The 121,896-nt window shown below is 39.3% G+C and overlaps 4 protein-coding genes across 22 annotated transcripts in view; 1 reads left to right on the forward strand and 3 right to left on the reverse strand.

The window, feature by feature from the left end:
• Window positions 1–7,854, reverse strand: part of MSMO1 (methylsterol monooxygenase 1) — a 9,057-nt gene extending 1,203 nt beyond the window's left edge. The window contains exons 1-5 of one of the 2 annotated variants that reach the window (XM_074822879.1): window positions 7,714–7,854; window positions 5,778–6,087; window positions 4,604–4,752; window positions 3,610–3,736; window positions 1,381–1,535 (exon numbers count right to left, since the gene is read on the reverse strand). In XM_074822879.1, the coding sequence (XP_074678980.1) occupies window positions 1,381–1,535; window positions 3,610–3,736; window positions 4,604–4,752; window positions 5,778–6,035 (689 nt within the window). In that variant the 5' untranslated portion in view covers window positions 6,036–6,087; window positions 7,714–7,854. Of the gene's footprint in view, window positions 1–1,380; window positions 1,536–3,609; window positions 3,737–4,603; window positions 4,753–5,777; window positions 6,088–7,367; window positions 7,536–7,713 lie in introns of those variants that run through there. The other variant, XM_074822880.1, reaches the window with a different exon arrangement.
• A 1,095-nt stretch (window positions 7,855–8,949) lies between these two features.
• On the reverse strand, window positions 8,950–71,879 carry KLHL2 (kelch like family member 2). 13 transcript variants are annotated; one of them, XM_074822891.1, is made up of 16 exons: window positions 68,821–69,051; window positions 68,580–68,705; window positions 64,026–64,132; window positions 62,206–62,324; window positions 59,340–59,461; window positions 36,124–36,286; window positions 21,893–22,002; window positions 20,368–20,484; window positions 19,253–19,402; window positions 18,166–18,283; window positions 17,327–17,524; window positions 16,463–16,564; window positions 15,395–15,523; window positions 11,060–11,200; window positions 10,754–10,897; window positions 8,950–10,105 (listed from the first exon to the last, which is right to left on the reverse strand). In XM_074822891.1, exons 5-16 carry the CDS (start codon window positions 59,454–59,456, stop codon window positions 10,077–10,079), a joined length of 1,518 nt encoding a protein of 505 aa, XP_074678992.1. In that variant the 5' UTR covers window positions 59,457–59,461; window positions 62,206–62,324; window positions 64,026–64,132; window positions 68,580–68,705; window positions 68,821–69,051; the 3' UTR covers window positions 8,950–10,076. The 13 variants fall into 13 exon arrangements, with proteins under 13 accessions (XP_074678992.1, XP_074678991.1, XP_074678986.1 ...); XM_074822890.1 differs by lacking the exon at window positions 62,206–62,324 and adding an exon at window positions 64,717–64,789; XM_074822885.1 differs by lacking the exons at window positions 62,206–62,324; window positions 68,821–69,051 and adding an exon at window positions 71,683–71,879.
• An 11,437-nt stretch (window positions 71,880–83,316) lies between these two features.
• On the forward strand, window positions 83,317–101,346 carry TMEM192 (transmembrane protein 192). Of its 6 annotated transcripts, XM_074822898.1 has the most exons (7): window positions 83,404–83,449; window positions 83,868–84,113; window positions 86,210–86,356; window positions 90,433–90,697; window positions 92,735–92,869; window positions 97,211–97,313; window positions 99,664–101,346. In XM_074822898.1, the coding sequence occupies exons 2-7, from the start codon at window positions 84,111–84,113 to the stop codon at window positions 99,785–99,787; spliced, it is 777 nt and encodes a 258-aa protein (XP_074678999.1). In that variant the 5' UTR covers window positions 83,404–83,449; window positions 83,868–84,110; the 3' UTR covers window positions 99,788–101,346. The 6 variants fall into 6 exon arrangements, with proteins under 6 accessions (XP_074679001.1, XP_074678997.1, XP_074679002.1 ...); XM_074822900.1 differs by lacking the exons at window positions 83,868–84,113; window positions 99,664–101,346 and adding an exon at window positions 97,813–98,035 and having other exon boundaries at window positions 83,317–83,449; XM_074822896.1 differs by lacking the exon at window positions 83,868–84,113 and having other exon boundaries at window positions 83,319–83,449; window positions 92,744–92,869.
• Window positions 101,347–105,041: 3,695 nt separating this feature from the next.
• APELA (apelin receptor early endogenous ligand) lies at window positions 105,042–110,527 on the reverse strand. The gene is made up of 3 exons (XM_074822902.1): window positions 110,165–110,527; window positions 109,680–109,790; window positions 105,042–107,390 (listed from the first exon to the last, which is right to left on the reverse strand). The coding sequence occupies exons 1-2, from the start codon at window positions 110,238–110,240 to the stop codon at window positions 109,702–109,704; spliced, it is 165 nt and encodes a 54-aa protein (XP_074679003.1). The 5' UTR covers window positions 110,241–110,527; the 3' UTR covers window positions 105,042–107,390; window positions 109,680–109,701.
• Between the last annotated feature and the right edge of the window lie 11,369 nt (window positions 110,528–121,896).

Raw genomic sequence — 121,896 nt, forward strand, 5'->3', positions numbered from 1 at the left:
TCACCTCAGCTGACTGGCCATACAAAAAAATTTAAGCAAGTCACCTAAAAAAATCACAGTGGCTAACTTCCTGCTAGCTTAGCAGCTTTAACTGACTCAAGAGTGATGTTAGGAATCACAGAATCATAGAATACCAGGTTGGAAGGGATCTCAAGGACCATCTGGTCCAACCTTTCTTGGCAAAAGCGTGGTCTAGACAAGATGGCCCAGCAGGAAGGAGGAAGAAGTAACAGCATCTTTTAGCAACAATCTATGAACATTAGCTCAGCTGCTCATCAAGCAGCATCTCAAATCAACTACAATTTTAGTATTTTTACTCTTACTTTCAGCTTACTGCAAGTGCTCAATATGTTTAAAATTCAAAATATACAATTAAAGTAATATTAAAACCAGAACAGTTTGCTTTAGAGGGGTTTCAACTCTTTTGCTTAGTAGTACAGGAAAGCATCTTACCACCACCTAGTGGGGAAAGCACAAGGTAATTTCTTATAAACACCTCATGCAAACAACAAACTGATAATTATCAAAGGAGATTCATATTTTGCATCAATCACTTCATGGTATGTCACAACATATACTTCTCAGTCTATAAGCAATATATTACTAAACCAGCAATGATTTGTATGATGACTTCATTAGTAGCTTATGTTCCACTAAAACACTTGACACTCAGCTTAATAAGGCAGTATATGCTTCATAATATATTTACAGATAGTGTAGGTCAAGTGTAATACTAGCATTTAAAAATGAACTCTTACTGTTCCCTTCCACAGGAAAGAAAAACTCACTCATTTGCAGATGAGCCCAACTAAGCCTATTGGGATTTGCACTAGCATTTTGGAGTCAAATTAGAAAGAAGTCAGTTTTACTACAGAGACAAGAAGTCTTGTCCTTTGTATCTACAACAAATAAATTAATAAGCAAATAAATAAAAGTAATTTATATATTTATTTTAAAGACACTCAGTGGTTGTATAGACTAAAATTTCTCTTGTCCGGGAAAACTTTCTGACAAAGTATTATTAAATGGAAAGAACTCTTGCTGGAATGTTGCTTTTTGTAATTAATTTTTGGTATTCTAATATGCATAAGATCACTTGTACACCAAATATCAAGAGCCAGACATCCTGATGAGGCACCTAGCTTCCGAAACCCTCCTTGAGATGCTCTAGCTGACAGTCTGCACTCTTTTAATCAGCAAGATTTGCTATTAACACTACCTCAAAATAGAAAACAGTGGTAACTGTTCAGGTTGTATTATTCTTTGTAAGATGCATAAATGCATTTCAGTGCAAAATAAACAGTAAATCTGAAAGAGGCAGGTAAGTTGGAGACAGGGAGAAGAGAAAAAGCAATTATTAAAAAGCAATGAGGATTTCACCTGTGTACGTCAATGGTTTCCATTAAGCGACATATCACCCAGGCCCACAGAAGAATCACATGGTTACAGAAAACAACAATTCCAATAAAAAAGCCAGTTCCAAGGATAAGTGTTTCCAGAGGATGTGCATATTCTGCTTGCATTCCAAATGGAGACTAGAAAGAGATAGCAGACAGAAACACAGTCACCATTTTCAATTTTACATACCCCAAAATCAGAATCAGCGTTTTGTGGTACTCTCATCTTCCCATTACCCCACAAAACTACAATAGGACAAATGGAATGATGTTGGGGGCAAAGGAAATGGTATGATTGAGCAAGGGCCTTAACACAGGTGTTCAGATCCTCACTGGGAAAACAGTGTTCCAGGGTCATAAGTATTATCATTCCATTAGTGACTCCAAACACTTCACTACTAGTTGAAAAGTTGAAAACTTTTATTTAGGCTTACCATTACCCCAGGCCAAAGTGTTATTTCAGGAATATTAAAGTGTTTGGCAAGCTCCTATCAGCTTTGTTATACATCCAGTCTTGGAAGCAGAAGAAAGAAGGAAGCCAAAATATTCTCAGAATCAGGATTCACTTAGAAATTTATTTTAAAAACAAAAAAGCCTCATCTTTGACAATTTCTTTTAAAGTAAATTTGTACTGTTCAAATGTTATTTTGAGATTGAAATAAAACATTTTCTTTCCTTTATATATACACACACGCACACCTTTGCTACCTTTGGTTTACCAAAAAAGACATTCCATAGACAGTTTTCAAAAACAGAACACCACACAAGGAACAGTTTAAAAAAATTTCACCTAATGCTGAAGGTTGTAAATTTGATTATCAGAAAAAAATAAAATCCACTTTGGCTTAAGGGCAATTTTAAAATCTTCACCTTTTACTATCACAGAATCATTCAGGTTGGAAAAGACCCTTGGGATCATCGAGTCCAACCATCAGCCCTACTCTACAAAGTTCTTCCCTACACCATATCCCCCAACATCTCGTCTAAACGATCTTTAAACACATCCAGGGATGGTGACTCCACCACCTCCCTGGGCAGCCTATTCCACTGTCTGACCACTCTCTCTGTGAAAATTTTTTTCGTAATGTCCAGTCTGAACCTCCCCTGTTGCAGTTTAAAGCCATTCCCTCTTGTTCTGTCACTAATTACCTGTGAGAAGAGACCAGCAACAACCTCTCTAAAATGTCCTTTCAGGTAGTTATAGAGAGCGATCAGGCAAAGTTTTTAGTGAAACAGCCATTAGCCTACAAGGTCAATTCTGTGTGAACTGCTGACCACTCTCAAGAATAACGGCCGGAAGCTGCTCCTGCTAGAGACCTGAGGGGCTGCCAAGAGCAAGAGGAAAACAGCAGCTGCTGCTGCAGATGTACGTATCTATGCATGCATCAATCAATACCAAACTTCTCTATCACTGGCAGCCTGTATAAACCACCCCTGACCCAGCAGCTTGCAGTTTACCTTATGCACAGTATAGGTTATACACAGCAGTACACAAATACAGCAGCACTGACTTCCGTGATCCAGAGACAGTGCCATCTAAACACAACTATACAAACTGTAAGGTGTAAGCACTGCTGGACCCTACCTGGCTCAGAACAGTGCCACCTTCAGTCAAGTGTGGCTCATTACCTTGTGCTCAGTGTTGGCTCCAACACCGTTAAATGCAGAACCACCCAAAATATCTCTGTACTGCACTGTGCTCTTGATGCAGTACCACACAACTGGCTGTACTGCTTCCAGAGGCCCATATCCAGAGCTATAATCCCTCCCTGAATCAAGTACGCTGCATGTATGATGCACACATCCAGGCCTTGCTGGAGCTGCCTGTCTGGATTGTGTTCTGGGGATCAGTATGCTCCGGATAACACCCTAGGTGGTAAAAGAACTGGCAAACCATCAAACCCAGAAACCTGCTGTTTCCCCTCCCCTAACAATGAGACCTATAAATACGCTTTTAAAAGCCTGCTTCACCTAGGTCAACAGATACAATCAAACTTTAGCAAGAGTGTGATCTTTCATTGCCATTAAATGAAATAAAGGAGGTGTTTTCAGAAACAAAATGGAAGACTGTTCTTGACAAAGAGCTCAAGACATCTATCCTACTGTCAGAGGGATGCAAAATTCTTAATTCTTTCAAATAAGACATTTAAATAAATTGTATGAAACCGCATATACTAAAAACAATTAAAAAAAAAGATCAAGGAATACATACAACAAACTCATGGTGAACCTTATGGATATACTTGTATATTCTCTTGTGATGCAGCAATCTATGCAGGAAATAGTGCCAGGCATCCTCAATCACTGCACATCCAAAACACTGGGCAACCAGAACGTACCTTTAAAAAGGAGAAGAGCTATTAGTTATAAAAAATATTAGCAGATGTACAATCCCAAAAGAGAAAATAGTTTATATGTTAGTAAGGGTGGGAAATGTTTACGCCTATTACTGACTAAATAACAGCACGTTGACACTACCTCTTTAACATACTAAAAATATTAACCAGTTACAAGGGCTACTGTGCTTATCAGCTCATCTGTTGATATGCTGAAGTGAGTTAGCATGCGGTATAACAAGGTGTCATTTCAATGTTACACACACAGTCTACAGAGAACACTCACAGACTGTGTAAGACCTAGATATAAAAATATAGAGCTACAGCAGCTATCTAAACCAGACACAAAATAGCTTTCCAAGAAAGACAACTTTCTGTTGTAAAGAACCACTCTAGGGGCGGGGGTTGGGTGAGGAAGCGGCATTTACAACTAATTTAGCTTTGTTTAAAAGTATATCAGTTTACTGCAAAAAAAGGAGAATGTGAAGCAGGTGGTACATTCTCTCCTTTAAGGAACACACTGCTGCTATGATCTAAAACAAGGTGGAGAGAAGGAACACTTAGGAAGAGTCAAAAAATTTTGGATAAAAAACCCCAGAAAGTCCAATATTTTTAAGTCACACCACCACGAATCTTGTTTTGCTTCTATAAACTCCATCCTAATCTCTCTTCTTCTGAGTATCAGAACAATTTGGAGCCATTTAAAAAAACAAAAAAAATCTAGAAAGTTCTAATTAGCTCTTAATAGCATTTAAGTATCAACAGAAGGAAATTAACAAACAGTTTACATCACCAAAAGCTTATTGTTAAATATTCCACACCTCCAACTGTATGTAACTCAGCATCAACATATGAGAAAAATCTACCTACCATCTAGGCATCTCTTCCCACTCATATGGGATGTTAAAATACTCCGTGAAGTAATAGGTGCCACAAATCAGAGGAAGCTGAATGAAAAAGTGATTGAAGAGGAGCGTTTTGAAACACTTCCACTGTTTTTCCCATGTTTCTGGTTTATCCTAAGAAGAAGCAAAAAGAATTGGTTGTGTTACATATTTCTATTGCCCATAACTGAAGTGCTGCAAAAATTACTTTGGAGGCAGTTTCATTTCGCTTTGGAAGACACACAGCAGGTCCTCCAATAACACAAACTAACACAGGCAATACAAATTACATGGGATTGGATTCAGTTTCATCAAAACCTCTTTTTCTAAGCTAGCTTTCTATAAAATTTAAAGTAAGCCTCTCAATGGAAGTTGTCTTTGTCAGTCGCCCCAAACTATTCTTGTTATTTCATTGTTTGTAATTAGCAGGAACATTTAATATTTAACAGTTTAACTCAAATCCAAGTTTGCTTTTCTTCTTCACACCACAGAATGTATTTCCATAGCTAAAGTAATACAAAGAGAAGCTGAAGATATAAGCTTATGAAGAAATAAGTTGTCTTGAAAACATTCAGTTTTCGCAGGGAGACGTTTTACCAATTACTGCAGTAATTTCAGAAGCTGGTATTATTAATTTCCAATTCATATTACAAAAAACTGGGGGAAAACAATCATCTTTAGGCATTGGATGTGCTTTTAACACCAATTACAAGCGTGCAGTCCATCCCAGGCTTTCTCCATTGTTAAGATACTTCAAAACCCTTTCAAGAGGGTGTGCATCGAGGTATTTTGAGAGAGACACCTGCTATTAAATAAGCACACCACGTAATTCTTTCATAATACTAAGACACACCTCTACCACCGGATGCTATGATACACACCATCCCCTGCTGATGCATAAACCATGTATGTAACCCTGTTAGCAAAGACTGATATACCCTTTTCTCTCTATACCACCATGGTGAAAAGGATACCCTCCCTCAGAAAAATCCACTTCTCTCCTCATACACATTGTAATTTAGCTCTGTTACTTCCAGGATGTCCAAGTCATAGAGGAAATAGAGTCATATAAATTGGAAACTAGGATACTGCAGTTATATGTTCTACTTCACATGTTCAAAAACAAATCAGGAAGTGTGTAGTTCACACCTTTGTCTTACCTGCTGAATTTTATACTTTTGCATATATGGTATAAACTGAAAGACGAATCCAGGTACACAGAGCAAAAAGTATGCAGCTTCATGAACTATAAGTGATCCCCAAGTTGCAATCTGGAACTTTGTGTAGTTATCCAGCATGTAATTCCAGGCATTTTTAAATGGCTGCTGCAGGGGATTGTCAGGCAAGAAAGAGTCTATATATTCCACCGCCAGATAAGCAGAGTTCAAGATATTAACGCTGTCGTTCATTGCCATCATTCAAACATAAAACATCACAATTACAATTCTTCTACAGTTGTCTATAAGTAACCTGCAAATTTTAAGAAAAATTGAATAAACAACAGTTAATCTTCAGAAAAAAAAAACCATTACCTATCTTAGTTGTTGCCTAGCTTTAAAGTACAAACAGGGAAGGGAAAGACAGATTTTCTTTCTACAGAATAGTGTAAAAGAACAAAACTTAAGATTGGTTTGAGAGGTAATCAGGTCTCAAGTTTTGAGATTAAGAAAGCAAAAGGATAAAGAAATATTCATTATTACCCATTTTATTTCAATTTTTTTTTAGAATAATTATATCCTGTACTAAAAGAGCACAGAAAGGTTCAAACCAGATTTAGAAATTAAATTAACTGTGATCTCTTGATTATCCAGCCTCATTCTTCTCATAGCTATGAGCCAGAATCCACGCAAACTACATCAACACAGCAGACTGCCTTTAGACTGTAGCTAGCTTGGGGCAATCCACTTTCCCATAAGTAATGGAGCTTTCATTACAGCTTCCAAAAGCATAGAGGCAGCATTCCTGCTGGTGCCCTGAACTTCTGCCATTTCCACAGAATAGGCTGCTTGTTGGTTTGGGTTGGAAGGAACCTTTAAAAAGGTCATCTAGTCCAAACCCCTTGGGATAGACAGGGACATTTTTCTCTAGATCAGGTTGCCCAAAGCCCCATCCAACCTGACCTTGAGCACCTCCAGTGATGAGGCATCCACAGCTTCTCTGGGCAACCTGTCCCAGTGTCTCATCACTCTCATGGTAAAAAGTGTCATCCTTATGTGCAATCTAAACCTACCTTTTTTTAGTTTAAAACCATCACCCCTTATCTTGTCACTACAGACCTCAGCAAAGTCTTTCTCTATCTGTCTTATAAGCCCCCTTTATATACTGAAAGGCCGCAGTAAAGTCTCCCCAGAGTCTTCTCTTCTCCAGGCTGAACAACCCCAACTCTCTCAGCCTCTCTCCACAGGGGATGTAGCCTCTGATCGTCCTCCTGGCTCTCCTCTGGACCCCCTCTAACAGGTCCATGTTCCACTCTAAAATGCGTATACAATATACAGGCCAGAGAACGCTGGTTAGTCCCCAGCTGATACACTCAGACTAGGTCCAACATAAATAACGCACCAAGCTCGGTGTCCAACAACATTAGTTACCATTTGTCTTTCTTATGAACAGCACCAAGATACTACCATTTCTTATTAACAGTAAATACATCACAGCAGATGCCACTTTATTAACGTTAAGTACATCACAGCAGATGCCGGGGAAGCTTACAACCCCAGCTCCTGAACCGATGGGCACGCAAGGCTACTCACCCTCCCAAGAAAGCCGCCGGCTAGCCGAGGAGCCAGCGGCCAGGTTGCGCCTGGATCGGACTCGTCCGTCCCGCCCAGCCCGTGCGAGGGCCCTGCGCGGAGGCGGACAGACCCGGCACACGCCGCGGGCAATGCCCAGGGCAGACGCCCGGCCGGCCGGCGACACCCGCGCACAGCCGGGACTCCACCCGCAGCCACGGCACGGGCGTCGCACCAGGAAGAGCCCCACGGCCCGCCGGGCGGGCACTCGCACCCAGACAACGGCACGGGCACCCCCGCGTCAGGCTGCGCCCGCCCGCCCTCGGCCTCGGCCTCCCCCGGCGGCGGAGCCCACGCGCCCCCTCACCTGGGTGACAGCGGCGGCCCCTCACGCCACGGCGGAGGCAGCAGCGGCAGCAGCGCCCGTGGCCAGACTAACAACCGCCGGGGCCGCCGGCTCTTCAAGGGCGCCCTCCCATTGGCCGCGCAGCAAAGCCCCGGCGCGGCGCCCATTGGCTGGCGGGCGGCAGCGGCGGACAGTCAGGCGTGAGGAGGCCGGGACGGAGCTGCGGCTCCCGCGCGCCGATTGGCTGAAGGGGTGGAGTGAGGATAGTGAGACCTCGGCGCGAGGCCAATGAGGCGGGAGGGAGACCGGGTGACGTCAAAGACGTGATGAGGAGGAGACCGACACCTCCGCCGGGCGGGGCGGGCGCGGGCCCCGCCCGTCCCTCGCGCTGGGGCCGTTGCGCGGCGCCACTCCCCGGCAGCCCCGGTAGCCGCCGCCTGTCTCCACACGGCCGGCCCGGGCGCGACCGGCGGCAGAAGCTGCCAAGAAGTACAGTCGCAGGAGGAGGGGAGTCAGAGCGCGGCCCAGGGGGCGGCGGCCCGTAACAAGGGAAAGGGTCGTTCCCGAGAAGAGCCGCCGCTGCCCGTGGCCTCCCTCCGCGCTGCTGCTGACGCTTCGTTTAAAGCGGCGGCGAGGGTCTGTCACCGGAGCAGCACGGCACGGCGGCGCTGCTCCCCGAATCCTTGTCTTCTCTTTTGGTTTTAGGGAGGCGCGGCCCTCGCGTTCGTGCCCAGCCTCAGCCGCCGTCAGAGCGCTGCCTGCGGCTGCAGAGGAGGGAGGGAGAGCGCTGGTGTCCAGGTAGCCACACTGCGGCTTCCTTGCTTAAGTAAATAAAACGACTGAAATACAAGGGTAGGTCACAGTAGCAATGGACCCCATTTCACTCGGTATCATACAACTACAAATGTACAAATAAAAGATCTAGTGAAACCCACTACCCTCAACCCACAATGCATCGTACAATACTAACAGTAAAATGTAATCATTTAATTTCAGCATTTGCCAAAAAAAATATTACGTAACTCTCAACTGTCACACTAATTTCACAGCTCTAAAGTTTTACTGGGACTTAAAGGCGGCCACTACCTTAACTAATTGAAAACCAAAGCTTTCAGGAACAGACCTGTGGCAAACCAGTGATATTTACATGACCAGTTCCTAGACCTTAATAATTCTTCTCAATTTGCTTGCATTCAGATCTTTAGAACAGCAGCTTCCCCCCCCCCCCCCAAAAAAAAAAAATCACTGATGTCAAGATTGTTTGATTTGAGACTTGTATTGAGAAACACAGGTTTTAAGCGACTTGTTGGCATTAGGAAACAATATACAAACTTTTATTTGAAGAAAATGTCTTAGATACGACAATAACTTTGGTCATGTTAAAAGGAGGCCATCCAAGAATGAATAAAAATGAGCTGCTTTATAAGCATGGCCACATACAGTATATTCAGATATTAGCTAATAGAAGCTAAGGTTACACGCATAAATAGGCCTTAGTACCATGCAAGTTCAACGCAATTTCATACATTCATTATAAATTTTCAGTTATTTTCATGCCAAATCACCTTTTGGATAAAAAGGTAAGAAAGTAGTAACATCTAAATGTGACCAAAATTGAACAGAAAAAAATCGTAAGTACAGACAACGTTTTTATTAAAAAGATCTTGAAATTACACCTGTTCAAGAAGTGTTATACCATCTCTGATCTCCTTCGGTGGGAATTAGTAGTGTTAAGCATTGTTACATATCAAAAAATACAACTCTGTTTTACAACATAGTACTGACATATTCAAAGTACTGTGCCAAATTATAAATAGTAAAATCAGGTTTTGAAGAATTTCAATAGAAAGCAACTTATGCTCACACAAACATATGCACATAGTATAGTCATGTAACAAAAGTTTTATAAAAGGAAACAAATTTACCCCATGCCAGCTTGAATTACTGAGGTGGGATTCAATACCTACTATGAAGACTGACAGTTCATTTCTTTAAATATATTTATTAGTCTCTGGAAAAAATAAGACAAAAATTTACTTTCACCAGAATACACACCATTCTTCACTGACAATCCGTTTCTCAGTCATGACTGACCTAAGTCGGTTCGTATGAAAGTGGCTTTTTTTTGAAGACCTTGCAATAAAAAAATGGTCCACTAGACTTCAAAAATTCAATCAGCTTCTGCTCAACCGCAGAATAATCCTACACATTGCTTCTACCTAGAGTAATCTTCATCATCTGTCATCTGTAATTGTAGACAGTCACATCTTCCACTGTGACTCAAGGTGCAGCTACAAGTAGAGAAGTGCTTAGATACTCAGTCACTTCAAATACACTTGAAGACTGCTTCTAGTGCATAATCAAGTTGAAAATCCTTTTACTGATCATAATGGTTTGTCAATAACTGTAACACCTAGAGTGAGGAAAAAAGGCATACATCTTTAGGTAGTATTTAACAAAAATTAAAAGAATATGAAAATAAAGTTTTAATATAATACCTTGCAACTAGCATAACATCAAAAAACTGCACCAGCATCAGTGTTCATATTTTCCCTAATTGCTCTCTGACAGAAAGTTGTCTGAATCAGTGCAAGGTTCGGAAAGTTTCTGTAACTTGAAAAAATTTGCCATTACTCAAGTTTACTTTCATTTTGGTATCAGTGAAATATATCCTTAACATTCACTTAAATAACTCATTTTAGAAACTGTAATTATTGAAGGAAAAGATTCCTGAAACAGTTCTTGTTTTCTAAATTTCAAATCCCAAGAGAACTTCAGAATTGGACCCCCGTAGATTGAGACAAATCTCTTGTTAAAAAAAGGAATCATCTTTCTGACTCACCACTTTCATGCTAAATCCCTTGAGTACAGTTTAATACCATTTTTTTCCTTGTAGTGAATAACTGTTTGAAGTCATCATTCAAAATGTACCATCAAATTCTTCATACCCATTCTAGTATCTTAGGTTTTACCTTAGACAGGACTTTGGATGCTTTATCAAATTTCTTATCCTAGCTGTTATACTGTAAAAAGTCTGTTAAAAAGTATCTGTGTGCATTACCTGCATAGCTCCTTCCTGTACTCATACAAGATGACACAACTGTCCATTTATCAGTTGTTGGATTATAATATTCCACTGTTGATAAATTACAGGAACCATCATCTCCTCCAACTACATACAAGAGACCATTTACAGCACAAACACCTAAAAAAAGATGGGAAACCAGCATGAAAATCAGAATTGGCTTGTTCACCCCATAAAAGCATGGTTTCTATTCTGCAACATCATGAAAGCAGCAGAAATACAGAAACATACCATTTACACCAAATGACATTACCACTATTTTAAAGTAATTGTTGTGTGTACCTGCATTCCTTCTGCACATGTTCATGTCTGCAACCTGCTTCCACGTACTGGCGACGGGATCAAACACTTCAACACTTTTTCTTACCAAAGGACCATCATGACCACCTACCGCATACAATAAATTGTTTAACACACCAACACCTGCGAACATAGGAAAATACTCAAAATTATGCAGAGAATGGTTTGACTGATATGAAGGAGAAACAACAAATATTATGTCCACTAACATAAATCCTCCATCCAGTCAATGTTAGGAACTATTTTAGAAAATATTTAGGTCAGGATGCATTAAAACAAAAAGACAGTAACTACAGCAAGACACTGATAAAATGTCTTGCACGCCCATCTACCATATTGCAGCATATAAAGACCAGAGCTGTTCTGCAACAGATTTAGAAAATTTTGGATGAAAAATGATGTGTGGGAAAATGAGGATTGTTGAAATTTAGGACTAATTAGAAGTGACAGTAAATGAGACAGTATGCTCAGCCAGCATAACGGAAATCTGACAAGATGATAAAGCGTAAGTGAATTTTTAGAACATAAAAACTGTGCAGTACGGAGGAGCAAAGCTGAATGGATAGACATTATACAATAGGGATGCTTCCACTGAAGTGTTGGAACACCTTGTAAACATATATATATAAAACAAAAGAAAACAGTTAGAGTGAGCACCTTCCTCCTCCAGGATTTGCGAAACTCCTTTGCTCCTAGGCTCCCCTTTCAAAAGTTTATCAATCTATAAGCTTGGGATGAAGGAATAAAGCTAGTCTGTATCTACTTACTAATTGGGCTGCACATATTGAAAAGATGGTAATAGAGGAAGCAGAAAGGAAGGCCCGTTTTGTTTATTCCTCAATTTATAATGCACTATTAGAACCCAAACATAATAGATTTCAGAAATGTAGAGGTTTTTTGCATTACAACTTACGAGTGATGGACCATAAAGACAACTGAGAAAAACACTACTGTGAAAGTACACTGGGAAATCTAATGTGTCACATTTAAGATTATTAAACTCAAAGCTGAGATAGATTTGTAAATATAGTTCTTAAAAGGGTTCCATGGAAAGGGCACTGCTTCAAATCATTAATAAAGAGAAACAGCAACTATGAATGAAAAAGATCAGTTCAGTCCTTCAGAGAAAAAAAAAATGCTGGGTTAAAAAAAAAAAAGAGAACCCTGAGACCTCAATAGCCAGCTGAAATATCTTTGAAAACATATCACTAATATTGTAGGGAAGAGCCATTCCTATATGGGGAGAAATAGCTGAAATAACTAAATTTTCTTATTAAAAAGACAGATTCTAATAATTAAATGAAGAGGGAAGAAAACATGGAAGAGTTAATTGGTACTACAAATCTGAAAAATAGCTTCTTAATAGGACACTGTTTTATAAATCATGCTATCTAATGCTTTATCAGTGATATTCACTACTAACATTTCCCCACATCCTTCCCAGTTAATTCCTTTTATTGCTATTATTTCTTGCTATCATGTCACAGTATAGGGTGACAGATTTTCTTTCTCCCACTCTGATCACACTTTATTAGGCAGGCTAATACAACATTCATCTTGTGTAGGATTAAACATTACAGAGCTAGGAGGGCGGATAAGATTTTTAGTTTAAATATGTGATGTGATGTAAATCCCCCCACCCAGGCTTTCTGTATAGTTACCGACCTTCCTTTTCAGTGTGTAGAGCTTTCCCCCTGCCACACTGAGATTTTTTCTTTGATAGTTCCTTATTTTTGATAATGTCTTCCGTTCCTCTTTGGTGCTTCATTTTCCCTTAATCCCACACCCAGTTTCCAAGTCCTACCTTATTTCTTGCTCCTTCCGTCTGTATCCTCTTGTTGCCGTCTTCCGAGTTCTCCTTTCTTTGTTATTTTTCTTCCCTGCCCATTTTTCAGGACCCTGTCTTACATCTCTCATCCCTCCCAAATGGCCTATATCTGGATCTGAAGCTCCTCATCCCAATATGTTGCTGGAAACAGATCTGTCCCTGTATTGATCAACTGAGCAGCAGTTGGTACTAAAGAAGAGTAACTGAGGGTTAACCTCTGAAGTTGCTTTTGAATGAAGCTGAAGCAGTAGGAACAGAAGAGACAGGCTTAAGTTCCTTGAGATGACCAGAGATCCAAAGATTTCAAACAGGAACAAAATTCTCTTTAGTTAGCACCCATACACTACCAGGACTACTGATCGCCAGCTGAAACAGTTCTGGTGGTTTTGGATATTTGGCCACTACAGCCAAGCTCAATCAATAGTCATAGTCATGATTTTCACATTACCACACCACCACCTCCCCCACGCACAAATATAATCTTCCATGTATTTAACAGAGTGGCACAGAAGTATGTTATTTTACTCAATTATATGAATCTGAAATAACTGACTACATTTACTTTTCCACTCCAATTTTTTTTTAATCAGAGGACAAGGTAAAAGGCAGCAGAGAGTTGAGTAAACACAGTCCTGAACTTTGGGACAAGGGGACGGAGGAGAGGGACAGAAAGATCCCAGTAGTTAGTGTATCTAAGGCACTAAATTTGAGAGTTGTAGAAGTAATTCAACATTTAAAAAAAAAAATCTGAAAATATCTAGTGTATAAATAGGCTACAAGCACAACAGTAGTTTGCAAAACCAGAGTATTTAAAATAAAAAAAGCTGAGATAAAATGGGTGTGCAGGCAGATTGCAAAATGAAGCTTTGTCACAACCCACCAACGCTATTTGTCTTTATAGAGATACTTGTAATTTGTCCATTTATTTATGTAAATATATTTTCCTCAAAACTTGCCAATATTAGACAGGAGTATGTAACAGTACCCTTACTGCCACTCTGGCCAGTTTTTAATCCAGAATTTACTTCCAAGATGCACAGACTAACAAAAAGTTTCACAAGACAACTATGTTTTCTTGAGATATAGCGCATCATGCTTCCATCACAGTTTTAGTTTAGAAACATGATCAAAACATTACTTTTAGCAATAAGAGACATATCTACTTGCTGATTTTCTAAGGGTGTAATGGAAGTATCACAAACTAAGTATCTTAATTTTAGTAATGATTTTAATATATTTCTTTCGAAATAATTTTAATTTAAACATCATTATACAGATTAAAAACTGTTCAGAATCAATAAAAAATAATGGAAAGATGAAAAGTTGGCATAACTGTTAATCATCTACTGAGCATACTAGAAGTCCATCCAGTTTTATTTGTAGCGACATATCTTCCAATTATGAAGCACATTAATGCAATCGCCAGTAGATCTTTGAAGGCTGTTGCTAAAAAGCACCATTGAGTACTTGGCAAAAAAGTGACTTAACTAAAAAAAATAAACACAGAAAAATAGTATCATGCAATTTGACTTGAAAAAGTCCATGGGAACGCATCTAGAGAAATAAAACAACTTCTGCAAGTTGAAAAAACCTGAAATACCAAAAGACAAATAGAGGACAGTGAACAGTAAATGAGTCCATAATATAAATAGATAATGAAAATGCTAAAATCAATTTGGAGCTGTGGAAGCATCATTTCATTAAACAAAAGCAGAATACCACAGGCACTTTTGATGTCTTTGAAGAGAAATATACATACTCAGAATCACAAGAAGGAAAAAAAATCCACAAAAAAAGTAAAGAAGGAATTTTTAAGATTATAAAGAAATAAATGGATATACCTTGGCTAAACGATATGGAAGGGTAACATGTAATAGCCTATACATATCCAAAGGATGTAAACACCCGGTGATGTGAAGAATTACTGAAGATGAAACAAAGGGTACATAAGTGGAAGTAATAGGATGAAACCAGTAATACAAACTTAAGAATGAACAAGGACAAAGTTTCCTGCAGTGAATCAAAATGCAGAACAAGTCCTCCAAAGAGGTGCAAATCTAGTCACAGTTTACATGTAAAGTCAACCTGAAAATGCTATTAGAAAAATCAGCCCTACACTGGCAAAGAGACGTCTTTGAAGAAATGACATTTTTTTCATCCTGGCCATGTAGATTTTGATACTTCAGTATTTAGGTGATATTAAATTGATTGTCACAATCCATGCATATTAGTCTGTATGTTAAAAACAGCAGAAGTTATGAGAAGAGGAATATGAAAAGTATGAAAAAGCAAGGAAAGATATTTATTATTAACAGACTGAATCTTACTCTGTAGGACAGTTTTATGTTTATAACCTGCAATATATCAGCCGTCTAAAACTAACACATTCCATTAAACTCAGACTTCAGCTTACCTTTTATATTTTTAGATACATTTTAAAACCACAAATTTGTTTGTTTTACAAGGATAGTTGATTCTTGTTCACTCACCTGCTCCACTCCGTCTAGTGCTCATTTCTGCAACATAGGTCCACTCATTTGTATTAGCATCATAGCATTCTACTGAACTAAGGCACTGACGTGATGCCCCATCGTAGCCACCAACAGCATACAGTTTACCTAGAAGGGTAACCAAATTTCTAATGCACACAGACTATACTGGTACAAGGCTGAGGGGAAGTCATCGTTCTCTGAACTAGCAACTAATCAGTATCTGTCGTCAATCAGTTATTGAGTTTCTATTCTGCGAACAGTTTAAGATAGTACACTATAGTTCTTGTCATTTTAGGATGGAAAAGGCAGCCAGCATCTAAGAAGAACAACGTCAGTCAAAGGGTTTTGAATTGCCTAGCTGTAATACAAAAGTACTTTACCCTGGTTTTAATTAAAAATTGTTCAAATCCAAGCTAATTCAAGTATGTCCAACACTGGAAGCTCACAAATATGCTTCCTAGAAACATCAAAAATTCAGATGAAAATTATTTGTACAGTCTGCATTTTCAGATCAGAAACAGCAGTGGTTCCCATGCAGTTAAAACGCATGCCTAAAACTGTTTTCACACTCAAGAGCCAAGCCCAGGTCTGCATTGTGCAAGTGACATCCAGGCTATTCACCACCAAACTGACTTGAAAGTCAGCAGTTTCCCTGGCAGTGTCCTTGAGATCATCCCCAGCATGCAACCAGCAAAGTCAGCCACAGGTAACAGAGTTAACAATACTGCAGTGCTACATCACTAAAGACCAATTTATAAGGTCATCACTTCACAGTAATCGGGCTCTCTAGCTTTGCTGACATGCCTAACCTAGAGCATGCATGCTTAGCGAGCTTTTCCTTAGTTGGTCCCAGGCACAACTGAAGGTCTGAAAAGAAATTTAGAACAACTATGCTAAAAAAAGCTGGTCAAAACCAAGTAGAACAATTATGTATTGTTCATACCATTTGAATTACAAGGTTGAACAAAAAGATGAATCTGAAGTATGTTTGAAAAGAGAGAAAAGGTAGGAGGGTAAAAGATTACATTCCCCCCCTCTTCTTTTTAATATCATTTGTCAACTTACCTCCAACAACACCTACACCAACACTACTTCTTCTTGTGTTCATTGGAGCTACATGAAACCACTCATTAGTCTTTAAGTTGTAAACTTCAACTGATGATAAACCTATGAAGACAATATAACATTATTTTCTCTATAAGTCTAGGTGGAACATACTGTCTACCTTCCAGAAAATTCTTCATATCTGAAAAATCAGATTATTTCATTTTAAGGACTATTAGTTACTGTGCAAAAGGCACAACTGATGTCCTTTAGATAGCCAATTACAGTCAACCCATTCTTGGTGTCTGAAAACAAGCAAATCAATAAAAGCTTTTGTGGAACTCTGAAAAATTCTTCCCTGGATTATTTTTTTCCTTTTAATTAATTCACTCTCTCTTACATATGCTTCAGTAATAGTTATTAAGGAAAAAGACCATCTCTGCACAAATGGTTTAATGCACCTGTGAAGAGAATGAACAGTGTTATGTCCAAAGCCGCTTCACAGGTCAGAAAAAGCTGTTTGTAATCCTATTTACAATATGTCAAAATGCAAAGATACACCTCATATGCAAACAGGACAAAAGGGACAGATAATTTTTCTGCTTACATCTTCCATGAGTTAAGGACTGTATGACTACAGAAGGAATACTGAAAGGGAACTTGTCAAAGATTCACTAGTCATTAAGCCTAAACTCTGAGACAGGAGCAAACAGTCCATTGTTCAGGTAGAAGGATGTGAACACTAAAGCACATTCAACACCACAAGATGCCAGGCTACCCTTATGCTTGGTTTCATCACAGCTTCCAGGAAAGAGATGTTCAAATTTGATACAATTACATCAAGAGTAGTCAAAGCTAATCAGCAGCATATAAAGGCAAAACTACCTGTACTCCCATCAAATCCTCCCACAGCATAAAGAAGGCCATTTAATACAGCTGCTCCCAGTGTGCTTCTCCTGTCTTGCATATTGGCAACACTTGTCCACTGGTCCTTCACTGGATCATAGGAATCTACTGTGCGAACTCTCAAAGAACCATTGAAACCACCAACAGCATAAACCATGCCTCCCATGTACACCATTCCTAGAGCAGACAAACAGGGAGGAAAGATGATCATTTTAGTCTCTTTGTCAATTAATTGTATTCCGTACTGTCCTAAGTAAGCAGATACTTGACACAATTTACAGTACTCACTACACTATCAGGCTTCTGACAGTGTCATAAAGCCACACTTCATTCAGATTAAGCACCAGAAATTCTGACACTTTTTGTTACTAATAGCTGACACTTCCGAATATCATGCTTGCTGAATTCCTTCTTGCTCAGATATATCAGCTGCTTTAAGATCACGTTTTTAGTATCAATTGGTCACTTCGTCACATTCTTAACCTCATTTAATAATAATAGGGTATTTTAATTGTAAAATTACTCATTACTATAATGCAGTAATATTTAAATTTCTTTATCCTCTGTGTCTATGGGACACAGTAAAGCAATTTATTCTAGAGATTGGAAACAGAAGCACAAATTAAGATCAAGTTATCAAGCTTGTATTGTTCCAGATTAGCTAGTAATTTGAATTTTAAGAATGATCACTGAAGTCAAGGCTTAGCCCTTCTCAGATAAATATCTTAAGTACTGTTCCAAAGAATATACAATGCTTTCTGCAGACACCTAAATTCTGAACCATTGCCAACCACAACAGAAAATTAAGCATCATTTACCTGCTCTACATCTTCTGGAAGGCAATTCAGCCACCTGATGCCAGCGCTCTTCTTTAAAATCATAGCATTCAACACTGCGAATTGCCTTTGGTGCCTGTCCTCCAACTACCATCATCAACTAAAAGGGAGATAAAAATATTAATTAATTGTTTGCCTATATGAGAGCACCTGAAAGATCAAAAAGTGTTAAAAATAAAACAAGCTTCTGTACAAGAACTAATTCAAGGATGGTTCTCCTAAAATAAGAAATCTGAGTCTTGCAAAATAGGTAAAATTCTTTTTTTTTTTTTTTAAACACACATGCAATTTGTAATCATTGTACAGAGGAAATTTCTGAGATAGAAATGCAGGAAGCAGTTAGAGTCTAGGTGGAGCTCCCATGAATGGGGCAGATCTTGCTGTATCTTCACATCCTACTCTGATCTCAGATAAGAGAATTCGGCATCTATGATGTTCAGTGGAACTATGACCATCCATCACAGAACAGCCTCATCTGATTCCTTTGAGAGAAATGTGCTAAACCTGCTGAATGGAATCTCCTATTCCAATACTGCAGTTGCCATGCTATGAGAAAACTTCTTTACTTCACTGGAAAGAAGATAATATCTGATGTTCTGTTTTCTTCTTCTAAAATGAACAAAAGACTATATTTAGCTAAAAATTGAACAAATGCCCAAACTTGGAAGCATCGGTCTTTGTTAGGGGTTTTTTTTGGTTGTTTTTTTTAAAAGAAACATGATTACCTCCTCTCTAACACCAGGCCTATATTTGTATATTTCTCAAATGCTGAAGAACTTACTAAAAGCCCTTTTTTTTTTTGGGGGGGGGGGGGGGCGGGGCGGGTCACAGGGGGAAGGCACAACACAGGACAACACTACACAGACAGGATGTAGGGAGGGTGGGAGACTAAAACATCTGTATCACAAGTAGTATGGAGTAGAAAGCTAATCACTTGTTATTTTTTTGTGATAAATAATTCTGGTATGAAAATTTTTAGTGGAACACCCCAAGTGATGGTCATGTTCTCAAGAAATTTGTTAAAATAGAGTTTGAAGAAATAAGTACATTGGAAAAATAAGGCTCTTACTTTTGGAAGGCTAGCAGGTGTTCTCAATTTTGTCCGAGTGCTTTTCATCAATGCTCGTTGCTCAGTTGGCAGCAAGTGATACTTCATAGCTTCAATGAGGTAATCTTTACAAGCACTGCTGTTCTTAACCAATATTTCTTCTTCAACTCTCTGTTTATTAATAGAAGTTTAACAAGGTCTGAGCATGTTAAGGAAGTAAAACACAAATAACAATCTGAAATGTAATAAAGCCTGTGTTATATCACACAAATGCAGATTACTCTGATTTTTTAGACTGAAATTTAACCACAGTTAGACACAAATTTATGTGATGGCAATATGCAGTCATTGAAAAAAATGCTGATTCTCCTAACTAGTAAGCAGAAGAAACAGTGTTAGGCAAGGTAAATAATTTCTTGAAGCACACTTCTTGACTTTTCAAATACAGAGAGTACAGAACACTTTGGGGGGAGGGAGAATAATTTAACAAACTAATAAACCATCCCTCAACAATAAGAAACCACAACAGCAAAACAAAACACAAAAACCCACAAGACACCCAAAAAACAACCGAAAAGACAACCCACATGAAGTGCAGGAAATTCATATCACAAAACCAGAATTTCTAAAACAAACACCTACCAACATGCTACTACACCTATTAAACAATGCTAATAGTGAACTGATATTTTCAATCTTAAATACTTGAGCTGATCTTATAAAATTTGAAAAGATATATTATATCTGAACCAGGTAAAGAATTGTTTCCTTTACCAGCAAGTCCTAACCAACTTAAACAATAGATTCAATTCTGAAACCTAAAATTCACTTACAAAAAGAAGTGTAGTATCAAATATCATATTAAAAATGAAAGCTAACCTGTTCTCAGCAAATTAAATCATTCAAATTACTAGTGTAGCATGACAAGTAGTCAGCCAAACAGATAAATAACTTGTATATGATATCCTCTGTGTGTGTGTATGCACATGCATATGTAATGGTGGCTGTCTGTTTATTTTTACTATCAGTAACACACTACATTACACTGTTGTTTAAATTTAAAATTATCCATCTAGCATTAAAAAAATAAGCTGAAATGTTCACATGCAGAAAAATTAGTATTCATTTTTGCTTACCTGAACTAAATATTCACGGGAAAGCAAAGGTAGCCGAACATGCTCCATCAGGCGTGCCATTAGCTCTTGCCTTACATCTTTGTCATGGTTTACCCACGCTATCACTGCTTCAAATACCTTCCAGGAAACAAACAAATGCGAGTCCCTTGACTTACAAATTCAGTAGTATGAAAATATCAGTGTGCCTTCAAAAACAGTTTTTTGCTTATATTAAAATTCCTAACATGAGAAAAGTCAACAGCAGTGACAGCTCCCATTATTTTCATATTTACCCACTACAAAATTCTGAAAATGCAGTAGCCAGTCTCTTTATATCACTCCTCTACTGGTGTTTCAAGGATAGCTACACTACACTGACAAAATGCACACAATAATTTCCTTGATACTGAAAATCCAATAAAACTAGGTAAACAAACACAGCAGCAGGGATATTACAATCCTCATACTTCTCCTTTCTTGGAAATCGACCTGCCACATCATCATTCAAATGATTTATTGTCACTGAGTCTTAGTAGGAGAAGCGATCCCAAGCCTAGTTTCTCTTCTATGGCACAGCAGCTCATCATACACTAGAGCATTAAAACCTTAATTATACATCACATGTATCAAAATCAAAGTGATAAAACCCGACCTTCAGGGTATTATAGGCACGGCAACATGACTTTCCTAGTTGCAGTTTAAGCAGATAGTTCCTAGATTCAAAGTTTCAAAAAGGTTTTAACACAAAACATTACCTAGCCATACAAATCAGCATTCAAACATGCTTTTGAATACAGTTTAGCCTCACTTGAACACAGGTGTTAGTACAGCTATATACTTCTTGGAAAAAAGAAAACCAACATATTTTAAATTGATCACAACTGGATTCAAAATGAATACATCTACAACCTGAAAACCATTAGAGGTTTAAAGAGGTGAACTGGGCTCACTGAAGATCACAGAGTTTCAAAAATACCTTTAAAAGAATGAGATCTAGCTAAAGGTGAGCCAACACGTATTTAAACTCAAGTTTGGTTATACCAAGCTATAGCCATCTCCTTTGCAACCCACATCTGTTCAGTTAGGCTAAACAGCCCACATATTACATACAGAGTTTTAACACCTTTGTGGGACTGCTGATGTTAAAAGTTAGATAGCATATACTTGCTCTTCAAACTACTATTTCTGAGTTATTTATACCTTGGTAAACCAAACTCCTGTGTATGTGACTCACAGCATGTGTTCTGCTTGAAAATGTGGAGGAATTTCCATTTATTTTAGTTTCCATATTTTCAAAGAACGAAGAGTTATGTGATTTTAATACCATTTTAGGATTTTTAAGAGTTGAGATTAATTTTCAACATCAGACAGACAAGACTTTTGGGAAAAATTGTTAACACTGTGGGGAAAAATCATTTAAACATGAGCACAATACATGCCTAATTTCACTGAGGAAACAAAGAACGCACCCAAACAAGCGTACAAGAGCAGCAAGAGCTCTCTCACCCAAATGATAAAAAGAATACTGGGATACAGATGGTCTTACCTTCTCTTCTGAGGCAATTGTGAGTTTGTCACTGGATATAAGACTGCACACCTGCTCTACACCAAGATTGAGGTATTCTTCACTAAGTACGACATCAGAAAAGTGCTGTTCTGTTTGGAGGAAAAGTAGTACTCTAACATACAGTGCTAAGTGTATCCCAAAACAAGCATTAAAGCAGCAGAGGAAAAATAGAGGAAAACAAGTCAATATGCATGCTATTTTGTTGTATCTAGAAGCAATACATTAAAACATTTTACATAGGTAAAAGCTTGGTCTCACAGAGTTTAAAGATTCTTGAAAATAATTGAAATATTAAAACACACTATACTAACAGAAGCAATCATATCAAAATTAACGTTTTCATCATTGCTTCATCTCAGTACTTGTCCTTGACAATTACTTAAATATCACTTTGCTATCTTCGTACACATAAATACAGCAAAAAAAAATTCCAGAAAAAGAATATGCCCTCTACACTGCTGACAAACATGTTTTAAATCTGCAGTTCAACATGAACAATGGCTGATTCATTAAAACTATCTATCAGTTTTGCACTCTAATGTAGGTCAAATTAAACAGGTCTGGATCCTGTTGCACCTCTCAGAGCTTCTCCAAGGTCATAAAAATATGACGTATCACAATCTCTACAATGTGTATAAGATGTGTAGCTTTTCCTCTTTTTTTTAATGCCTCAACTTAAAGTAATCAAAACTGACAAAATTCAATGTTTTGGTTGTAGAGCCATTTATCAAGTTGTCATTCAGTTATTCAGTTGTCCTCTCCCTTCCTTAATATTGCTTTTTTAGCCATTCAATTGCTTAAAAAGTAGCTCCTTCCAGTTAACTCTTATTTTTCCCCTCTTCAGCTATTCTTAACAGAAGTTAGAAAGGACAACTGTTACTGGGAATTTAAGAATTCACTAAAAATTAGAACAAGTGAAAAAAGGTCAAACATATTCAAACTAAAGAACTTTTTAAAGACTTTTCTATCACTCCACTAGTGCTACTATAGTTAAGACTCTGTGTTTGACAAACTGTCTTAAGCTGTTCAAAAAAGTTAAAGAATGCTGAATGCTTCCAGATCAAGAAGTCTAAATTTTTCAGGTCAACTTTCCACAGTACAACAGCTTTTTTTGCACTATAATAAAGATTAGAGAGCATAAAAAAATAAATTTAACACAGTATAATTACTGTCTTTTATCTAGTTTGGCATCCTGTTCCTTGAAATGGGCAACACAAATTGCTTCAGACAAAAGTTCAAGAATATGTATGAAAAGTATAATAAAACCTCCTCCCATAAAGGTCTTACTATAACCATGAAAGATTAGAGATTTGTAGACAGAAGGATATTTTACCTTAACCACATTTTACTAAACGTTGAGTTTAGTGAGATACAGTCTAGTCCCCTTAAATCCTGTTAAATTGTTGACTTTAATACCTTCCTACAGTAATAATGCCACAGTATCACTGAACAAAAAGCTCCACATCTAAATTTAAGACCTAGTTTACCATTAATCAGTTTCCAATTAATATCCCTATGTTCTAATACTGAATATGATGATAGGGAAAGCTGCAACCTGTCTACTCAAAATCATTCATTATTCTATATTCCTTTTCAGCCTTCATCTCTATTTAAAGTAGACAGTCCTCACCTTTTCAGTCCCTCATCCTACCAGCCTCTTTATTCATGCAGTCATCATCACTACAAGTCCCTCCAATTCTGCAGCATTCTCTTATGATGGATGCATAGTGTTTTCTGCCATATTTCAGGCAATGGGAGAGAAAGGATGAGGAGAAATACTAAATACTATTGATTTTTGTAACACAACCATTACTTTTCCACTCCTTACAAATCTTTATCTCTTATGTTTGCTGTTCAGGCTACAAATATGCAGTTTAAGCTGAAGTAGAATTTTCTGAGGTACACTTATTGAAATAAGTATCTGATTAATTTTACTATTTGCATATGGTAAACAGAAATTGAGAAAGGTAATTTGCATAAGTTAGTTTTATGATAAACTCAAAATTTCAAGTGACAGTGCCACAAAGCAGCCTGACTGACTGTACTCAGAGGCTGAGTTAGGAAGCAAGCAGAAAGGGGAGGCAACACTCATCTAAACCTCAAACAAATCTGAGGTTCAGATGCCTTGTTCATCTTTCCCTCAAGAAAGCTGATCCAACAGTGTATCACAGCCAACAGAATACACTTCATAAACTAGAAATACCCAGTTGATCTTATAGACTCATATACAAAAGCCTTGCTTTTTAAAAGTTGATTTTGTTTTATGGCATGCTCTAAATAGAAAGAGATCTAGCCTCTAAAGCAGAAGAGTAAAAGTTGAGAATTTTCAAAGTAATACAATAAATGTGAGGCTGTCTTCTCTTTTCGTGCTAGGAGGAGAACTGTAGAAAGACATCTGAAAAAAACAGACAGTACCTGAACAAAAACTAAGACAATTTTACCAGATGTCAGAGTCTGTGCTTAAAGCATAAAATAAGGCACATGGCCAAGAGAAGAAAGAGTGGAAAAAAAAGAAGAAATTAAAACAAACTACTCAGTCAATATCTGAAAGCTCAGGTCCTCAAGCAATACCTGAAAATGAATCCTCAGCTGAATGAATTACAGAAAAAAGAAATAGGAGACTAGATTGCTATATAAATTTTATTCATCAAAAAAAGAGGTAAGGTGAAATCACTTGTCTCTTAAGAACCAGATCTCTTGTTGTCAAGGAGACCATCCTAAATGATTGATAGATAACCTTTTGGCAGAAGCCAACTGAAATTACAGCTAAATGGATTATTCAAAATAATTAGAAACTGAAAAAGAACAAGGAAATGCAAAAACACCACTTAAATCTGCCAACGGCAATTTATCTAAAGCTATTCAAGTGTTAAGACAGAAGGCATTATTTTATTATATATAAAACTATATGCTTATGAAATGCAAACTTTCTGCTTCCTTTTAATATGGTTATCAGCATCTTTGAAATAATATGATTCTGTATGAAGAGTTCCAAAAAATCCCACTTAGATCCTCTTTTCCCAATAGCTGAGAGAAAAATAGTATTGGTTTTTTTTTTTTTTTCCCCCCTTCTGGATTAGGATTTGTATTATTCCATACTATTGCTCACATCCTGAAAGCTTTGATAATCAGGAGATACTAACATCAAACATCATGAAACTTACAATATGATAAAATGTTTCATGCATCTGTCCCCTGCAAAATCTCAAACTAGCTTGGTTTTTATTTGTTGCATTAGGTAACATGCAACTATCTTCATGAACATCTCCTAGATAAGCAAACAGGTAGAACCATCAGGCTGGAATTTTTCATGAGAGAATAAAATACTTATTTTTTCCAAATCAGAATTTTCCACAGTGTGCAACTTTGACAAATTTGTATTGGAATCCTGCCCCACTTCTTGCCACTTTACCCAAGCACTGAAGCCAGCTGGCTCCAGAGTCAGGCAGCCTGGAAACAAGCTGGCTTAGTAGCTGCAGAGGCTTGGCTCCCAAATTCCCACTTCCTAAGCAAGTAGAATCCTACTTCTGTATTATTAAAACTAAAATCTGCCTTTGAAAAAAAAAAATCCCTTCCATTTTAGGACACTTCTAAAATATCTGTTCCAATTGCATATGAAAAACAGATTTTCACATTTTCGCAACAGATAGAGACCGTTTCTATCTGAACAGCTAAAGAACTGTCCTTGTCTGCCCTGTACCAGTAGGATGGGAAGCTTCAGGGACAAACTAAAAAGACAAAAGGGAAGTTCTTAACAACCTGAAAGGGTATACTAAGAAAATGTTTGGAAGTACAATAAACGGTGCCAGCATGGAGAGCACAGGAAGATAATAAGAGCTGTAAACGTCCCACCTTTTGGTATTTTTCATTACAAGTCTGGAGATGTGTATTATACATACACATCACAGCAGTAAGCACTTGACCTACCTCTTATGGAGCAGATCATCCTGAGTGCCATCATGTGGCACGTACAGGACATCCAGATGATCAGGCCCAGTCAGCATGGGTTTATGAAAGACAGGTCCTGCTTGACAAACCTGATCTCCTCCTATGACAAGGTGACCCGCTTATTGGATGAGGGAAAGGCTGTGGATTTGTCTACCTTGACTTTAGTAAGGCCTTTGACACTGTTTCCCACAGCATTCTCCTGGCGAAACTGGCTGCTTATGGCCTGGATGGGCACACGCTTTGCTGGATAAAAAACTGTCTGGATGGCTGGATCCAAAGAGTTGTGGTGAACGGAGTTAAATCCGGTTGGTAGCCGGTCACAAGTGGTGTCCCCCAGGGCTCAGTACTGGGGCCAGTTCTGTTTAATATCTTTATCAATGATCTGGACAATGGGATAGAGTGCACCCTCAGTAAGTTTGCAGACAACACCAAGTTGGGTGGGAGTGTTGATCTGCCTGGGGGTAGGAAGGCTCTACAGAGGGATCTTGACAGGCTGGATTGATGGGCCAAGGCCAACTGTATGAGGTAGGAGAAGGCCAAGTGCTGGCTCCTGCACTTGGGTCACAACAACCCCATGCAACGCTACAGGCTTGGGGAAGAGTGGCTGGAAAGCAGCGGAAAAGGACCTGGGGGTATTGGTCGACAGCTGGCTGAATATGAGCTGGCAGTGTGCCCAGGTGGCCAAGAAGGCCAATAGCCTCTGGGCTTGTATCAGAAATAGCCAGCAGGACTAGGGAAGTGATCATCCCCCTGCACTCAGCACTAGTGAGGCCACACATTGAATCCTGTGTTCAGTTTTGGGCCCCTCACTCCAAGGAAGATACTGAGGTGCTGGAGCATGTCCAAAGAAGAGCAATGAAGCTGGTGAAGGTTCTGGGGGACAAGTCTTATGAAGAGCAGCTGAGGAAACTGGGGCTTAGTCTGAAGAAAAGGAGGCTGAGGGGAGACCTTATTGCTCTCTACAACTACCTGAAAGGAGGTTGTAGTGAGGTGGGTGTCAGTCTCTTCTCCCAAGTAACAAGTGATAGGACAAGAGTAAACAGCCTCAAGTTGTGCCAGGTGGGATTTAGATCGGATATTAGGAAAAATTTATTCACAGAAAGGGTTGTCAAGCATTGGAACAGGCTGCCCAGGGAAATGGTTGAGTCACCATCCCTGGAAGTATTTAAAAACATGTAGATGTGGTGCTTAGGGACATGGTTTAGTGGTGGATTTGGCAGTGTTAGGTTTACAGTTGGACTCGATCTTAAAGGTCTTTTCCAACCTAAATGACTCTATCCAAAAGGCATATAGTCATGATGGCCATAAAGATATGGACACTTAACTTTATATTTTTCAATTACATAGGAAGGAAAGCTACATCTGAAATCTGTACAACACATTTTATGCTATAAACATCTGTGGATTAATTCACAAACACTATTTCACTCATTTATATACCTACAGTCAGACCTTTTTGTGGCTTAATTGCCTTTACTAAATAGAATAAACAAGTACAGAAGCAAAGGTCTGTTGAAGTTCCTTCAGATTAAAACTTTTCAGAGAATCATAACCCATATTCTCCTTTATGTGTATGACATTGTTGAAGACTGCCTAAATTTCTGTTCCACCATTAATAGGCTTCAGTCATTTTCTAACCTTTTTGAGGTGTTCCAGCAGCTGATAACATTTAATAATTTAATTTTCAAAAACTTTTTTAATATTTTGTACACTTTCAGAAATCTCCCACAGATCTTCCCAAAGCCACATTAACATGTATGAAAAACATGGCCAGAGCTTATCAGTACCAGAAGCTGCAGCTAGAAGGGGGGAAAAAAAATCTCATATTTCCTAGATCTTTTCATAACAGTAATCCAATGTCTATGAGATGTGAAACAAAACATCACAATCAAATATCTTGAGTGTCATAAGTGTCTTTTGTCTGGTTTAGACCAACTATTTCTATTCCACAAAACAGACGATTATATCTATTTTAATAAACTAAATGGAGTACCTGAATCTTTCTGATGTGATAATGCTACAAAACCAGCTGGAACCTTCCAGAAATGTAGCTTCTTTCTAAACTAATAATGTCTTGTTTTATAGCAATGGAGAGCATGAGAGCTTGGAAAGATCTGAGCCTTACATTCACTTAAAAGAACAATGACAATTTCTCAAGCAGATGAAAGAAAAACATTTAGCAAGAAATAGTTTTTAAACTATTTTCTTGAAATTACTACACGTTGTAGTTTTTTGGCTTGGGACAAAAACTCTTTGCTAATAGCCTAACACAAGGCACTGATCAAGCAGGAACCCAGCCTTATTATAGACAGACACACACAAGCTCTGGCACAGTTGGAGAACCAGCAGAAGCTATACATTGCAGAATCAGATTTAAAATATATATATATATATATATATAAAATTTACTTGTCAATTTTATGCTTAAATAACTGCTTTGAGAACACCATGAAATTCATAGCAGCCAAGGTAACAGCAATGTAGCAACAGACACTGCTACTCAGAATAGAATCATAAGAACGATTCTCTTAACTATGTCCTTTCAATCTCATGCATACGAACGTACACATGCATGCTTCCAAGTCTAGTCAGGGCTCAAAGATTTAAAAGCAGAGCACCAGAATCGAGAACGCTGTATCCCACAGTTAAGTGCAATTCCCACTTCACAACACATCCTAAGATCCCCTAACAAAAGTTTCTTCAACATATCTTCAGCACGGTGCTAAAAGCCAAGAAGGTTTGCTGAGTAAAGCTCATCCTCAAAAGACACTTATTCCACAGGTAATCCAATGTTTCCAAACCCCGCACCAGCCTATGCAGTGAGTGGAAGTATATTACTATTCTTTGGTCACAGCTAAGAAATATGTCAAGGCCTAAGCACTCAGCAAGTGTCTTTCCAGTCCGAAATGGCATACCCCTCTTCATTAAAAGGCTTTACTGATCTATCTTCAGGTTGTACATAACATTATGACAACTATAAAACACACCCTATTCCAGGAAACATTTTTATTTTGTGAACATCCTTCAAGACTATGTATAATGTATCCCAAACTAAAACTGAGGGCAGACTACCAGCACTCATGCCACATACTCTCTATAGGAATCCTCACACAAGAAGGATGAGAGGCCTCAGCTGTACGCAGCCCCTGACTGTGCAAGCGTAACAAGACCTAGAGAAGGGTTGCTTTCTAGAACATCACAAGAACAGGTAGCATCTCAAAGTTGAACTGCAACAGAAGGTCATTCCAAGTAATCTCTATGAATTGCCCACTATTTTCAGATCTCTCCACAGGCATCATAGATGCATATAAATAAGTATCCTAAACTACAGAAATTTCACACTCTGCTACAGGAGGACCAACCCCACCACAGAATTATGAAGCTCCAGTTTTAATGAAGGTGGGGTTTCTACTCCCACTGGAAGGAAGTTCCAGAGTTTCACTTTTCTAATAACTTCAGATCTACATCAGCATCCATTTGTTTTTATGCTACCATTGTCTATTAGCAAAAGTATCTCCCTGCCTCTTTTTCCTAAACATAATAGCAAGCATAACAAAATAAAGACTGGGAGAAGTTAAACATCCAAATGCTTTTCATTTTCTCTAGCAGACAAATATTTTCAGTGATTTTTTTAATCTAATAATCCTCTTCTGTACTTATTCTAGTTTTTGAAGCCTTAATCCCAAAATGTCTGCCTCTGGGAGTTCAGCTGTCTGTGACACAAGGCCTAATTCTGAAATGGCACAGCCACGTATCTTTGGTTCAGACTTTTGAGAAGACTTGTTCAGTTGTAAGAAAAAGCCCGACAAAGTACAAAGAGCCATTTGAGATAAGAACAGGGGGAAAAAGAAGCTATGATGGCTGAGATACAGGCAATAAGAAGCTTGATAATTCAAGAGGAAAAACATTGACCTGAAAAGGTATAAAACTGTGCAGAAGAAAACAGGGAATCAGCAGACAAATCCAGCAAGACTGATGAGCAAGGAGAAATGAATGCCAACTCTTCCTCCCTGGGTGCTTTTACCAGGAGTACTGAGCATGCCACTGCTCAGCCTAGTAACTTGCAAGTCCCGGCAAGGACCAGCAAATAGCTTCCTTCTCATTTTCACTCATTTGTATCCTGCTTGCAGAGTGTCTCTGAGAACAGCAAAGGATGCCTGAACAAAATAGCCCTGAGGGAAGGTTACAAGTTGGACACAGTTCCTGTACTCTCAAACACATTTAGCAAATACTGCACTCAAGGTCTTGCCAGGGTGTTAGATTTTATATTTCTAGGAAATAATCTATATAAATATTAGCTTCAGCTACTAAATTGAACAAAGATTCTTTAGGAGTAACTGAAGTAGTTTAGAATTATTATGGCATAGTCAGAATAGAAGTTGGAAAAACGAATTCAATATTAAACAACAGCTATATCAAAAATGTGTTCCCTAAAATATTAAATATCTGAATATTAACTCTAGTTAATAAATGTATACGTTGCTTCCTATTGCAGAAAAGGTCAAAAATATGATAGCTTTTTGGATTTGATATTATATTACTCAAAGACAAAAAGTTTTAATTAAACTTTTTGTATAATAGTCTAAATACAGTTATCACAAAGTCATTCAGTCACATACTGTGGCAGGTGCACCCGCCCAATGAAAGCAGAGCTTCTTGGCTGCTGAAATGTGGCAGCTCCTGACTGCCTTTGTTCTCAAGGCCTCATGGTAGTCGGGACCTTTGGCCAATGGGAGCCACTATTGACTACAGGTCAGATTTGGCCTGGGTATAAATAAAGTCCCCTTGGGGGAGCCATTTTGAGCTTGTCCCCTGGAGCAGCATGCTGTGGTTGAGGACTCTCCCCTTGGGTTGGGATGCTGCCCAAGGAAATTCCTTAAGGTGCGTTGGGTCGGGACGCTGCCCTGAGCAGGTCCTCAAGGTTGAGAGCCCTCACTTATCAGGTGAGTGATAAAGCATTTTGGGTTGCCGTTAAACCCTAGGGAGTGGGGCTTTGTTCTGCATTTTGGGTTGCCATTAAACCCTAAAAAGTTGTTCTGTTCTCCTCTCACAGACATTCGAACCTGTAATTTATGGAGAGCTAGTTAACTGTATTAATAATTAATTTTTTTATGTTTGGTGGTTGGCTGTTTATTTGAGAGCATCTGTAACACATACACATTAGAACTTCTCCAGTAAGGTATGCATTACAAAGCTAGTACTTTCAAAAACAACCTGAATAGCTTTTGAATTTTTAAAAATTGATATATAAATAATTTGAATACAATTTCACTAGACTAAAAACATCTGAGTATGATTGATTTGTATACCTCAGTTTCACACTTAACACAGTAACAAAGGATTCTGTTGACAGACACCTAATATGAGTTTGCTGCATTTATGTTTTTTCCTGAAATATCCATTCTTGATAGAAATGCTATAATCTCCTGGAAGTGGGTAAAAAAAAAAAATCTATACTGGAAAACAGATTTTCTAGGAATTAAGGCAACTGAATGCATTCATCAAAATCCTTCTTTTTATGAGGTCTAAACTTATTCAAGATAATAAAAGGCCTATTATTTGAACCTAGACATATGAATTGAAGCACTTAGTGTTCTATTTCAGGGAAATCTTCAGTTTTAACTCTGTACTAATTGTTAATGATGCTAATTTGTCACTGTACATTTTCAAAAAGTTATGAAAAGCAATAGAAGCATATGAAATTTTTCTGCAGCCTTATCGGGATATTTAGTTTTTAATTCTCTTTTCTTTATTGCTCTCATACTAAGCCTGACAGAGTGCTAAGGATTAAGGAATGCAGCAATGCAATGAAGTAGCTCACACTCTGACTATGCACAGCATATTTATCTTAAGAGTAAGAACAGAGTGTGCATTGCTTTAAAATTCACCACACAGATATGGCAAAAACACAGTAGGAGTTGAGCTGGCAGCTCATGGTACAGGCCAGCAGGACTCCAAGAATCCAGTGACAAAAAAGGAAGCATAGACAAAGAAAGTGCTTTCTGGAGGAATTTGACTGAAATGGAAGATGGTTTGATTACAGAGGAAAGAGAAGGTTAGTTCCACGCACAAAAGTAGTAGAGAGAGATACGAAATAGAAGAATCAAGTGAGGGTAATTCTGCTGAACTGGAAAAGTCAAGGATGAGAGGCTGGAATTTGATTCGGGGGAAAGGCAATATTGCAAGAGTAGTAAAATTACCTTAGCAGACAGAGAGGAAGTTATGGCAGAGATAGATTTACATTGCAGCAAAAGGGAAACATGACGTAGAACAGATTTGGTAGGGAAGGAAGAAACAAAATAGAGGAACACACAACTGAGTAGTTGAGAGTAAATGGCGGAGGAGAGTTAAAGTTGTCAGGTTTGAGAACCTGAATGACCAGAACAACACTGAAGTCACCAGTGACAGAATAATACAGGAAGAAGGGAAAAATGTTTAGACAGAAAGCAATTCAGTTTTGCTGAACCTGAAGTAAAAATGAAACATCCAAGATACACTGAAAAGACAGGAAAAGATCTGTGACCAGGCAGACAGTGCAAGCTGCATGTTAGGAGGCATACCCGAGAGTCACTCTCAACCTCTGACAACCCATGACTTCTGAATTTCCAAATAAATTTGTCCTACTCTCTGAATGTTCGCTGCCCAGGCTCTAATCAAAATATACTACTTTGCTGACTAGTAAGTTAAGCCCTATAAAAGAAGTGGTTTTGTTCACTACAAAAACTTCCATTAAAAAGTAATTCCTCAATGTAACATCTTCTGTCTCAACTCAAACATCAAGTCCCCAAGGCACTCTACACACAAAAGGACAGTAAGATCATTGCTACCTGAACAAATTAAAAGCCTTAGTTTTGGTTACAGTGTTATGCTACAAACTTACACAATGTTTTGTTTGCTTTTTAGTAATCTAAATTTTGCAACCTTTTTGGCATCAAGAGCAGTCAAACAAGGTCTTAATCCATTATGTTAAAAATTATCCATTTAGTAATACTCTGTCTGAAACTACGTGTATATCAGTTTCCAACAGCAGAAAATGTATTTTGAATATAAAGAAAAAAAAGGGATTTTAGCCTTCACAGAATCGTACAAATGTAAGCTAGAAAGAACTTAAAATCATCTAGTTTTGCACACAGGCATGATTTAGATCAACCTAAATCAAAAGTTAGTCTAATCAGTTTTTCTAAAGTTGCCTAACAGTGGAGAGTCCGTAACTTCCACAGACAGCATACCTGATCTGTGTTACTTTTAGAGTTAGATTTTTCCTTAATATCTGAAACGACTTTAAAAATACCTCACAAGTTAAGCTTATTCATTCCTTTTCATCCTCCTAGCCCTTTAGTTTCTTGACTGAAAGGACTCCCTTCTCTCACAGTCTTTGTCATAGGTCAGCCTGTTTTCTTAATATATTCATGTTAGACTTCCTTGGATTGACTTCAGACTGTTTGCACCTATCTTAAAGTTTGGTTCAGCTTTTTTCATAGAATCATAGAATGGTTTGGTTTGGAAGGGACCTTAAAGATCATCTAGTTCCAACCCCCCTGCCACTACACCAGGTTGCTCAAAGCCCCATCCAACCTGGCCTTGAACACTTCCAGGGAGGGGGAATCCACAACCTCTCTGGGCAACCTGTTCCAGTGTCTCACCACCCTCACAGTAAAGAATTTCTTCCTTATGTCTAACCTAAATCTACCCTCTTTCAGCTTAAAACTGTTCCCCTTATCCCTGAAACAGTCCCTCCCCATCTTTCCTGTAGGCCCCTTTTAAGTACTGGAAAGCTGCTATAAGGTCTCCCTGGTGCCTTCTCTTCTCTAGGTTGAACAACCCCAACTCTCTCAGCCTGCCCTCATAAGAGAGGTGCTCCAGCCCACTTATTGTCCTCATGGCCCTCTCGCTCCAACAGGTCCATGTCTGTCTTATATTGGGGGCCCCAGAGCTGGACACAGTACTCCAGGTAGGGTCTCATAAGAGCAGAGGAGGGGGAGAATCACCTCCTCGACCTGCTGGCCACACTTCTCTTGATGCAGCCCAGGATATGGTTGGCTTTCTGGCTGCGAGTGCACATTGCTGGCTCATGGTCTTCCATCCACTACTACTCCCAAGTCCTTCTCTGTAGGGTTGCTCTAAATCCACTTATCTGTAGCCCACAATACTGGACTGTTGCCCACAATACATGCCTGTATTTGTACATGAGATTGCCTTGACCCATGTGCAGGACCTTTAACTTGGCCTTCATGAGGTTTGCACAGGCACACCTCTCAATCCCTCGAAGTCCTTCTGGATGGCATCCCTTCCCTCCAGCATGTCAACTGCATCACCAAGCTTGGTGTCATCGGCAAACTTGCTGAGAGCGTGCTCAATCCCACTGTCCACGTTGCCAACAAAGATGTTAAACCATCTCCTGAGGAATGCCCTCGTCACTGCTCCCCACTTGGACAGGGAGCCGTTGACTGTAACTCTTTGAGTGTGACCATCCAGTCAATTCCTTATCCACCAAGTGGTCCATCCATAAAATCCATGTCTCTCCAATTTAGAGACAAGGATGTTGTGCAGAACAGCATCAAAAGCTTTGCACGAGTCCAGGTAGATGACGTCAGCTGCTCTTCACTTATCCACCAATGCTGTAACCCCGTCGTAGAAGGCCACCAAATTTGTCAAGCATGATCTCCCCTTAGTGAAGCCATGTTGGCTGTCACCAATCACCTTATTTCCCATGTGCCCTAGTGTAGTTTCCAGGAGGATCTGCTCCATGATCTTGCTGGGCCGAGAGGTCAGACTGAATGGCCTGTAGTTCCCTGGGTCTTCTTATTTTTCCTTTTTACAAATGGGGGTTATGTTTCCCCTTTTCCAGTCAGCAGGAACTCCATCAGACTGCCAAGACTTCTCAATTAGGATGGATAGTGGCTTATCCACTTCATCTGCCAGTTCCCTCAGAACCTGTGGATGCATCTCATAAGGTTCTATGTACTTGTGCCCCTTCAGGTTCCTTAGACAGTCTCAAACCTGCTCTTCTCATACAGTGGGTGGTTCTTCATTCTCCCTGCCCCTGCCTTTGCCTTCTGGTCTTGGACAGTGTGGCCAGAGCACTTGCTGGTGAAGACTGAGGTAAAAAAGTCATTGAATACCTCAGACTTCTCCATATCCTGGGTAACCAGGTCTCCTGTTTCCCTCTGGAGAGGGCCCACATTTTCCCTAGTCTTCCTTTTTTGACCTATAGAAGCTTTTTTTTGTTGCCCTTGATGTCCTTGGCCCAATTTAATTCTATCCGGGCTTTGGCCTTCCTGACCTGATCTCTGGCTGCTCAGACAGTCTCTCTGTATTCCTCCCAGGCTATCTGTCCTTGCTTCCACCCTCTGTAGGTGGCATCTTTCCACCTGAGGCTTTACCAGCATCAAGAAAAAGGGAGTAATTGTTCTTCCTTGTTACCCCCATGTAACACTACTGTTACTTCACCATAGAATCAGAATTGCTTTTTCATTAACAGCAGCAAGCAAAACAAGAACCTAATATTCAATATTATTATCAAAACCTGACATGAGCCAGTCCTCTTACAGATATGAATGACACAGTCTTTAAGATGACCATGACAATGTACTTTTAGTAATAAAATTAAGAATTCCATGAACACTTTTTTCAGGAAAAAATGAGAAAATCCAATGGCAAGTGCTCTTTACAAGGAAAGTAGAATTTTGTTCGTTGAACTATATGGTTAGTTAGAAGATGCACCTCTATCTACTTTGTGTCAAGGTAGAAGAATGAGTCTACAAGTACCCTTTATAGTAGGAAATTTCAAGTCTTGGTCTAGATGAGTAGGATTTTGAGAAGACAAGTTGATAACACAATATTCGTGGTATGTTTCTTGCTTCTTAGCCAGTGCAGCACAAGGGCTACAGATAGGCCCCCTGTCATGCTCTTGTGTTCTTTCTTGCCCCATGTACTTCCTACAGACTTTGGCTTGTGACAGTTGCCAGAATTTTAATTCTTTCCCAATTTCCCCCCTAAGTGATGGTGCAAAGTTTTAAACAACAAACTAGCTTCCTACTGGATTATAAATTGCTTGGACCCTGTATGGCCCTGATAGGCCATGAATATGCTCCCTCTTTATGCTTATTATAACTATGTTCCAGCCAGGAGACTTTATTTCTCTTAAAAACATCCCTATTAAATGCATGGTTTCCTCTGGGTGGGGTTGGGTGGGCATGGAACCTGTGTGTGTGTACACACACACAGATATCAAGCTATATGCTATACTAATGATAACTTGCCTGCATATGTGTTGGCCTTGTTCAAGAGATCTGTGCATGCATGCATGTCAGCAAAAGCACGAATCCCCAAGCAGTTGATAGGATGAAGCTGGGATTCCAAAAATTCACAGCAAGTCCTTTTCACATCCTGCAGTTGCAAGAGACCAGCTGCTGGGAGCAGTACCTGTAAGAAGTAACAGGTGGTTAACACCCCAATTCATTTCTGAGCTTATATAACAGTATTCTCAGTATTAATAAAGAAAACAAAATAATTTACTAAAAAAATATAAGATTAAAACAGAGAGGAAAATTTCAGCACTACATGACTGAAGAACTTAAAGCCCAACATTAACATAATTTTACTTCCCTGCAAATACCATTCAAGATTTAAAATAACAAGTGACATCTCTACCACTGTGTTCAATGGGAAATAATTCCATAGATTATAATTCTCACACTTCATGTAAACTCTTCCCAATATTCATTCACAAGCTCCTTTCTTACTGTTCCCAACACTCCATAATTATATCTCATTTCTAAACCTTTAGCATTAGATATTTCTTTAAACCAAGGTTTTCTAGACCATAATGGAATATGTAAATCTTGTTTGCATGCAAGTGCTGGACATTGTACCATTTTTTAGCATCAGTAATAAGCATCTTTATGCAACTGATTCCAGTAAGGACTCAGTTTCCAAAGAAGTCTGTGACCTTCTTGGAAGAATGACAATTCAAGCATTTAAAAGCCTGAGCATATAAAATATTCTGTAACTTGTTAAAAATCTATCAGTAAGAAATTAGTGTAAATGACATATTTATCCTTCAACTTTCACAAAGCAAGCAGAATGTAAAGAGAAATTTAAAAAACTGTATAACATACATTTTATTTGCCCAGTAAAACTTAACCATGAGATACAGGTGAATCATAATTGCTCCTTTGAACGAAATTCCATACTGCTATCTACAATTTATTCTTCACAATATTTTCATTTTCTGTGCCTTTGACAGTTATTTTAGTGAGACTTCTATTTTAGAACATTCAAGTGTGAAATTAATGTTAGCTTGAATCTTCAGTTTTAACATGGAAGTCTTGCAACTGTTCACTTACATATAGAGAAAACATATACTATAGGGCTGCATCAATAATAAACAAGCAAAAAATACACCAAAGAATGGCTTCACTACTCTTGTTAATAAAGTATTTGAAACAATTACTTGGGTAGAATTGAAGAGAGTCAAACAAGAAGAAAACTGGAAGAATAACAAGAACTGCAAGAACAGGGTAGAACAATTTAGAAACCCGTGTATCACTTAGTACGTGAAAGCTGCAGAATATACTTCTTTGGAAGAAGTTTCAATCTTAGAATCAAATATTTGCCATCAACCCTGTAAGCATCTACTAAAGAGCTACTGTTATTGTTTACTCTTTAAACTTTTTTTCCTGAAATAAAACTAACAATTATGACCCAAACTAAAACAGAAAGGACTTCAGGTGATACAACCTTGTAAAGCTAACGTCTGCTTTAAATGTTATTTTTTGGTCCTGCTTCTACTATTTATGGCTGTTCCTCTTCCTTTAGCCTGCCATATATGAAAACCGTCTTTCTGTTCCTCAAAATATTAATCCGTAATTTGAAGCAATAATCAACTATAGCCTCTGTTTTAGACATTTGGCTATCAATGTACAGAGCAAATAAGAAGGATCATATATTTAACAAGAGTTTGCTTTAAATGTCAACTGTTAATGGAAGAGAAATTAAGGGAAAACATAAATGTGATCATACTGAGATACACAGACTGCTGCTAAGTAAAATAACTAAAAACTAGTTTAAATCTTAGATAATCCTTGAAAAATCAAATAAGTAATGAAATATATGGAGAAGATCTGCATGTAATAGGCACAAATGTCAAATAGTCACACAATTCAAAACAAACTTAGTAAGCTTAAAGGTTACTAATGACAAGGTTAAAACAGTATAGTGAGCTCATTTTATTTTAGCGTATGTTTATGAAAATGGGAAGATAATATTAGTAATACAATTTCTATTACTAGAACGACAATACGATTAGTTATAGCAGCGAGTGGATAATTCATTTGATAGAGAATTCTAGGATAAGATACGATCATGAAATTACATACCAAAAATCAGGGCTAGAACTCTAATACAAGTATTTATTCACACAACTTGTTCCAGTGAAGCAAACATTTCACACCTCCTTACAATTCAACTAATATAAGCTATCTGCTTACAATTCAACTAATACAACTTACAATACAACTAATTCAAGCACAGTGCCAGACAATTTTAGGCATGTTACCAATATAGTTGGTATATATAGTCTGAGAACAATCCTTGACTGCTTAAATGGATTCAGTAGAAAAATATGTAAAATAATCATCAAATCAATATACAAAATGGAAAGGTGAGATTTGAGAATGATATGCAGAAAAGAATTTAAGATTTGTATGCAGTCACAAGGAGATGCTTGCTCACTCACATGAACAGTAAATCAATGTTACAAGAAGATCACTCTTCATTATGGGAAATGTACATCAGTTCTTAAATCACTGTAATTGAGTTTGTAAAGTTATTTCAATACATTTTAGGTATCTGACAGTAAGACATTTAAGTCTAAATATATTTATGTGTATTCCTCTACTAAAAAGGAAAAGAAAGGCAAAGTGCATCAAATTTATCCCATTGAAATTATACACTGCGCTTTGGTTACTAGGCAACGAGAGCTGTGATAACATCTAGCTATTTTCATTTGTACTTATAGAACTGTTAGCCTGGAAACTGTAACAACCTGCATTTAAAAATACAGTTTCATCACAGGCAGATTCACTCTGCTGAAGCTAGGGACAGAACTACATAGGGAAAAAAGACCGAAACAACCCAAATCCCTCTCAAACCCATTAAAAAAAAAAAACACTATATTAAAACTGCAGTACAGATTAAGTTTAACTGGTGCTGACTCTAAACTGGTAGGCTATAGCTCAGATTTATTTCCAAAAACAGCCAGTAGAGGGTATCCTAACTTTCCTTTAAAGATCAAAAATACTTTAATATGCATACTGCTTTGTACTGCAAGAAACGCAGGGAAAAAAAATCATCTCCAATTGCTTATTCTATGAAAATGTATCCTCATCACAGTGGTGGTTGTTTTGATAATCAAGGAAACTGAACAGATTATTATTACAGATGGCAAGTAAGAAATTACATATTCTCTTTTTTGTGTCAAAGTCATGGTGATGAATCTTGGAATGACTGCTAGATTTCCTAGAGCAGATTGTTTAACCCTTACAAGTCTTTGAAGTCTATTCCCTGGTTATCTTATCCTCGTTCTCCTTCCTGCAGTGACACTCCTATTCCCAAAGTGGTGTGTACCTGCCATGCCAAATACACCTTTCCAACCCCACTGAGGCAAAAAGGATTGTGACCAGGTACAAGTATTGAAAATCCACCTGCAGGGTCACTTGCATAGTCAGGAGGGATCCACTTAAGGCCCTAAACTTGGGTCCCTGTTTTCACTGGAGTAGATTCAAGCCCTTCAAAATAACTAGATCATCAACACATATGTGAGGCTGTTGCCCTCTTTTGTGGCCCTTCAGATACATGCCAGGAATATGTTGAGGGCTGAGGGTACTGATGTTGCCTGTAGCTTTTCTCCCTCTTTTTCCAGACAGCATCATGACTGTGTTCACCCTTGTGCAGCTGGACATATTTACCTCACAACCAAAACATACACATATTGAGCTCTGAGGCGAGGAGCAGCCACTACAGGCAGGCACCTCTCCATTTACATGTGACCCATCAGTTCACAACAAACATGTTTACAACAGTCTCAGCCTGTGTCACCAACCAATAAACCCCTACAATGGAAGAAGGCTCAGAGGAGATGGGCAAGCGTGATGAACTCAGGGAAGAAGTGTAAGGAATGAGCACCAAGTGGCATAAAGAAAACTGAACTTACCTCAACACCACGGGGACTGGAGGGTAACCTTTGTTTTAGATATATGGCTGTACCAGTGAGACAGCAGGTTGTGTAAACAGACTTCCCTGCAATAACTAGTAGAGTGCAATGTCTTCTCCAGCTAGCCAGACCAGCAGAGGGAGAGGTATATGTGGCTCAGCCCAACATAAAGTATAAAAACTGAACAACCAACAGAAGGAGCTCTGAGGAGAGCAACAGGCTTGAGGTGGCTTTAGCTCACATATTCCCTCCTGGTGAACCAATATCCTAACAGTGGCCATATAGAGACCAGTAACGGGAATCACTCTTACATAGTGATCCAAAAGTATATTGCAATTTCTTTATCTTGCCTGTGTTGTGACCTCAGTATATTGCTGTATCACTCTGCTAAATCAAAACATAGCACTATATAGCACCAAATATCTTCAAATCATTAAATTTTAGATCAAACGTTAAACCCTCTTCGTGGACTATCTAGAAAAAGCTAGTCAGAGAAGCTGCCCTGGAGTGCCTCCACACCAGACAAGGGAGTTCATCCTACTCAAAGGCTGCTAGATGACCTAACAGGCAACCCTTCACAGTGTAGTCGCTTCCCCAAGTTCAGTGCCACACTCTCCTTCACACAGCCCCTTGCTCCCACAGTTGGTACCCTTTATGCAACACAAACTTTTAGTAAGTATCCTTCTAGTTGAAGATGGAGGAAGAAGTCCAGTGGAAGGGACCACCAAGATGATCAGAGGGTTGGAGCATGTGATATTACAAGGAGAGGTTAAGAAGACTGAATTTATTCAGCCATAAGAGGGAAGACAATGGGGACATCTTATTACTGTCCACAACTATCTAATGGGAGGGTTGAGAAAAGTAAGCCAGACTGTTCTTGAAGATGCACAGCAGTGGGACAAGAGGCAAGTAGGAACACAGGAAAATGTGACTAGAAAAAAGGAGTTAGGTTGGTTTTTGTTATTTTGAGTTGTGGTGTTCGGGCTTTTTTTTAAACCACGCGAGTGGTTAAACCCTAGAATAGGTTGCCCCAAGAAGTTACAGGATTCTCCACACTGGAGATATTCAAAATTCAGTGGACAGGCCCCTCAACCTGCTGTAATTGGACCTGCTTTTAAAAGGTTCAATGCAAAATAAAATTTAAATTGATTAAAGCTTTCTGCCTGATTTAAATCAATTTGATTCAGTGATTTTATATCAATCCATGCTATCATCTTTGCACTCCTCTTTGTACTGATAGATTCTCCTAGCCAGACATATTGTGCTACCTGCAGTATGAAGATGCTTAAGGCAATATTTTCATCTCCACTATTTTAAAATTTCCTGGAATTTCTTTAAGATCTGTCATGAATTCTTGCTGAAATTCAAATTGATACCCACCAACAATGCATTAAGATCGGTATAATGTCAATATGAAAATAATGAAAGAACATGTTCCAGGTTTTAAGAACAGGATCCCACAGCATAAACAGAAACAAAATTTCTCAGAACATTAAAGTACTTTGCAAGTAAATAACCCAATAAAAATCAAAGCAGTGTATGCCAAGAGAATTGAATAATGTGCAGTCTAAAATAGGAAAATTTCGTTCTCTATTCAATGGAGGCGAAAGAAAACAAATCTGCAACATTAGGAAAGAGACTAACCTAGGAAAGCAGAGGTGCAAGATGTGTGAGAATCCAAACACAGTATAATGCAACATAGAAGCAGACAGGAGAGAAAGTTACACCACTGACATAAAATAAATTTCAGAGAGAAGCAGTTATGTTAATGCCTGTCATAAAACAAATCTTGAGGAAATACAGTAAAGTTTAACCTCTATTTCTAAGGTTTAAATAACTATTTCAGCAAACTAAACTCTTTCACTTGTTTATACTACCATAGCATAAGGAAGGAGGAAATTAAAATAATAGTCAAAGATCATCCAAATTATCTTTTTATTCTCATCTACAAGCACCTGTGCTGTAATTAAAACTGGTTTTTAACTAAAATGTAGTCTAAGTTCTAGTGAAATCATTCAGCACTGCATTGAAATTATGTTATTTGGGAGTATGCATACAAAAACACTAAAATGGATACAAATATTTTAATACTTGCATCTGTGGAATAAAATGTAGAAGTTCCTGTTTTGGAAAATTCAACCCTGCTAGCATTTCTATACATACAACAAGTGCAAGGTAAGTGCACTGTTCCAGTGTTAAAATACACAAGTAAGATACTGCACTGGATTTAAAGATGTGCACGAGCTGCAAGTTTAGAACATGATACCATGTATCTTATAAAATATAACTTCTGGGTATCTTAACATCCTTGATTTTATAGGCTATTGTACAGTGAAGGCTTGAATGTAGAAGTTTATCCTTTATCTTAATAAGCCCCATTCAATTAAAAATCAGGTGCAGGTTGCATTTTTATAGTACCAGAGAAAGGAATCGGACTGCTAATCAAGATGCAGTCCCATTTCTTCACATTTCCTTACAAATTGGTAGAGTACCATTTCAGCTGGAAAGCAGCAAATAATCATGATAATGTAATACTTTGAATGACTGACATGATCTACAAAATACTAAGCAGCTCCCAACTTGAAAAGAAGTATAACAGATTAAAATGGAGTGTAAGGAAAAAGTAACTGGTGTACATTCCTGCTTTTTAACCAGCATCATAATCTGTACTTAAGAGCCCATTTCAGTTAGTGACATACAATTTATAGAAAGTAACTGATTTGCTCAAAAATTTACTTTAGAAGAGATACCATTTTACAAGACTAAACTAATGATTAGTAGTTCATGCAGACAAAACATTTGGGGTGGAGATGATATTTTGGGGTTTTTTTTGAAGAGGGTATGTGTGGAAATTTTGGGAGGGATTTGAGATGCAGTAAGCGGTTGCTCAAGCGCAGAAACAAGATTCATGAAGCAAATGAAGTAACAGGAGGGTCACTTTAATCAAGTAATACACTATTAACAGTGTCCATCTGGTCTACAAGGGAGAACCATGCAGTCTTGTTTGGCTTGAGAGTTCTCCTACATTGTCTCCTACAGAACAGTGCCCTAACCACCACTGAACAGCACATATTGGCTTAAGCCTCCACATAAGAGACAGATTGATTTTCTATTCTGATGGTTATTTTTGTTAACAGTCATGAGCTTAGCCTTTCATATCCTCTTCTTCTGTTAAAAGATACTGGAAATAGAAATGAAACATTGTCTCACTTGGAGTGGAACAGTCTTGAACCTAAAATAATTTTACTTCAAATTTTAGATCTTTCAGTGAAGAAACCACAGACATTTTGATTTGATAGAAACAGAGTTTTCAATTTGAAGTTTGGTCACTGAATTGAAGTATATATTTAGTAAGTCATCTAAAATGAAAGCTCAGAATCCTCCATCATACTGTAATTCAGTGCTTACAAGATTATATAGCTGCATAAAAATACCTTCATATTTTCTTAAGGACAGGATAATTTAAACAAGATTAACTAGAGTCTGAACAAAGCCACTTGCTGCTGATATGCTGTCATTCAGAAACTGGACAACTTATTCTTTAACTATGGGAGCTGAAGTGCTAGCCAGTCAAATAATATACAAAGCTCCCCTGCAGAAGGATTAAAAGCAGCTCAAAAAATTAAGTAGGTGGGATAACACAACTCACACTACATGGTCTTCAATCTTTCTGTAAAGGCTGACCCACATAAAGGATCCCTGTATCAGCTGGTGCTTTTAGCTAGTGTGCTTCAGCTATAGGATTTACCCATAACATCTCACACCCTCAGTACCAGACCCAACTGATAGATACACTGAGTTTGGTTACACCAAGGATTACTATGATAGAAATAATTTTAAAATATTCCCTAAAACTAAAGACATAAAAGGCTGACAATCGATATGTCCATGAGCTATGTTTTCTAAAGTATAGAAGATAACTTTGGGGGAACTAAGCAGGAAGGCACTGAGGAAGGAATTTTTTGTTGGTTTATTGGAATTTTATCCTACTTTACAGACTGACTAACTTGTAACAAACAAGGCTTGTTCTCCTAGTATAACTGCAGCTTTGCTGGCAATCTTAAAGAGAGGGATTGAAACACCATTTGCAAAACCCTAAAGCCTGTGCTGGAAACAAATAGCAGTATAACTGGGATAGTAGACTGTGAACCTCTGCTTTCCTATTATCCCATTCTCTGGTACAGAAACACATCCATAGTACTGGGTTTTATATTAATACAAAACCAAGAACTAAGGACAACAGAAATAGCATGAAGTAGAAATGTTTTGTGTGCACGATGCTTGTCTTCAGTACAAAAATTGTTGTCAAGATTAACATCTAATGTGCAATAAATGACCCTTCAGTGGACTCAAAAGACATTTGATTACTCCAAGCTTTTAGTGTTAGTTATGTTTTTATATTTTGTTGAGATAATCTTTTACTTTTCAGTTTCCTACAGCAGACCATACTTATATTCTCCTAGAATATCACAAGGGAATATCTCCTAAAAAAAAAAAAAGCATTAGGCTTAGTGACAAATTCCGTAATCACTTTAATCTAAATGTTATGCTCATAAACTTCAGGTATGTAGGGACAGAATTCCCACAGCAAATGGCATCTCTACCCTCCCATTTGAAATTTTTTTCAGATAAAGGTTTAATGCATACATTTCATGATTTAAAGCACGACCAATATTCAGAAGACAGAAACATTTTCAAGAAAGCCTTATTCAGCCTCCAGAAATTTCATCTTATGTGTAGCAACATACTGCTGAACCTACTTGCAAGTGAGAGGGGTCAAAAATGAAGTCTCTTCTTTAAGTGGCTTAATTTACTCATAATAAGCACCTTGAATTTTACAGGGAGGTGGACAGGCACACATGCTTTCATTTGCATAGAACACTTTAAAAAATGAGCAGATGACCTCTGCGCTTTAAGTTGGCAAGGGCTGTCTTTCAGGTTTTGTCACAGGTAGCTTTGTGGTCACACACAAAAATAGATACATGGATGCCTACGGTAAAGGTCATTGCTGAGTCGAAAGTAGCTGCTTTCATCTGACTTGACAGAGAAGAGTCTCTAACACAGCCTAGCAGCGTGATGATTTTAAAGATCACAGACTCAGAAAAGTTGCACAAGCTGTTCAGACTGAGAAGGCAGTTTACATACAAAAGTACTTATTCATTAATGTCTAGTTAAAGGCCAACTACATCCAAGTGAGGCAGGATGAAGGCACCAGGTTTTTAGAATCAAAAAACTTGTGATCTCAGTCCTGATGACTTCTGATCTACTCATGGGTTATGATTTCTCTGTTTCCTTTCCCCCCCCTCCCCAACCCCTAAATAGTTATTCAAGTGTGAACTCCTTTGGGCCACACCATACTTACGGCTTGTTGCTATAATACCTCTCACACCAGAATACCAATCATAGCTGGCCCATAAAACAAACAGTTAAAAAATTTTCCAAGCTAGCCTAGAAATTTAGAGCTTTTTAGCTAAATGTATAATTTGTATAATAATGGGTTAAATCCCTGTTTTCTAAAAAGAAAAAGTAATGCATCCCTCTCTAGTCAACGACATGAAAAAAATAATCTCTGAGTTCCCTACTGCATGCTCTTCCATTTGCATGTTCTTCTCACCCTATTTTTGGAAAGCAAACACCCTTCTGGTGTAGAAACTGAGCGCTTCAAAACAGTTCCAAGACCAACCTTAAGTCATACTAATAATGAAAATACAGGGATAACTATATATTAGACCAAATCTATAGTCTATTCATCCCAGGTAGTCTAGGAACATCCATCCTCATCCAGTACCAGAGTGTATGAAACCCCACAGTCTGGAATAAATCAGCCACAACAGAGAATGTTTCCTTGAAACATAAGGAATAGCCTGCTCTTGAAGCACAAGGATACATCTCACCTTTTAGAACAGCATGTCTAGTTAGTTAAAAACAAACTTCACTTGAGAAAAACTGGCAGTGCCCAGTGCTTTGCAGGTAAACAAACATAAAGGACAATAAACAACAGAACAAGAGCCTAGTCTTCCAAGTTTGAAAGGGGACAGTAAAAGATTGTGGTGGTGGCTATGGTTCTGGTTAGTGGGTTAGGGATGCAAGATTCTTTTAAGAGTAGGAGAGTTGTTCAAGATAAAGAGGAAGAAATGGCAAAAATTTTGCCCTTAGAACTTTTTGCCTAGCTCTGCTGCAACCAGCCAGGCATCTCCTTCACACTCTCAACCACACTGTAAGCAAGTTTGGCAGCTGGCTTGAGACAGAATCTGTTATGTCCTACTCCCTTCCCCAATATGTGATTAAACCCAGTATTTACTGAAATGAAGTTTCACAGCACTGCTCTGCTTCCATCAGCACCATGCCTTCAGCTGTCTTCCCCCCTTTCAAGGAAAAGGGGAAGAGAAAACCTAGGATGGAGGAAAGTAGAACAGGTGAACCCAACCCAGACCTGGACTTCACATGCTTTCACCTAATTAGAGAGGTAAACCTTACGGAGTGAAAATACCTGCTTTGAAATGCAGTATATCTAATGGTAACCTAAGGTTCACAAGTAGTCATTTCCAAACCAACCAGCATAGCTAGAAAAGCACACTGCTCACCGTCTGCATCCTAGGCAGCTTCTTTCACGCATTTTGTAGCAACAGGCTCTACTCATTAGGCATCCACTCTTTAAGTGTAATAGCAGTAATATGTATGCACATGTATGGTTTTGTGCACTCCTCTCTCTAGGTATCCTAAAGAAAAGCTTATTATCTTTCAGCATAAGTAAATAACTTGCTCTTTGACCCTTAAAATGGGTATGTGGTGTCTTTGAAACAAATAGATATTGGAGGAAAAATAGATTCCTCCTTTAGTCATCTCACAGTCAACCTAAAGCCTGAATTTTCCCCCTCTCTTAAATGATAGGTTTTCCATACCTTTAACAGCTTTAAGCGTTTCCCCAAAGTGTGCTATTCCTGTCATACTTCAGACCATCCAGCAGTGTTACAGGTCAGAACACAGATTTATATAGTGACATACAGATGCTGCTGTGCCATTTTTTATATTCCTTTTTAAAGCCACTATTTCACAATGAGCAGAAGTTTTTCTAAGGTGACTACAGTATGTTATTCTATTCTGGGAAAAGTTGTTAATGTAAAACATAGCAATATGTAGGAGTAATTCAATTTTTTCTTTTCATGCATTACTTTACACTTTCCAACATTAAATTTGGTCTGCAGTCATGCTAGCCCGACATCTAGCTTAGCTAGAAAGCAGTGAAATTTTCTATTTTTGTCTAGCCTTGAAAAAAAAAAAATCCTTAAACCAGCTTATCACCTACATCTTTTGCTACCTACTTTTCAAAACTAAAGAAAATCCATCCTTCTTTGGAAGCTTGTGACACATTAGAACCATTTTGATACAGTGAAAATCAACTATTTATTTCTGTTTGTTCCTGTGCTCCCTAGGGATTTTTGATCTATTTATTGCTCATCATGTGACAGTTTAGGAGGGACTATAACTAACTTGACTTTCAAAAGGCTTTGATATGGTTATTTCTGGACCACTCAAAGAATTACAGGAGGTTTTTAGGAGCTATGCACAACTCATAAGTAGAATTCTAAAACATACAGAAAATTTGAACTTCCCTTATGTTACCTGACACTAACAAACCAAAAATCCTTGATAGTCTCTTTAATGCTCAGGATCACTAATGACATTACTAAAATGTGAGCTGAAACTGTAAGAATAGCTAGTTAGAGAATATAATATTTTTATACAGTCTCAGCCACCACACTTTGAAAGTTTCTTTTCTGGGGGTATGCATTTTTTACATACATGTCTATAAAACCTTTTTGCCATGGTGATCTGATATTCATTTGCTTCAGTCCCTCACCTTTTGACCCTTTCTCTAATCCTGTCCTTGATCTGTAAAAGGATGCACCTTGCACAGCCTGTTGGCATAACTGGGACTTTCTACCTTAATTGGGTTTTGGCCCCTTACTTATGCGTGGCTCTGGCAGCCTACATGCTCTCCTAAATCACTCATTAAAGAAACAATATGCAGGAAATGAACAGCTGTTATATTTAGAGCTGCAGTGCTGAGTAAAAGTATTTTATTCTTTTTATCATTTAAATTAAACATGCCTGTTTAAATCCCTCAGTGACTTCCCATTCACCTCCCACAGTAATCAGAATCATATGCTTCTGAAATGCAGGATTATAGATCAGTATCTCTTCTATAATGTACTCCTGCCTCAACCCCACTTCTGTCTTACCCCATCACCACCTCCATGAGTTTCTGATTCATTCCTTGGCTCTTGCTTAGCCCATGCTGACACAGCCAAGCTACAAGCCTCTTCACCGCCTTTGCCCAGAAGTCTCTCTTCCAAATAAGCAGAAATTAGTGGTTTTTACCACCACCACCCCCCTCAAAACATCTTCTGAAGGAACAAAGATTTTGAGATAGAGAAAAATCTGTGATTCAGTTCGTAAAACCTCAGTCTCTCTCCAGAAGTTCAAGACGTTCTGCCTCCCACACACACTGGCATTTGATAGTCCAAGATAGTCTTTTACAGCCTCAGGACAATTTTAATTCACTCCTCTTACCTTTTGATCTATATTTTAGATTCATCTTTATCTCTTGTGCTCATTCTCAGTTCTGTTTCTCCCTTATGTATTTCTCTTTAGCAACTACAAGCTAGTGGACAACAGCTCAAACTTCCATTCAGGTATCTTCTCATTCTTTCAAGGCTCATACCTTTCTGCCTACCCAATTTTCTTTATGGACAAAGTTCTGGGATCTCACATTCAGCAAGACCATAGCAAAACAGGATGTTATATAAAAGATTCATTAGCTGGAAAATGCCAGCAAAATGTGAATAAAGCATCACTTGGAGGACAGAGACAAATAGCAGCAAGATATCTTCAGAAAGGAAAAAAAAAAAAGGCAGTAATATAAAAAATGTGAACACCTCAGGAAAGAGTAGTTGCCATATCTGTGCAACATCTGCTTCTCCTGGTTCTGATGGTCCTGCCACCATTCTTCTCTCTGCCTTAACCAAAGCTACAGCTGTACAGAAACAGCAGTTGCCTTCTCTACAAACTCCTTTTGCTACTTACCTCCTGGAACTTCATCATACTATCTATAACCAAGAGGAGAGAATAGGAAAGAATTTTATCCCTAAATGAAGAAGTATGAATTGTATTTATTCAGCTTGGTTTAATTTGGTATGATCTTCTCTAGGTCTAGCACCACAATACAAAAGAAGGTGTTGAACAGACATGTCCAAGAGACTTTTTAGGAAGACAGCCCAGCTCAAGACAGAATCGAGACAACAGCTGAGTGTTTCTGTCAGCATTGATCTGTGTGGCTGACCGTGTGTACGTGTGCCATATACATGTGATTGTGTACACACCTACTGGAAATACATGCTCAGTCTCATGACCAGCTGGAGCTTGAGGACATGGAGCTGCAGCCACCTTGCTGTTATCAGGCTACCAGATTCAGCAACCCTTAACACTTTCCTCATGTTAAACACAGTGTGATTTCCATCTGTCACGTGTCACCAACTAAGCCAAAGCAGAAAAGGAAATCCTTTACTAGGGCATCAAACATCTGTCAGCCAGGTGTGAGGCTTTGGAATACATTTTCAACCAAACCAAAAACCCCAGTTTCCCAGTCTTAAAAACAAAAATAGAAAGGGGAGTGACGATATAATAACTGTATCATTTCTGCAGTGCACATAATATTGTGCCCCAAAACTCAAGCAGTTTCTACTCTGCACGCACACAATAGCTAAAGTCACAAAAGATATGTTATGGAAAAAAAAAAAAAGAGTAGAGAAAAATACATACTATTCAGTATGCATTTAAAAACTGACAGAGAGCAAAATATTAAGCTTCACCACAAAGTTGTTTGCTTAGTATTTTGGTCAGCAGCTTTTTTATGTGAAGCTTACTCATCTAAAGCACAAATTAATGAAGTTTGTATTGGTAATAAAATATGCCTTTAGAAAGATCACACTCCTCTTTTCCATTCCCTCCCACACTCACTCTCCTGACAGGCAGGCATGTATAAGTAAATGAAGAATGCGTAGTAGGATTATTCCACTGGAAAAAAAATCAGATCATTTACTGTTGCCTGACATGTTTCACAATGCCTGTAAATTCAAGTGTGCCACTGACTCTTCTCCAGTTAAGCCACATATTAGTTGTGCCCTCACATTATCAAAATCCTCAAAGCTGTTGTCACAAATACAAAAAAAAAATGGGTCAAAAGAGGTAACCAGATAGTTGCTTGAGGCCTAATGTATAAAATACGTACCACAGCGGTACTCCACTGGTACTCTTTCACCACACAATCAAACAGTATACTATAAGGCTGTTTAGTCCAACATTGAATTCTTGCCCAGTAAGACTTAAACATGTTTCTATGAATAGGGTTTGTAATGAAACTCATGTCAGCTTGGATTTAAGTACCTCTCTGCAGTGTCAGCAAGCCCCTAATGTTATTAGAACTGTGCTGGCATAAAAGAATAGAAGTGAAAGTTTGGATTACCATATAAACAGTGGTTTCAACACACATCAGGATTAACTGATTTTTTTTTAAATTCAGTTTTAATCATGAAGTCATTAGGATGAGCCAGTTTTATAAAACATTTTAACCTGAATGACTCTGAATTTGCAAGAACTTCCAGAATTTAGTAGCTATGCCACTGCAGCCATAATGGAGATGAGCAGAAAGATCAAAGACTTGTTTATTTTTAAAGGTCCATAAGACTATCCAATAAAGAACTCCATCTCCTCCTAAAGCTTTAATAATATCTGTGTCAGGGAAATATCACCAACCACCAACAGCTTTTGACACTGAACAGCTCTAATACATAAAAGACTTTTTGTAAAGAAAAATGCTTTCATGAATTAGTGCAGTTGCCTGAAACCTATTAGCAAAGCAAAAAAATGAGTTTATGGACAGAAGGTTTTAGGTCTCCTTGAAGGCCATGTAAAAAGTGATCATAAGCTGAAATATGATGCTGAAAATACGATGGTTTCAAGATCAACCTGAGTCCAGCAAACACCCACTAGTGAAGTATATGGAAGATGAGGGAGTCGAAGATCGTGACAAATATTTTAATTCCCTCAGAAACAAGCAGGATTGTAACCTGTCACCTCAGGGTTCAATAATTAGCACCTTACTCATCATACATTAAAGGCAGGGAGGGGTTGTCTGCCAATATTTTACAAGAATTATCACATAAAAGATTGTTAAAGGAACACTAAAACTGTCATATCAATTAGGAAGTTAAAAGCATTAGCTGAGATACCCTCTGTCCTTAAGATCTCTACACATATAGCTGTCTTTCAACCTTTCTCCCTCCTGTCTTCCCAAAATGTTCTCGCAAGGACTTAACCCATGAACCACAGTGAAGAGAATCACCAGTGAAGCTGCATGGCTCTGCATCCTGGGAAGCACCACATAGTCTTCAAATGCCTCAGCACTCTTAAGACAGAGGAGAAACATTTGTATTGACATTCCTGAATTTTAGCCCTGATTCTAAGTGCCTGGTCCAATACTTAATGCAGCAGTTACAGACAACAGTGTTAATTACTTATTTTTTACAACTGTATTTCATCTAAAAATTAACACAGCTTACAATTTAGTCTGTGACTGCATAACCTGCTTTTACCTGATGAGAAATGAGGTACCTGTACCTCATTTGTAAAAGTCATATCTTGACAAATTATCCTCTACCTACAGAAACTCACAGAAGTAATAAAAGAGCCCAGGTATATGGTTTAACACTTGACCCTTCAGCTAAAAAAAAAATTTTGAGACACATGTACTTGCTGCAGGGGCAGGCATGACAAGTTGTTGTGGCATGGAAGATGATTATCAAGTCTTAACAGGTCAAAACATCAAAACAAAATTTCATTTGTGCCCAGTTGAGGCATCAGAACACAGTACAAAGACCATTTTTGTTTGAATGGTGCTGAAAAATTATGCAGTATGACAATTTAACATTTCATGTTACCTAACATTCTATGTAGAGAAAATCCATTTTTGAGGAACTGTATCAATTGTCATCAGCCAAATCTGTCCAAAATGTTAAGCTTACAGGAGATTGTTTGGGTATCAGAATTCAGTATCAGCTCAGAAAAATAAAACTGTATGAGCAGCTTGAAAAATAGCTGTACAGTTTTCATGAAGATCTGGCCTAACAGTCTGTCCAAAAAACTATGTGCTGTACCAGGATACTTTGCTGAGAGTTTCTGGCAAGTTAAATTTAAATCACAGGAAATAGAAATTCACAGATTTCAGCTCTAAAGATGCTGTCAATGGTATTTATAAATTTTAATGTAAAGTCAAAGCTATTTTCATTTTAAAAAAAAATCCACTGCAGCTATTGACACTGAAATCAGTGCAATATTGCTCCACTTTTTTAGGGACAGTAAGAGTAACAACTTAAACTCATTCACTCCAAAAAAATGATCTCCAGAAGGGAAAAAAAAAAGAAAGAAGTATCACTTATCTTCAGTAGTGTTGGTATTGTCTGACCTAACTTCATTCTTCTTTAGCAGCATGCAGAGCTTAGCAAGAAACCAGCTCAAAAGGATACTCACATGGCCCAATATTCTGTCTCCAGCACCAAACATGCAAGTGGCCATGCATTGCAAGAAAGACTTTGGAAGCTAAAGCAAGATGAAAAACTTGAAAGAAGTGGCTGTCCAGGTACTGTGGAGATGCAAGAGGATAGCTGTACAAAGAACTAGGAGGTGAGGGGAACCCACTGGCTTAAAACATACATCTGCGAACTCAAAATTATATTCAATTAATAAGTAACATAGTGAAGTCTTCAGTGAGAAATACAAGTATTCTCTGAAGAATGATTTTTACATGCTGTAACCAGGCAATTGTGGTCAGTAAATAGAGGCAAATAAAAGTAAACAAAAGGCCTTTATCAACAACCAGCCTGCAAACTTAAGGGATGCTGAATTTAACCTGTGTAGTACAGCAGTAATGGTTTTATTAAGTTACCCACATCTGCTAGAAGATCGTGACTGCTTCCAGCCAGAAAAATTGCTATCATTACCCATACTGTCATCACCAAACTGCACTGTCTAGCGTATAATAGTCTATTTGAAAGCCATTCAGTGATTGCCATTAATTCAGGATAAACTCTTCTTAAGGAGCCCTGCATTTCAGTAGAGCGCACAACTAAGGAGGTACTGGACCTATATTAATTATCTGTTGGTCTCTTGATGGCATATGAGGTGTTAATCACAACCAGTAAGGCTGTAACTGCCTAGATCCAGTCTACCTAGCACTTCCCCTTTTCAAGATATACTTTCACTTATGATGTTTCACTTTCCCTGATTATCAAAAAGTCCTTAAAAGAAGAGGTGACTGAAGAGGCAACTGAAGAGGCACATCTGCAAATACACCAAGATCAAACTTCTTCCCTTCCTGCCCTTTTTAGGTCCCTAAATCAAGTGTAGCATTTTTTTTCCAGGCATCTCTTTCATAAGCTCTCTGAAGGAGAACAGCCAAGCTCCTGTGGAAGCAATTTCAGAATTACTTTGTCTCAAAGCAGTTATATATAAAATATATATATAATTTTATGTTTAAACAGGACCTACTGTATGATAAGATTCAGTGAAACCTTCACAGCATTCAGTTCAGTTGAATAAATATTTCTTTTATCTCTTCCACCCACTTACACAGCAGCAGGCTTACTTCCAGGACACAAAATGCACATCTCTGTTCAAGTACTGAAATGAACTCTCTCCTCTTACGATGCCCAATCACACATTTGTAAAAGGCAGTCAGCCTTTGGTTCTAAAATAGAAGAGTCTAGCCCATTTAAACCAGAAAATTTCCTATGTTGATAAACAAAACTGAACATACCCCTTTAAAAGGTGAGGGGCATCTTTTGATCCAATAAGGGAAGAGAGATGCTCTTTAGTGTTCAAAGGTATAATTGGTAGGCTTTAGAAACTCTTGAAAAACATTCTAAGTTAAGTATCTAAAATCAAACTAGTTTCAAAAAACATGCTTTATGCTCTTTACACATCACAGCATTGCTAATTCATATAAAGACTGTTAGTGTAGTCACCAGCTTGTATACACAAAATACTACTTTTGAGGATAAAGTCTGACAAGCTGGAAAAAAGAGCCTACTCAATGACATAAACAAACCTTGTATTTACTCACAGGATAATAATCTCACTCTAGTCTGCATTAGTAAGACCTCAATGGACAACTGGGTCCAATTTTGTCTACTGCATGTTAAAAATGTGTTTCTTTATGTCAATGACATAAAGAAACAAAGCTTGTATTTTACTCACAGGATAATAATTTCACTCTAGTCTGCATTAATAAGACCTCAATGGACTACTGGGTCCAATTTTGGCTACTGCATGTTAAAAATGTGTATACAGGTGAAATGGGAAGTGTCTAGAAGAGCAAGAAGAATGGTAAAAACATTTAGAAAGCATTGCCTCCAAAGAAAAGTCTATGATGTTCTGTCTAAAGAAAAAAAGTTATATGAATGAGAACAGTCTTTCAATACATATGACTGTTACAGCAAAACTAGCAACAAGTTGCTTTACAAGACAGCAGAGGAAGTACCAGAAATTGGTCTACAGAGACCAAGGAAGATTTAAGTCAGATACTATCTTTTTAACTAGAAAAACTATTAAAGCAACTGGAACAAACTACATGGGGATTGTTATAAAGTTTCCACTGTTAGATTAACTGTGGACTGGCAAGACTAGATACATTCAGTCACTGTTTCACTTTACAGAGTTCAACAGCAATTATCTTTTATGGTATTCCCTGTAACCTCCCATTCCTTCTCCCTTTGTGCTCCTTTAACATATCCTCAGTCCTGCCTATCCAACTGTTTTTGGGTCATGCCACAAAATTCAGAAGCTGACCATCCTGAAAAGCACACATCTGTTTTCATAAGCTGTGGGACTTCTCTGGGTTTTGGTGTGAGGTGTCTGCTCATTTCCAAGCTAGAGGGCTTTTCAGGACTCAACAACCCTGCAAAGTTGTTCAACCAGTTCAACCATACTGTAGAATGACTGCTTTAGTAGAAAGTGGGCAACATGAGAATCTTAATTTTTTGAGGATTTCTTACGGAAATGAGTTGCTTTTTTTGGACCTTGTTTTGACAGCACCTCAAATCAAATGTGCTGTCAACTCTTATGCCCACACCCCATGACACCATACAAATAGAAGAGTGTCTGTTATACTTTAGATGGCAATCTGCATGAACAGCAAGAGTTACAAAGGAAAGATGCATACATATTGTGTGTTCATGCGTTTATAATATGCTTATTACTATGCAAACATTGTTCTTGAATAATTTCAGAAAATGAACACAAAAAATTATACATATTAAGAAGGATCTTCTTCAGGATTTTGGACTCTTGAAAGGGAAAAATGTGCCAGGACAGCTTTGTAAAAATACCATTATTTGTGATTTTCCTCTTCTGCTGTTTCTCGTGCACACTTCTTGATCAAAACCAAGATAGCATGTTCATCGGTAGGTCCAAAGTTCCCCCAGGCAGCAGGGAAATGTTCACTGCCAACACAGGTGTCTGTTCCCACATTTCAGTACACTAACCCAAAGTATTGTGTGAACACAACCACTGGCAGGTCCATGTTATAAACCAGATCCTTGAAGTGATCCAAGTTAAGAATAACTCAAAAAAAAAAGTGCCAGAGGGAGGAGGAGTGTTGTGGTGTTGTTTTTTTTTAAAGAAGCTCAGTGATCTGGTTTATAGAGCAGTTCAGCAAACAGTTGCATCAGCACAACTACAGGAACAGAGAAATGCAACAGGGAATCAAAATGGAACACAACCAACTTTATCCCATGTTTACCCGAATCACATCCCACTCACCCAGTATAAGGCTGACCTCTAAAGCCCATAATAAATCCACAGCCCACAAATAAATGCAGGAATGTCTTCTCCAATATATTTGTGCTCAGCAGAGGCCCTAGGTATACAGCTGACTAAATACGTGCTGAAATGCATACGCATAGTGTGGGAGAGTTACTCACGCATGAGCTTCTTATAGTAACTAACTCTCCCACATTGTGCACTGCGTGTAGTTAATACCTATATGGAAATTGAAAAAATTTGATGTGCAAGGAAGTTGATTTGCCTTCTGAAAACATTAACTTTGATGTTCCCTTCTTAAAACATGAAAAATGTGATATTGCATTAAGCCTGACAGTTAATTTCATTTCTGGGGAAAAAAAAAAAAAAGAGCAGAGAGATGAGAACACAGGAAAACTTGACATAATAGATAAATACAATAGAACCACTGGTATAGCATTATGCGAAGTGAATGCCATTAGAGATGAATGATAAAATAACTCATTCTAAACGAATGACAAATACTAGAAGAAAACCAAGAATGTACACACTCACATACCAGCTATCTTACTGTTGGGGGCTGGCGGGAACCTATTGAACCAAAGAACTGAAAAAACCAACAAATGTTCTTTTGTATTTTACTAATGTAGTGATAACAACCATTGCTGAGGGCCTCCCATGTTGATAGTTTATGCACTAAATGAATGTGTTTTTCTCCTCAATCACTGATTACACCTGACTTTTCTATGTCCCCCACCCACCCAAAAACATACAAGTGAGAACATGACAGTGTGGAGTAGAAATGAATGGTTCTTACTCAGAAGTTGCAAAGGCACAGTAAGGAAGCAGTCTCCTGTACACATCTAGATCAAGTAAGATACTAACAGAAGCAGCTCATAGTTAACCTGCCCCTCGAGAAAGACCAGGGAGCTTGGCTATCCATTAAGTATTCATTTATATTTAGTTTTCATAAATATACAATATAGCTATTTTAATACCAAAGAGTACTTAGCAATTCTACATTACCTAAACATGAAGTGCTCACACCCTTTTAAAACATAGTATCACGTATTAGAAATGAATTCAATACCTATTCTTATTATGTATAACCTGATGAGACAGAATAACGTGCTTGAAATCTCATGAAGGGTATCAGAGTAAGAATCATAACCAGCTACCTAGAAACTGAAGCTCCAGTTTAGCACATTTGCATAAATATAAACAAGTTGAGAGACAATACCACACAGCATCTTAGGTTTTCATGGTTCTGTATTCCTACAAGATAAATTCTTAACCACTACTGAAATTCCACAATACCTCTGAGCAATACTTATTCCTGTCATGCAGACAGGAAATTGAGAGCTAGAATTAATCTCAAGAGCATGCAACACATTTACAGAGAGAACAGTTTTAACTAAGGCCTGACAGTCTGTGCTAGGTTTTTAAGTTTTCAGAAATTCACAGTAACAAGGTTCCCACCTTGGCTTTCAAACTTAAGGAAAAGAACTTGCATCAGTGTATTCATTTTTATCCATAGTGTTTGGTTCTGCCCTAATGCAAATAAACACTACATATCTAGCAAATGCAAAAAGGATGAAAGTGACAAGAATAGCTTTACATTCACTACCAGTCATATTACAAGTATATTCAGTATCAACATTAAAGTGGGACTATATGGCAATAAATCAAAATCCACTTAAAAGCTTGACTGTCTTCTCAGTACTCAAGTAACCACAAACTTGTAATATCACTCACCAGGCCACATTATTTATAATACCATCCCCAACATCATCAGACATATCTTCAGACAGATAATCTGGAGCTGTGAAAATGAAAGCCCTATCAGACTCAGGAGCTTTAAACCTGGAGATTTCTGGCCTTTAGCGAGTCTTACATGAGAAAGAAACTAACACTGACTTTTCCTCCCCTTTAAACATAGAAGAGGCAGCATTGCCAACAATGGGCTAAAATGCATCCTCCTAGGCAGCACCTACAGCCAAAACACAGCAGGCTGCCTATTAAGTGCAGTCTGATATTATGGACCAAAAATACAAGATTAAGGTCATTAAGGTGTGTCAGCAAGACAGAATATTCTACTTCAAGGATGAAAAGCCAACATGATCAAGCAAAAAGAGGTCTATGAGGGAATCTCAACACCTCTGAATTTTGCCCAGAGTTTTCCACAGTGATACAGAGATTTGTGCAGAGTGGCAAGATAAAACAATTTCAGTTAGGTTTTTTACTACATACACCCATCATCAGACCAGAAGTAAACAATTCCTTAAAAAGTAGGTGACAAGAAATTAATCTTGCAGAATTAAAAGACTTATGGTATGACCTAAACTATGGAAGGTTTAGTAGCTGGATGTTTTGTTTCAAGTTGGCAATACTTCTCATTTCTAGGCCTTCAGTCAAGCATAGCTAAAACTAGCAGTGACTCCATTGGATTCAGCAGCCAATAAAAAGCTATTAATTTCAGCCTAATGCCCGATAAAAGCAATGATTTCAGAATATACAATTGCAACGGAAATTTTCAATGCCAAATACAGCAACACGGTTTTGTCCCCTGCAAAAGCAGTGAAATAACTCCTAGTAATCTGGCACTGGGCGATAGCAGAAACAAGGGCATAGCAGCAAGAAGAAAAACATGAAAATTAAATATATCACCTGTTATGCAACTAGTTTTAAACTTACTAAACATCTGCCACAAATCTCAAAAGATAGCGAAAGGAAAATCTACTCTGTCCATCTTTAGGATTTGTGGTTAGAAAATATTAAGGGCAGGAAGCTATGTTTTCTAAACTTGTTGAAGTTTCAGCTTAAGGTATAGCTGATTAGAAAAACTGATTAGATGTGTGGGATGGGCAGAACCTTCATGCTAGATATTGGTTGATTTGAGAAAAAAAAAAAACAGCAGTAGCTAAAAATTTCTGCACAACTGGCCACTGGCAAGGTACAGAGACTGAGTAGGAGAAAGTGTTTTATTCTGCCGGCTAGCAGAAAAAAAAAAATATTAAAACAAACAGAACAGCTTAACTGGAGAACATGGTTTCTCATTTAGGAGCAAATCCACTTTGTTTATGTAAATTACACTGAAGTATCAGAGAGGGGGTGGTACAGAGGTGGCTGACAGCATTAATTTTAGTCAGAGCAGACCATCTATTTCATTGTATTACGTAAGATTTGGTTGCAAAGCCCATTAAAGTCAACTGACTCTTAATTTACTCCACTAGTCTTTGAATTTGACCTAGAATTTAAACAGCATGACTACTTGCTTTGTAAGCACAAGGTCTGAAAAAATTCCAGTTTGCAGATGAGATTTTCCATGTTGGAGTTGAATCACACTGACAAAATAAATGTCTCTGCACATTAGATCTCTTTCGTTGCAGAAAATATTCTCACTCTTACCTGTACATTTTCTTCTGTAACTTGAATTTCAGCAGTGTAAATATAATCAATAAGCATCCTTAGAGTCCAGCCATCGACTTCCTTTATTCGAACTCTCTTTGCTCGGCTTTCACTCATCTCACCTACAAATACAGTTTTAGTCAAGTAAAATAGAAATACACCACAAATGTAGAAGTTTAATAACTGCAGAACTTTGTGTATGATCAGTTATTATTAAAGTTGTTTTACTATCACAACTCAATTTCTTTCCTTCCTCCCTCCAATGAAAAATGCAGACTTTGTTGTTACCATCATGCAAATGCTACCTGGGTTAATACTTTTACTGCAGGTGACCTATTTTCTTCAGTGTACAGTATCAGGAAAATAGTTATCAGTCCCAAATAACACTTTTTAAATGCATACAGAAACATTTTGCTGGCAAAGCAAGCTATTAAAATACTCTAGCTTTATTAACTTCTTAAACAAAGAAGCATACCAAATGCGGCCTGGAGTAATTTTATTTAAATAAGAAAAATTATATCCCCACAGAAGAATTAACATACATATTTCTTTGCTTGCCTACTTATTATTCCCTTAGCAATTTCACCTCTGTTACAGATCTGATTTAACAGTTAAAACTCAAGCTAAGATAAAATGGTAAGCAAGGGAAAATGTTGGATCTCATTTTGTGGAGGCTGACATATTGGCCATATGCCACAACCAATCTTCACAGGAAGGCCTGCAAAATAGCTTCCCCCTTCTAAAATATGTTTCTCAAAATGTATCATTTTGTTTATACATGAAATAATTGTCCAAAGATACATTTTGAAGTAATGATTATAACCTTCTCCATAACTACCAACCACACGTCTAGTCATCTCAGACCTTTAACCCTTTTTGCATTGACTTGCACTGGGAAACGAAATATGAACTACACCAGTTATGTTGGTAGATATATAAACGTTGACTTTGGAAGAGTATATCCCAGTCTCTGGATACATCACTTTCTTATTCTTTTATATGGAATGTATCCTTATTTCTTTCCCCTAGGCATCTAGAGATAAGGGTATTGATGAGGTAACAAATTTAATGCATACAAGAGAAGACGACAGGATGGGGAATTGAACAAGATGATGCTGACCATTGACAGTATTTCCTTATGAAGTACATACACATTTTCATTGTTTGTTATCCCGTGGTCTCTAGGGTTGGTGCCAAAAAAGTGCATTTTACTCAGCGCTTTTGGCAGAGGGATCATCACTAGGAAATTTGTTACTATTATTCATGCCTTTTTTTGAGCTGAAGGGTGAGGAATGGCACTTTAAATCAACCCTTTGAGTGATAGGAAGTGCAGAAGACTGTCTACAGCAACATGCTACTACTTAATGGCAGCACAGGTTGCTAGCATTCTAGAAAGCACTGATGAAGAACCACATCAAAACCAGCAAAATCCAGCCCCCACAGAACTTTCTCTTTTTACCTGCTCTTCTGAAACATTTCCCTACACCTTTGAAGGATGATTGCAGTGTGTTCTCTGCAGGGCCCGGTATTCCAAGTTTCTACTGCTAGTTTGACACAGATTAAACCTATTGATCGTCAGAGCATGTATGCTGCAAGTTATTTATTATGCAAGCTGCTGTGGAGGTGGTCCTCTGGGAAAATTGTGTGTGTGGGAGAGCAGAGTTTCATATTCTGCAAGCACATTAGGTTTGTTTTCAGATTTTGTGTCAAGGCTTCTAGAGCCATGGATAGGCACCTTCTCTGTTTAACAACAGAGCCCAGAATATACACCCAAAAAAAACCCCAAAACAAAGACTTGCTTCTACCTTTCATGCTAAACAGACATGTAGTCTTACTATGATTCTAGATGAGTCCTCTCGTGACCCAGACTTGTTTGACAGATCATATGCAGGAAACCATAGACTCACTCACTAGGCAGTCTCAGTTCAGACTTTAACCTGTGGAAGCATTCGATTTATGACTGGGAAGGGGCACTACCCTATCTCCACAGAGTTGTTAGTGACAGGAAAGCATATTGTGAACAGAAAGGAAAGCACTGAGCTGATCCAACCTCCCAAGCAGAGCACTAATTGAGTTGAACTTACTAAAAAGCTATCTAAAAAGCTTATGGTTCCTCACAAAGTAATGTAAGGAAGGCTTTTCTTTTTTCCTTTTCTTTATTTTTTTAAAGCAGAATTTTACAAATGGAGAATGGAAGAGAGCAGGTAATTCTCTAAGGATAACTGGCATCACAGAAGATAAAATTAAACTCAGGCCACCCTTGTCCCAAGCTAGGTCCTACAGCCAGTGAAGTGTCCCTTAACGGATGTTTTATAATCCTTTCCTCTAAACATTTAAGTGTATTTAATTCAGATCACAGTACACTTTTTCTAAAGGATTCCACTGTATACAGAAGGATTATCCCTAGTAACACAGTCCCAGATGTTTCATCTTTCCCCCCACCCCCTGCCCCTTTATAGGATAATTGTTACTAACTTACTAAATTTTGTAACTTTAAAAGGCAGTAACTTTTTCTTTATGGATATTCAATACGTCTACTTCTACCATTACAAGTGCAAACAGGAAAAAAACCCCAGGCAGAGAGTTTGATCTCAGTTAATGCCATATCCCGGCCTGCATAGCAGTCAGTAACTAATGACTCAGAGAAAGATGGAAGTAACCTACAAACATGTGTCTAAATATAAGCTTCTAATTTCTAGTCAAGAAGTAACCCTGAAGCATAAATGTGCAATTTGGTTTTACTGTCTTTTCAGTCACTGTTTTACTCTGGATGGAGGAAGATACTTTTCCATTTGGTTGTAGCTGGTTAAGGGAACAAACTTGCTTGTTTGAACTTGCAGATTACTGGATGAGAATACAAATCCACCTGAGAAGTGTAAATTGCAGGGTTCATGGAGGTAACAATTATGATGAACTTCAGGATTTTTTTCTCTGGGGAATGGCTGAAATGCACCAACACCACAGCTGGGCCTTGCTGAAAGCAACCTATGAGAGTAATATAAAATCTGTTGATAACTCTTGAAGCCACAGCTGAATTCTATTTAAACTCCCACCAATTTGGTTCACCAACTACACAAACATTGCCATAGATGTACAGGTTAAACACTTCCCACCCATTACTCAGGTGAGCCTTCCCACCTCCCATACCACTGGGGGGGTCAAAGACCACCTACATTTGTAAACATAAAATAAGCAAAAAAATTTTAAAAGGGACTGAAGCAGGGAAAGAACCAAGACTTCAGTAATTCCATCTGGAGAGTGCCCACAGACACTGCTGCACTGGCACTCCTAATGGGTAATAAACTTCTCCACAGAAAGAAAGAGTAGTCAGGGCAAGCAGAAATGTCTTAGACACAAAAAGCATAATATAAAACTATACTCTGAGTAAAGAATATTTTCAGTGTGACAGTCAACAACAGTTAATCTTTAATACAGAACTAATGTAAGAGGCTTGTGTTTCTCTGTTACTAAGGTGATGAAAAGAACTGTAGAAGCAGCTGTTTTCATTCTAACGTTAAGGACAGCAGTAAAAATTAAGAAAGAATCTATCAGTCACATGGAATGTTTGTCTCGACCACAAATGCAAACTTGAAGAAATACTAGAGGAATAGATATTTAATTTTACACACAACTTTAAAGCATTGTTGCTGCTAGTAGTGACTCCATTTCTAGCTTTGGTTGTATCAGAATATTTGCATATAAAATCAAGAATATTCAGCTGCTTCCCCAGGACACAACAGTATTTCAAATTTCATCAATCTTCCAGTTGCACACAATTAAAGGTATTAAAACTCCAATTTGCTTGTATACTGGCAGACCAAGAGTCACATTTCTGCCTCCACCTGAGCTGGTAGTCAGACGCACCACGTTGCAGAGAATTCTTTTAATTTCAGACAGTCAACATTAACTATCAAACTGGCATGAGATTTGAGAAAGACAAAACTTCAGAAGTTAATTTTAACATGCATTTAGTAGCATTCTCACTTTGACACCGAATTCCACATGGTTTAGGTGTGATTTATAATGATTATGGAATTAAACCTACAGCACAGGAATTCAGCTGGAGGTTCCTGTGAACCTGAACCTATTTTAGCCTTGCAAGCCCTCAGCATTCCTGTTGTAGCAGCAAAGCAGTAACTTGGCCAGCACAGAGGGAGCAGAGGCAGAATCAAGCCTGCACAGAAGTTGAGGTAATAATGCAGAGTACACATGCCACAGAGAATAACCCTAAAAACACCAAAACATACACTCCAGCTACAGGCTGCCAAAGCCACAGACAGCTTTCATATCTACTAAAAGCCTAGAGTACTCAGGGTCTGAAGAACATAGCAGCAGTAATTGTTAAAGGACATAATTTACTCCAAAATTCACATGAAAGTCATTTTAACCTTCTTTTGGACAAGGGAGATTACTAGAGCCTTAAAGAGTATAACAACTTTACCATTCCTGGCTTAGTTACACAAATTTGTTTAAATGAAGGAGACTTTTTAAAGCATTCATCATACTAACAAAGAGTAAGTTGTCAGTGTGTCCTTACACTGCAAAAATAATTCATTAAGAAACCCAAATGTTCCTATTGGTTTATCTAAAAATTAAACAAGATCCTAAAAAGCAAGAGTAATTTATTTTTGTGCTTTATACAATTGGATTGGATTAGAACACAGTAAGTATTGAAACATTTGGTACCTGTAAACATGGCATGGAAGTAGGGGCTGCAGGCGGCTAGCACAACTCTATGCGCTGCAATTTCCATGTCTTCAGCTACTATCGTCACATCACACAGCAAGTTTTGACTATTTAGAAATATCAGAGAAGGCAATTTCACATAAGTGGACTACAACAGAAAAGCATATCACACACAATTTCTTTTCCCATGCCCTCAAGAGAGGCCAGCAGACAAAGCACTGTTTTTAAATGCTTTACACAACCACATGGCTATTAATCAGATTACAGATGGTGCTTGGGTACACAGAACTTTCTAAAAATCAAACAACTGAATTGTGACTTCTTGCATAGAAGTTTTCTGCATTGAATAACCAAAATCTGTGTTAGCCCAATTTATAAACCTTCTCACCAGAAGTCTGCGCCTCTTTGAATAACTGTGACAGAAAAAAAGAATTTGATATACACAAATACTAAAAAATTGAGGTAAGAAATAAGACTTTACAGATAACAAAGAATCCAGACTTCGGTTGTGATGCCTGTGTCACAGTACACTGGAAGCTCATGCCTACTTAACTGTTCAAAATCACTACTCAACCATCTCTATATTTACTGTTTTCCAAGCCTTTTTCATACACAGCCCATGCATACAATAGCAATTATTTTTTCCACTCTGACCAGTTTAGAATTTATTATGGTTAACTTCATATCTTGCCTGATGTTTTATCTTCATTACATCCATTTGCATTCCTGTCCTTTGCGACTGTAATACGTATTTCCTCCATCTTCTGTTGCAATAAAATAACATCTCATTTATAATCATTCCTAATACAGATGTTTCCAATGCAGTTTACAGCTATTGGATATACCTCTTCCAGTTAAACCCACCACACCATGTACTCTTTATAATCCAATTTTCTAGATGGAAAGAGGAGGGGGGGAAAAAACAACAACAAAAAACCCAACAAACACACCACAGCACCAAAAGGCTGCAATTTCCCAGTATCTAAACAGCCACAGTTGCCTTTTATTTCCTTCTTCTGTCCCTGTAGAAGGAGCATACAATCCATAAAACTCAGAACCAAGGCAACAAAGGGAAGAGGGGAAAGTACAATTTAACAGAATATACTCCTTAGGGTCGGAGCTAGAGCTGTACATCAATCCAGTGATCTCTAGTCTCAGTACTTTTGAAAAGATAAATTTTTACCTTTCCTGAATATCTACTGCAGTTAAGAGTGCAGACTTTCTGATAGTTTGCAACTATCGCACAGAGCTGTAGCAAAGACTGGGGGTGAGCAGTTCCATTTTGCTCTGACAGAGCGAGAGCTCTCAGTCAAACTGCTCAGATATTCACCTCAGTCCAAAGAAAACTCCACAATCTCTCAAACTCTGCAAATACTCCAATTTCTTTGAGCGCAACCTCCAGTAAGATGGCCTCATGGAGGTCACACACCAAAAATTTTGGTGGCCACAACTAACCTTTGGGGCCATGTTGCAATCCTGGCATTAGAATGGTTTCCCCCTTTCAGCTCTTAATACCTACAGCAACTATCTAAATCTCCTAAGTTTTGTCTGCAATATGGCTATTATCAAAAAAGATGTGTAAGGTAATGACCATATCCAGATGAAACACACAATTCAGAGGAGCTTGAAAACAACCATTACATTTATTATACAAAAAGTGAAACAGAAAGCTGCACATAAGAGGTCATCAGATACTCATCTTTTTCAGACACCTGCACTTACCCTGACAACATGAGCAAAAGATTTTATACTTAGCTGCACAGAAATACCAAAGATAACAATGAAGCCAGAAGCAACAGGATTACATCAATGTGGAACTCCAGATAATTAATTACATTACGCATATATAGACATAGTAACTTAGAGGTAGTCCAGATGTATCTCTAGTCTGGAACTGCATTAGGTGAATGAACATGCTCTGCATTACTACAAAGCTGACAAGCTAAATAAGCTACTAAATAAACAAGCTTATAAACTTATTCATGTACTCTGCCACAAGCATCCTGTGGCTTCCACAGCAACTCAGCACCTTTATTTCTTGAGGACAGAACAATTTATTTTAGAAAAGCTGGCATTCTGAAGTACACATTATTGTACTAATTTGCTTGTATACAGTGACTGAATGAACAGAGCCATGGGGGGTACACCATCTTGGTAAAGGAAATGAGAAAACTGGGGGGGCAAAAAAGTATAGATTTAAGAACAGTAACTGTTCACCAGCTTGCAGGTTATTCTTCATTGGTTTATATAGAGAAAGGTCATTACCCACATCTTCAAAAGAATTTATTAAAGTATCATTTGTAAGAATGAGGATTTTAACAAATATAGGTAAGGTCAAATTCCATTGTGATAAAAGCAAATTATAATGAAGAAGAAAGATAGGCATCAGAGGGTAATTTCTTCATATGTCAAGAACTAATTAGCTATCCTAATGATCTCTCTGACTCAGTGTTGAGGTGATGGTGAGTAATGAAATGACAAAAACTACCAAGGACAAAATTACTCAAATTTGTCAAAATTACAAGGCACAGAAAAACCCTCTTATGAGCTAATAGAACCAGGCAACTTGACAGCAGCCCATTTCTGGGCTCACACTTGAGCACTCCAAAATAAATGTATTTTAGATGCTTAAGTAGATGATTTCTTCACTAGTTATCCACTTTCTAGAGAGTATATTTGCCTCTGGCAAACACCTGCTTGTGCTACTAATGAAAAGAACTGAGACAGAAACCACCTTAAAAATGTAGTCAAATAAAATCAAAAATATCATTTACTTGACTAATGTTAGGTCTTCATTTAGAGTAATGAAGTCTGAAACATTTCTAAAATATTTCAGTTTATTATTTCAAACAAATAAATGCAAATATTAATGTTTATAATCTTATCTAATTAGCACTTACCATTTTAAAAGCTGTACCCAGCTTAAACAGTAAACATTGCTGCATCAACTACCTTATTTAATAAAAACTACAGTTAAGGTTTGCATAGAACTGCTCCTGTTCCAACTTTAACTATTTATACATGTAAGAAATTGCTTCTACAGCAATTCAAATTTAAGTAACCATGGAAACTAAAGTATATTCTGAAAATAATCCACAGCCTTCAACAATGCACTCTGGAAGACCACATCTCTTTTACTCGCGACACAAGAAAATGCAAGTTAACGTTTCTGACTTCTGAAACTGTTGTAAGATTCATTGTGGGAAACTGTTTCTTCATCTGAACTCTTGCTCATCCTTCAGAAGTCATGGCTACTGGCTCTAGCTAGGCTCTATTACACTCCATGCAACACAGAATCTGGTTACCAGGATCCTTGAAAAAGCCAAGGACGTAAGTAAGGTGAAGCAACAAGTATCAGTCCTTCCAGGATAAGATAACTAGGCTGTTAACATACTAGAAAAATAGTCTCTGCTCTTATCCCATTGTTCTCAGACTATGGAAGACTTTGAGCTGGTTTTAAGTCATTTATAGTCAGCATATGATTTTCTCCAGCGTTCCAGTACAGTACAAACTGTCACAGCCAGATAAATGCATTGATCTGATCACAGTATCTATCATAGTATTCAAGATTTACCCATACAGAACAGCAAAGATCAAAGGCAGAGGCATATTTTAATAGGTATCAGTTGCTGTCTTTTTTTCAGGTAAAGCCTCTCCAGTTTTTAATCTTATATGGGAAATAACAAAGGACTACAGGATTTTCACACCCTCTGGTACTGTCTATGCTACAGAAGTGGTTTATTTATTTAATTTCTCCATTGTTGCTGTTAGTTATAAAACTGAATTACTGTCAGTGATAGTTACGAGTCCTAATTACCAGAGCTCAGTTGTGAGCTCTAATTACCAGCTGTCACAGTTTTCAACACCATCTCACCTACTCATATGTAGAAAATAAATCACTATGGGTGCTAAGAAAGGCATCAGCACCAGTCTCTCAGTTTTGCTGAACTGATGGTAGTATCACTCAAGGTTTTACAGAACTTTACTGAGAAAAGTGACTTTGAATATTTGATTTTGAAATTAATCAATTTCTCCCCATGGGCAAGAGAAATATAACTAAGTAAAGAAAGTATACTATCAGTTGGTTTACATTTGTTAGACTGTGACCTATGTCTCCAGACTAGAAAATTTTAACATCTTTCCAGTTTGCAGCCTACCACAAAAAAAAAAAAAAAAAAAAAAAAATCAACAACAGGCATACAAAGAACCTTAAGCTCAACTAAAGAGTTACTTTTCATCTATCCAGGATCAACTCTATAAAAGGCAGGATCAGTAACTGTAACTCCTTAAATACAACCCCTAAGTGTTTTTCAAGTCTCATAAACCTACTTTTGATTAACTTATGAGGGGCAAAAACATACTGCACACATTGCAGCTATCATCACATAACTAACATTCAGCTATCACTTCACTGGATATTTAATCCTTTGCATCAGCTACACTTCTGGAATTGCATGTTCTTAATACACAAACTATTATTAACAACTTAATAAATGCAAATGAAAGTGAAAACATATTATGAACTCCAGGCAGATGTATACAGTGAAGTAATACCTTCTTAATTCATTCATAACTTTAAAAGCTTTCTTCATGTGCCATGGATTTACTGTAACAGGACAGTGAATTTCGGTGTTATCATCTTTCAGATCCAAGGGCTTCTGATGGCAAAGTTTGGTACATCTGGAAAGCAAGAGAAAAAAAAAAAAGGAAGAGAGTTAGTTTTTCTGTCTAATCTCCAGTTCTGTCACTCTTATTTTCCCCATCTTCAGCTTGGGAAGGAAGAGAAGATTTGCACCTCGACTTATTCTTCACTCCAGGCAATTTTGGCTTCTCCATTACTAACAGTGTGGAGGAGTAGGTAGAATTCCCAAGGAAGCAGTAAGTTAGTGACCAACACCCGTGAGGTTGACAGAGGCACTCAGGGCTAACAATAATCTCCAGTAAGGAAAACATGAAGATGATCCCCTAGAATATTTCCAGTAAGTCCTGAAGTGACGGGAGAAGTAGAGGTTCGGGAACTTTTAGCCCGGTGCCTGGACAGATCGATGGCAGAACTCAGCATCCATCACCCTGGTCTCTCAATGTCTTCACCACCTGCAAGACAAGAGCCACTCTCTGCCCGTCCAGCAGGACCTCCCTTCTTGGTTCATGCAGTTCCCAGTTCATCTCTGACAGGAAGACCACATGATGACTACTGTAATTGTCCAGGCTTTCCCCAGCAGCAGCATGAGACATAGGTGAGTATGAGAAAAAACTAGGTAGTTTTGCAGATCCACTCAGTGTTTTGAAAAGCAGAAGTGACCAACCTCTTAATTTTTCTTACTCTCAAAAACCCACCCAAAATAGCAAGAGAACAACTTTGTAGTGTGAAAAATCATTAGCTCTATCTACAATTATCTCTTTCTATAAGAAATACCCAAATTCTACAGACACTAACTTCTGCAGAAAAATGATTATGTACACTCCTCAGTCATTAGGACTGTCCAAACAGCAAGCGTATTTTTCATGCCAAGCCAAGCCAATGAGTTTTGTGTTTACAATCACAGCGTTATTCTTACAAGGCAAATTACACTGTTGTAGTACTTAGAAAATGCTTAGCATCTGTGATGTTTTCACACGCACTATTGTAACCCTATTTCTGAACCTCTGATCTGGAAATAAGCAAAGTCACTGAAGTCACTCAGGGGGGCAACTGATCCTGGTACATCAGAGATCTGATTTCAAGTGAAAACTCAATTTTAGTTGCTTTAGCTAAGAATAGTCAAATTGAACACATGCACTGACTCCCATAATTCCATCCTCTCTTCTACCATACCTAAAACTTTTTACTTGGGCATGTCTGAAGAAGCTTCAAAGAAAAATGCAATGATAATTTAACATTTTAACCTAGAACTCTATATTCTGTGCACTAAAACAACAACAAAGCAAAGTAGTTGGCTCTACTTCTCATGATTCCAAAACTAGCTACAAAATTTTGGAGCAAAACAGCACAAAACTGCATCAAGCAATAAAGGAATAGAAAAAGTCTCTGTAAGTCTCCGGCTAACAAAGTAGGGTCCATCTACAGAACTCAAACCACTACCAACTTACTACACTGTACCATGTAACTGCTATGAATTAAAAGTTTCATGCTCAAATTTGAAAATGATACAGTTCACTACTGAAAGGGGCCAAGTAACAGACAGCAATTTTGCATCAAGCAGAAAAAAAAAAATCAAGTTTCATGTTATAAAGCACATACACATGCTGCTGTATGAAGGTAGAAAAAAAGACATTCTACTTAGCAAACTCCTTTAAACTGAATAGTACTCTTCTAAATTATGTGACATATGTAGTGATCAGCTTAAAAAAAAATATATACACAAATCAGTCACTTCAGGAAACAATCAAAGCACCAAAGACTAACTGTGAAGAAGAGACACAGCTTTCAATTCTACCACTGACTTATCAAGTCCAAGATAAGAACACTTCTCCTATGGCACCTTTTTACATCCCAAAGCAACGCATCGGATACTGATGTGTACATATCTGCATACACATACAGACTACATACCCATCACAAACAGATATTCAAGAAAAAAAAGTGGTCAGAGTTGCCCATAAAGAAGTGCCAAGCAACTTGGACAGATGGAGGAACTCCTATGAAGTGTAAATTCATTTGCTGAAGTTTCATTAGTTTGTCAGAAAGGATGACTTTATTTTAAGGTAATGAAGCCTACAAAACTGTCAGTTATATGCCTTCTGTTTTGAGAACTGCTAGTCTGCTTGAAGTTACTGGAATCTCCCTTACCATTTCACCAGTTGGGTCAAAGCTGTCTGCAACTGGTTCCCTTGGGTTTGTTCTCAAGAGCCTCACCCACAGCCTACCTGAAAACTACCTCCTGAAGGCGCAGGATGAAGCTACGCTGACCTGGAGCATGTGAAAGAGTGGATGAACCCAACTGAAGCGCAGCTGGAAATACGTGGCTTGCATAGCGCACTGCTACTGAAAAAGATGCTTAACTAAATAACCAGAAAACCGGGAGTGTGATGAGCATGACTGCTGAGTCAAACAGGGAGTAATTTGGGACCACATATGGAGGAAGCAGAAGGAGTGAGGGGGAGGAGGGGAGGAAAAAAAAGCAGCCTGTCCCCGCAAGCGGGAAGGCGGCGGGGCGGGGGTGCCGGCAGCCCTGCCCGCCCACCCGCGGGGCGCCCGGCGCCCGCTCCCCCGCGGCCCAGCCCCACGCCCACCCCGGCACCCGACGCCCCGCCGACGCGGGCACCGCAGCGGGCGGCAGCGGCGCGACCGGGCGCTTCAAACCACCGGCCGGCCGCGCTGGCCCCGGGAGCCCCGGCCCGCCGGGCACCAGACACCAGCTCCGCCAGTGGGTCGCCGACACGACCCCTTCCCGCCAGTGCAGCCGCGCGCCGCCGCGGCCGGGCCTGGGTCCCCCCCCGCCCGCGGGCACCGCTCCCTCCCGGTGCCGAGGGGGCCGGGGAGGGCCGGCCGCGCCACGGGGCGGGGGGGCTGCGGAGCGCCGCGGCAGCTCAGCTCGCTGCTCCGCGGCCAGGCCCGGCCGCGCATCCCCCCAGCACCACACAGCGCTCCGCACCGTCGTCCCGGCGGGCTCCGGGAGCCCGGCAGCCTCCCCGCCCGCCCCGCCGCCGCACTCACACGGGCGGCAGCAGCATCTCCATCGCGGTTCCGCTCGGGCTTCCTCCGTGCAACGCGGGCGCGGCGCGCTGCCGCCAGCACCATGCCAGCCGCCACTGCCCCCGCCGCGGGGTGCCGGCTGCGCCCGCCCGGCGGAGCCCCCGCTACCCGCCGGGAGCCGCCGGCGCTGCCCACTTCCGGGTTCCCGCCCGCGCGAGGGCGGCGGCGGCGGCGACGGGACGCTGCGCGCAGGCGCGGCGGTGGCGGCGGGGGGCGCCCGGCCCGGCCCGGCCCCTGAGAGGCGCGGTCGCCCCGCAGGCGATGCCGGCGGCCCCGGTCCCCGAGGCGAGCAGGCTGCCCCACGCCGGAGCCTCCCGTCCCGGGAGCTTTAGGAAGAGGAGGATGAGGCGCCGCTGCCCTCTGCCTGAAGCAGCGTGAGTCGCTGCCCGGTGCCCCTCTTGGTCCCAGGACACCCGGTGCGCGTCCCCCCCGCCTCCCAGGAGAGCGGTGGCTCAGGGCAGGGCCGGAGCGCCCCCCCCGCCCCCCCGCCCGCCGCGCTGCCCTGCGCAGGGACACGGCCCACGGAGCGCCCAGGTCAGGGTGTCCTCAGCACCGCGGGGAGGGCTGGGGGTACTCGCGTGGGGACACGCACCTGCTCGAGGCCCTGGAGCCAGGACTCATTGCTTTCAGAACAACAAAAAAAAAAATGGTCACAGGTCTTCTCCGTGAGAAGATGCGCCCCCAGCCCCACGGCCATGGAGGGGCGCCCACAGCTTCGCCCCGGCCGGCCGGCGCCGGCCTGACACCAGCTCCAGCAGCGGCCAAAGGGAAGCGCAGAAGGGCCTCGGCGCGGAGGAGAGGGGCGTTGCCGCTGCCTCCCGCGACCCGCTGCGGCTCGTCCGCTTTTATTCGATCCGGCCCAGCGGAAGAAGAGCGGCGGTGCCGCTCGGAACGGCTGCCCTCCCGTCTTTAGTCATACAATCGCAAACGCCGCTGACGTTGAGCATTAAGTACTTGAGTTGTGTTTTAATGTTTGCTTAAGTAGCCTCTGTGATGCAGAATGGCAAAAAGAAACACGAACAGGACAGGGATCTATTTCAAACACGTGTCTTTGTAAGCGACACTAATTCAAGCAGTAATGAAGAATACTACATACAGCAGCTTCTGACTTGGGGTGTTCGAGAAGAATTTACTGTACTTAAACCTCTGCGAGTTACTTCTAAATCTTAGAAGATTGTGTAGTAGAAGATGCGTTTAGCCAGCTAAACGCAATTCAGGTATTTAAGTCTGACAGTGTCTGTAAAAAGAAAGGGCTTCTTCACTGGAGTATGGGATTTTATATTGACAAAGTAACTCTCAAACTAATAAATCTGTCACTGACCAACACTTTTTCTAAGGGTGGGAGGAGTTTGAGGACAGCACATTTTAAGTAGAGGGCAAACCAGAAAACGGCAGGTGTGTTTTGGGTGAAGAATATTACAGATGGATACATAAAGCCTTCACCAACGTTTCTAATAAAATCACAGGTTATTAAAACTAAATATATTTTAATTTGTTATTTTCATGTTTGCTAATCTAATAATATTCCTCACTTGGAAAATGTCTTTTTAGTTTCTCAGTTTACCAATCCTCTTTCACTCCACTGTGATGTTTGATCTGGAAACACTTCAAAATTTTTTCAGTGGGTTTCCACTGGAGGTTTTTCTAAATAAAATAATCACAATTGTCAGTGCCTGTTTTTACAAAGTCTGCACTTCATAACTACTAAATTTCTCTTCTCGAGAGACAACTAGATTTGCCTCTGGGTTGTATTGGAGAAGACATGGTACTTGTTAAAGATTTGAAGGATGCAACAAAACCTGCTTGCAGGGCAGTCTGCTCCAAAGGAGCCAGCTAGCAAAAATGCGCTCTGAAATGGAGGTTTAAAATTCAGCTGGCTCTGCGTGGCATAGCGTCAGCGAGTTCTGAGTTCATAAGCAGGTCTGGCCTGGGTAGCTAGAGTTGCTGATGACTGTCACATCATGCTGTCAGGTTTCTGTACCCTAGAGTGAACTCCTGTACGTGTTACTTTGTAAGACAAGGATCCTAGCTTTTACTGATCCATAAGACCTGAGTGAATCCTACTAGTAATTAGACTGATGTGTTCAAGGGTCCAGATTAGACTATAAAGTCACTGTAAACTTGTCCAGAAGCTGATGAGGGTTTTTGTACACCACAGGCGTATAGATCCTGCAAGCACATAGGCAGCTGCAGATTCTGCCCCTTGTTAACACCGTCAGAACTATTTAATAATGTTCATTCTTAAATGAACACTAAGCATTTTCGACCTGTGACTTCTTTTCTTGCAGCATTGTTTTGGCTTTTGAGCCAAATGTTTAATGTTAGTTGAAGTAACTTCTGTGATGCAGAATATCAAAAAGAAACACAAATAGGGCAGGGTTCTATTTTTTGTTCTAAAATTATGTCTTTGTACTTTAGTAACGCTGAAAGGAATCATGAACAGCTGAAACAAAAATGACTGCATCCAAACTACAGTGTGTGGTTATGGTAAAACAACTTATATATCTAACCATGAGAAAACACATCCTTTAAATACAATGTTTGGATTTTTATGGGATTCTGCTTGATCCAATACCTCTTCTTAGAAAAGAACTTTTAGAGAAAAAAGTTATTTATATATGTGTGTGGGTGTATATATGTAGTTTTGAAAGGAAATAGCCTATGTTTCTTAACTGTGATGAAACAGCTGCCATTTTTGTTTATGCTGCAGCAATTCAAATCACTGCATTTACCAAGGAAATTCCATAACATGTTTAGGACTGCCCCTGTAACAACTGTTGGTCCTTTCCCACGTGTTTTAGAGAGTTCCAAGGGATGCTGCCAACCCTTACTTATGATTGCACGGTTCTTTGGATATATTGACACTAGAAGTACTTTACTGATACAGAAATCCTGGTGCTGTACATCAGTGAAGTACAACCACTGAAAATGAAGCTATGCCAGCAAAGCTCTGCTTTCTAGCAAGACTAGCAAGTTCCTCAAGTTACACAGACCTACAAATGGAATAAACAATCCTGGTAAAAGTCAATGTAACTGCATGCATGCATACATGGTGTTTTATAAACATCTAGGATCACGCACCATGCTGACGTGGTCATGTTAGAAGAAATCTCTATTAGGTTTAGCCACAGAGACCACTGAAATAAGTTCTTACTAGAATTTTTAATTGACAAACACAGGACCTCTCCAAAAAGGACAAAAAATACATTTGTAAAAATATTTACGATATTAGAAGTCATAGCTTGTTATTGATTTGGGCAGAATGCTTATGAGAAGATGCTGCTTAGGCTGGGATTTTTTTCATGAGAAAAGAAGAAGAAGGAGCTAGAAATGAAGACTTAAGGGTCTCTTAACAGAAAAACAGAAAAACAAGATCCTGCCTCACTTTCTTAGCTGTCAGGCTATCCATTATATTTGTATCTTACTGAATTTAGTTGTGGGTAATTTATGTATAAAATTTATGTAAAAATAAGTATGTATTTATCCAAAATCTTTCAGGGCACACATCCATTTTTTCACATGCATTTCACCCCCAGTAACATTACCATCTGGCAACAGACTTTTGTACAACTGAGGCCCCTGCACCTAAACAGATTCACAAGGACCTCTGTGGAATTCATGACAGGACTTGAGGTCAACACAGACATTAGTTATTACTGCATTGTTTCATCTAAGACACTAGCACTAATATCAGCATTAACGCAGCATTAACTAATCTTAAGAGGCCTCACTCTAGTGGAAAAGACTCTTTTTTTTCCCCAGAAGAATGGAATATTTGAAGTTTCAGAGAACCATTGAGCTAAGGACATGAATGCAGTTGAGAAGAATTGCACTGAAAAGTAATGTGAAAAGGAAAGGCAAGAAAGTGCATGCAGTGGACTGAGAAAGGGACCAGATTGAAGAGGACTATGTACTGGAGAGTAGGCAGAGAGAGAAAAAATAAGACATGTAAATTGGGAATGTGAAATAAGGAACAGCAAAGCAGCTGCTATCAAAAATAAATTGTACCGTGACCAAAATCAGTTAAATACAATTAAGCATGGATAAGAATATTTAAGTCTTTTTTAGCATTCTTCTTCCACATAAGCAATTGCTGGAGCACTAAGAATGATACACACTTAATGAAAATAGGTGAAGGGTAAGATTTATTCTATAAAGTTCATGGACCTTATAATGATGATGATGAAAATTAGCAAACTAAGAACTGTTTTTTCAGTGTTCAAAACTAGATATGGTGTAATTTCCAAAAAGACTTGATACAGCACACAGTCTAGTAAACAGGCTTTAAATACTCCAATACTAGTTTTGGAAAAGGAGGGCCAAATAAAAAGCAAATGGTGTGATGCTTCTGAGTTCTACTCAATGGAGAAATGAGGTCCCCATGGTCAGTGCTGAACAGAGCAGTGTTCCTGGTAGATTACAAATTCATTTTAGTGCCACGGAAAAAGGAAGTCCTAGCTCAAGTAAGCATTACATATGGAAGCAAGTGTAGGTCATGGATTTGATTCATATTAGTACTGCAAACTACCAAGACGCAAAGTAGAGGTCCTGATGAGCAGATCTGAGGCCCAGTGTTGCAAAGGCTTGGATTTCACATGTGGTGTATCCCTGAGATGACTGTGAAAGAGGTGGACCAACTCCCACTCTCACGCCTGTAGATTTGTGTTGCTTCCTGTGCACTGGATAAGGCAATCGGGTCTCTATACTGAGTGGGTTCCATTCACTGAACCGGCAGAAAGACTATTAAAAATTATTAGATTTCATCTTGTAGCCACGTGATCACTTACACATGATGCAAAGGTCGCAGCACACTCCTGCAGCAGGGATTTCTTGAGGAAAGCTCAACCATCCCAATCAGCAGCAGGCAAAGCTGATGACAGAGCTCCACCCTTCAACACAGAGTGATACCTTACTGAAATAAGTTCTGCACAGTTTTTGTGTATAGCCTACACCAAATAAAAAAAAAAAAAAAAAAAAAAAAAGGATTTACAACATTCAGTCTTTAGCAAACGATACATCACGTGGATAAGCAGGACCATTATGGTAGCCTCCTTGTTCTCAGAAGTCACCTCAGTCATCGGTAGTTTTTTCCTGATCATTTTACTTTAAAAGAGTGTAGATTATTATTATGTACAGTCATACTTGTTTGACTTGTCAAAACATTATTTTTTTTAAAAGTGAAGCAAAAGTAGTTTTCTTCATAGATAATAACTGTAAGGTATAGTACTGTATCTATCAGATGCAAGTCCATCAAAGTCCGTGTACTTCTCCTCCATCATATTCTCCACCCTAACTGCAATACAGTAAGATAGTCCTCACCAAGTCAATCAACTGATACACAGCTTTTTGAGAAGAAAACAGGTACAGATTGTTTATTTAAATTACATTTCAACAATTGATATACTGCCATCTACTGCTTACCGAATGCACAACCATACAGAGAAATTCTCATTTCAATATCTGTTATCTATGATTGGCCTATAGCTAAACAACAGTTAAACTCACCAATTTGCACATAGTCATGCATATAGTGAGCTTACCTAAGAACAGTAATTGGGGGCAATTTAGACTGTGAAAAGTGACATAGTATGCTGAAAGACTCGCTCTGAATATATATTGTTTCATAGGCATATAAATAAGACTGGAGAAACAGTATTTGCAGAGTCCACAGCACTTAAGGGGGCATTCAGCAAAAATGAAAAATGCTGTAGACTGGGAAAGAGCAAGTGGGATATAGTTCATACGTTGTACAAATTCTTTTGTTCTACAAAGAGGCATTGAAATCAAAGACATTAAAATATTAAAAGATGATATTCAGGGAGTCATAACAATACCAATCACATAGGTGTAGTTACCGCATATAATTTTGCACAGATGGGTTGTTCATAGAAAGTGAAAAGCATATCATGCTGCTGTTCATGAAACTGAGTAAATCCTCGTTTGGAATAATCTTTTTGTCTGTGTGTGTAAGAAAAACTAGAAGGTATCACAAACTCATTGTAAAGATTAAGAAAACAGCTCAGGATCACTACATTTTACTATGCAGAATATCTAGTAAAATTGGACTCAAATTAAAAAAATGAAGGGGAAATTTAAGTCAAAGATAATTCTGGTACAAGCAGATGCTCACACAATGAGTAGTTTATTATGGTGTTCCTGGAGTACAATTTCCACTGGTATCATGGAAAGTCTCTTGCCAGTTTTTCTATGCAAAGGAAGAACATTGTGATCCGGACTAATACTGGGGGAAAAAAATAGGTATCCTCAGAATCTAAAATATTCAAAAGGCTACCTTGTCAGAATGCTAATATTTAACCATAACAGCCTAAAAAGTTAGTTTATGCAAGCTACTTCTTGGCAAGTTCATTTTATGATTTTCAGACAAAACATTTAGAAAATGGAAAAAGAACTGTGGGGAAAAAAACAAACAAACTGATTTTTCCTTGAAATTTCATCCTCTTTATTTTAATTTTATCAGTAGTTTTCTTGAGGTAAATTATCTCACACATTCCTCTTTTTCCATGAAATTCAACCTAGAGACTATATCATCTAAATCCAAATATTTTCAGAAACAGCTCTGCATTTCCCTTTATATAGTTCAAGTAAATGCTTGTCATGTTGTGATGGCTTTATAATACAATATTAACAGAAATGTTATTTTGAAAAATCAGATGTGCAAAAATCCATAGTTAAAAATTACTCTGCAGAGGGAATAGTTTTCACACTGCAAATTAGGCATTTGTTTAAGCCCTAAACCATTTAAAACTCTAAAACTCATCTTTAGCATAAATAAAATACATCATGATGCTTAGTTCCCAAGTTTGATTTATACTTTTAGTGTGTATTTCTAAAAATAAATACGAAATTGATGAGTTGTATCTCTTCTTTAACCTCAATTTATTTGCATTTGAATATAGCTGGAAATTCAGTAAAATTAAAAAAGTAACCAAGAGGGCCCATTCTGTTGTTCACAATTCTTCCATTTACTGTTACGTTACATCCTTGGTCTCACCTGCGTTAAGCAGTCCAGATTCTCTCTCTACAGCTGTACTAACTTCTATCTATCTGTTTTCATCACTCCTATCTCCGGACTTCATTATGGTCATGCAGGACATTTTGCTAAATGATTTGTACTAATTGATTAGCTGAATTAACCAATGGCCATGCTAAGATTCCAGCATTCAAATTTGTATATTAATTGGTGAAAGACTGAAAGAGTTTTTATTAATACCAGTGTTATGCACTTCTCTTTTCAATAGCTTGCATTTAAAGGCCACAGAATTTTCAATGGGCATTTTATTTATGAAGCCAAAGCTTCATAGGAAGTGGCAGTTTTTGATTACATGATTACCATGTATAAACAGCTCCATGCTGTTCACCACAAAAAGCTTATACTTGCATGATGTGAAAATCTGAAACTATACATGAAAAGAAAGGTTCCTTTATTTTAAAAGTATTCAGCAGTGAACTGTTTTTTAGTCTCCATAGGATTTTAAAAACTTAAGAGAAGTTTGAAATAAAACAAGTACCTGTGAAGTGTCTGTAATTTCAGGCTAAAATATAGACTGTGCTTACTTCAGTATGACTGTTAAGACGATTACAACCAATTCACGCAAATAAAACTGTCTTTGCTGCTATTTTTACCTTTTCACTTCCCATTTGTATTTTTAGTCATGCTGGGATTTCTCACAACCCCATATTCTCAGAGCAGAGACTGTATTCTTTACATAGAGCTGAATACAGTTTAAGTACTAATTGTACCTGCAATACGAATAAGAAACACTAATAATAATTACACCTTATAGCTGAATGTGAAAAAGCTTGCGTGCCCAATCCTGTTTCCATTCATGCCAAATTTTAAATAAAACTGAGAGGAAGAAAAGTAGATATTAGGCCTCTGTGAGGATACAATTGTGAAAGTTAGTCCCCAAATATTGTAATTATTACTGATGTGGAAAAGGTTATGCCTAAGTATAGGATTTAATCCTGGGTATGTAATCTACGCTAGCTTTCCTTAAGGGCAGCTGGCAAATAAGGACATCATAGCACGACATTGTTGGGCCATACCACATCTTTTTACCTTACCCTTATCGTATACCTTTATCATTACTGATGGAGTTTCAGAGGAAGTAATTTAAGAATTCTAGACTTCCCAGCACTGGATCAGCCCTCAGGAGCAGACTTTCAAGTCACGTGCACTAGAATGACAAGGTCTGCAAAATTTTCCAGAAGATGGAACAGGAATTGAGGAGAAGAGAATCTTACTTCATTAAAACCTTACTTATATCATTAAAACCTCTCGCTATAAAAATTACCTGTGAATCTAGTAATTAAAACAATGTCTCAAAACCAAAACACAGATTGGGTGATCTAGTAAGAACAAAAGTAGACTACCAGTTGAAATTGGCAGTCACGTATTTCTAAAAATGCTAACTGGTGTTGTGTACAGTAAATATTTATGCACTTCAAATATTTAAACTTGTAATTTTTCCCCAACTGTGCTCTTCCATAACCTGGTGAGAACACTTCATTTTCTAATCAGTAGAAACAATACTTACACTTATTTATAAAAATATACATATTCAAATGAGTGCTAATAAATGTAAACTTCAGGATTCTAAAATTATACCTAGAACTTATTTGATTTTATCTCAAACACTTGTCTGATGACATGTATCATGCACACTGCATATATGTAGGCAAGCCATTGAATAGAGGTGTTTTGTAAGTATACAGAAGTTTGCAGTAATGAATTATACATTAGACCCAATTTCTAAATATCTGAACAAACACAGATTATTAGACAATTATCTCTGAACAAGCACAGAGAAATGGCAATTACTTTGCAGCAACTGTGTTCACTTTTTAAATAGTATGCTGCTGATATAATGTAGACAAAGTATGTGTTTCTCACCTGACTGTATTGAAGAAACAGGCTAAAACCAAGATTATAGCCAGCCTATAGTATTTTATGGAGACTGGCAACGGGAGGAGGAGTACTTTCACCACTAAAATTATTATGCTAATAAAAAAATGTAGTTACCAGAGCTCGTGTATCCAAGTGATGAATCAAATCCCTGATTTTAGGCTTCTTGGTTCCTAACTCTTGGAACAACTGTTCTAAACCATTTTTTTTTTTTTTATTATATCTCTTTCACCTCTACTGTTTCCCCTGAAATATCATCCTTGCCAAATTCAGAATCCAACCCCCCCCAAATTAAAGGACAAAAACATGTGTGCATTCCTAAGCATGCATGTAAGCAAGCAAACAAAATGTGGGGAAACAAGAGAAATAAATGTGCAGTTTAGCATTTCGTTTGGTTATAAATGAAAGCAATAGCAGCTAAGCAACACAAGATGACATATGACTTTTTACTTTGGGTTATTTTTTTGTTTCTTCAAAAATTTTAATGCTATTTTAATTCTTTTTAAAAATAAACTGCTACAAAGTATTTTTGATCAATATAAATGTACTTATAGTAAAAAAAAAGTATTCTAGCCACTGCCATTAATTGGCACTGTTACTGGCTTCTTGGCTGTAGGACTAGGTACAACATACTGCACACTGGCATTTCTGGTTATTCCAGAACAGACACGTTAACCAGAACACAGACATTGTTGGTCCTTGCAAAACAAACAAAAGGTAAAGAGTTCGTGATTTTCAAGCTGAGCAAAAGCTCAGACAAAGGCACTACCAGATAAGTTCTATAGTTAGACAAACAAATGGGAAGTTCTGGCAGTCACACAGTATCCTCATAAAAATTACACCATCAAGTTTCAGACCGATCTATTGAACTACCCTTATCTTTGACAGTTATTAGGTCCGTGTAGATGTAGACCACACCTACCAAGCTAACTACCTGGCAAGGCAGGACACCTTACAAAAGTAATGTCAATTACTTGATCAACCACTCAATTGTGGCCTTACTTCACTGTCACAGAAAAATCTTTGTCCTCTGGTTGCTGATCTGTAGTATTTATGTTCTCGTGAAGAAGGAAAAAGGAGGAAGCACAATAAGGAAGAGGAAAAAAGAACATTTGGGCTGAGAAACTGGAACTGAGCAGGCTCTTATCACAGCAGCTGGACTTAATCTTAGTGAAACCAGCAAGTTTAAGGCTTGTTTTTAATGTAAGGTAGTTGCCCAGTTCGTTAAATATGTGTATCTTTGTAAAACAAGAATAAATGAATGCAAGTGATGAATGTAAATGCTCTGGGTGGGAGGTTTCAGCTGGGTATTTTTCTGCAAAAAGATACCCAAGAGAAGTCACAGAAAGAAATGAAAAATTTGGGACAGCCTGAAGAAGCCCATACCTCAAAAGCAGCTTTCACCCCTTGGCACATCTGCACTCTTTCAAGAGAGGCAGGGCCACACCAGCTGTTTAGGGTGACAGACCTGGCTTCTCTTAAATAGTCCACAAAGAACAACTCCAACCTGGAGATGATACAATCTTCTTGTCTTCCAAGCACCTGTTACAGCTTTGATCGTCTTCAGTGTCCTCACTAACATCAGCTCAAGGCTCAGGGGCAGTCATACAGAACAAACAGAAGGTTAAGAAACATTAGCAGATGAACAGAGCATACAACAGATAATAAATACACTGCTTTGTAAACTCATACTATGCACACGCTTGAACACTGTGTCGTTCCCAACCTTCCCATTTCAGAAAGGATATAGCTGAAAAAGGTCAGAGAAACTAACAAGGACTGCCAAAAAAATACCAAAGAATAACTAAGTGGTTGAGGACCACTCAGCATGCAAAAGGATGTCAAGGAGTAATAAGCCAGAGATCCATAAAATGAGTAGCGTGGACACCATGAGTGGCTATAGTTTTCTGTGTGAGAACAAAAGGTTGTAAAATTAAATTAGCAGTGGGCAGGTTTTAAAGAAAACATGCTTCTTCACTAAATATACAGCTGGGCCAGAAATACCTTTGACAACTTACGAAGTGCCTCGTGCACACTAAAACTTTCTGTGGTCTAAAGGGGCAACCAGGTATGTTCATGGAAAAGACATCCACCGGAAATAATAAATAAGTGCACAGACTCCTTGCCTTCCTCCATAGGTCCCTGCAAGACAAATTGGTGGAGATGAGAAAACATTCTGCGCAGCAAGCTGAAGCAACAACCTTTATCCCCACACTTCTGCTAGGCATCCGCTGCTGTTTTACCTTCCCCTCCCCGCAATGCCCCCCTGAGCCGCTGCACCGCAGGAACACCAGCCCTGGGCCTGCCTTAAGTGTCCCCTTTTTAAATTCAGTCCTGGGCTGCCGAGTCAACTTGACCGAGCGTCGCCAAAGGGCTCGGGGGGCACAAGTTTGGGCCCCGGCTGCTGGCTTGCCGATCCCGGGCCCGGCCCCCCGCTCCGCCAGGTGGGAAGCCCTCACCCCCCGGCCACGAAACGCGGCCCGGGCCGGGCCCCGACCGGTGGGCGGGCGAGCCGGACGGGGCGGGGCGGGGCGGCGGCCCCTCCGCGGGTGCGGCCCCTCCGCGGGTGTCCCCGCCCGCCGGCTGAGGCTGCGGTCCCGCCCCGGGGCTGGCGCTGCGGCGCGGCTCGGGCCCAATAGCGGCCGGGGCGGTAATGGCGGGGCGGGGCGGTGTGGTCTGCGCGGTCTGCGCCTGGCCAGCCGACGGCCGGGCAGTGGCGCCGATTAAACACAGCCGGGGCGGTGGGGTGGGGGAGTGGAGATGGCGCTGACGGCGGGGAGGCGGCGGCAGGATCTGGACAACGTGAGTGCGGGCCTGCGCGGCGGGCGGGAGCGGAGCGGGGCCGGCCGGTGGCTCCTCCTGGGGTGGGAGGCCCGGCTGCCGTTACCGGTGGGCGCTGCTGGGGGAGCGCCTCGCTTTCTGTTTCGTCTTCTCCTGCCGCTTCTTTCTGCTGGCTTCTGCACTGGCGCTGAAGCTTCATTTTCCTCTTCCGGGGGGAGCAGCCGGCCGCGGCGTCTCGTAAATGGCCGTTTCGGAAGTAAAGAGGCCGCCGGGGCCGCTGCCTGGCCGGGCCGCCGCCCCCCGCGCTGCCTGCGGGCAGGGGCCGCTGCCCTTCCCCAGCCCTGCTTCAGATACCCCCGAGTAGCCTGGGTGTGGGGTTGTCTTTAATCGAGGGTGCTCGGGTAGCTTGTTTAGTTCTTCTGGGTTATTTTTTCCACAGGCAGATCCCGTAAATGTACTCTTTGGTTTCTATGCTGTGCGCTGGCTGACGACGGCGTTTTTCTGTTGGGGTGTTTCCCGCTCCCCGCAGCTGGAAGCCTGCGCGGGCAGGGCTTGCTGCCTGTGGCTCTGCCTGTTCCTGCTTGCCCTCCTCCGCCTCCTCCTGGTCCTGGGCCGCTGCGGCCGTGGTCACGTGCTGGAAGTGGATCAGGGAGCCGAGAGGCTGAAGCGTTAACCTGTGCTTATGGTAACATCAGTGCCTAACAGAAGGCCCATTTTTGTAAGGCGTTTTGGCTTTGACAGCAGCGGTTTTGGCTCATCTTCATTAAATGAAACCTGTGTTTGATCTAATTAGGACACTTACTGGATTGTCTTAATGTCAGATTAACTGTGTGGCATTATCATCTCTCTTGCTTTAATTCTTCTCCTCCCCACGTTGCCTGTAATATCCTACTTGGGCAGGTCATGTCATCCAGCACTTCCTAACGCTAGCTGTGTTTCAGGATGGGTTGTAGCCAGTCTTGCAGTAAGTAACGTGGTCAGATGTGTTCTGATAAAGCTCCACCTGTGAAGGAGTGTGCTGATCTGTTATGGTATTGCAGAAGTGGTGAGTTTACCTGTTCTCATGAGACAAAGAATATTGTCCAAAGGAGGATCACTGTCTCTGTGGGAGGTGTGAGCTGTTAACTCTGCTATTGATTCTGTGACGGGGAAGAATGAGGCTGCTGAAGTGCCTGTCCTGCACGGTTGCTTTCAGAGTTTAAAATTATACCTGGGCCCTGAAAATGGAGGATGAGGGACAGAGGGCATCTTTGTACTCTTTTTTTCTGGACTCCAATGTCAGTGACGTAAGAGGAGTCCTACTTGTAAACCTTTAGGCCTGCAGTAAAAGGTCATTTTACCAGGCAGGTATTTCAGCAAGAGTTGTTTGCAGCCAAAGACTAGGCTAATTAAAAGGTATCAAATAGGTGAAGGAGGCCTGTTCACACTCCTCTATGGTTGGGTAAGTGTGGCATTCACAGTACTAAAATAAAACTGATTGCTGGCTGAAATAACCCTTGATGACTAGTTCCTTTACTATAGGCAGCTGTCTGTAGGTGAAATACACTGGGGAGCCAATCTACATTGTCCTGGTTAATATGAGGTATAAACCTAGGTCTAATCTTAACTTCTTTCTCTCTCTTCTTGTGCTAGTGTCTAGAAGAATTATATGCCTCATTTGTCCTGAGGCTTGTGCTGCTTTCTGCCATGGCAAGGGGCCGTCCTCCATTTAAAACCAGTAAATATCTCAGTGAACCCTGGCATGTCTCTTTGAATAGCCACAAGTCTGGAGTAAGAAGGGGTCTGCCGCTGTCTTCTTATTCTGGGCTGTGATTGGTATCACTCAGGAGAAGAGCAGTCAACACTTGATTGGGAATCTTGAGCTACTTTATCTTTTGAAGCAAGCAAGTCATAGCATGGGACATAACAGGATGCCAAGATGGAAACTTGAGCAGTCTGAGCATTCATGGTAGCTGTGTATGTTCACCTTAAGATGTATTGAATGACTCTGGCCTGGAAGGAGCAGAGATGCATAGCACTAGGGCAAGTTCTGTGTCCACAAGGAAAGGTTCTTCCCTCCACCCATACTTAGTTTTTACCTTTTACTTAAAATGTAAAAGGTACTTCTGGAAACTTACATAGCCAAAACATCCCAGCTGAATGTGAAGTCAAAGCCCTGACACTTGGTACCAACATGACAAGTAAGGGCTGGATGCTCTCTAGTGAAAGCAGAGAATGTCTTGTCCAGCACTTGGTAGCATCATCTTTCTTCCCCCTGTGAACTGCTGCTGCTTTCTTGTCTGAGTTCAGCTCGAGCTACTGCTGCTGGTGCTTTGACATGTCAATAGCTGAATCACTTGCAGCTGTTACTGGTGCACTGCAGCTTTGTTATTGCCTCTAACTGTAGTTGGACAGAAGTAAGAATAACGAGGATTTTTGCAGTACCTGTATAAAGTATGCGAGACAGACTTTGTCACTTTTTCCACCTTTTCACGTAAACATACTAATACTTGTGGTGTCTCTCAGGAGTGCTGCTCAAATACTTGTAATACACTCTAAAGACTAAAGTTCCTGAAGACTCATTGTGATTCTGGAACGTAGATTAGTGTGGGATTCCTCAGGGACTAAGTTCTCACATAAAGATGTGATGAGAGTTTGCCTAGAACTTAAGAGCTTGTCTTAAGATGCTAACCTAGTATTTTTTTCCCAAAGCTTGATTTGCTAACAGGAAATTGCTGAAACTTTGTACTTTACTTTTAGAGCTTACCTGTTGTTACTCTTTGCCCTCCCCTTCTGTTCCAGGGTTCCTTGGAAATAACACAGAGTTTGGAAGATGATCCTCTACTGGATGCACCACTTATTTCATCTCATACATTACATTCCCAACTGAGGCCAAGATTTCATGCTATCCCAGCAGTTCTCTTTGCCAATTTTCTGTTGCTAATACATGTAAGTTTAAGAAGCGTGATTTCCTTATGAAAACTTGCTGTCTCTATTCTGAGTTCTTACTGTTCACGTGGACAGGATTCTCCTGAGATTTGCATACACTGTTCTTCCAGACCAGTGAAGTCCTATTTGCCAGTGATTTTTGATAATGTATATGCTGCTTGATACTTGATGTGTTCTCATTCGGATTGTATGTTGGCATTAACATGATACAACACATCTTGTTAGGAAGAAAAGCCTTTTAAATAGTAGTTCTTCCGTGCTAATGGAAATGTACTTTTAAAATAATATTACTGCTGTAGAAATGCTTATACTAGTTAGAGAGCTAAGATAATTTTGATGCCATGCCTTCTGGAGGCTGGACTTAATTTCACAGAGTAGACTTAAGGTATTTCTTATGGTAACTAAACAAGTAAAGTTGGACTTCCTCCTGGGGTTTTGCATGGTAGTGGATGGAGAGAGAAAGGAATCCAGAAGTTTTATTTCCTCTGACAGACTGACTGGTTAAGGGTGAAAAGCACAAATCTTGTACCTAACAGTATGAAGGCCTCTTTAAGGCTGGTAGGCAGGAGTAGAGAGACTCCTGCCTAGTAGTGAGTTTATCCTCAATAAGATGAAGAGGCTAATTGTTGCTTGTGAGCATGTGGAAACCAAACATGAAGAAGGAAAGGTGAAGGGCTCTGATCCTAAGATGTAACTGAAATGGTACTTGCATGGTGCTTAGGGACATGGTTTAGTGGTGGACTTGGTAGTGTTAGGTAAATGTTTGGAATTGATGATCTTAAGGCTCTTTTCCAACCTAAATGATTCTATAATGCCACTAATACTGACCTGAAGATAGTATGTGTATAAAGCCAGGGAGTGCACAATACATGTATATGTGTGTTGCTAGCCACTTCAGAGCTTTATTTGATCTCAAGCAAAAAAATACTGTGTCCAGTGCTCGGTAAAATGTACTCTCAGCCAGAACTTTAAGCACATACCAACTTCTAAGGGTCTTTCTTTGGACAGCTGCATGAAGCTGTTCTAACAGTATGCCCTAACCTTCTAATTTTGGAAGTAAATGTTTTGTGGGCCTCTTAGTAATATCAAGAAACGTCTGTCACTTCTGTCTGTCAAGTAGACTTAGGAAAGGCTTCTGTTCTGCTGAATAAACTACCAGAATTCCCAGTGGAAACTGCGTATCCAGCCTTGTTCCCTTCCCTTTCCAGAAGAACCCTAGTGCCATCCCATTAGGAGGCACTTGAAGTATGTATTAGAAAGGTAGACACTGCTATTGGTAGTAGAGCAGTAAATGTTTTTCTGCCTAGCCTTGGGACCTTACTTATCTACTATTGTAACTGATGTAGCCAAATGTCAGTCACCTAGATGCTAGGAAACTGCTTCCTCTTCTGTCCCCACCACTTCTCTCCTGCAAATGGAGAGAAGCATGGGCAGGTGAAGAGAGTGAAAACTGCTGAGGCCTCTGTGAGCGCACACTTTCTGAGGTAAAGTCTTGCTGCTGTTGGTGAACCTCCTGCAGTGGCCCATTGGTCCTTGGAGCAGAATTGAGAAGTATCCTTTTCTGTTGGTGAAATACAACATTATAATTGCCACATGAAATGGTGCTGTCTCTTTTTGAAAAGATGGATGGGAAAAACAGGCTCATTGGCTTTCCTTCCCCTCTGCTTCTGCAAACGTGCACAAACCTTGTGGAACATGGAGACACCAGGTTAGCTTCTAATGCACAGCCTGCTAAAGGGGCAAGTATCCTGGAGAAGTTAAACTATTGAAGTATTATGCAGTAGAGCTGCAATGCATCTCTAGTGTAATTTGTATGTAACTTGGAATATTTCTGCTCCACCCTCCTGTGCCAAGAAATGGAGTTAGGTAGCAAATAACTGCTTCAGTGCAGCTGCCTAGTTACATACAATTCTGGAGTGTGTGGGCAGGATATGCTGGAGTGTGGTGAGGCTGGGTTTTTGAGTGGCTTTCCTTTTGCCAAGCCTTGCTTTTCTGCGGGCTTCTGGCTCCTGTCAGCAGACTCTGGAGAGCAATGTAAAGTATACAGGCTAGAAATAATTCCTTTATATTAACCCTGTCTTTCCTTAATCCTCTCTGTGTTTGCAAATAGATAAAACTGAACTTATATACTACTCTTTAAGAATAGTATTTTGTATATAAAAATCCCCTGTACTGGGGTGAAGCACCTGTTGTTGGACTGCCCTAAAAAAGCAAAACATATTTAATAAATGCAACTCTTAATGCCAGCTGTTTCCTCTTGTATACACTGCTGTAGTAGATTAGTAGAGCTGCAATGCTAGGCCATTCCTGCTTGCATCAGTTTAATATAGCCATTTTTTGTACTGAAATAGATTCCTAACACCTGGAGGGAGTAGAACTAGATGTGTTAACTGTTTCTAAATGTCAAACCAAACAATAAATGGACCAAATAAAGTATGAGTTAGCTGGATTATTCTTAGCTTTGTAAGAAAAGGTAAAATAGTAAAGAAATGTTTTGTTGCTAAACCTCCCTCTTATTTAACTTCTTAATTTAGCTGCTTAACCCATCTCAAGATAATTTAGGATTTAATTTGCATTTGAAGTAATGGTCTTATGGATAATACAGGACACACTCTTTTTTTTCCTCCCACCTTTTACCCTGTCTGTCCTCTATAATGTCTCTCTTAGGTATTGATGATTGTGTGAAAATTATTCCCCCTTCTCCCTCTTTCCCCAATTACCTAACTGTTCACGAGAGCAAGCTAAGGGTAGTGATTCTGCAAGGTTACTTTCTGTGAAGAAAGTTGCTTTAGAAATTACAAAAATATGAAAAATAAAGGGAGTAAGAAGGGAGTGGTTGGCTTTTAGATGTGCATAGAATTAAGTATGGAAACAAAACTAGAAAATGAAAATTGGACACTTTACTCCATCTTCAGTTCTGATGTTTCTATTGGTTATGATATGCAGAACATTGGACACTTTTTAAGCTAAGTCTGTTAGCGGTATTAGACTTCTGCAGACTTGAGGCAAATTGATTTTTTTGTTGTTGTGTATAGAAGCTCTCAATTTACTTCTGTATTGGTAGGAGTTGGGTTTGTTTTCAGTTCTGTTTTTAAAATGTTCTTATTCTGTAGAATGAACCAGGATGAGAAAGTATCGCTTTCTTGTTCACTGAATGAAAGCAGTAGAGTCTATTTTCTATGACAAAAACATTCTATAAAGATTAAAGAAGCCCTGTGTGCATACATATATCCCAAATAATGTGCACCCAAGACTCTGCCTTCTAGTTGGCCAAAAGATTGCTGATGCTCACTGCCAATGCTGAAAACTTGGAAAAAAGTCTAGAAGACAGGAAAAGTTATGGCATAATGGCACTAGTCTGAAAGGATAAGTGTATATACAATCTGACTGACTATAGTCTGGTCATTCTGACATAAGTTCTGAGCAAAATAGAAAAAATCTGATAGTAAATACACTAAAAAATGATTACCAACTGGCAAAGACGTTAATTCATTTTTTAAGTTACTATGATGATGTTTCACTTTTTTCTATTGTCATAACCTGGAGATTGTCTTCCATGGATATAGTAAAGGGTTGATTTTCAATTATGAAATGTCAATTTAAAGAAATGTAGACTATACCAATAAGATAGGAGTCTGTCCTGCAGAGCAGTGGCAAGTGTAATTGAGTCTAAAGATGTGATTTCTTTTTTTTTAAGGGAGTATAAATCAAGTTCCCCTTAAAGTAACAATACATAGTAAAGAGGGACCAGAAATAAGATAAATCCGCTATGAGGAGGAGACTTGGAAGAGTGAAACTGAATTAGAGTAAATTTTGAGAAGAGTGGTGATTGTCAGCTCTCTTCTGCTGGAGGCTGGTTGCCCTCCTGGAAGGCAATCTTACTTCTTAGCAATTTTGGTCATCGGTATGTTCCCAGAATAACATGTATTGGTTGTAGTAAGTGTCCAATGTTTTATACATTATCTTGGCTCTAATAAAATCAATTTGGAAAGTAATGCGTAGTGAATAAATTACATAACCCTGTCTTTTGTAGCTAGTTGTTGACTTTGAGTGTTTTTTCTCCCTTTCTCTTCCAGGTTGTTTTTGTTGTTCTAGCATTTTTAGCAGCTATGTTTTGTTCTTACCCCAATCCAAATCAGGATAAGTGCCCTGGGAACTATACTCACCCACTTAAAGTGCAGACTGTCATAATCATTGCAAAAGTAATTCTGTGGATTCTGCATGTTATTTTTGAACGATATATCCAGCACCACCACAGTAAAGTCAGAAGCAGAGGTTACTTCTCAATATACCGATCAACAAGACATCTAAAAAGGCTTCCACTGCTGATACACTCCACAGGTGAAGTGAACTTATTTTCCTGTTTTTTTTCTTCTAAAGCTTTAACTAGACACAATAAAAGACTGAACATTTTTATATATAAATGTATATTATATATTATGAACTTTAAAAAACCTGCCTGTGAGTATTTATAAATGATACTTATTTTGGTCAGATGGACCTCCTGACTGACCTTTTTGCCCTGCCAGATGCATGTTGTAAAGAACTTTGTAGTGGAAAGATGCCCACAAGTGTGAGGTTCATGAAAATATCTATTTGTTTGCATCTACTTTTCAGCTGTAAAATGTTCAGCCAGCAAGGTCTGTCTTTGCAAATTGACATGACTAGCAGCCATACTAATTTGTGTAGTCAGATATGTGGCAGGACTGCTAGTTCTTCCAGGAACTGTGCTACTCTTTTCAAGTTCAGCAATTCACGTTGAAACAAATGAATTGCCTGTTGCTCAACAGCTGTCTGAAATCAGTAAAGTAAGCAATTTTCTGATCTTCAGTGGGCTATATGTGACATTCAGCTCTACTCTGACTGCCTTTTTCTACTTTCTGTGGACAAAAGGTGGTGTATGGGAGTGGTTTAATAGTATATGTTTTAGGTTATATCACTGGCCAGTGAAGGTGAAAGAAGTGTTGATACAATTAGCTTGTGTAGCTTTCAGAAACTACTTCAACAAATCCAAAATCTATCTGACTTGAGGGGATTTTTCACACAGAAATAGCAGTGAAAATGGAAACAAGGGTGGCTTTCACAGTATTTTTGCCTTTTATAGAAGAGAAGTGGGATTATAAATCGTCTGAATAACTGGACTAGAACTTTCTCCAGAGTTCATGTTAGAAGGTCTGCTTTATATAAAACACTAGCTTTCTTTCCACCAAGTCACTAAAAGAGCTAGTCAGCTTGATGAATGTGCAAAACTTCAGGCTCTGGCCACTAGATAGAGCTCTGAAGATGAAGATGTGTTTGGAGTGCAGTGACAAAATCAGGCTACAGCAGGCTTAAGGTGCTTCAAAAGAGTACATTGCAATAGGCAGAAATAGTCCTTTTAATCTGGAATACTTAGCCCTGTCTTCAGTCTTAGATGGAGCCCACTTCTCCCCTACCAGACAAATGGGGCATGTTTTCAGGTGCAATCAGTTGTGTGCTGTAGATTTTTTTGATATAGACCATTGTAGTTCAGAAGGTAGGTAGCTTCATTACTGCAAACTCCCTGCCATGCTAGTTGCTGCTGATACCACTTCCATCCTGACAGTTCAGTTGCCTAATGCAGTATGAAAGAGAACTGTACAGTTCCATAGCAATGTTAATGATCTCAATATGCTACTGCTTTGATACACTGTTTATAGTATGTCTACAGGAAAGAAAAGAATGTTTCATCCTCTGTGTTGGAGAAAAGGGTGTGTAAAGACTTAAGAATGCTTGTTAGGTCTGTAACTCAACACTTGCTCTCCTTGACTAATTGTGCTCTTTCAGTTAAACTTTCAGTAACTTGTAAGTATTAAAATAATAGCTAGGCAACAGGATGCCTATGCAAGTATCTCCTTGTGAAAGGAAGGTGTCTGTGTGTTTTGCTCTGTTAGCCTCATTTAAATACACTCAAATCTACCACTTGAAGGAAAGCACCCTCCTTGAGTTGACTGATATGACCTCTTAGGAATTGAAATAAATGAATAGTGTCCAGGCAGTTCTGGGAATGAGTAGCAGCAACAAAGCTAGAAACTGTTTTAAGCCCACACGTGTATAATTAGGTATTTCCAGTGCATTTCTTCCACTCTTGTTTTTATATCGGAAAAATCTACAAGAAAACTCATCATTCTCTACCATTACTGTCAAATGCTGAAATGAAACCTTATTTTGCTGTGAGCAGTGTAAGCTTGCATCACCTGTGTTAAGGAAATTAGCAAAAGAGGCGAGTATGGGGTGGAATGGAAAAGTATTACTGAAGTGTTGCAGCCTAATGCAGACACTGGGGTTAAGAGAGTACTACGTTATTTTCAACAGCTAGTGAAGCTTTTACACCTGTAAAATATAACATTTGTTTTCTAGGTAATGCAGCCCTGCTTTTGATTCTGTCAATGCAGCATTCCTTTCCTGATCGCAGTAAAGTGTACCTGTATCTTATCCTGGGAGTCCTGGGCCTGGAGCTGATTAGCTCCCTGACATGCTTAGTGATTTACACAGGTGAGAGGCAATTTTTGCCTTCTTGAGTGAGACTTACTATAGCTGCTACTGAACTGTTTTGTTTGCCCTCACAGTAGCTCACTTGGGGTACCCCAAGACACTTAACTGCAACTATAAATACAGAATGATTCTGTACTTGTAGAAGGAGATCTAAGGCAAATCCAAAACAAATGGGGAGGTTGTCAGGCCTGATTTAGTATCCAAGTGCTGCTAAATGAAAGCTCTGTGTTACCTCAAAGCTGTCAATCCAGTGAAGTGGCAAAAAATGCAGAGTTGTTGCAAATGTGTCCTGTGAACAGGCTTGTCTGTTTAGCAGTGTGTTCTCAAATGTGTGCACTACAAGCTGTGAAGCAGTAAGAGTTCACTAGCTTAATCAGAACTTCTGGGATTTACAGGTGGGACTTGCATAGTTGATAGTGTGATTGTGACTTACTCTCTAGACTCTTCCTTTTTCCCTGGTCTTACCCCAAAAGCTTCAGTTCCCCTTTGTCTCTAAAATGGAAGATTCCCTTTAATGAATGTTTAAAAAAAAATGATGGCTTTTGGAATCTGTGCTAATACTAAAATAGGATACTGCTGCATAAAATGGTGCGGTTTTGCTTTGTGCTGTCACTGTTGGCTTGTAAGGTTATCTGCTTTTAGTTTTGGTGTAATTTATCAAGACTTTATAAACCTCTTTCCATTAAACTATTGCAGAACTATCTAAAGTGTTGATTAATAAATGCTTTGAACCAAATAGTTTTCTCTGATCTTACCTTAGAAACTATTTGGGTTTGTGGCTTCCATTAACTTGAACATAACTGGGTTGGAAAAAACCAAACCACTGAAAAGGTGCCAGACACTAAAAAATGGCAATTTTTGTTGCCTGAAGAAAACTAGAGATGTGTACTGTGAACTCCACATCTGTTTAAATGACACGTAGTTCCTGCTCTTGAGTTAGATAGTTTATATACCTGCTTCTCAGGTGCTGCTTTCTGATCATTTGCAGCTACAAACACGGAGCTGACACCTTAGCTAAGTAGCCTCAATAGCACTGGTTTCTCTGGAGGTGGGGGGAGCAAAACCAATGGGCAAAACTTAGTTTGCTCCTGATCTCTAATCAAACAGGAGGAAAGAGTGTGGAAGTACCTCCTTCAGGACTTCATGAAACTTAAAACTTAAAGCCATTTTCTGTGGAGGTCAGTATTTGTGTTAATCTGACTATATTTGTGATTTTATAATTAGTGATTAATCTAGGATGTATTTTCTTTTGGAGAATAAAACTTTGTTCTTAATAATGTAATGATGCACAGAGAAATACTGCCAAGTAGCATGGTCATGTAGGACATAAAATCTCTTCTTGACTCTCCAGCAACAACACTGAAATCTAAATGCAACCAGAAATAAGGTTCCAGCTCTAAACTACGTCCTTGTCTTACCACTGTGCAGAGGCCTGAATGCTGTAGGCTTGTCAGGCTTTCCCCTGAATGGGCCAGCATGGCTCAAGCAGACTGACTGTCCTCTGGAGGGATAAAGGCAATGATGAGGGAACACAAACATGGCAGTCCTAGAGAACTATTCTAAGAATGCTGGAGATCATCCCTTCTTTGCATACGCATACTTACTTTCCTGGGAAACTCAGGAAATTAGAGATAAATTGCGAAACTTTAGCAGAATGTCAGGAATTCCAGTGAAACACTATTTCTTACCCTGAGGCCTCTTGGAGCTCAAAGAGCTACATTGTGTGTGTCTCTTACCCTGGCAGAAAAGGATAAGCAACTGCAAGAAAGGTGACCTTCATAGTAGTAAGGTCTGAGCCTGGACTTCCATAAGAACTATTAAACTATCTTTCTGGTTATTTGTCACCAAAAGGATCGTGTTTTCTGGCTTGTACTGTGCCAGTTCCTGTGCTCATGAAATCCGCTAGCCAACTTACGCTAGGAAGTTGTGGGGTGCAAAGTTTTGCTTTCCAGTTGGCTTGAAGAAGGGTCCAGTGAGTCCTGGAGCCGAGGTGAAGGAGGAGCAGAGCTGCATTGCTAGGAAGAGTAAGACACTTTCTTTTGGCAACAGCTACCTTATTTCCTCAGCAGCCCCAAAACAACAGTCTAAACTTCATTCTCTAAAGCTTGGTGTGGAAAACTAGGGTTAATTTTTATGTAACTTAACACTTGCCTCAAGACAGGGAACATGAGGTTGCCTTTTCCTGCGCATAGTGTAACTTGTTTTCTTGTTTTCCATCCCAATACATGTTGAGGTAAGCTAAGAGACTGCATGCAGGTCTGTCTTATGTATGTAGTGGTGGTTTTAACATTTTAAGCATCAAACTAAAGCTCTACTCAAGCAAAGCAAATGTATTTGGCTAGTTTTGAAAATGGTGTGAGATTCTGTAGTAATAGTGACACTCAGATACTTTCTTTTTTTCTCTCAAGCAGAGTATGTGACTGGATGGAAGTATGAAGCTGCTTTAGTAGGATAATTTTAAGGGCAGTCCTCTCTGCTCAGGGTTAGAGTGCCCCTCTCCAAAGCAAGCACTTAGCAGGTACCACTTACTGTTAAAATAGTATCAGCTAATGTAGCTGAGCAACAATGGGGAGATAAAGGTCACTTTACACTAGCAACTCATGATCAACCCCTTGTGTTAGTATATTACTCCTAAATTTTGGAGGGAAGGTAGCACCAGTTCATATGTTGTTTCTCCATGGTGGAATAATTATTTATTGAATGAGGCATAATTGCTTGTCTATAGAAGGTTCACATACCTGACTTACTTTCATTTAAATATTACTGCCTCACAAATTAAAGTGGTGGCATGGAATACCTGATTGCAGTTTTAGATATTTCTTCTTGCTTGTTGGAGCTGTTTTATGAATCATATGATGCCCAATGTCCTGTGAAGTTCTACTGCCTATCTAAAAATTATTCAGCAGCATATGTATATATAGCTGCACGATGCAGAAGCAGGGCTTTGGAAATCTACAAGGAATTGCTGTGATTGACCTATAACACACTTGACATACATAAATTGTTCAAGTGAGGTAAATGTGCATGGAATGAAGTATGATACAGCTATAAATGTCATTTTACTGTTGTAAGTTTGTTACTGATAGGATAGGGAATCAAGCTTTAAAAGGTCTACTAAATATATGTATCTAATGACTTTCTTACATACTTGTAATATCACTTGAATAAAAGACTAACATTCCCACAAATAATGCATGTTGGTAATTCCCCATCTATTCCTTTGTGACTTTATTTGTAGAGGAATACCATCACAAAAATAACTAACCTTTGAGCCTAACTTGTAGTTAACCTCTGGGGAGGGTCTTAGCATGGTTTTAGCAGGGTGGCCTGTAGTAAACCCCATCATATTATTGACTTGTAAGGACAGTCTTTCTCTGGGGCAGTGCTGTGGATTTCTCACAGAGCTGGATTCGCAGTGTTTTTAGTGGCCTTAGATGTATTGCTTTACAAGCAGACTTAACTGCAGCGTCCTGAATGCATACTCTGGATCTCTTGGCACATTCCCTCAATCAGGATCTGGTATTGAATGGCTTTAAATATTTTCAGCTTCCTTCCAGAAATAATGCAGAGAGTGCCTACAGCTTCTCCCACCCATCCCCATTCTATATCTGTTCAAATTTGAAGTTTTTCACGGGTGCTCAGGAATGACTTCTGCCCAAGAATTATTTTGATAGTCAACATTGCAAGGTTCACAGTGTGAAGCTGATCACAGAGCTACTCTGGTTTGAACACTTAATGGCTTTCTGTAGCAAGTCTGCCCTAGTTTTAGAGCAGGCAGACAAGCTGCTGCTTTGTTGCAGGTAGTCTAGTTAAAATAGTTATTTATCAAAGAGCTGAAGTCAGAAGTTCTGACCTAGATACTAGTATCAAAACTTTCTACAACTCTTTTTATGGCATGCTGCTTAATTTATGGCCTGGATTTGGAGACTGAATCTCAGTAGCCTCTCCAAGGCAACTGAGGTTTTGTCTTCTTTTAGGTGACAGATTAAATTTTGCAAATGTTAAGCAGTATGTTCAAGCTTCCCCATTCAGGTCTTCACTTCCCTGTGGTCTTTTAAGCAGTGGGGCTGAGGAGAGAGAAGAGGAAAAAAAACAAAACAAAAACCCACCAAACCACCACTAACTTATAATCAAAGCCATTCCAGAAATGAGCAGAGATAGATTTTTTTTTTTTTGCTTTTCTTTCCTTCTGTCCCACTCCTCAGATTGCCTTGTCTTTCCATCTCCTACCCTAAAGCAATCTTATCTGTTACAGATTTTTTGTTTTTAACTTGGAGCCTGGTGACAAAGCTTTTCTCTTTTTTGGTTGCTTTTCAACTAATTTATAAAACTTTGTTGCAGTGAAAATAAGCAACTTCAATCGTGCGAAGCCAAGACCTGACATAATTGAAGAAGAAAAGATGTATGCCTACCCTAGTCACATTACCTCAGAAATTGGATTCAGGTAAGATTTTCTGTATTAATCTTGTACTATGTTCAGCCACGGTACATAGGTAACACTGACTAATGTAATTGCATTAATCTCTGTAGACTTGCATATAATCTTAAATCTATCAACCAAAGCGGAGGTGGGAATAATAGTTCTTAAGGAAACTATGCTTAAGGCTGCCATTTTACAGGCACAGATGAGAAGCAGCACAGTCTTGTATTTTCTGTGTACTAATGGCAACTTGTTATGATACAGAAATCCTCAAACACAAGGACAGAAATGATTTGACCATTTATGGCTGGTTGTATGAATCTTTAATATGCTATAAATAATTGTGCTTAGTCTGGTTTAGTTGACTTTATATGGGAGTTTGAGGAAAGATACTAGTGTCTTACACTGTTACTTACAGTATCCCTATAGAAGCCTAGCTTCTTCAACCAGTTGTTTCAGGGAAGGCAATATATTGTGGGCAGTTGACAGATGAAGAAAACTCTGTGGTTTTGTTCTGTGCTAGCAGTTGGACATGAGATTCCAGCAAGGGATTCCGGTTTGGGAAGGAACTTTAAAAGGGCGTGGGGCACTTAAGAGGTAAAGTTCTCAGTGAGATGGTGATCTCACTGAAAATAATACAACATTAACTTCACAAGCACTGAGATTTATTTCTTGTTTGTCCTTTCTGTACCTTCTGACTGCTTGAACATCTTCCAGTTGCTGAAATGAATCTGGTATCACTTAACAAAAAAGTCATCAAAATTAACATGGATTTCCATATAAAAATTTTTTTAGAAATTTTCTGATACAGTGTGAATTGCTTATGTATGTGTGCCTTAGTAAAAAGTTGAAGTGCAGAGATGACTAATGCTTTGGCACTTCCCCTTGTGTCACATATGCAGCATGCGCATGCTTTTATGGGACTTGGAAGTAGATGTCCAGGTTACAGGAAGGATTTGGAGTTGTCTTGAATTTGATACAATATCTGACTTCCATCTTGATATAAACACCATGGTGAATGCATGGTGGACCTTATTCCTTCCACATCCAGCTTCTCCCCTGAGAAATTCTAAAATGCCCAGGGATTGAGTCTGCAACAATGACCAGCTGAGGAAAAGACTGATTATTTCTGATTAAAGAGTGCAAACTTCCTGTGAGAACTGATTGCAAAACAGTTATTTTAATTTAGCTCTATACAACTCTGACTCTCTTTCCCTTGAGAATTAAGGTCTATTGAAAAGTGAATCCTGTCAGCCCTTCAGTTGACCCTGGTTATAAGAATGTTTTTTGAGTATTATGACCTCTGCAACCTAAGCTACTGATCAGGACCTCTTATGGTCCTTTAAGTTGGTAGGGCAACTGGTTAAGGTTGCAAGCTTTCCGTCTACAAAACTTCTTTTCTTTATTTTTTTCCAGTTTAACTGCAGCAGGTTTTGAATTGGACCTAAGCTTTTTTTCTCCTCTAGCTATCCTCAGCACTTTCTAAGAACCATGAAAAGGGTAGTAATGTTACACAAAATGCTGCTGAGAAGCAACTTTCTAAGCTCCAAGATGTTCACATGTATACTAAGAGGACAGATTCCCAAGTCAGCTAGGAAGAAATAATGTGTAAGGGAAAACTGGAATATGCTCAGGGATTAGTACTTGTTCTTGCTGTATTCTTAAAAGTTCCTAATTATAGATTTGACAAAATTCTGTACTTTTACAGATTCTTCTCAACTAACTTGGCTTTACTTAATGTTACAGTGTTATTATCCCAGTTAAAAGGAGGGATGTCTGAAAGCTAGAGATACTTTAAGTGGGAGGTTAGCTATACATGAGGTGGTAGATCTGAAATAGCACAACTCTCTGGTGCTGATGCTGTTATGGTATTGTGACAGGTAATATTGCTGTATATAGTAATATATCATGTATGCTACTACAGGTTAATAAAGAAATTTCTGTCTTAAACAGCTTATGATCCCCAGCTGAATAAAAATATTGTGCCTGCTTACAACAAGCTTCCTAATGTTTTTGGAAAAGGTGCCACAGATTTCTCGGTACAATTGCCTGGCTCACTAAATTTGTTTGTTAAACAGTAAGAACCCTTACACTACTACAACTTCCCTGTAACTGTCTAGCAGGAAATATGTAACTTGATTATGTACAGATGGCATGAAGTTGAGCCAGACTCTTTTCTCTTCCTGCCTTCTCATGCAAAATGGAGACTAAACATAAAGGTGTTGTAGCTTGCTGCCTCCCCTCAAAAGTTAGTTGAGATCAACAAAAGTAAAACTGAAGGAAGTAACTTAAGTATTTGTTAATTAGCTCTGACATTTTGTATGCTAGAAAGCTGCTGTCACTTATTGAAACCCATATTCACTTTTGTTTCAAGGGAAAACTCAAGTTTAGAAGAGATAGTTGAGAAGCAAGGAGATGTAATAGAATATCTTCAGCGACACAATGCACTGCTCAGCAAGAGACTATTGGCACTAACATCTCAGCAAATCAAAACTTAACAGCATTTGGAAAACTGCTGGAGCTCCAGAGGGAACATGAGATAATGTAATACTGAGACTGATTTGTACAGATGACTCTTCTTCAATCATCTTTCACACTTTGAAATAGAAGTTAAGCTGGAAGGATGAGCTCTGCATGCACTATAAACCTATTATGACTGGACACTGGCTTTCTTCAAATCATCAGTTCTGAATAAAGTTCTGGAGCTTCAAGGATTTGTAATTACTAATAGGTTAAAGTTGGACCTGAGGTAATGGTTTAACTTTGTTCAGTTGTTGCTATCTTGTACTGTATCCTTTAAGCTTCAAACTACCAAAGTATTTTATATTTCTAGAATACAAATCTGTTCTCTAGAAAAAAAAATCTGACACTGCAAAGGATGTCTTTTTGGTGTGTAGTGCTGAAGCTGAGACTAGATGTGTTCTGTCACTGAGTCGCATTACTTCTGGTGTTAGAGGTGGTGTGCTTCAATAATCCTATACAAAGTAGATACTTGCTTTCTAGATCTGTTTCCTTTTCTCCTCTGTCAAGAAAAGGAATTAAACTGTTGCTTGTGCCAGTGGGGAGATTTGGCATCCAATTTAGGATTTAAAAAGAAAAAAGTGATGGGTGCCCTAGAATGACAAATCTCACATATAAGTGTGGGGTACAAAACAATGTCATAAGCAATTTGAGCAGTTGTTCAGAATTCTGGCTTTAAAACCTCTAAGATCTTCAGGGCCGATGACTTTCCTGTTACTAGGAGTCTGTGTCAGCTCATCAAAAAGATTCCGACTCTGCTAACTGAACTAACTTAATACTAAAATAATTCAGAGCAATCTTTTTTTCACTGACCTAGTAACTAACTTGTGTTGAATGGATTTAAAGATCCTGTTAAAGATGCATGTGACATGCACCCTTGCTCTTTACTTTGACTCTTCAGAAAATATCAGCATCTTGATTCAAAAGCTAAAACAGTGTATGGGGGGAGGTGAAAAGCAGCAGAAGACAGAGGTCTTCTAGAAGTTGGAAAAACAAAAATTTTTGTTCCCGTTTCCTGGGTTTGTTGGGAAGGTTGGTGAAAGAACCATTCTGTTCTGGGTACTACTTTGTCTACCAATGTAGACCAAGAATTATTTCAGAAGCCAATACCTCTGTGGGGACAGGGTAATCAATAGTCAAAACTGTGTGAAAGGCTCTTGTGAGGAGTCGTCTTGTAGTTGAATGTAAGAATAACAAAAGAAAATTAATCCATCCTACTTTAGTCCGAGGGGACAACTTTAGAAATAACTAAAATGTTTAGTGTGCAACACACATGGGGGTTGTTTCATTTAAAGGAAAACAGTAAATATTGGAGGTTTTGCTGCTATCTTAACACTAGGCTGTTCTCCTTAACTGTTGTTTCTTGAAAATGCAGCCAGGATTTTATAGTATACATGTAAGAAACACAGATGTTTTTGGTTTTAGAACTCAGGTTTTGATGTGATTGTGTATATCAATTTATATAATTTCTATGAAAAGCAGTAAAACGTGACTGTGAAGTTCATGCACAATAAATGCAACTAAGGAAAAGTGTGAATTCTGTCATTTTAAGCTCTTGTACAGCTGGTGAAAGCTATTCTACTGGGCAACCTGTGCAGATTCTCTTGTGCTGAAGTTCTTGCAACACAGTTTTGGCACTTAAAACTAGCCAAAACCTGTTAGACAAGGATAGCTGTGCGCTCGTTTTGAATCTTTGTTTTATTCTCTTTACTGGGTAATGTTTTTCCATTGCACTTCAGACTTTCCCTACTACTCCTGTTTCTCTCCAACATAGAGGAATAGGCGGTATATTGTAGCAGAACAACTTTACAGTATGAGGGCATTGCTCATACCCTCCTCCTCCTTCGTGACTGCTTAACGTAGAACTTGGATTAACCAGCAATAGCGCTTTCCGTGGAACATGGCAGCTGAAAAGCAAAGTGCAGGTTGCTCTGTGTGAACATGCACCTCTCCTCCCCTTTGCGTTTCATAGCGCTTCCGAAGTACACTAATCATTAACAACTTGCAGCAACGCCTCCCCCATTTTTATGCCTTTATCATACTCTCTTGTTTTCTTAGTATCTGGGGGAAAAAAAGGCAGCTTTTCACACTTGTACAGTTTCCAAATAGGAGCTAGCTCTCTCTGCTACTCCCTCTGAACACTTTCTAACCTTGGCCTGTGGTAGGACTACAACAAAGGGCCCAGTAGGAGCTGTGGGAGCAGGGCCAGAACTGCACAGGCCAGTGTGTATCAGCCCTGAGCCCCGTGCCAGCAACCCTGCCCCAGAGGTGCAGGCACAACTGCGTCTGCCCTGTTCCCAGGCAGAGGTGCTCCCCAGCCCTGCCTTCCACACATTCCCCCTGGCAGCAAGGTGCCCGGTGACACTGTGCCCGTTGTGATGGTGTGCTGTGGCGTGGCTGGGCCTGCTGGGTGTTGTAGGCCTGCGTGGTGGTGGGCAGTTGCCTCTGCCTGGCCACACCAGCGCAGCTGCCCTGAGTTAGGGGAAGGTCCCACCAGTGCTGCCTGGGGCCCAGCAGCCTTGTCCCAGGACCGAGCCTGGTCTGGCAGCAGAGCTGGTCAGGGAGATTCAGGTGAGCAAGCTTGTGCTCCTCAAAACGCAGTGTAAAAGGCGCAAATGGCTGCTGTTGTGCAAGCGAGAGAAGGCTCAGCCATAGCCTTGCTGCATCTGACACGCCACAGCTCTGAAGTTGGAGGCCGAGTCCTAATTTTTCTGGTTATGCTGCATCTTGCTTACCAGAAACCTGTGTGCCGGTGCTAGGCTTGGCGCTGCTGTGGTAATGCTGTCTGACTAGCTTCAGAGCAACCCTCGATCCGTCCGCAGTGCTACAGCCCGGGTGACTGGCCCTGCAGCATCGGCACCTGGTCACAGGCTGGATCTGACTGTCTGAAGTAACATCCATAAGTGTGCTGCACGCTCAGTAAGCAGTAATGCATTATGTCGGAGTTTCAGGGATTAAAAGAAGTATCGCCTTGTGAACACAGTGGTTTGCATGTGCTCTGCTGCAAAGCAGCACCTTGCTAACCACCAACACAGCCTTCCTTGGGCGTGGTGTGGCAAACCTGCACATAGGTGAGTATGTGTGAATCTGAACAGCTGAAGAAATTGGTGATGCTCCTTATATAATTACAGCTGCTGAAATGCATAAATGTTTGCAGATCTATGGTCATGGTAAGAGCTAGTGGATTGCAACTGGGGCAGCAAGAAGGTAATGAAAAAGAAGGGATGTCTCCTAATATATGTTGCAACTGTATGTTAAAAAAAGTATTATATTTTTTATTTTGTTTTTCTTATTCGGTTTTTACCCCAGTAGCTTTATGTTTCTGTTGAAAAACAATGTATATATTTTTCAGGTTTGGGAAAACCAGTGTTTCAGACTCCCTAAGAAACATAACAGACTGAGGGGTTGCCCAAAAACTGTTCACATCGTGGATTTTTAATAATTTCTAGATGAAATGCTGAAATGTGCTAAATATTTTGTATACATGAAAGAAATGTGATGATCTCTTGTGAACGCACATCATACATGAGGGAAAAACTCTCAGTTGCTATTTATATTTTGTCTTTCTGAACAGCTCATAATGGAAGTTCTACATAAACACTTTAGTATTTCATTTCACAAAGGAAATCACTGATTGTAAAAGATTTTAACGGGATTTTCATGCTTTAAGTTTCCATACGAATATGCAGTTAAGCAGGCTTTCTCCGCTGAAGGTCAGTCTTAATCTAAAAAAGAAAGCTGTATCAAGGACCGAAGGCACTTGGACAATTGAACCCTGAGGTAACTCGAGAGATGTCAGAAAACATCCTCAGGGTTGGGATGAGTTAGGCTTTTAGGCATTATTGCTAACTAAAGACACAGGTTGAGCTGTTTGTGCTGTTGGAGTGTTTCCCACTTTGCACAAATAGTTTACAGCTGATCACTAGCAAGAAAGATAAAGGCCATCACAGTAACGAGAGATCAGTATGCTAATTGTGCTTGTCTGATGATAGTCAAACATTTGAAACTTATTTACCATACTAATGCTTCTCCTGATGGATGTTGATATAAATCTTATGTCACCCTTAGCAAAATTTGGCTTTGTGTGTACAGGCACTGAGATATTTATAGCATATGTATGTGGTGTAAGGGAAATATTTCCAGTCTTTATTCTTCTATAACTTCCTTTTTTCCATACTGGAAAGGGAAGAGGTGAATTGTTTATTATCCTTTGGGAACGCACTAATCTGCTGTTTCTCACCACAGCCTTACATTTACCTCTATTTCCTGTTGCCCTGCTGTTACATCATTTTGTATTTCACTCTAAAATAGCTAATAAAAGACTTAATGAAACTGACTTTCAAATAAAATTTAAATTTTTCCCACATAACAGCTATCTATAAGACAAGGAGTTAGTTCTAAGTTTCAGCAACTCATGTCTTGCCTCTCAGTTTGAGGTCTGAATCTACCTTTGGATCAAGTCTTGATTGTTAGATTGCACCTATGTAAACATCAATTCTGATTTTCCATACACAGCAATTTGTATTCATACAAACTTCCTTTAAATGTACACTCATACCTGTACATGGAGAGTTCGGTCAGCTCAGCTGTTGTAAGTGTCCAAATGCTTCATATTTATATATGTAATCACACCGTTGTCATGCAAAACTGTTTTTACCAGATGAACCTTATGTTGCGCAAATCAAATGAAAACGGGTAGTTTCAACAAAGTCAAAGGCAAGTCCAGCTCAACTGAAAACAAGGTCCTTCCAAGCCCTGCTCCCGCTGAAGTTAAACGTCAAGGTAGTGTTGTGCTGTAGTAGAATCACTTGGCTAATTCTACTGTACGAGTCATCTAGCACTTAGAAATTTATTTACAGTATCCAACCTTTAATGGGAGAAGTTACTGTAAGCCAAAACAGGCTTTTACGGTAACATTTCCACACATTTTAGCTTCTGCTATGCCTCAGACTACTTCTGAGCTTGTTTTTTGTCCTGTAATAAGGCCATTTTCTTTACTCTGCGGGAACATTCAGATTTCAAGATTTAACACTGAGATAATTAAAAATCTTGCTTATTCTAGGCACAAAGACAATGCATAGTCTGGGTTCTGCTGTAATCTTAGCATGGTGTCATGATGTCATGTAACAGCATGCTGTGAATACACCTAGTACTTCTAAACAGAGTTCTTTTTATATGGCTTTTATCAGAATTTTGTACTTCTATAAAGATAGAAAATGTCAGGAAAATGTCTCCATGAATAACTATTATTTATTTGTGTCAGAAATTGAGTAAGAAATGTTTTTACACACTGATTCCATATGAATCCACAGGGAAACTAGACAAATTCGCCATTTTCTTTAGATGCATTGCCTTTGACAGCTATAGAATATAAATTCTGAAAAGTGTACAAAGTTTATTTAAAATGAGATGTTGTTATTTGAAGTGTGTTCTATCTTTTTACAAAATATACAATCAACAAGCTAATTGATAAACATATGTATCAAAGACCACAATCAATGCCTTTTTCAAAGATTTTATGGTATCAGGTCTAAAAAGAACAGACATTTACAATAATTTTGTAGACTGACAATGGGCTTCCTAGGGCACTTTGGTATTTGTTCTTTTGTTTATTTTTACATCTGTAAAGGAACGTGCATATAGAGCTCTCTGATAGATACATTATGTTTTTCTTACGATTTTATCAAAGTTACCTGAATAATTATGGTTATACAAACTATCCAGTGCCACACTAAATCCATATACTCATAAGACATAACTGTTAAATAGTTACTCCTCACCTTTGTTGCTTTCCCATACTCTTTACCTGTACTTCTAAACACATAGCCATGGATACGTAAGAAAGCTAAGTTAAATAAATAATTAAAAAATAAAATTAGTGGTAGTATGCCTCTAATTTTGGAAAACTACTTTCTTTTTTCAGAACTCCAAAGGTTTACCTGCAGGGATGTTTGTTGGTATAGACAAGTTTAACCATCTTTTTCTGATGATTTTCCAAAATTCCAGAATATGGTGTGATGTTAAATTTTAATTTTTTTTCTATACAGAGAAATTTGAAATTCCTGTTAAGCTCTGCCAGTATGAATGTGATTAAGGTTTCAGGTTCTTAGAGATGAGGTTACATATGGACACTGATTAGAAAGTTTCAGCTATCCAGTTTTCTTGATTGCTGCTGTTCTTTCACTTATTAGAAACTATGTGTTGCAAGACAAAATTCTAATACTGGATTTAAACCACAACGCCACTGATCTTCGCTCATCTTTGTACAATTTATAAAAAATGTTAACATTTCAAGACTAGTGCAATGACTTAAAAATCTGGGTATGACTTATTTTCAGGTTTGTTCTGCTAATGAAAGAGCTACCGTATTTTCCTTTAGGTATGTAATTTCTGCTGACATTAAAAGATGTGAAACATATATTTTTAAAAACAAAACGTGAAATAAAAGCTCAATGTATTCTTGACCTCCAGTGCTGAAAAGAACAGCCTGTTTTCTGTTTGAAGTTCTCATTCATTGTAGTGCTGTGTCCTAAATATCCCATTCATTTAAATTACAGGAATAGAGTACTACGCAACACTGGGGTTGACAAAACAAAGGTTTCTTTTCAATGGTCTATTTTTATGCTCTATTTATAATACTGTAGCAGGTATTTTAGGAAAAATACTATTAAGCAAGTAGTTCTATAGTACTGAATTTTCAAGTATGTTTCAGCTGTCTGGTTTGGCAGCCCAGTTTAAGAAAACAAATGATAGGCTTTGCAGTAACAGCTCATTAGACAGAAGGATGGGCTTGACCTTAAGGCCTGACTTGAGAGATCTGAGTTATCAGTTTTGCATGACCCTTGGCTAATCTCTTATCTCTGTGTGCTTCAATTCTCTATCTGTAGAATGAGGGATAATACTCTCTTTGCTTTCTTATATTGTAAACTCTTACTATGCTTACTATACACGAAGCCAGTAGGATCACTAGTGTGGTGCTGACTTTGGTACTATTACAGTAATATATTCTACGTTATTATTAAGATAATTCCATAAAAATGTAATGTTAGGTGTTAAAACATATATGTATATATTATTAATATATAAAAGTATAAACACAAAATGGACTTTCACAGTTCTGTGCTGGAGTCTGACATTATTTCACCCTAAATACTGCCCTACACACAGCCTGAATTGAGTAGTCAACAGCACGTCCAATTTCTCTGTCTGAAGCATACAGACCATTAAGAGTTCCCTTGGACAGGTCCTTCTTAATGCCACTGCAAATCCATCTCAAGTACCTGATGTTTGATTTGGTCTTTAACTTTCATTAGTTGTTATGAGAGCCAAAGAATTTATACTGAATGTTTCAACCAGGTAAGTTTCATGTACATCCTCCCATCACCACCCTCCGTTTTCCCACCCCCCCGCCCCGCTTCCTAGGGTGAGCCAGGGGCCTTCATTCCAGGTCTTGCAGAATGTGACAGACAGGACTGCAGTGGCTCTATCAGGTCAGCTGTTGTCGATCTGGATTTCTGACTAATTTCTCTATCGGTTTAATTGTAGCTCCTTTAAAACACTGAAAAGCCCATTATGAAGTTGCTGGGGAAAAAAAAGAGAGAAATAGCCATTAATGAGAGATTTTGTAGTCTAATGTCTCATATAAAATAGAATATATTATTTATGAAATACAGGGTTGAAATTTGGGGTAATGTTTCTTAATTTGGAAATTTCAGCTGAGAAGGTTAAGAAAAAAAACCATAAAAAGCCAAAAGCAAGAAGGCTTCTAATATAAGACTTTTTTCCATTTGTTTTGTCCCATGTTTTGCCTATGTAAAAAAATCAAGTTTATTCCCCTCATCATTTCAAATGTTGTTGTGAAAAAAAGAAGCTGCTATGCTCATCCCAGTTTCCAACCACCTGTTGAAATTCAGGCTTAAGGGTTCATCCTGTTTGCATCTGCAAATAGCTTTATCCATATGTACAACTCCATTGAGATCAATAAGATTACTTGTGTCTGTCAAGTTACCCAGGCATGTAAATATTTGCTGAATTAGGACTAAAACTGGAAGGGAATGTAAACGTAGATGGTAAATCCTACTTAAGATAAAGGAGCTGAGCACTCACAGTGATGACTGGAGTTAAGGGAGTTAGTTCAGGTGCCTGTCACCCCTTACTCTCGAGTCAAGCTTTGTGGATTTCTAAACTGCTTTATAAAGCAGAATTATCTTTAGCTAAATGTCTACAAAATGTATTCTGAATTAATAAGTACACTGGTTTGCTTTGTCATAGATTTTTGTTATAAGAAATCGGCTCCCCACAGAAAACAAGATAACACTGAAAATACATTTTATTTTGATATTCTGTAGGGAAAGTAATTACAGTGTAACTGCACGTGTATCGTGCGGCTACTGCTGTCTCAAGCAAAATGCATTATGTACCGTTTCAGAGCATATTAGAGAAAATGCAGATGCTTTCTGCACAGTCTCCAGGTTACGGATGCTGAACTGGAGGAAGGGGGGTTAAATTTACTTTTCTTAGGAACCGAAGCAAGCTGTTCAGAATAGATTCAAGAACTCTCTAAATTCCACTGTCCCTGTCATTCAGCCTCTGCATGCTGAGTGAATTGATCTGATTGCTTATCTTTTTAGGTTGATGCTTAAACTGATGAGGGAATCTCATTTATCTGTCTCTTGTTGAAATGGAGTGCAGTGAGAAGACATGGCATTCAGTAGTGAAGCATCCTTCTGGTATGTCCCTCTTTCTACTTACAGCCCCATTCTGCCACTCAGTATGCAACCCATCTGAGATTAAATTTAAGGTATGGTAATCTTTTTTGGGCCTCACCAACTTGCCAGTTTACCATCCCATATGTGCATTCCATGTATTTCTAGGCCAGCACTATGGAGTGGAATGGTACCTCTTTGCATGGATGTTTTGGGAGTGGTGTAGTCTCTTTTCACCAAGGTGGTTTATGTCTTGACAAGATTCATGGTATAGGGTTGTTAAAAGTTTGACTTTGGTCTCCAGTTTACTGTTAGCCACTTAGTAAATCGAAACATCTTGGGTCATAGACGGTTCTGCCATCATTGATTTATGATGCTGTCATGCTTGAGGCTACAACGTTATTTTAATATATAATGGGTTTAGAAGATGCAAAACTACTTACTGCATGTTTTATTCATTCTTAAGTTGCCAGAGCGCCTCGGTTTCCTTTTGATGCCTACCCTATTTGCATATGCTACCTGCGTGCTTCTGCAGCCACTTACTATTTGAATGTGTATGTCCCCATCGGCTATAAAGCATTAATGTTTTGCACTTGTATAGCCTTTCATCCAAGGAGCTCAAAGTCTTTTGCTGACAATGATTAAGAATCACAGTCCCCTTTGAAGTGGGTAAATGCTGCCACCTTCACGTTACTGACGGGCAGGGTGAAGTGAGTTTGCCCTGCACCCGCCGCGGAAGCAGTGTCGGAGCATCCTCTCCTGCCTTGACGCTCATCGCGCTGTTTGCCCCGCAGCTTTGCAAGTGGCCTTAAACGCCTGCGGGGCAGCACTTCGTCCTATTTAGCAGAGTCCGTTATTTCCCGCCCTGCCCCAGCCAGGGCGTTTGCGCGGGCAGCGGCGGCCGGGGCGGGGGATAACGGAGCCGGCGGCAGCGGGCGGCGGGGGGGCGACCGCCCCGCGGCCCTCCGTGCGCCGCTCCCCAGCCCGCTTCTCGGAACGAACCGAGGCAGGCCCGCCGGGATCACACCCGGGGCTTGGCTTGCTCCCCAAATGCCTCTGAAACTGCTCCGAGACGCCGGTGTAAACGGAAAAGCGTGCTGCCCGCGGAGAGCGCGCTGCGCCGCCCCGGGCGCGCCCGGCGTCACCCCCGACACGCGCGGGTTACCTCGCCACGCTCCGGCGGGGGCTCAGGGGAAGGGCACCCTGGAGTGGAGCGGCATGCAGCGCCGGTGGGAGCAGCCGTGCCGGTGGAGCTTCCTGCGCAGGGCCAGGTTGGCTGCGGAGACAGGGAGGGAGAAGGGGGGGAGTCGGGGGAGATCGCCGGCACCGTGCCCCGGCAGCAGGTCCGCAACAGCTGCCTACCGCAAGTCCCAGTTTGTTCCTCCCCCCCCTCCCCAAGTTGCCCGGCTCCTGAGACACCGGGTGCATCATCTCACGCTGCCGCTCTAAGTAGAGGTGAAGCGCACGGACCGAACAGCAAAACCCCTTCGTAAGACGCGTGGCAGCGGCAGCCGGGCAGCTGCAAACCCGCCCCGGCGGGCAGGAACCGCCTGCGGGAGGGGGTGAGAGGAACACGGCGGAGGTGCGCGCGGCAGGCACGGCCCCACAGCCCCCCCCGGGCACACGCAGCCGCGCCGCGGCATCGCTTACCTGGCCTCTGGCCGTCGGCAGGGAGGAGACTCGCCAGGAGAAAAAACACGATACAAAGGAGCGGTTGGAGTCTCATGTCTGCCGTAAGGGTAGAGGCGCGCTCCGAGGGCGCGTGTATGTGTATATAGGCGAAGAAATGTATAGAATACTGGCCCGCGTGGCTGTAAGAGGCAGGCAGCCCCGTGCCAGGCTCACATGCCAGGGACAGGCCGGGGAGGCGGCCGCCAGCCGCGTTTTCCAGCAAGGTTAATGATCAGGCAGGGGCAAGGTTCCTGGTTTGCACTGCGGTCAGTGCCTCCCTCTCTTCCTTCTCCCTTTCCTCTCTTTTTTTTTTTTTTTTCTTTTTTGTCACTCCCCCTTGTTTTCCATAAGCAAACAATGCAGGAATGAAAAGTTCGTGTAAACAGTAGCTTCTGTCAAGGCATTAGGGGCAAGGAGCCTCTTGAACAATGCAGCGACCTCACTTAAGATTCAACCCAGGCAGGGGAAAAAAAAAAAAAAAAAGTAAAGCAAGCCCCGATGTTCCCTCCCCCATTTGCAACTGTTTAAACTTTGCATTGCCCATATTGGTCCCACATGCAGCCAGCAATGGCAGTGGCAGGAAGTGTGGCCCGTCCCCCCCCGCCGCTTTGTCCCTCCTGAAAGCCCGGGCTGGGAAGTGCCCCCCAGCCCAGCGCTCCTCGCAGCTCAAACGCTTTCTCTTCTTCCCTAAACTAGCTGCGAAGTTGCGGCTATTCAAAGTGAAACTGGTAGCAGTTAAGGCTAATGGGTGTCTTTTGTACCGTCTAGTATTTTTAAAGGATCAGAATATTCTGGAATTAATTTGCGAGATTTTTTTTTTTTTTTTTACCATGTCGGGTAAAATAGAAGTATTACGCACCGTATCAGTTACAACAGGGACATTTTGGGGAAAGCAGTTTTCGGTGGGACGTTACGTTTGCATAACCCACCTGTACATGGCATTATACCTGTACCAGATGATGGTGAAAGCTCGCTTTAACCAACCACGCTGAAAACAGCTGGGGTGGTAACAGTGCAGATCTGCAAGCCGTGAAGAGCAGACAAACCCTGTGAAATGTGTTAGCAGCAGCGATGGGTTTGAAATCTAGTGAATTAGTAGCATCAGTTAAAATTCCACTGGTCCTTTACTTATTTTCACCCTGCTGATTTCTTGGGATGGAATAGCACCTAGTGATTTGGAAAATTAAAATTTGTCCCTTTATGGAAAAAGTCTGTGTTTTAAAATATGCAGAAAAGAGTACCTTTCTGTATAGATTAAATACTATCATTGATAGATAAGTGTTACTGAAAGTTGTTTGAAGTCGTTCTCTGCCTAATTCCCTAAAGAGTAGAATATATGGGGTTTTTTTATTAAATTGCCCCTGTATTTTTTTCCCCCGTTGTGGGTTTTCCCATTTTCTTTAAAAGCCTGTTTAACTCGATGGTTCATGCTAGTCCCTCCTCATAGAGTTATACATCATTACTGGGTTACTTGATTTGTCTAGGTGAAGTATGCCTGTATGAGTTACAAGACACCTTGCAGCTTGAATACATGGTGAAAATAGTTACTAAATGTTATTTTTAAATTATGTCAAGACTGCTAGGAAGGTGTCTCAGACAAAACAGTAACAAAGGAAATCCTCTGCTGGTTTGATCACGTTGGTCTGTCGTAAGCAGCACACGCTTCCCAGGGTTCATCTGTACAGCTTGGTGGTCATTATGTTTTCTCTGTACGATCTCTGGCCTTTAAACTAGACTTCTGTTTAATATTGATGCCACTAGCTCAGCTGAAATCAGGGTCCCATGGTGCCGGCGACAGAATTGTCCTACAGAGGGTATCATTTCAAATAGAAAGGTGATGGAGAAGGAGAGAAGTGGTGTGGCCAGGTCACACAGCAAGTTTGTGACAGAATCAGGATTACATCCTCAATATCCTAAATCTCACTCTGGCGCTGTCTCCACCAGGATTCTTTTAGGGATGCATTCACTTGTTCACCATGAATGAGAACAGGCTGGCCACCTCGTTCATACAGCCCTGCAAATGATGATGACTTTCATTCAGCAGTCAGCTATATAAGGTTCAGACCCATAACGTTAAGGTGAAAAGTAGTATAGACTTCAAAGTGATAGGGACTCTGTAAATAGCTAAAAGGGCAGAAAGAATGCGTAGACTATTGCTCGTCCCTCGGGCTATCTAGGCCTCTTCTGCACCTGTATGTGGTGAAATTTACAGACATTCTGAGGAGTCATTAAATTTTAAGGAAATTGAGTAAGATACAATATTTAAGAGCAATATTTATCTTATTCTTTTACTGTAGTTTACTATGAGCTGTCATTCTATAGTTACTCTGTGCAGAAGTTTACAACGGTTTATTCAAGTAATAAAGTCCAAGTCACTGTAACATGAGCATCACATATTTCTTGTAATTTTCATGTAAGCAACAGTAATAATTTGATGCTTACCCACTGAAGAAATTTATAAAATGTATTGCAGTCCCACTCTAGAATTTATAGTTCTTTTGCAAGCAGCTTTCCTTCAGGTATTTACCTTCATGTGACATACTACTGCTTGAAATTAGGCAAAGACCAACTAGGCAGAATGTAGTGATGTAATAGTTCTGCCTTTTTCACGGTGTTTGCTGGTGGCTTTTGTGTTGGTTTTTTTTTCCAATTGGCTTAAGAGGAAAGGGAATGTAAAGTATATAGGAAAGCTGGAGGTCTGTAGATAACACTTTAGGAGCTAGAAGAATTAGTTCTTTGAATCAAAAGCTTCCCTTCTCTCTTATAATCTGAAAGGAACATGATAAAGGGATGATGATTTCAGCATTTATTACCTATGTTATTGCTACTTTTCCAGCAGGCACTCCGTTCACTACCTCCTCCTTGATAGGATCAAAATAGTCAAATTATCACTTTACTTCCAGAAGGTGAAAAAAAATAGCACATCACAGAAATAATTTAAAAAGTTACAAGGAAAATTTAGGACTGCCTTCCCTGCATATCAAACATTAACTGTAACACACATGTCTTTTGCTTGACACATTTCAGTAAGTCATATTCAGTACTGTATCACTTCACTGGCTATAAATTGTTCTGCATAACATTTTCAATACAAAGTGACTGTTACAGTCTATTTATTTGAGGATAAAATAATTTGAAATCATTGTGCCATTTCTAAGAATAAGATTGGGAGAAATAAGGGAAAAGTGAGTGAGGGAATATAAAATTATTTTGTCACAGATAGAAAAATATAAAATCTTTCGACAATTTAAATGAGAGAGCAAGTGACTGGAAGCACAAAAGATAAAATAATGGGTAGTAGCGGTAAAATTCATAGTAATAAGAAGTAGAGTAAGCAGAGCTGGATGACAACAACAGGAGAGAAAGATAATTGGGCACTTCCTAGTAAGGAGTAAGGGATTAATTAGCATTCCCTGTTGTGCTGCTAGTCAGAAATTGAATCCTGCCTTTCCTTTGAAGGCCAGCACATAACTATAAACTAGTGTTTATCATTAAGCTTTGAGAACAGCTTTCAAATGCTATCAGTATAAAATGCTAAATGAAGTTTATCAAGTACAGGAATTGTTATATATGGTAATATTGGTTTCAATCTCTGTATCTCAGATACCCCCTTGGACAATCTCTCTTCCCCTCCTAGAGATCTATAAAAATACAGTCATCGTTGTGGACCTTTACTGTGCTATAAGTAAACATACCGAATGCTCAGCAGAGTGATAGTAACAGTGAAAATTGTTGTTTATTTTGACTTAGAACTGTCAGATAAGATAGAATATCGGAGTTTCTAATCAGATTTTCTAACTTTGTGTTCCCCAAATTCATCCATCCTGCTGATCCGGAGGAATTATTTCACTAACCAGACAAGATCAGGGATAAAAATATTTACTTCAAAAGAATTTGGTGAAGCAAATAATCAAGTCCAATGGCAAATATAATTAGAAAAAGTTCTAGGCTTTTCATAGTTCCTTTCTTACATTGCAAGATGGTATATGAGCTGGGCAACAAATGGAAGAAAAAATGCCCCAAAATTATCTGAGCTGCTGCTTGAGGGGAAAAAGTTGGCAGAGAAATGCTCAAAGGGATAAATTTTGAAATGTTGTTTAGGCGTCTGTGATGTATTTTTTTCACCACAGATTTCACTGGGATTATTATTTCATGGTTTTATTGGGTCTATGTGCCAGCCACGAGTATAAAGGATGGTTTTTCTACAGCCCAGGGTACAGCATCAGAAGCCAAATATAATGTTTGCCTTCTTCATTGACTATAATCGTGAAGACTACTTTGTCTAGACAAAGCTCATTAGCTTGAAAATTATGATTTCAGGAGAAAATGATAGACTTTTTGTCATGATTTTAATCTATGCTTGGAAATGAAAACCTATTCAGAAACTAAAACCTATTCCTCTTCTTTTGCATTTTGTGCTTTTTCTGGAAAAAAAAAAATCTGCTTCCTAGCATGTTTGTGCTCAGCTGCCTTTCCTGCCTGGGGGGTGACAGTGCTCCGGAAGAAAATGGTGATCATCAGGCAGGAGGAATGCGCACCAGTAACCTGACACTGGAGACAGATGTGCTCAAGGAAAGGAAATGGGGGACGGCTCAGACTGGGCTAAACCTTGTATAATTTTGACCTTTTTTTCTTTTTTTTTTTTCCTGTTTGAGAGGTTTTCCACATGCGTTGCAGAGATGCACAACCTGGAAAGTACATTTTCTTTCTTTTTAAAATGGGAAGATAGTTTGCAGCGTCCATGGCAGCATCTCCCAAGTCTTACTGCAGTACAAGTCGTAATTATAATTATTAGAATAATAGTAAAAAGGAGAAACATTCTCTGGCAGATTTCAGTCTGTCTGTCTTCTGTAACCCTACAATCTGTAGGGTTGATTTCATTTAATACATTGAAAGTAATACCAGCCATGCACCTGAATAATCACAAAGTCCCTCCTAGACAAATGATGATTTCATCAGTTACCTGCACAACTGTATTGATGGATTTTCCTTTTTACTTAAGGAAAACACGTTTACATGGGCTGGAAGGCGCACTTATTTTTCAGTTGTTTTCCATCCCTAACAAGTAAATTCAATTCTAAGATTTATCTAGGAAATATATATCTTTTTTTTTTTTTTTTTTTTTTTCTTAATAGGAAAACAAAGAGACGAACTCTGGAGCAGCAGTGCCTGTGATCCCCACCAGTGCGACCACATGTTCTGTTTCAGGCAACCCATTTGGGGTCAGATTCTTCTCTGGCACTGGTCATAATTTCAGAGCTTTTTTAATTTGAAGAGACATTTATGTTGTCTTTAATTAATGATGTTCAAGAAAAAAAATGCAATGCTTGCAAAGCACCATGTTCTATAATTAAATTTTATTTGCTGGTTAACTTTCAAATATGTAAATGCCTTACATATGTAGACCCTTTGTGCCCTAGGTTTCATCAGGGAAAGTCTTTAAAAAGTATATTTTTCACGTTATAATGAAAACTCTCATAAGTGATCATGTAAATAAGGTGAACAAGGTTACTGTTCTGCTACAGCTTCTAACATACATGTTTAGGAAAGAGAGGTGCTCCACTGCAGTATTTAACATACATGTCACTGTTTGTATTTGCTAGGGAAAGTTCCATAAAGAAACACAGATATATTTTTGTACTCTAAGTTGCAGAGCTTCACATGCGGTTGGAAAATTACTGGTTTTATCTAAATTATCCATTTAGTTGTACAAATATCAGTAAGTTTTTCACATAGAAAGATTTAATTTCCTGGAGATCATTTTCTATAGAACTGATGTTCTGTTTTGGATCCGGGCAGCCACTAGCCACAGCAAAATTTTAATGCAGGAAATGCTAGGACGTGCTTGGCAAATTTCTGCAGAGGTTGGATGAGTGATTACTTGAGAGAGAATTTCAAATGACCCTCCAGCTCTTTACATATTTATACTTCAGACTTTGGGTAGTAAATTTGGTTTGCGGTTTCAGTAGATTATTTTCTATGTTGCTTGCAGTTTATCATTAGGGATATGGTATCACATGAAGCAGCTCTGTAGGAAGAGTGAGATCAAGTTCCTATAAGGGGGTCTAGTGTGATGTTTTAGTATTCCAAATAGTTGTCACCATTAATATTAACCCTCTGCAAGCCCGGTCACCAATTTCCAGCGAGGTAAAATGTGCACTTTATGTATGGGCTTTCCTATGAAGGTTTGGACTTTTCTAGTACAGTCCTTTGAACTTCACCTCCGGGCAAAAAGATTGCAGCTCTGCCTTGCTCTTCATCAATGGCTAGGCTGTGGTACTGCCTTTTTGTATTTTTCCTATGTGAATTATTTCTTTATCTGCTGTGGTCAGGAAGGTCAGCCTTTCTGTTGCTGACACAACTGGTGAGAGGTGGAAAAGCAGAGAAGGTTATGTATGATTTTTTCACTTTTCTGACCTTCAGGCAAGCTGAAAAGCAGGAATTGCAAGCTTACATTCACATAAAAAATATCAACACATGGAAAAGAATGAAGGCAAGGAAGTCAAGCTTTTATTCAGAAAAATGGTGAATTTCTCACTGAATTCCTACATTGTTTGTCCCTTGACTGCTGTGTGGGAAAGGCCAATTTTTTCTGTTTGCGTATTATATAGTTTCGTTTATTGAAAAGTTTCTCAGTGCTTACTCTTAGTTAGGGTAATAGCACCTACATGATAACTAGCCTCAGGTATTTTATTAGCTGTTCTGGATATTGTATACTTCTAACTAATAACAGATTTTCCAAGGGACAAGATTTACATCATAGACTTGTAAGACCTGTCTGTGCCAGCATCTTTTTTAATTACATACACTGGATAATTCAGTTACTGTGCAGTGGTTACAAAGTCCACCCCACAGAAAAGACTGCTCTGCAGAAGCTGTTGGTGCTTTAACTGTTGTCCTTGCTAGGTGGCTGCACCGATCAGTGATTGCCATGGATCTTACCATTTCTCCTACTGTTGAAGCTGCTCTGATAGGAAAGATGGGAAATTTTGAGGAAAAAAGCCTATTGTAGCGCCTTACCCCCTTCTAATACCATAAGGTGATTACTGGCTGTACAATACCTATAGCTATACCAAATAAGGTCCAGTCATTTTTTTTTTAATGGAAAAGGGTTATCGCTATCAATGGAAAGGCCAAAGACTAAATTAGCAGGAATGATGTAGTGGAAATTTTTTTAAAGCCTGACATTAGGTACAGGGTACAGTGAACGAATATCCTGTAGAAGCTGAAGCAGCCGTGCAGCAGTCCAGAAATGTTTTGGGGGGTTATTTTGCTAGTTTTGAGAGGTGATGATGATTTGCACTGGTTTTGCTTCTACAGTATATATATATGTATTAAATAATTATCATCTCTAATGTGAATAAAAGGCACAAAGCAAAGCTCAAAGTAAATTGAGTTGATCTCACTGTTCACCACAAGGATCCTTGCACTAAGCCCTCCAAGAAGATCTTGAGACTCTAGGCTCATCAGTGTTTTGTAATGGATACTGTACTCACTCAAAAATAGATGACTTCAGGAAACAAAACAGCAGCCAGAAACACCAACCCTCCGACAAAATACATGGTTCGTGGAAGAAAGTTTACATTAGGTTACGTGCATAACTTAACCTAATGTCAGGAATTGCAGTTCATGAGGTGTGTTGCATCACAGCTTTAGAAACTCTCAGTTGAATTTGGCAGTGCTTTTATTTACATTTGAGGCTAGTAAATATTTTCAGCTTGCAAATCTCTACAAAGCAGTAATAAAACTCTCTGTTACCAGAGACCCTGAGGAACTTTTGATATGCGCTATTTTCTAAAGTCTGTTTTGCAAAAGGAGATGTGGTCCTTGATCCTTCAACTTACTCCTGATTGCAGCGTTTGAATCCTTTAAAAACACAAAGATAATATTATTATTGATACAGAGATGAAGATGCTCATATATCAGATCTGCAAAATTTTATTCTTTTTGAAGAGTTCTTAATTTAGTCAATAATTACTTTTGTATGGTTGTGTGTCCCAATCATAAAATGGCATATTTCTTTATACTGGAAGCATACTTACCTACAGGGCAAGAAATCCAATTTTCTGTTCAGTAAAAACTTGCTTTTTATTAATGTGAGAAATTGATGTGCAGTTACTCACTCAGAATAATACAATGTAATAGAATTTTTTCCAAAGTTATAACCTGATCTTGCATAAATTTACACACTTTGTGTGAACTTTCATGCATCAAATTTAGTTGAGAGCAAAACTTTTCAAAACTGAGACAAGAGTCCTCACAATTTTTGGACCAGTGTTACTAATATGCATATTCCATACTTGAGTGATGGTATAGCTAGTACCACTTGCATTAGATTTCAGATTGTATGTAATGAGATGTAAGAATATAGTGGGATGAATATATCCTAGAAAAGATGTTAGCTGACCAATTTAGGCTTTTGTCCTTCAATCTGATACAAATAAATGTGTGTACAGGGTCAAGAAGTAATTAGCAAATTCCTTGTATTTATTAATTATGTAAATTTAAAGAATCTTTATTTTAGCTTAGCGGACTGATACTGCACTGCTTAAATTCAAGTTGCGTTGCTCAGTTGTGATAGACTGTGTAAGACAATAATCTAATTTGTTTTCTGTGATTATACAAGTAATGTTTTCTCACAAAGAATAATCTTGATTGAACTGCTGTTTCTAATGCTCATGAAAACAGCTATGTATTGTTTAAATGTTTTCAAGAAGAGCTCTGTGTTGAAAAGAAGTTGAAATTGAAGGTAGTTGTAGAAGTATATCCCACTGAGGGTGACTTTTGGTGTGCTTTTGAAAACAGGCCTTCACATTTGGATGCTACTGTGCATATGTACACATACTAAAGCTATGTTTTGCCTTTTTTTTTTTCTTTTTTTTCTTTTTTTTTTTTTTTTAAATGAGTCAATAAGTTGAGTAGTGAATACCTGGCAGTGGGCTTACAGGATATATCTGGAGACACAGTGATTTGTACCTTTGTAGTTGAATAAATTAGCTTAATGGTTTTCCAGCATGATATATGCAGGATGGAAGAATCCCAGCAAGAATGTCACAGCTCAAGTATATATTGTGTTGCTGATATGTAGTAAAACACAGTTTTTCATTTCCACAAGGAGCAAATTAAATACAGAAATCAGAAAGCTTCCTCTGGCCAGTCAATAGCTCTTCGGAGTGCAGTAGGTGTGAGGTAGCTGTGCAGTGTTCTGGCTGCCAGAGCGGCCTGGGGCTGCTTTGGCCCGATTTACTTAGTTTTAGGTTCAACTGTCTTTAAAAGCCTCCAGGGAGCTGTCATGACAACAGACAGGGATTAATGGGATGCAGGAGTCCAGGCTTGTTTCTGTCAAGGAGGTTGAGTGGGCAGTGAAGTGGCAGGGGCAGCTGTCAGTAGTTCTGCCATTTCTGTGCTGTGTGTCTCCAAATATCGCACAGGGTTTAGTAACTCTTTCCCCCTCCCCCTTGCCTGCCTTGTGTTGTCCCACTGCTACAAGGGCACCATAGCAAAGGTCTACTGGGTATGAAATCACACAGCATCATCTTCGCAAAGCTGTCTTTTCAAAAACTTTGAGCTGTGATTCAATGTGACTACATTATTTGCAGTATTTTTGTTTCCCTTTTATAGCTTTTACAATGAAAGAAACCCAAGGTTTTTACACATGTATCTCATGTTCTGGGTACAGATGGCACTCACAGACTTATTCCTTACCTACTCTAGATTTTGGCGATGTCCAATGCTGAAAGCCTGGGGAGTCTCAGCACTACGCTATCATGTGTTTGGGCCTACTGGAGAGGTTCCCATCTCCCGGTCCACGTCTTCATGGTTGGAGCCTTGGAGTCACTGGGCTTTCTCTGCCTGCGCTGCACTACCCATGATGCAGGCAAGTGCCTTTTGGGTTCCAAGCTTCTTTGAGAGAAGGTGGCCAGAGCTGTGGACCACCACTGTCCAGGCATTTCTTGCAGCCTGTTCCTAGCTGTCTTCACTCTCAGGAAGGATCAGGATGGAGAATACCAGCTGGATGAATTGTTTTTGTGCCAGCTTCTGCTGTCTTTCCTGGGGAGCCCTTTGGTTTCCCGTCATATTGTAGTTGTATAGTTTTCACAAGATGTGCAAAGGGTACTGTGTCCTGAAGGCTGGGAGCAACTGAGAACAGGTTACAAGCTCCACAGCTTGTTCTGGCACACAGAAAATGTCCTGCAGACTAGCTTGGATAACTTGTGGTTGGTATTTCAACTGGAAATCCTAATGAAGAAAGAATTTATAGAATGAGCTTCAGAAGTGTTCTTCACAAGACTCCTGTCACTGCAGTGATTTACCCGTACCAGGTTTAGATGTGCTAGTTCAGGTAACCATAGCAGTGTAATAGTGAAATAGCCATTCTCCTGAGTATTTGCTCATGTCCGCTGATGTGTTTACAACCTGTTCTTGGGGCCATGCTGCCATGGTGACAGGGGTGGCCTTCCTGAGCTAACTTATTTAAGGGCATCATTGAATTGGTACTAATTTCATCCTGACTAACCAACATTAAATGCTGTGTACTTAGAGAGTTAAATAAATTATATGAGGGTTATCTGTAATAATGTATTAATATAAGTGCATTCTACTCAAAGGTCAGCAGCTACAACTTTTATTCTTTTCAGCTTCTGTCACTGGCATGTAGCAGAATAAATAGACCATGATCTACTCTTGTATGATAATTCATATGTTTCTCTATACCAACAGCAGGGTTTCATGACTTTAAATACTTAAAATACTAGGCATATGAAAACTTTCAGAATTCAGACGGAAATTGCCTGCAGTCATCTTTGGAAGGCACCAACAAACTTGCTATTCCTTGTCCCGTTTTTCAAAGGATTAATGTGTATTTACTAGGACCTTTTATTGGAATCTCAACAGCAACAAACTCACCTTACAGTTTTACTGATAAAGAGAATACTGTGTAATTTTCTCAGTGTGTATCATTAATAGTTGAATTGTTAAAGTAATGTTTATACTGCAGACACATTTTTTCTCTTTGATTTGTCCAAGAAGACCTGAGAAGAACCCAAGTAGAAAGTTGAGGTTTATTACACTCTAAATTAAGCTTAAATGACTTATAGTGTCATATTTATAGAACTGTGACTACACTTTTATATAGAATCTTTATAGAGATTTTTAAGAAGAATTTAGTGGTTTACAGATAGCTGATTGAAATACATTATTTTCAGGGTTTGTTGCAGTTGTTACACATTAACTAACAGTGTGCTAACAGCTAAGTAAATGTTTGGCAACTGATCAGAAGCTCTAAATGAGGTCATAACATATGGAGAGGTCCTGAGAGTTTACAATTCCTCTGTGTCTCAATGAATATTGTAGCTACTAAGCATCCTTTGCAGCTTGTAGGCTCTGATCCAACGGTGTGCTAGAGCTTATGTGTATATTTAAGCCGCTAAGTAGATCCGTCAGCTTCACTAAGGCTACTCATCTGCTTAAAATTGTGTACAGACATGAATACTTTGCTGGGCCAAGGTGTTGTGGAATAAAGAAGAAGTTGTTGGGAAAGTTTCAGTACAACAAGGTACGACTCAAGAACATCTTTGTCCAGCATGCTAAATTGCTGCTTATTACTGCATGTGAGCAGCAACTGATTTCTTTTATGAAAAGCATTGTTTTCTATCTGATTGCAGCTCATGAAATCATAAATACATTTAATGTGCTGTTGTTTTACCCTTGCC

Source organism: Strix aluco, chromosome 4 (genome assembly GCF_031877795.1).
Source record: "Strix aluco isolate bStrAlu1 chromosome 4, bStrAlu1.hap1, whole genome shotgun sequence".
In the NCBI taxonomy this organism is placed as follows: Eukaryota; Metazoa; Chordata; class Aves; order Strigiformes; family Strigidae; genus Strix; species Strix aluco.

What these genes read in the sequence shown, in the direction of transcription:
- KLHL2 (XM_074822881.1), bottom strand. Translation starts at nt 68,978, where the DNA reads ATGTTTTCCTTACTGGAGATTATTGTTAGCCCTGAGTGCCTCTGTCAA. An exon ending in TTACAGAAGAAAATGTACAG is followed by an intron (nt 36,287 to 59,339) that starts GTAAGAGTGAGA and finishes TACTTCTTACAG; the next exon opens with GTACTGCTCCCAGCAGCTGG. An exon ending in TGGTGTAGGTGTTGTTGGAG is followed by an intron (nt 15,524 to 16,462) that starts GTAAGTTGACAA and finishes TTACCCTTCTAG; the next exon opens with GTAAACTGTATGCTGTTGGT.
- APELA (XM_074822902.1), bottom strand. Translation starts at nt 110,240, where the DNA reads ATGAGACTCCAACCGCTCCTTTGTATCGTGTTTTTTCTCCTGGCGAGT. An exon ending in TGCCGACGGCCAGAGGCCAG is followed by an intron (nt 109,791 to 110,164) that starts GTAAGCGATGCC and finishes CTGTCTCCGCAG; the next exon opens with CCAACCTGGCCCTGCGCAGG.
- TMEM192 (XM_074822895.1), top strand. Translation starts at nt 83,408, where the DNA reads ATGGCGCTGACGGCGGGGAGGCGGCGGCAGGATCTGGACAAC. An exon ending in ATTTTCTGTTGCTAATACAT is followed by an intron (nt 86,357 to 90,432) that starts GTAAGTTTAAGA and finishes TTTCTCTTCCAG; the next exon opens with GTTGTTTTTGTTGTTCTAGC. An exon ending in ACTGCTGATACACTCCACAG is followed by an intron (nt 90,698 to 92,734) that starts GTGAAGTGAACT and finishes TTTGTTTTCTAG; the next exon opens with GTAATGCAGCCCTGCTTTTG.